We start from the raw sequence: 144,179 nt of genomic DNA, 5'->3' as shown, positions 1-144,179 counted from the left end.
GTTCACGGTGACTCTGGGCTTTGTTCAGTTGTGGCGTGTAGGGAGGGTGCTGTCTGGGACCGCTGGATTGTCGGCGTGTTCGCAGTGACTCAGTTGTTCAGTTGTGTCTAGAAGCGGCACATTGCACTCGCTTTTTTGGTTCGTTCCTCCGTTCTGTTCCTCGTTGGCGTGGAGTGATGAGTGTGTCTGTGGGTGTTTATCACCGCGCGGTCGCTGTCTGCTCCGTGTGTGTTTGCGTGCGCTGGTGGTGCGGCTTTGTAGTTTACTGAAGTCGTGCTGGGGCACCCAAGTGGATTCGTGTATGGGGTGCTCTGGATTGCGCGGCACGCTGTCGTTTTTTGATGGGGTTAGAGGCTTAAGAGCGCGTCTAATAGCCCGGAAAATACGGCTATATGCAATTATATAAAACAAGTTTAGAGCACTTCTTGTATACTGTATTTGTGTTTTTTGTTTGAGAGAAGCACTCAGCCTAAATATGCAGGATTTGTGCGTTAAATATGTATGAATGAAACAAAACACAACTCCAGGTCTGTTTGTGATGAGGAATTATAATAACATAGATAAGAAAATAGCGTAATATTGGCCCTTTAACTCTTCTTCCCCGCGTTCACTGCTGTCATATACAATAGTCTATTTTGGGCCGGTTCAGTTTCGTGGTGGCTGCATTCTTCCAGGGCTTGACCACCGCACTTCCAAACTGTTGACTCTTAAAGATACTGACTGTTCTGTTTTACAAAGGAGCTGCTCGGGCATGAAAGGAGGGCGGAATAATGAAACAAACACCAATGAAACGAATGGAAAAGTGTAGTGAGAAGAGGACACTAAGATCCGTTTAAAGACGTTTGTTCCAGTAGATTTACAGCGTGTGGGAGTTAATATACAGTACATGACCAGACAAACGTTTGGACACACCTTCTTTTTCACTTTAGTTTTTCCTTACAGGGCTTATAGTCTGCTATTTTTTGATCTAGTATGTTATAATGTTGTTTCCTCGTCACAAACAGACCTGGAGTTTTGTTTGGCGTACTATAATATACTAAATAAAAAGTCAAATGTCCCTGTTAACATGAAAACTCCCACTTCATGACATCACAAGACTGAAGACTACAGTGGACTACTTTAGAGAAACAAAACAGATACTTCACAAGAGGATGTATCAACACAGATGAGAGAGCAATAGTGGACCTCAGTCTGCTGTACACCTCACACCTAAAAGCCACAGGTCACTGCTTTGAAGATAGTGAGGTACAGATCTGAGCCAAAGAAAAGAATTGGTTTGAGAGGAGAGGTAAGAGGCTATTTTTGTTAGGAAAGACATTCCATCTTTGAACAGAAATGGAGGACTCAGACATCATCTGTCTCCCATCTACAACTCCATCCCCAAACCTAAAACACAGAGAACTACAGGAGTAGCCAGGTCAGGTGTGAAAGCACCCATTGCAAACCTGAATGATTATGCTAATATGACCCCACTATGACCCCACACTCAGCACAGTTCAGTAGGCCTAGAAATTGTAAACAAGTGTTAGTTTCAGAGTCATTTTACTGTATTTAGCTTGTCCTTTCAGACAGATATAAGGCAGTTTCCACCAGCGTCTGACCAGAACTGAAGAAGCAGCTTGGATGAGCTGTAAAAGGTATTCGACCAAATAAACCTTTGTCCATTGGACAAAGTGAATTTCTTTTTTGTCGTGGATTCTACCTGGACGACTGAAGGAGCATTTTGAGTCTTGGAGACGAAGACTCAGATGTGTGAATGAAACAAAACACAACTCCAGGTACAGTATGTTGGAGCCAATTTTGGGCAATTTAGGTCTTTTAAGTTGATCACTTTTTACTTTTTATAAACATGCAGAAGACATTGAATATATGGTGCTAGATATATGGAATTATATTTATAATTAAGAAAAATGTTAAATGACTCAACTAAATTTTTTATATATTTTTAATTCAACAGCGTTGCAAACCTTTGGCCTTCTCTCAATAAGCTTCTCAAGGAAGTGTCCTGAAATGGTTTTCACTTCTCAGCAGTGTCATATCAGGGTCAAGAAATGCCAAAAGTTAAAATTATTAGTCAAAGAAAAACGCGACTATTTAAAAAAAAAATAAAACAACTTTGGAGTTATTTTGACTTTATTTCTTGTTTACTTCCACACACAGCAAAATCTGGAGGGTTAAAATTTCAGGGAGTTGTTTTAACACAAAAAGTGTTATTTTAACTTAAAACTTAACTTAATTTGAAAGTTAAATGGAGGTTTGAGTTGAGGTTGTTTGCCAGAGTTGATATGGTTAAAGTGAATTCAACTTCCTCTAGTGTTAATTTGGCACCTCCCACCCACCACTTCAGACTCCTGCGAGAAAAGACCAGTTTGGACCAGTTTTGTACATAATTTCATCTTAAATTAACTAAAATAAAGAGTAAAAATTAAACACCTCTGCGTGTTGTTTCCCTAAATCAGGATAACCCTAGAAAGTGTTATCCTGTTACACTCTCAAAATGTTAATATAACTTGATTTTGGCGTTAAACAAGAACTTCAGTCCAGTGTTACTTCATTAACATTTTCAAAATTGTTAAATTAACTCTAGAACAGATTAAACTCATGTAAACCCTGAGAAAATGTGGGTCAAAATGAGTAATTTTTAACTCTCCACTTTTTGCTGTGTAGTTTTCATTCACAGTTTTGGTGCCTTCACTGAGAATCTACACTGTAAATAATCATGGAAATAAAGAAGAAACACAAAAAATGATAGTTGTCCAAACTTTTGACTGTCCGTGTTGGAGGCAGATGGACAGAATCTGCCCTGCGCCGTCCATCTGCGCTCCAAACGAGACATCTTAGAGAAAAATAGCTTAACATGATTATCTGCCCCGTATTGTCTGCCCCGTTAACTCAATTCAAAACTGGAGTGGCTTTATCAGTGTCTTATTTGTGTTCATTAGTGGTGGAGAGTAACTACATTTACTTAGAATTAGTGATTCTTTTGTCAGACAGGAGAGTTTGCTTACCTACTTTATATGTTTCGGCTGCTTCCTGTATCTTCCTCAGAACCGTCACGTGCTGGTGTAGTGATGGTGTTTTGTTGTTTTTGTCAGACATTATGGGGAATCTTACACCCCCTAATGTCTGACGCCTTCTCAAGACTGCATCCCGTGTGTGATAAGGTGTACGCTCCCTCGTCTCGATTCATGCTCCTTAGACCCGGTTTGTGGGTCTCAGTGGTCTCCCTAATCCAGCTCTGACATTGTTTTAGTCCATGATGTGGTTCTGTCTCTTGCTGTGGTTTGATTTTCTTCCTCTGCTCACAAAAACCAAGTAAAGCAGCCTACGAGACACTATCTACTACACCACAGGTGTCAAACATGCGGCCCGGGGGCCAGATCCGGCCCTCCAAGACCTTTAATCTGGCCCTCAACTGATTTTCTACTAAAATATTTAAATTCAATTTTTTATTAAAATACTGTTAATTTTCTGCGGTGTTTATCACAGCAGCATCTCCAGCGTCTCTGTACGTGGCCCCTCCCACCAGAGCAGCACAAATGAAGACTTGTCTCTTTCCAAACGCTCTTAAAGGACGATCGTTTTGACTGTTGACCGTGACACCCTCATCAGAAAAATGTCCAACATGAGAAAAGTGGAGCCAAGTGCAAGATTTACCAAGAAAAATTGACTTATTCGTATTTATACAAGTTCATGTTAAACAAGTTCATGTTAAAACATTGTGTTGAAATTGTATTTTTCTTAAAGTTTCAGGTTGTTCATAATATTATAATATTTTGTAAAAGAAAGAGTTCATCAATTAAAAAAAGATTTATGTAATAGATTTGTGTTTCTCTGCACAAATATTTGAACTTATTGTTATTTTTGGGGTTTATATGACATGAGTTTTCTGATCCGGCCCCTTTGGGATCAAAGTCGGTTGGATACGGCCCCCGGACCAAAATGAGTTCGACACCCCTGTACTACACCATCACATGACGCTTCAGACGAAGGCCACAGGAAACTCCCTCTGTATGACAAAAAGAATCACTACATTGCAAAAAAACAAACTCTAAAACAGGATGGAACCAGGCCTGAACCAGGATTAAAACAGGACTGAACCAGGACTAAAATGGGACTAAACCAGGACTAAACCAGGACTAAACCAGGACTGAACCAGGACTAAAACAGAACTAGAACAGGGCTAAACCGGTCTCAGTCCTGGTCTCAGGCCCTGTCTGGTCCCGGTCTCAATCCTGATCACCCGACAGTCTACGCAGGCGCACTTCTGGGCCTGTCCCGACACTCCTGATTCAATCCGGTTTTAGTCTTGGTTTAGTCCAGGTTCAGTCCGGCATCACAGTTTAAGTCACGGAAAAGGGAAACGTTATCAGTTTTTTCCATTATTCATTCAAACACAAAATCGAAAACTGAAAAAACAAATCGTTATCCCTTTTTTCATTTTGGTTTTGGAGACCACAGTTTTTTTTCATTTTCTTATTTTTGGTTTTATTTTGAAAAACTAATGAAAGAATACATGGATTTATGTGGAGAAAAAGTCTTATAGTAGCTCATTCTGTTGTGCATTTGTCTGAGTCTCAGTTCAAATCCTGCTCTTGACAAAAAACAAAACAAAAACAACAACAAAAAAACATCACGAGATCTGTCAAATCCACTAACCCACATGCTGAAGACGGGATTCCAGCTCCTACAGATGAACGCTGTGAGTGATTCATTGATGTAAAGTGCTTCGAGTGCCTTGAAGTTGGAAATTCTTATCATAATTCTTGTCGGCCCTCGTCAAAGCAGCGGGAGTAACAGAACTGCTTTGACGACTTCACACGAGCGATGACTTTTTGACTTAAAAGTAACAGGTAGATAACAGTAAGAGTCTGCTGCGCGCTCTGGAGCTGCTGACACTGAGATCTGTGTCTGCAGCGAGATTAACATTCGCATTTGCACCGTCACGGGCGAAACAAAACACCACTGTCCCTGTATATTCACTTTTCTTTGTCCAGTAGTGATTTTATTTCCATTTATCAACTGTTAAACTCACACAGTTTCCACACAATTAAAAGAAAAAACACGAAACATTGCAGCAAGACAATGAATTAAAGCTCCTGTAACCAGTGTTGGGGAGTAACAGATTACATGTACCAGAGTTACGTAATCAGAGTACAAATTATGAGTAACTGTATTTAGTTACAGTTACTGTTTCAGTGAGTGGTAATTGGATTATAGTTACTTTGTTGAAATAAATGGATTACATGGTGGTATTTTCCTGTTTTCACATTTTGGGCTATATCCCTTTTTTTTTTTTTGTTTGTTGTTGTTTTTTTTGTTAATTCCACTCATTGGCAGATACAAAACCAGGACTAAATCAGGATTGAACCAGGACTGAACCCAGGTCTAAACCAGGATTAAAACCAGGTCTAAACTAGATCTAAACCAGTGCTAAAACCAGGTCTAAAACAGTACTAAACCAGATCTAAACTGGGGCTCAAACCAGGTCTAAACCAGGTCTAAATCAGGACTAAATCAGGACTAAACCAGGTCTAAATCAGGTCTAAAACCAGGACTAAACCAGGTCTAAACTAGATCTAAACCAGGTCTAAACCAGGGCTAAAACCAGGTCTAAAACCAGGTGGAAACCAGGTCTAAACTAGATCTAAACCAGGTCTAAACCAGGGCTAAAACCAGGTCTAAAACCAGGTGGAAACCAGGTCTAAACTAGATCTAAACCAGGACTAAACCAGGTCTAAACTAGATCTAAACCAGGTCTAAACCAGGTCTAAATCAGGACTAAATCAGGACTAAACCAGGTCTAAATCAGGTCTAAAACCAGGACTAAACCAGGTCTAAACTAGATCTAAACCAGAACTAAACCAGGTTTATACCAGGTCTAAACTAGACCGTGTTTCCTCCTTTTCTATCAATAATATTTTTAAATGGTTCAGGAAAGTCTGGGCTTTTTCTTTTCTTTTAGCAGACAAACCATCTTATGTGAAGTTTTCCGAGTCTTTGCTTCTCTACAGAAAATCAAGTAATCCAAAGTATTCAGATTATGTTACTCACTTTAAGTAATTTAATGGATTACGTTACAAACTACATTTTGGTTTATGTAATCTGTAATCTGTAGGGGAATACATTTTAAAAGAAACCTTCCCAACACTGACTATAATACACAAATTTGATTCTTGTACTGCAAAAAAGCTCAGATATAAATACTTAAATCTCTCAGAAAATGACTTAAAAGTATCATATTTTTCGGACTATAAATCACACTTTTTTCATGGTTTGGGTGTTTCCTGCAATTTATACTCTGGTGCGACTTATTTATTGAAATTTTCACGCTGAAGCTTGTTTGTCAGTATCTGCTGCTCCTGTTACTCCTGTTCCACTGTCACTTTCCTCGAAGTCACTGGATGGATGGACAAAGCCTGGACTTCAGTGACACCGAAACCATCGTGTCGGGATTCAGAAAGGCCGAAATAATTCTAACTGGAACTGGAATTGGAACTGGAAAAGAAACATCAATCGAAATGCTGGACTTTTGTGCTGCATATGGACTAAATCAGGACAAAACACTTGTCCCAAGACTAAACCAGGGCTAAACTGGGCCTGAACTAGGACTGAACTAGGATTAAAACAGGACTAAACCAGGACTGAACCAGGACTGAGTGTCGGGTAGACCGTCAGGTGACCGCGGGTGAAAGGATCAGTGCAGAGCCGCACCGGCGGGACTGAAGCGCAGCCGTCGCCCGATCGTACTTTGTGTACACCCTGCTCTGCGGGCTCAGGTCCAAGATTAGTTCTGGTTTAGAGCTTGTTTAGTCCTGATTTAGTCCTGGTTTAGACCTGGTTTAGTCCTGGTTTAGTCCTGGTTCAGTCCTGGTTTAGTCCTGGTTTAGTCCTGTTTTAATCCTGGTTTAGACCTGGTTTAGTCCTGGTTTAGTCCTGGTTCAGTCCTGGTTTAGTCCTGGTTTAGTCCTGTTTTAATCCTGGTTTAGACCTGGTTTAGTCCTGGTTTAGTCCTGTTTTAATCCTGGTTTAGACCTGGTTAAACCCTGGTTTAGTCCCGGTTCAGACCTGGTTCTGTTCTGGTTCTGTTCTAGTTTAGTCCTGGTTTAGTCCTGCTGGTTTAGTCCTGGTTCAGTCCTGGTTTAGTCCTGGTTTAGTCCTGTTTTAATCCTGGTTTAGACCTGGTTTAGTCCTGTTTTAATCCTGGTTTAGACCTGGTTTAGCCCTGGTTTAGTCCTGGTTCAGATCTGGTTCTGGTTCTGTTCTAGTTTAGTCCTGGTTTAGTCCTGCTGGTGTAGTCCTGGTTCAGTCCTGGTTTAGCCCTGGTTTAAGTCCTGATTCAGTCCTGGAATCAGCCCTGGTTTAGTCCTGTTTCAGTCCTGTTTTAGACGTGGTTTAGTCCTGGATTAAACTTGGTTTAGTCCTGTTTTAATCCTGGTTTAGACCTGGTTTAGTCCCGATTCAGTCCTGATTTAATTCTGTTTTAGTCCTCCTGGTTCAGTCTTGGTTTAGTCCAAATGTGGCGCAAAAGTCCAGCATCTTGATCGATATTTCTTCTGCTCAATAAATAATGCCTGTGTTTTTGATGAGAAAACAACATTCTAACAGCGTAATATGGACCCTTTAAGTTTCTTCTCACTTGAATCAATCAGACTTATATTTGTTTACTTCCTCTTTCTCGGGCTGGTGATTTCACTCTACTTGCAAAACACACAAGGAGTCAATGAACCGCTTTTGAATTCAAGCATTTCAAACACTTAAGCAGCTATAATAACATCCAGCCCTTTCAAACGAGCCAAAGCAAACTCTCTCTGTTCGCTTTATTACTCCCGTCTAATCCGTGTAATGACATTTGTCCGTCTGGCCCTGCCACTTGTGAACCATAACAAACATGCGGGACGTGTCGGACCGGGGGACCAGCGGAGGACAGAGAGTTTGGTTGTGGAACAGGAGACGGAGCAGCTGACGTCCAGGATCAGAGCGTGAAGTCAGGGCAGCAGATGAGGAGCGGGCACAGCGGGCAGAGCGGCTCAAAGAAGCCCATTCTCCTCCACGCACTGCAAAAACTAACGCCGAGTCGAGTTAAAATGACTCAGATTAAGACTTTTTTAATGATGATTTGGATAAATTTCACTTGACAAGCAAAATTATCGACTAATGATGAGATTTTGTAGTAAAAATATGAAAATACGGTTACAAATGAAGACCTCTGATTGAAAAGGATGATTGTCTTTTATATACCGTATTTTTCGGACTATAAATCGCTCCTGAGTATAAGTCGCACCAGCCAAAAAATGCATAATGAAGAAGAAAAAAACATACATAAGTCGCATTTTTGGCGGAAATTTACTTTATAAAATCAGACACGAGGAGACGACATTTTATCTTGAAAGTCAAGTTCTAGTAAAAACAATAGAACAGAGAACAACAGACTGTTAACGTCACATATGAACAGTTCTTCGGATATTTATAGCATAAACTACGAAAGCTGAGAGGGGTCACAACAAACGCAAACGCCGCAACAAATACAAACGCGACAACACAACAAAAAGCCACAACACACCAAAAAAAGCCACAACGGAAATGACCGCGGGACTCTATTTTAATTCAAACGCCACAACACATTAAAATGCCACAACACATTAAAAAGCCACAACACATAAAAAAGCCACAACACATAAAAAAGCCACAACACATAAAAAAGCCACAACACATAAAAAGCCACAACACATTAAAATGCCCCAACACATTAAAAGCCACAACACATAAAAAACAAACACATCAAAAAGCCACAACGAAAATGACCGCGGGACTCTATTTTAATACAAACGCCACAACGCAAATGCAAATGCCGCAACACATTAAAAAGCCACAACACATCAAAAAGCCACAACACATCAAAAAGCCACAACACATAAAAAAGCCACAACACATTAAAAAGCCACAACACATTAAAAAGCTACAACACATCAAAAAGCCACAACGAAAATGACCGCGGGACTCTATTTTAATACAAACGCCACAACGCAAATGCAAATGCCGCAACACATTAAAAAGCCACAACGGAAGTGACGGCGGGACTCTATTTTCCGAAGGACCGATCAAGCGGCAAGTGAAGAAGAAGAACTACAATGTGAAACGAATAATGATAAAACAGTAAATTACTTTTACTTACGTTTCCAACTTCTCCGTTCCTTTACTTTTCACGTTGTAGTTCTTCTTTACAGAACTACAACAGAAGTTTACAGAACAGAACAAGTTTACCAAACTCTCCATCTCACTCCAACTCACTAAATCCATTCAATTCTTCATCCTCGGTGTCACTTCTGAGCAACTCCATGATCTCCGGAGGTAAACAGAGCGCCGCTTCCTCTTTCCTCTTCTGTGTAGATGTCGTCAGACTCAGCATCAGTTCCAGTTAGAATTATTTTGGCCTTTCTGAATCCCGACAGGATGGTTTCGGTGTCACTGAAGTCCAGGCTTTGTTGATCCATCCAGTGACTTCCAGGAAAGTTGCATGGTGCATCCTCCCAGTTGCTTAGAAGCTGTGTTCTTCACTTCACTTTCCGCCAGTCCCTCACAAGTTTCTCGCTCACTCCAAACTTTCTTTCTGCTGCTCGATTACGTTTTCGTTTGCATATTTTGCAGTGGGACAGAGGCTCTTTCTGCAGGAGACATGCGCAGTAGAGTGAAGTGACAGTGGTACAGGAGGAACAGGAGCAGCAGATACTGACACACAAGACTAGAGCCTCCCGCGGCTTCAGTGTAAATATTTTAATATATAAGTCGTACTGGAGTGTAAGTCGCAGAAAACACTTATATTCCGAAAAACACGATATATGGTATTTTTTGTGTGAGTTTTATGGGCAATATTATGAATAATAAATGAGATTTTATGAGAAGATAATGTGTATGACTATATACTGTAACTTTATTTTACTTTTATTGTCTTTTTACGGCTTTTTCATAACAATATGTTAGAAGTTTAAACAAAAGAAAAATAAAACATGAAACTACATCTTGCTGCACTTAAGAAAAGAAAAACAACAACTCTTTTCACTTACGCTGGAAAAAAACAATATCTTGGTAAATTAAAATGGCTTAAATTAAGAACATTTGAGTTTATTTGAGTCGATTCAACTTGACAAGTCAAATTATCTACAAGTGGAGACGTTTTGTAGTTAAAATATGAAAATACGGTTACAAATGAAGACAGACTATTCGTGGACAAATGGCCTTTTTTTTTTTCAAATGAATGACTGTCTTTTATATGGGTATTTTTTGTGTGAGTTTATGAGCAATATTGTGAATAATAAATGAGGAGATTTCATGAGAAGACAATGTGTTTGTCTGTAAACTGTAATTTTATTTGACTTTTTTTGTATTTTTACTGCTGTTTCATAACTACATGTGGCTTGTACCAGAAACTGTTCAATAAAATCAAGTTAAAAAATCAAAAATAAAATGTGAAAATACATCTTGCTACACTTAAGAAAATAAATCAACAACTCTTTTCTCTTACACTGGAAAAAAGATATCTAGGGGTCCGGTCAAGCTGTAACGGAGGGAAACAGGGGCAGATTTTTTACATTCAAATGTCTCTTATTCAGAAACTAGAGGGACTATTGAAATAAGTAAAGTATCAGAATGTAGGAAAGAGTTACACTCCAACAGGGTAAAGTTAAACCTGTGATATTCTTTCAAGTTGTTGACAAAAAATTTTAAAAACTCATGTCGGTAACGGAGGGAATGAAATATGCAGCACTTTTTGGGCAATAAATACAAACAGTGATAACTAGTGGTTCTCACTTACATATCCTTAACAAACTGGTTTGAATATTTGCTTCATATAGTTTTCTACCACATGGTACAAGATTAGGTTGAAAAACCTCTTACTTTTTGAGTAATGAGATTTTTTATTAAGAAAGTTCATGGTAACAGAGGGAAAAGTAACGGAGGGAAAATTGTGCAAACAAGTAGAAGGTGCATGATTTTACATAATTTGTCAGCTTTTTTCTTCCAAATACTTTAATATTACTTCAAAATGAAAGGAAACTATTTCTATAAAATATGTCAGTCCTTACAAGCTAATTTTTATCATTTAAATACTTTTTTTTTTTTTGAAAAATCCTGTACCTTCATCAAGAGTTCAAAGATGGAATAACAGAAGATATGATGAAATACATCTATTTATTTACATGATTTGCAGGTCTTTGAAATTTGGGAAATAATTTTTGTTCCATGTTTCATACATGGTCTGTTTAAAACGTATGTAACTTTAGAACCAAAAATGGTACAGAAAAAAGGTCAACAGTTTCATAAACTAGAGTACATATGTATCTGTTGAATACATTTTTATATCAGATGCATTAACTTGAATTTTTGGCCTTGTTGTTTACTTCTGTTTGACCGGACCCCTAGGTAAGTTAAAATGACGTAAATTACGAATATTTGACTTTATTTGAGTAGCGTGTAAGTGTGTTTTTCTTAATTCAAAAAACATTTGATTTTGTTTCTTATTTTAAGTACAAAAAGTTGTTGTTTTTCTTATGTATTTTTATATTTTAAGTACAAAAAATGAAATTTATTAAAATCAAAAATAAAACTTTCTTAATTCAAGTCATCTTAACTTGACTAGATTTTGTTTTTTGCAGTATAAAATAAGAAACAAAATCTATCGTTTTTTGAATTAAGAAAAACACACTTCCTCCATTGGTAAATTTTTCACTCGTCAAGTTGAATCTGCTAAAAATAAAGTGAAATGTTCTTAATTTAAGTCATTTTAACTTAAACAGATGTTGCTTTTTTGCAGTGCATCAGCATCACATGAGCAGCCTCCCACTCTCCACAACAATATTAGCCTGTGTCTGTTACAGTACAATGCAGAGGGACTCATGGGCGGAGATAAACTACTGTGGGACTGATACCAACAATTACCGAGATCGCTGTCTAGAATCTGCAAGATAATGTCATAACTTTCCCTTTTTGAATCTGGTTAAAGGGCTCGTATGAAGTTATTTATACATATCTGATCTATGTCCTAATGTTGTTTCCTCATCACAAGCAAATCCGTGTATCATTCGTTCATTCGTTTTTCAATATAAAACCAAACATAAGAAAACGAAAAAAAACAACAACTATTTTCTTCATTATTTGTCTCCAAAACCAAAATGAAAAAACAGATAATGATTTGTTTTCCAGTTTTTGATTTTGTGTTTAAATGAATAATGGAAAAATCAGACACAACCGGTTCCTTGTACCATTCGTTCTTTTGAATTTCTATTAAGAACGAAAAACAATAAAATGGGGAAAACTGTTTTTTATTTAATTTTTCCGTTTTAGTGTCAAACAAAAAACCCTGATTGAAACGTTAAATTAAATAATGAAAATAGAGATCGACCTCTATTTACAATACTTAATTTAACGTTTATTTCAAATAACAGCAATCAAAAAACAGTATCTAATACTCCCCACAAATGTACAGCAACTCACCTTTATTTAACAGATAATACTCCCTACAACTGTACAACAGCTCACCCTTATATAATAGATAATACTCCCTACAACTGTACAGTTCACCCTCATGTAACTGATAATACTCCCTACAACTGCACCACAACTCACCCTTACATAACATATAATACTCCCTACAACTTTATAACTCACCTTTAGTAACAGATAATACTCCCTACAACTGTACAGCAACTCACCCTTATGCAAAAGATAATACTCCCTACAACTATACAACTCACCCTTATGCAACAGATAATACTCCCTATAAAAGTAGAACATTTCATCCTTATGTTACAGATAATACTCCCTACAACTGTACAACAACTCACCCATATCTAAGTTTAAGGGAAGGGGTCATGACCTTCAACACCCTCGCTCCTGATTGGCTCTCTGGTTGTTATGTTACTCGTGGTCAGAATACCAAATATGGACTCCAAATTCGCTCCAAATCTCGATGAGCTTCATTTGACTGGAGCTGAACTTTGTGGGTGACGTCACACTCCTTTAGTCCACTTCTTTACGCAGTCTATGTCCCAGATACAATCTATTATAAACAGAAGAATACACCACCTGCTCTATCTCTCTACCTCTTGCACCACATTTGCTTGAGAAAACGAAAAAAAAAAAAAAAAAAAAAAATGACCTAATTACAGTGAAATCCGTCCCCGAGAGCAAAGATCCTAATAGAATCATAGGAGAAGGGAGGGAGGGGCCAGCATTTAGGGAAACTCTGCAGTGACATCACAACTGGCTCCGTTATTGTACAACCGAACAGCCGGCAGCGAAGGGGAGCCGGCGGTGTGTTCAGGTAAACTCTGTAAAACTCACACCTCACCCCTCCAGCGGCACCACATCACTCAATACTGCGGCGAGTCGTGCCTCTGCAGTCTCGCCGGGAGCCAAGAAGTGCAGCCAGCAGCTTCGCGGGACGTTACCCGGGAGGAGGATACGGACACAGCGCAGGGTCGAGTTGCGTTTTTTTGAAAGCCGGCGTGTGTTTGACTGAAGTGGGTGAACGCGACGCGAGCTCCAGTGTAGTGTAAATGTGTTTACTGCTGTCATGGAAATTCCTTTAGCTGCAAATTATGAGCCAACCGCTGGAATGTCTGCTCCTCTGACAGCCGGCTGACGTAGTGGGTAAAGAAAGCATGCAACGGAGACCAAATTCAGTGATGCCAGTTCGAATCACAGAACAAAAACTGTCATTATAGAGGAATGTTTATGGCATTTATAGAGCGAAAGTCATATCATTGTAATCTCCTGATGTGTTAGTACAGATAATGGCCAAACTATACAAACCAAAAAGACAAAATAAGCAAAAAAACAAGCTTACTTTTAAAGGCAGAAGCTCCTCTTGACAATGCGTGCAGTATATCCACTACTACTAGTTGTGTATCTGCAGCGTTGGAGTGTGTCAGTGCGCTACAGCCCACCCAGCCGCTGTAGTTTCTCCCAAGGTCAGCAGACACAGAGAGAGGCAGAGAGCGGACCACTTAACTCCTCCCACCACATATAGGACCAGCTGCTCCAATCCTGCTTTAAAGGGCCTATATTTTGCGCAAAATTGACCCCTGCGAGCTTTTAGTTACGTTATAATGTTACGTCATCAAAACATACCAGGAGTTGTGTTTTGTTTCCTTTATTATTAGTCTGTGTACAAAAATTCTAAATGCTCTGTTGCACCTTGTTATGTCATGAAGCGATAGTTTTCAAGTTACCGTATTTTTCGGACTATAAGGCGCACTTAAAATCCTTTAATTTTCTCCAAAATCAACAGTGCGTCTTACAATCCGGTGCGTCTTATGTATTAATTCTGGTTGTGTTTACTGATCTCGAATCGATTTTATGTGGTACATGGGGCTCAAAAATCTGTCAAAATATTTTAGTAAGACTTTGGTAAACTACGAAGCCACACCGCTTGATGGATTGTCGAAGCATTATAGCTACCATAGTGTAGAGTCTGATAGAAACTGACCGCATCAGCGCACAAGGAGCCAGCTGTTTTTTTCAGCTCTTATAGTTTATGCAAATTAGCCATGTGGTTTTAAGTTTAGTTTCTGTAAAACATAAACAAATGTGTGCAAAGTTGCATTAAACACATTACTACTCAATGTATATTTGAGTCGTCCTCGTAGGAAATAAAAAAAAGCAAACTTAAATGATCCACCCACATTCACATTCATAATACACATTCACCAACACATGGAGGCAATGGCGGGTGAATTACTCCACGATCTGGCAATGGATCATAGACGCCTGGACTAAGGATCAGTCACAAGTGTCGTCTGTTTGTTTCACTCAATGCTTCTTATAATCCGGTGCACCTTATGAATGAAAATAGATGAGAGAATTCAACATTATTAAAATTGCGCCTTAGAGTCCGAAAAATACGGTAAATGGTAAATGGTCACATTCTTATACAACGGTTTTTCCACCTTCAAGGCACTCGAAAACCTTTACATCAATGAACCACACTCCAAATTTCTCAAGATTTTAAAACTTATATCAGGTTATTCATCTTGTTTTCAGATTTCTTTATCAACTTACTAGTTCTGAGATGCTTAAATCTAGTCTAGAGGAAGTTTATTTTAAGATAACTCAAGTAAAATGATCTTGCTGCATGGACAGATAATTTCACTACTTCTGATAGTGTTTTTACCTAAAATTTTGGCCAGGCTTTTTTGCAGTGTACTCACCCATTCACACACCACCGTACGCAGACACTAGGGGCAAGGTGGATGAAGTGTCTTGCCCAAGGACACAACAACAGCATTCATCTATGGAAGTTGGAATCACACTGCCAACCTGTGGCTCAACCAATGATGTTTATGCGAAGAGCGGGATTCGAACCACCAACCGTTGGATCAGTGGACTAATGCTCTTACCAACTGAACCACTGCTGCCCAAAGCTCAATGCCCACTCAGATGGCCCATGACCCAAAAGTCTTTTTTATTTTTGCATAAACATTATTTAAAAAAGCTGGTTCTTGCATTTGCACCTCTTTGCGTTTTCTGTTTCATTTGACCACATTAAAAACAGACCTGGAGTTCAAACACAACAGATTCCAGGCACTCCAAAACAGTAGAAAAAATTAACACATCGCACGAGGAAAAATACAATTAAAAGGCCTTTATTTGAACGGCCAAAGCCAACATGTTTCGACCTTAACTGGTCTTCATCAGGGTTTAATTAAAAACAGAGCATGGGCGTGGCCTTCAAGTAGAACACATCAACCAATAGCAGGCTGGAGTAAATTGGAGGCAAAAAAAAAAACAAAAAAAAAAAACCACAAACACACATCATTACCATTAATGTTTCCATTATTACTGTTACCAATAATGTATTAATATTTATAGTTTGTATCATAATTTTTATATTTTATTATATTTATATTATATTAGTGTTATTTTTATCATTTAATATTTATTTATTTTTTTTATTATTATTGCCATCATTATCAATAATAACCATAATAACGTTCTTGTGCACCTGTTTTGTCTGCCTGCTATTGGTTGATGTGTTCTACTTGAAGGCCACGCCCATGCTCTGTTTTTAACCCTCTCAGGCTCAAATTAATTTTTAGTATCAGGAAAAATCTGATATTTGGGGAAAATTATAATATGGGGTAGTAATATACAATCCTGACTTTTTTATCCTTTGTAAACAAAAAAAGTATTTTGCACTTCTGGCAGGCCGTTTGTGTGTAGCCATTCTTGCACAGTCTGCATCGCCCACGTTTATCAGCATGGATGGGAAAAAAGGCTCCTGAGTAAAAAAAAAGCTCATAAAATATGGATTTAGAGTAAGTAGGTAATTGGAATTTAGCTGTTGCAAATCTGCAACGCCTGCCTGGAGAGGGTTAATTAAGCCCTGATGAAGACCAGTTTAGGTCGAAACATATTGGCTTTGGCCATTCAAATAAAGGCCTTTTAATTATGTTTTTCCTCGTGCGATGTGTTAATTTTTTCTACTGTTTTGGAGTTGCCTGGAATCTGTTGTGTTTGAGTTTTGATCCTTTTTTCCAAGAGCACCCTCTACTTGCTCCACCTGCAGCAAACAGCCACATTTTTGTTCTTTCTGCACAGACCTGGAGTAGTTTTTTCTTTCATTCACACATGTATGAGTAATGTTGCATTATTTGGCTGACAACATCTCTAAAGTTCAAAATCCTCTATGCCACCTTGTGATATCATCAAGTAGTAGTTTTCAAATTCACAGGTACAAGCTATCTTTCACATTTAGTTCAGTAGAGATTGGCAATCCCAGTGCTGAAATTATCCAAATGATTCTAGTGAACATGTGTGGACTCAGTCTAAATATTCAGGGTTTGTGTGTTAAACATGTGCGAATAAAACAAAAACAAAACACAACTCTGGGTCTGTTTGTGATGAGGAAACCAGAAACCAGGAAATCAGAAACTCGCTCTTCCTCACGTCTGGGTTGTCGCAGGTTAGAGGCAGGCGGCCGGGGTAGTAATTCCTGTTGTGATCCAGATTAACTCCTGGGTTTGGTCTTGTTGTGGTCCTCCCATAAGCTACCTGAGACACAGACAGGATTATGGAGGGAAAGAAGAGGGAGAAGGGGAGGTGGGTTCAGACTGTTCAGGAAAGAGCCAGACGGATAAGCTGCTCTACAGATCAGAGGAGTAACATGTCAACTGTGGAATTAATGCATGTTCACACTAGTCCCATGCAGGCGTCTTCTCATCGCTTTTTCCTCTCAGTGTGTTGTTATTATTGATACTTTGCAGCTCAGCGTGTCAACATTCCCTGGAGGTGTGAAACTAACTGAAAACACTACTCCCTTTGAAGCTCTGTTACTCAATTTAGATGTAATCCGAGTTTTGTTTTATCAAAATCTGACCATAAAGAGCTGAGAACTAAAGAGTTGATTTGCGCTGTTCAACAAGTCTCTTTCAAATAACATTTTCAGCTGGTCACTCTCACAGTCAAACACCTAAACCATGGATCTATAATAAAAACGGCTTGAGACCGACTAGTGGCCGCTCCAGGTATTGCAGATCCCGGGAGCTTGGGCCTAGAAAAAAGCGTAATGTAATGTTTTTGTGGAATTCAAACTGCCCGTGTTCGACTGACAGGGGATCCACAACTTTCCCAAAGGTTAGATTTTGTAGGATTATTGTTCTATTTTCACAACAAACTTTTAAAAAATTTGAAATCCTCGAAGTGCCTGAACGTTTGCTTTGTAAGGCTGCGTTCAGACTGCAGCCTGAAGTGACCCAAATCCGATTTTTTTACTTCTATGTGACCTGTATCTGATCTTTTAATGACAGTCTGAACGACACAGATCAGATTTTTTCAAATGCGACCCAGGACACTTGGACATGTGGTCCTGAAACCGATACATATCTGATCTTTTGACATGCAACCTAAGTCTGAACGGCCAAAGCGCATCCATCCACCTACACGTTATCAACAAGCCACAAACGTCACTATTCTGCTCTGAAGTAGACGAAAATTGTCAATGAACTCCGTGTCACTGAAGTGAAGCACATCACCACTCACCACTCTTGGCTACGTCTCCACATCCACACGTTCCTTTCAACGGACGTCGCTGCCGTTGTCCCACAAAACGCCACGGCCAAAAACCTCGTCCTTCTCCTTCTCAATCTCCTTAAAACAAGTAAGTTGTTCATGTTCTGGCTCCAGTATGAGAGGAACGTTAAAATCGCCAGGTGCTCAATGCTCTCGCCTCCATGTTTGGACAACTTCCGTAAACACAGAAGCACGCTCGCTGAGGTTGACGTCGTCGTGTCTCCAGTGCACATGTGGGACACTTTCGGGCCGTTTACTGTTCACACAGGGGATCGAATACAAGTTGCATTTAATTGGAAATGTGAACGACCTTGTAAAAACATCGGATTTCACAAAAAAATCGGAATTGAGCATTAAGCCCTGCAGTCTGAACGTAGCCCTAGACTTATTCTTTCCCCGTTATGAGCATAGACCTATAATAAAATCTGAAGATGAACCCAAGATGGTGTCATATTGTTTTCAGTGGTTTGTGCTCATTACTGCATGGGCCCAAAAATAATTTTCTCTTCTGCATTTACTTCCTCAATCCAGACGAGCTCCTGATGTCTGTAGCGTGCACAGCGTGGAGCATTTGGACCAATCAGAGCGAGAGCTGCTAGACCGGGCTCAGAGCGGGACCAGGCTAAGTCTTACAAAACTGACTTTTAGGCGCTTTGAGGATTTAAAAATGTTAAAAAGTTTATGTTGTGAAAATAGAAAAGAATCCTACAACATCTGACCTTTGTGAAAGCTGGATGTCCTTAATTCCCAAAAAATGCATGGTGCTTCTACGGGAGAGTTCTTTCTGGGCCCAAGTTCCCGGAAGCTGCAGTACCTGGAGCGGCCACTAGTCTGTCTCTAGCCAGGACAGTGGGGGAACGCCTTATCCTGTTTTTATTACAGATCCATGACCTCGCTCTGAGCCCACTTGCTCCGTTCTAGCAGCTCTCACTCTGATTGGTCCAAACCCTCCACGCCGTGCACGTTACAGACGCCACACGGGTGGGAGGAGCTTGACCGGATTGAGGAAAAACATTATTTTTGGGCCCATGCACCAGTGAGCACAGACTATTAAAAACAATACGATACCATCTTGGGTTCACCCTCAGATTGTATTATAGTTCTATGACCTAAACAGACCCATGAACACTCGAAATGATCACAGGCTCCTGAAAATGTGCTGTTTGAAATCCATTTTGTATTTTTTCAGAGTTTTCAGATCATCTTAAAACTTTATTTTCATATATCAAAACTAGGACACACCTGGATCGGGATGGTTGGTATAAAGAAAATGTGAAAAGAGAGAATTATAACATTGTCCGTTCTCGACTTACTTGTGGGTCAGTCGTAATCTGACGGAATTCTGTCAGTGTTTTTTTTTTTTTTTTTTCTTATGATCATTTTCAACCTCTTTTAGTTAAACACATGACAATATATTCCTCCCCTCTTTACTTTTGCTGAGTATCAAAGTGGTCAAATAGGGAGACCTGGGACAACTCTTGTATAAAACTGGGACAAATCAATAAGTGTGTATACATGCACTTGAGTATCCTGGTTATGATCGGGTTTTTTGATTATCCTGGTTTTGTGAGTTTGTGTCCACGTAGATGCAGTATCCTGGATATGCCAGCATCCCACTTATGAGAAACCAGGAGACTCACTGGGTTTTTCTCAGAGCATCCAGGACTCTGTGGCCTGTAGACGCAGTGTCCTGATTTCTCAAAACCTGTTCTGAGCATGTGCAAACTCAAGTAAAAAAAAAACACAGCAGGACCAGTAACTTTCCCAAAATGACTCAATCTACTACCAGGACTTTTTAAGCACTGTTGGGCAAGTTACTTCAAAACTGTAATGCATTATTTATGACTTCTTACTGTCAGTTCAAAGTAATTTGTTACATTACAATATTACTGCATTTAAAATGTAACGTATTACACGACTATTGCAGCACTTTTAAGTTACTCTCACCAAAATAACTGCAGAGATGCCGTATATGGCCTGGACCCGGACTAAACCAGGACTGAACCAGGATCAAAACAGAACTAATCTTGGACTAGGACTTGGAATCTAGGACCGCTCCTAAGAGAACGCCAAGCCTGTGGAGCCGGGTGTCCTCAAAGTGCGATCTGGCGTCAGCTGTAAAATCAGCCCCGTGAGGCATGGAGCTCTGCGTCGGTCCTTTCGCCCGCCGCCACCCGACGATCGCGTTGATTTTAGCAAATTTGTATGAAGAAAAAACAAAAACCCACCAATTCAATCCAGGTTCAAAATGCATTGTAATGAGCGTTTCTGACATTTGTACTGAGTAAAATATGATAATTTTTCCCCTGTAATGCCGTAACATTACTACGTTACAACAAAAAGCAATGCATTACAGTAATTCGTTACTTTTATAACGTGTTACTCCCAACACTGTTTTTAAGTAATAATATTTTATACTTATAAACAAAATAAAGCAGTCTACTGTTTAATAGAGCCACAGTTTAACCCCAGGCTCAGCTCTGTGGTGTTTGTGCTGCTCTTGAACTAAACTGGCGCTGTGAGACTGTTGTGTTTTTCATCTGTTAAAAACAACTTTTGCTGAAGCTGTGACAGAGCTCCACAGTCTCATGTTCTTACTTACTTGAATCTATCTTCTTTTTTGTTGTTAGAAACTCATTAAAAAGCCTTAAGTTGGCAAAGTTTCTGCATGTTTATCTCCAGAAACCAGTGTAAATATCCAGGATATGGGAAAACAGGGACATCTGATCACCCTAAACTTTGTTGATGTGATGAACAATCTGCCAGTAGAGATACATGCGGTACACCCCCAGCATGATGTCACTGTAAAGTATCAGTAATAGACTTTACCGTGTGTAGATGAGCAGCTGTTTCAGGCTTGTTGTGGATCTGCAGTTGGACCCCCATGAAGGGAACAGAGGAGATTTGCTGCTCATTTGGCTTCATCACCCGCTGGCTTTAGATCTGATGACTGGATTAAAGAGGCAGAGGATATAACCCCCTGACTTTTTTTTTCTTTTGAATGATAGTAAAATAAAATGAAATCTATATAATATTGGTTCCTTACTTAACACAAAATGATACTTTGCAAATGGTGTCATAAACATTCCCTTAGAGCACAGGTGTCAAACATAAGGCCCGGGGGCCAGATCCGGCCCTCCGAGACCTTTAATCTGGCCCTCGGCTGATTTTCTACTAAAATATTTTTATTATATTTTCTATTAAAATCTTGTTAATTTTCTGTGATGTTTATCACAGCAGCGTCTCCAGTGTCTCTGTACGTGGCCCCTCCCACCAGAGCAGCACAAATGAAGACTTGTCTCTTTCCAAACGCTCTTAAAGGACGATCGTTTTGACTGTTGACCGTGACACCCTCATCAACAAAATGTCACAAATGAAGAAAAGTGGCAGGATTTTCCAAGAAAAATTGACTTATTTCTATTACATACAAGTTCATGTTAAAACATTGTGTTGAAATTGAATTTTTCTTAAAGTTTCAGGTTGTTCATAATATTATAAACTTATAATAAGAAAGAGTTCATCAATTAAAAAAGATTTCTGTAATAGATTTGTGTTTCTCTGCACAAATATTTGAACTTATTGTTATTTTTGGTGTATATATGACATGAGTTTTCTGATCCGGCCCCTTTGAGATCAAAGTTGGTTGGATACGGCCCCCGGACCAAAATGAGTTCGACACCCCTGGCTTAGAGTGTGATGCCAACTGTGGGCTCTGCTCTGTCTGAGGCTTTGTGACTTTGATCTTTAACTCAATCTGACCAGAAAGAGAGGATTTAGCTGGAACTGCAAGAGGTGAGTTGATTTGTGCTGTTAAACAAGTTCCTCTCAAATAAAATTGCAGTCAGTTTTCCAGTTAGTCACCCCAGCTGCAAAGTATCAATCACCCAAAACCGTAGAAATATAATCAAATCTTATTATTAATATCTTCTTATTATTGTTCTTGTTATAGACCCATAACTAAAACACACAAAGTAAAAAAACCAACCAACCACAAAAAAAGACATTTCCAACCGAACCGGAAGTTCCGCAACCTCTGCAGCGCAGCACTTCTGTTCGTTCTGAAGAAGGTGATAGACCTTCTGAAAAAGGTTTATCTCAGAACTGTAGGGTTGCAGAACTTTCTCGGTTCATGGTTTTCTGTGGCAGAATATCTGTGGAAATGTGACGTATTTTCCAGCCGCTTCATAAATCTGCCCCATCACCAAATCTTCAACCAACAAGGTCGACAAAGGATAAGAATTCATCCACAACTATCAAGGTAAGAAAAACGAAAAGTTAAAGGAGAATAACAAAACTAACATTATGGTCATGAATAACACGTAAGTAACACTCAGTTCACTCAGACTGTGATAACAAGAGCCTTTGTCCCTGTATACTCACTTTTATTTCATTTCTTATCTGTTAATTTATCCAAAATGAACTAAACTACTACTGTAAATACAACTATCCCGGGTTTGTTTTATCTAGTCTTTGTTTAGTTCCTTTAAGTTAATCATAACACACACAAGTTTCCTACTAAATATATTTTATTTGGTTATATCTGTTCAGTTTGGTTATACATTTCAGACACTCACCAGTTCACCTGTTCCTCCACATGGTCTGGAGACAAAAGGGGGTGTGTCCTTGTGCGGCCATATTTAAAGTCTCTGGGATTTTGGGCCAGACCATGTGGAGGGGAGAACTGGTTTCAATTCTTTTTTGTTTTATGGAGTCTGTATATTTGATTTAGATATTTCAGTGTTTATGTTAAGCACATTTATGTATGTAATATGTAAAGAGGACTTAGAACCTTGTAGCAAATTGAATGGTTAACTTTAGAGAAAAGTAAAGTTCCCTGTGTGAGAGTTTGGACTGACCTGGAGGGAGGTCCTTTCTGTGGGGGAACTATAAAATACTTTTTTCTTAGTTTCATTAATTTCTGTTGCTTTTGGCTTGATTTGAGCACATTTATTTTTATAAATCTGTATTATTATTATTATTATTATTATTATTATTATTATTATTATTTATTATTATATTAATTTATTTTTTACCACAGGTGAACTTGAATAAATTCTTTTTGGTGAAATGGACATTTTCTCAGTCTGCCTCCTGATTCCGACCACATTGGGCAGCTTCCCCACAGACTGATTCTAGAACTAAAAGAAAAAAAAAAAAAAAATATATAATATATATATATATATATATATATATATATATATATATATATATATATTTCATGTAGATATCAGCATAGATCAGACTTGTCAGACTCAGGCCCGGGGGTCAAATTTGGCCCATGATATAATTATATTTGGCATGCGAGATCATATCAAATATGTATTAGAGATGGCCTGCTGACTACAGATAGACTATAGAGACATTTTTTATTTTTTTGTTATTATTTTATATTTTGCTTGTTCTGGATTCAGTGTTTAAGCAAAACTATTGTTGAACATTTATTTTAATAAGAAAAGGTTTAACATTACATATCTCGAAAGAAGAAAAAACATGCAGAAGTTGTTGAAATTTGTCAATAAATATTTGGTTTGGCCCACGACTTAGTCCCAGTTTTTAAGTCTGGGCCTTTGTGAATTTAAGTTTGACACCCCAGCCATAGATAAACAGATTTGTGCAGTTCGAATGCTGGACATATATCTGTTAATCCGTGAACATTTCTAACATTCGAACCGCAGCAACAACCATTAACCTGAAGTTCCTCAACCCCACAGCGGCACTTTGTTGTGAAAAAGTTCTATGACGTTATATAATATTACACGTACACGGTAGTAAACAGTGTTACAAATACCGTGTTTATATTACAAGAACTCACGACACCCTGGAGTGAGCGACAGACTAAACGATTAACGCTAATTGAAATTTAATTGCTGAATAATACTTTTGAAATGATTCATAAAGTTATAAAAGGCGATCCAAACGTCTGTGGTCTGAGTGATTCAACTCACCACACCCCATCTCTTCATCACTACTAAACTCTAATACAATAATGATTAAAGAATGATAGGCCTGTGTTTTTAGTGCCTTGTTGATTAATTGCGAGTAATAAATGTGCAACTGAGAAATGTTTACCACAGGAAATGCCACGGTGGAAAATAACAATAGACGTTTGTAAAATGGAAGCGACTGCAACATTTGTAAATCACAAGCAAGGATGTTTGAGGCCTGTTGGGAAAAGTGGGATAAATGTAAAAATCTAAATAGGCTCAGTTTTATTTTTGAGAATGTAAAAAGAAAAGAAAAAGGCTGACAAGGTACAAGTAGAGGTCACTCCCTTTAGTTCAGTTTTTTTGTATTGTTGAATTTTTGTATTAAGAAAAGGAAACACTAACTTATAAATAAAATAAAATAAAAAAATATATATAATAAATAAAAATAAAAATAAATAAATAACATAAATTAAAAAAAAAATATAAAAAAATAAATAAATAAATAAAGGCCTAAAATAAATCATATTCTCAAATTAAATCTCTTTGGCACGTTTGGCCTTAGAAGGTTTGATTATGTGTTTTATGCTGACACCTGGTGGCCGTAAAGCGTCAGTACAACAGTGGTGGACGAAGTACTCAATTTTGTTACTCTAACTTTCCTGGTAGGTCGCCACAACTTGTTTCCATGGAGATATTATTGCTTTGCCTGAAAGATTTCACAGTGTGGCATTAAACTGGCAAGTCGTCATTTGGACTCGAGTCAGATTTGAGTCACTATTTTTAGGACTTTAGACTTGACTTTATAAAATGGACTTGGGACTTGACTTGGACTTGAAGGTTAATGACTTGGGACTTGACTCGGACTTGAGGCCTGTGACTTGAGAAAACTTGAGAAGCACTTTTCAATCTGAATTCTTTCTATTCTGATCGTACTGGTTCACACTAAGATCTTGTCGAGACATTTAAAAAGGAAAAATGAACTAAATTTATTGATAGATTATATAAGAGTTGTAGAAATTCACAAATATAAATATACTACGATTTTTTTTAAAGTACAAATTATCTTAAAAGTCAGATAAGTCAGATAAATTGCAAACATCTTAGCTATATTTGGTACTTTGGTTTAAAGACTTGAAATGACTTGAAGCTCAAAGCATATGACTTGGACTTGACTTGGACTTATGGCCCAGTAACTCAAGACTGGACTTGGACTTGCCTGTATTTGACTCGGACTTGAGGACAAAAGCTTGAGACTTACTTGAGACTTGCAAAATGATGACTTGGTCCCACCTCTGGTTATATGTATTCACAGGCTTTTTACTGCTCAAAATACTATAATAATACTACAAAAAAAAAAAAAAAAAAAAACATGGTGGGCTTGTCTCTGTTGAAATAGAAAAGTTTAATGCTACTATGGGACATTCTAGATCAGGAGTCTTGGGAGCTACCAGTATTTCTCCACCCCCTTCCAAATAGCTCACCAAGGGATTTCTGAATTACATGTATTGTGCTGAATGACTAAAATTTTATGAATTAAATGCCTATTACCATTGTAAATAAATAATTCTGTTGCCTAACTTTGTGCACTAATGATTGGATAATGGTTTATGTTTTATAGGCGTCTAACTGTGCCCCATCTAAGGCTTGTCGAGGCTCTTATATTCACTAAAATGAGAAGCTCTCCAGCATTTTAATTTTGTAAAGTAGCTCACTGGAAGAAAAAGGCTGGAAAGCAATAACACCTCCATGAAGGCAAACAAGTGGCGAACCCTCCACCAGAAAATAGGCACCTTTAAGTAAAAGTACAGAAACAGGGAAAAAAGATTATTGAAGTAAAAGTAAAAGTATTAGATGAAAAAATCAACTTAAGTAAAACTAGTGAGGTACTTATTTAAAAATGTACTTTAAGACTAAAAAGTAAAGGTATTTTGCAGCAATTTTTTGAACAATAAAAGCATCAAATGTAGAGATTTTGAGCTGATTTTAAGTGATTCAACTATTTTTTCTAGCTGTTTTGGGGCTTTTTGTGTATTTGTTTGCTCAAAGTTGGGACTTTAAACTCAAATTAAATGTGCTAAAAATAAGAAAAGTACTTTTTACTTTTCAGTCCAGATCTAAAATGTTGTGGATTAGAAAGTACAGATACACGTTCTCAAATGTAGTGAAGTAAAAGTAAAAAGTATCCACTGTAAAATGTACAGAAACCTAAAAATTGTACTTTACTTTAGTACTTTGTTACCTTCCACCAGTACGACAACAACAACAAAGAGCATGCAGGATCAGACTGTGGTTATGGTCTTTTAAATGTATAATTACAAAAACACAATTAACAAAGTCACTGTTTATTTCTACATGGTAGCAGGATAACAAGGCTACTGAAAACAACATGTAATAATTAAACATGCAGAAAATAAGTTGGACCAGCCAACGTATCACACCACACGGACAAAACCAAACGATCTATAAAGTACAATGGCTTAAAAAAAAATAAAAAAAAATAAAGCACAACATGATGCAGCATTGAACACAACAAAAACACAAGTAGTTGAGATGTAGTTACAGTACATGACCAGTAGATGGAGGCGCACAGTTTGAGATCAGCAACACAATGAACAAAGATGACGTATCCCTGAAACTCCAGACACCTCCCTCTCCCCTCAAACACAACCCAGGGCATGCATCAAACCCCAAACCTTTGTCAGCACTTGCGTTTTACAAAAGGATGGAGTTAAAGGTCCCATGTTACGCAAAATTGACTCTTGTGAGCTTTAAGTCGTGTTAGAATGTTGTTGCCTCATCAAAAACATGACTGGAGTTGTGTTTTGTTTGAGTGAGCTACAAAGGCAGAATGGCATAACGTCATATTTGGTCAAAAATTTATGTAGTTAATGTCATTTTGGGGGTGTTTGAGACCTCCTTTGTCATGTCAATAAATATCGAGAGTCAATTTGATTGTTTTAACCCCTTAGAATTCCAGGCCATTTTTGTGATATCGCTCTTGTTCTGACCTCTCCAAACTAAAATGATTGCCATTAGTGAACCCTCAGTTGCATATACACAAGTTTTTGTTTGTTTGTAAGGTAACACCCAATGGTTTTACCCACAGGTGTCAAAATCACTGTAAGTATATGAGAAAATAAAGGCCTATGACAACCGTAACATCAAAAACCGTAACAAAAAAAACAAACAGAAACTTTGAAGTCATTTTTCTCAGTTTCATACTCTGGTGTGTTCAGTGTTGGGAAGGTGACTTTTAAAATGTATTCCCCTACAGATTACATACACCAAAATGTAGTTTGTAAAGGAATCCATTAAATTACTTAAAGTGAGTAACGTAATCTGAATACTTTGGATTACTTGATTTTCTGTAGAGAAGCAAAGACTCGGAAATCTTCACATAAGATGTTTTGTCTGCTAAAAGACAATAAAAAGCCCAGACTTTACTGAACCGTATTAAAAATATTATTGAGAGAATAGCTTTGTCCTGTTAAATCTGTTTTAGTCCTGGTTTAGACCTGGTTTAGATCTAGTTTAGACCTGGTTTTAGACCTGGTTTAGACCTGGTTTTAATCCTGGTTTAGTCCTGGTTTAGACCTAATGCGCGAGAACGCACAGTGGTGTCCAAATAATTACCGACGCAACTGCAAACAAAGCAGAGAGTGAACATGTCTGTCAACGATCATTTCTCATTTCTTGCGAATTAAAAGGTGCAATAAAAAAATGCGAAGTTTGTATTTGACAAAGGAAGTCCAAAGGAGGATAGCGTATGCTGTCTGCTGTCGCAACTCGGGTTAGTTCAGCTCTTCGCTGATTGGCCGGTGTGTGGTCTACAACTTCTGGGGTTTTTGCAAACCATGTAGTGTATTCTGATTCCTGACCTAGTCGCTGTAGAGAAAAGAAATTCAGTGGAGGTCTGTGTATATCTTGAAAGCTCAAGTTGCTCTGTGATGTTGCGTGGTTCAGTAGAGATTTGCAAATTCCAAGGCTGAAATGATCCAAATGAATCTAGTGAAGGTGTATGGAGTTTAAAAACACAGTGGAGCACTTCTTATATTACCACAAGACAAGTGTTTTCAGTTTGAGAGAAATGTTAAACTTGAGTGCAAAACACAACTCCAGCTCTGTTTGTTAAGAGGTAAGAACATTAAAACAATATTGTAATACAGCCCCTTTAAGACAGAACAATACTACTCCAGTCAGTTATGTCACTTTGTTTTAAGACATAAAGCCTAACACTCTGTTTGTTGTTTTTTTCTATCTTCAAATCCTTTCTACTCATCAAGTCTTATCAGGGAAGGCGGTGTAATGACAGAAAGACAAAAGTTTCAAAAGAAAACATGTAAATATGTAAAAAATATTGTACATTTTTATTTTTTTCCCTCAAAAGGCAAAGCAAATGAAATACTGCATTATGTTAGAGATTTGGTATGAGTCATTAATTTTGGGATCAACGTTAAAACAAAATACTGGTGTCTTTCAGTCTCTCAGCATTTACAAAACGAACATCCTGAGCTGCCCCAAGTAGTCTGCGTTCAGTCAGTGCAACTTTTACAACCATCGCCAAGAACAGATCGGTCAAGTACAAGCTGTAAAACAGGTTTCATTTGCCCCTTCAGTCAGTTTTGAAAAAGCATTTCAAGGCCATTTTCAGTATAATCAGGCAGTCTGCTACTAACACAACAAATAACTATCAAAAAACTGTAGATGTATAAAAGCATTTCACCTCGGGCTAAAGGAGCTGTTAGGTAGTGACACTGTTCTCCAGTTTTGTGTTCTTCTGGCTCCTCACACGCCTCACAGTGTCAGTGGCAAAGCCAGGCTCAATATGGCAGAAATCAAAAGTATGTAGCACCAGAAGGTGATGAAACTCAAGGGTCTGCATCAGAAATGAACAAACACTCAATGGTTTGAAAGAGAATACAAAGAAGTGACTAGGGCAGGTGAAAGTATTACTAGAATGACAACATCATAAGACTTCTTTTTCAGACCTTTTTAAGACAAGTCCAACGGTGGTGTTTATGTCGTAGCATTCATAGTATGACCTGTGTTTTACTTCACCTTATGAACATTCTGCGGCTGGTCACATGACATACTCTGATACTGCTTTGTGTCTGTTCGGCTGTACAGTCTTTGGGGCTTCCATGGGAAGCATTATCTTTGGGCCAGTGTGGGACTGTTCCTAGCTGTGGTAGCTGGGCACAGCTGCCTGTTTCTGGGAGAGGCGTAGGAGCTCTTCTCTGATGGCTTTTATCAGAGAGGCAGAGGAGTGAGCCGGGGGAGGGGGGTCCAGGGGAGGAGGCGCTGACATGTAGCCCACCCCAGAGGAGTCTAAGTGGGGAGGCAGAGCGGAGGCCTCCCTCATACCACTTCTAGCCATCTGCAAGACAGAGTAGTCATGATAGTCCAGGTACTGAGGACAGAGAGGAAGAGAAGGAGAGGGAGGTGTTAGTAAAAGGCCAGAGGAGTTAGCATGAAAACAGAGATACATACTGCCTCTTTCTCCAGCTCAGCTCTGCTGAAGTTGTCATGATACGGATTCCAGCCAATTCCTCCATTAAGGCCCAGAGCAGCTCTGCCTCCTGCAGGGTATCCGTTCATGCGGCTGGGCAGGCCCACCTGTGTCAGATGGTGGACACCTGCACACAGCAAAAACATACTCATTTTTCTATTGGTCTAATACATACTTCTGCTGATATGCAGTAAATCTGTTATTTTCAGTTTATACTTATTATAAGACAAACACAACATCAACAGAATAACCAGGGTCAACAACAGTTTAACTTCTGATTCCTGTTTATCATTCTGCTCTGAAGCAGCAGAAGGTGCATGTTTTACCACAATGTCATGAGCACATTTAGAGCAAACACAGTTGTGAATGCTTCAGAGTTTGAATATCTCCATAAACCTACAATAATAAAAACAGAATGATAATTGAAAATATGTTTTGCCTGTACCTGCAGTGCTCCCCACAGGTCGAGGTCTGGCGGATGGAGGCAGCTCGTCAGCGTAGTGCCCCCTGCTGGAGAACAGGCTGTCTGCTTGGAGCTGCTCACTGAGTCCTGCTGCTTCTCCTGGTGGAAGGAAACTGGAGCCAAGGCCCTGTCTGAAAACCACAACAGCATTTAACTGAACTGAGGTCGAGCATGAGCCTGGTCTGACAGTCTGATTCTGTGCTCCATTAATGCTGCCTGCACTATTCACAAATGTGGGATGTGTTTCATGCTTTTATGAGGCAGACCACTACCAGGATCTGAGCATTAGAGTAATGAAATAAAAATGACTTATCATTGATAATTTATGAAGTCCTGCTTGCAACATGGTGCATGAGGATAATAGCCCTGAAGAGGTTTAACCTGCTCTGTGCTTATCACGAGAAATGTGAAGGGAGAAAAGCAGTATTTATGCTGTTTAACGTACCTTGGCGTCCGGCCTTGGACCGGGGGTGGAGACAGATCACTAAATCTCTGCACAGAAAGAAACAAATCTGTCTTAGTGAATAAACAGTATAAGCTGTTCTTTGTACAGCTCAGTCCTCTTTTTACAGATTGAATCAAGTGAATAAAGTATTTCATGCACAAGGACACAGTTCTCTCTTATCCTCTACTCTCTCTGCATAAAAACATGAGCTGCCCGTTCATTTGTCCAGACCCCGTCCACACTAAGTGGTGCTAATGCAGATCAAGCCTGTGTGGGATGTATTACAGGAGACTTAGTTGTAGAAAGCTGAGCGGAGTGTAAGGTCAGTGGTTCAGTGAGGCGACAGATGGAGATATGCTTAACTGATTAGTTCGTACAGTTTCCCGGCAACTACGAGGAGAAAAGCTAAATTTCTCCACAGCTCTAGAAAATGCACGTTCCCAGAGTCCCTATAAACTACTTTTATAAACAACATGAATCTGATGTGAGGGGAGCTCACGGTAGAGAAAGGACCCGACGGCTGGTATGAAAGCCCCCAGTGTCCGGGGGGGCTGGAGCTCGAGTGGTTTCCGTTGACCCCCGGGAGGGTGATGCCCGCCGTGCTGCCCTGAGAGGTGGGCGAGACCAGGGCAAAGGCGTCGTCCAACAGGGAGTGCATCTGCTGCCGGGCCTCTTCGATGGAGGGCTGAGGGGGCATGTACGGGGGAGGAGGGGGGGCGTGGCCTGGAGGGGAACAGCCTGGGCCCATAAAGACGTCGTCCACGGGTGAGGGGCTGCGGAGAGGAGATCCTGGAGTTTGATCTGGGTCCGACTGAAAAACAACACATGGATTCAAATGTCAGTAATGAGAATGTAGTAATGCTGTTTTATTTTAGGTTGGTCTTAAAGAGTCATTAAACACCCTCCCGAAGCTTTACTCTGGCCCTAAGAAAAATCCTCCAGAGTGGGTGGTGCCTGGCAGGTTGGGGGGAGCGGGTGTGGGGCGGGCTCTGAAGCAGTGATTGACAGCCGACTGACAGCCACAACAATCCAACACGGCGTGGACCGGTGCGCTCCAGACTTTGAAACAGAGCGGACATTTGTGCTCGGCTCATGCCCTTTTCTCCAGACACGGCGGGACATAGCGGTGCCAGGTCGGGGTGGGGCTGAGAGGGGCCACCCACCTCCCGCCAGTAGACGCCAGTGGCTGCGCTCGTCACGTAATAACCCTGAATCTGACTCATTGGCGGCCGTTAGTCCAACCCGAAAATTCAAACATCCTGGCCGTAGTTGATCCTACAGACACAACTTTGAGCCAAAAGTCACATTTTTTACAACTATGCACCAAAATAAGGCTAGGGAAAGGTATACACTTCTATTTTAGACCTATTTACACAGATAATCAGTAGGAAAAAAAAGGGATTTTGGTGTTTAGTGTCTCTTTAAGATAAATGGAAACAAAAGCTTTAACGTAAGACTGATCAATCAAGCATAAATCACAAAACTTCAACCAAAACTATGACATCTTGCATGTGGACATTGATACTGGTTACAATATACAGTCTATACCAAATTAGGGATGCACTGATACCAATACTGGTATCAAAATCAAATAAAAAAAATGTCTGGACAGGGCCATGCTATGGGTTCAGATGATATCCTTGATAGTCCTTTAATTGGATGTAATAAGAATCTCATTTTCTGGCTATGATTTACCTATATACCACATAGTTTCATCAAAATTTGGTAAAGTAGGGTTTAACTCATTGGGTGAACTGAGGTGGACTGACCCTTTTCTAAACAGGCAACAAATAAATTAGTAAAATATACCAAAAAAATCCTCTTCATGATGTATCGATACAGCAGCCCATGATATTGTTACTGTATTATCACATTAAACAATATGATATATCGATATTTTGATATTTTTGCACACCCCTAATCAGCAGATAGTTCAAGTCAAAGTATCGATATCAGTATCAGAGCTGGATCAGTGCATCTCTATACCCAGAGTGTTACTATTTATCTTTACACTGTTCTGTACCGTAAATTCTGGACTATTGAGTGCACCTGAATATAAGCTGCATCAATTCAATTTTAACAACATTTTAAAACTGTACATATGTTGGTCGCATCTGAATATAAACTGCAGGTGTTCACGTCTTCAAGAACGTTTTCAAGTTCGGCGTGTCTGCTTTTATCGCCTCTGAAAACTTTTGTCGTCTTTTTGTGTTAAGTCAGTTCGTCACACTGCCGTCGTCAAAATTTCACCATCGACTCACTGATGCCGAGCTCACGTGCAGTAGCTCTGTTTCACTGTTCAACAGTCACATAGATCGCTGTTAACTTAAAAGCTGCATCATCTGCATTTCTTCATGTTTTTTCCTTGAGGAGGGAGCACAAAATAACTGTTCAAAACACAATCAAACGAGCATCTTCCTTGGCGCATCACCCACATCTCTCCCCGCTCTCTACAGCACATGTCTCCTGCAGAAAGAGCCTCTGTCCTGTCTGTATCATGTCAGTGTCTTGGAGGATTTCAGCAGATTTCAGACTCTCTCGGGGGCGGGGTTAGTTCTGTCAATCAGGTATGAGTTGATGTTCGGCTACTGAAGTTTGAGATGTTTCTTCTCGTCATTTACGCACATGGGTAAGATGTATCCCCATCACTAATGTTCATTTAGCGTCATCATCAACTTATTTCACCACACGGTGATAAACTATTTGAGTGCACTGACAATATTGCAAGCTCATGTAGCAACTTCATGTGAACCCTAGAATGAACAATGTGCCAAACAAATACCGTATTTTCCGGGCTATTCGTCATTAAATGGTCTATTTTCAAACTTTTTTCACAAATAAACCACACCGGTCTTTAAACGAAACACAACAGTTGGATGGGTCAGTGGGACTTTGTTTGTTTGTGGCGTTCACGGTGACTCTGGGCTTTGTTCAGTTGTGGCGTGTAGGGAGGGTGCTGTCTGGGGTCGCTGGATTGTCGGCGTGTTCACAGTGACTCAGTTGTTCAGTTGTGTGTAGAAGCGCCACGTTGCGCTCGCTTTTTCGGTTCGTTCCTCCATTCCGTTCCTCGTCGGCGTGGAGTGATGAGTGTGTCTGTGGTGGTGTTTTTCGCTGCACGGTCTCTGTCTGCTCTGTGTGTGTTTGCGTGCTCTGTGGGTGGTGCGGCTTTGTAGTTTACTGAAGTCGTGCTGGGACACCCGAGAGGATTCGTGTATAGGGCGCTCTGGATTGTGGGTCGCACAGTCATTTTTGATGGGGTTGGAGGCTTAAGAGCGCGTCTAATAGCCCGGAAAATATGGTATTTCAATCAATTTGATACACTTTAATAAAAGTAAACGCAAAATCATGGCTGTGATACTAAAAGTCTTTGTTAAACCACGTCTTGTGCAAAGTGAATATGAAACGCAAACATTTTAATCCTCAAAACAGTGAAAATGTCAAATGTGTTGCACAAATGAATTTCTTTTCTGGGTCATTACACCTCAATTCACCCCGAAAAATTGCAATTGGAATGCTCACATTGTCCAGATGCAAAGAAAAATGGTGTATGGGAAAGTTATAGCCAAGACAGCCAAAATCTCACATTTTAGTATGATCGGAATAATGGTTCCTGAGACATTGCAACGTCTTTTTTCACTTTTTTGCATGCTCGCCAAATTTTGCATTGCATTTACTCAGCAACTACTGGTCCAATGTCAAAAACCAAGGGATCTTTGGAAAAGGGCGCGCAGTCGTTTTTTGATAAGGTACGGTAATCCGTCCGTATATTCGTCGCATCGTTTTATTCGCCGCAGGGTTCAAAGTGTGCCAAAAAAGTAGCGGCTTATAGTCCGGAATTTACGGTATTCACATGTGTATTTATAAGGTTTCTACCACTGCTTCGTGAGGATTAGTGTAACAAAACTGTGTGCACGAACCACATAGGCCACATTGTTGACTCCGGGATACTTTCTGTACACAGCGTCGCAGTCCTCACTGATGAGATGATCTTTGTCTGCCTCCATCAGACCTCCATTCAGCGGGTCCTTAATCCTCTGTTTGGGAGAGCGCCTGCCTCTGCCACTGCAAATACACACACAAAAACACACACAAACACACACACACTTTACAGTCAACACAACGCGACAGCACAAGAGCAAAGCAGCGCATTCATCACACAGACCTCTTTTTGGGCTCTATAAAAATGGGGTGCGTCTGCGTATCTGGGTCCAGGATTTTATCTATTTGTAACTGTGCCTTCTGATAGATGTGCTCCTGCTCCTTGTTTTCGCTCGGTCCATTCGTCACGTCGTCCATGGCGGGGAAGTCGTAGTGGCCCTTCCTCTTGGCGCGCAGGCGGATTTTGTTACGATGGTGCTCAATCTCCGACTTCTGCCTCAGAGCGACCTGGATCTGGGAGAAAGTTTGTAATTAGTTTTCCAGAATATTTACAGACTCTTTCTTAGGCCCGTCACGATAAATACGACATCGTCTTATGGTTCAATATATGAGAGATGGAACGATAACTTTTGGGGTTCAACATTTATTATAAAGACTTTTTCTTTGTGCTAGTGGACAATTTTTGGTTCTTTTTCTGTACTATGATATGTATGGACTTCTATGACTCATTATAGACACAAACTTACTACTTAAAGGTGGTTGGGGGTCAGTCCGTGTATCATTCGTTCATTTGTTTTTCAATATAAAACCAAAAATAAGAAAAAAACAAAAAAACAACAAGTTTCTTCATTATTTGTCTCCAAAACGAAAATGAAAAAAGGAAAAAACAGAAACAGCCATGTCCCATTTATATGACTTAAACTGTGATGCCAGACAAACCAGGACTAAACCAGGAGTAAACCAGGACTAAAACAGGTCTGGGACCAGATCAGGACTGAGCCCGGGACTTAGACCGGGAGATCAGACCTGAGTCCGGAACCAGATCAGGGCCAGGACCAGGACTGAGGCTGGGGCCAGACCAGGACCAGACCGTCATTGAGACTGGAAATACTTCATATAAATATCATTTTTTAATTCAGAAAATCAACTAAATACAAGATGCAGGCATGTTATTATTTGCCAAAAAGTAATAAAAAAAATAGGCCATGACAACTTTTGAGGATTGCCTCATAGGTCCAGTTCATGTGGGGGGGGGCCGATCAAAGGGAAGTGGAGGACCGGAGTCGGACCGCGGGCCTTAGTTTGATGACCCCTGCTTTAAAGTAACTATCCGTGTTAAAGTACTGTCTTCTTTCTGCTGCTTTTCATTCATTTCTTGTATGTTTAATGTTATGACACTGTTTATGTTTTATAAAATGAAACAGTTTGGAGTCGTCACTTCACCGGCTTTATTTACTGAGCAGAAGAAACATCGATCGAGATGGACTGAACTGGACTGAAAGAGGACTAAACCAGGACTGAACTATGACTAAAACAGAACCAAAACAGGACTAAAACAGGACTGAACTAGGACTAAAACAGAACTAAAACAGAACTAAACCAGGACTGAACTATGACTAAAACAGGACTAAAACAGGACTGAATTAGGACTAGAACTAGGACTAAAACAGGACTAAAACAGGACTGAACTAGGACTAGAACTAGGACTAAAACAAGACTAAAGCAGGACTAAAACAGGACTGAATCAGGAGGACTAAACCAGGACTATGTGTCGGTACGGGAATTTGCAATCGTACCGAAGAAAGCGTAACTGTAAATTTTCATTTCGTGATTGTCATTCTTGATGTCGTAACTTTTCAGTTCATATTCTGATGGATAAAACACACACAACGCATTTTATGTACGACTGGACTCATTCAAGAATTTACAAATATTTATTTTATGCTCAACTACAGCCATGACAGGCCATGATAACTTTTGAGGATTGCTTCATAGGGCCAGTTCATGTGGTGGGGGGGCCGGTCAAACGGGCGTGGAGGGCCGGAGTTGGACCGCGGGCCTTAATTTGATGACTCCTGCTTTAAAGTAACTATCAGTGTTAAAGTACTGTCTTCTTTCTGCTCATTTTCATTCATTTCTTGTATGTTTAAAGTTATGACATTGTTTATGTTTTCTAAATGAAATAAAAAAAATATATAAAAAAATGCACTGTTATGATTTGGAGTAGTCATAACTCACCTCGTGGTTTATCTGCTCAGGGTCAGACACTTTCCCGTTGGCGGTGGGGCTGTGCAGGGGCGGCACAGACATGGGCTGCATGGCGATAAGCTGGACTTTGTTTGGTCTCCTTCCTGCGTCTGCGGCACGGGACATTCTGTCAACGTGCTCGAAGATGGACGCCGACGACAGCTGCTCACCGGGGCCGTTCGAAGGAGGAGGACCTGGACACGCAAACAGATTATGTGTCAAAATAAAATAAATACGACTTAAAAAGGTGCATGGTGTAACTTTTCCGGTGGAGCGTCCGTCAAATGCTCTTATAGTTTTTGTCTGGAGTGTTTCACAGTATGACTTTAAACTTTTCTATCTTCATGGAGACCAAACCAGACCAAGTTACAGGTCAGATCTGTGGAGAGGCGACCCCGCTCACAGTCAGAATGCTTGTTTTTCTAAGTATTTTTGCGCTATAAAACCACTTGTAATTGAATAAATGTAAAGTAGAGCTGTTTAATGTCATACTGTGGAACATTCCAGGAAGAGCGATGACGTCTCCATAGAAACAAGAAGGTGACGGACCCCCAACCAAAAAGTTACACAGTGTAGCTTTAAGTTTTTAACAGATCTTTGCTTCTTAGATGGGATGGTGTACAAAGATGTGGTAACACTTTATAATAACTTTTATAATACCTTAATTAGCCTTAATAAAGACTTAATTCATAATGAACTAATAGTTTATTAAAGGTTTTATATTAGCAACTCAAAAACAGACCTGGAGTTGTGTTTTGTCTCATTCACATGTTTTTAGTTACTTTATTAGTATTAGTCTTTCTACATTTTCAAAGCTCAAAATGCTCTGTTCCAACTTGTGATGTCATGAAGTGGTAGTTTTCAAGTTAACAGCTCCTTTAAGGTTTTGTTTAGTGAAGATCGGGAATCCCAGGGCTTAAATTGATCCAAATGATTCTAGTGAAGGAACAAAACACAACTCCAGGTCTGTTTGTGATCAGGAAACAACATTATAACACAAATCAGAAAATAGCGTAATATGGGTCCTTTAAAGGGACAGTTTGGAATTTTGGACATAGGACCTCATTTCCTAGTGATCCAGAGTGTTGGAGACGTGTGGAAACACTTTGTTAAATATTCCATCCAGTCCTTGTATTTGCAGAGGTCGCTGGTGCTAGGCTAGTGCATGTCAATGGCCATAGTTATCCTGCCGCTTAAAACAGTCTTACCCACTCCACAAAACACCCGAAACAAATCTATTATTACACCAGACTGTCGATGTAAACGTCTGTGTTGATAGAATAATGTTTGAAATAAAACTAACCTTGCATCGTCTGAATCATCGCATGTTGAGGGACTATTTTCTCATATATCAGTCCGCCGCTGCCAAGTTTTCTATCAGGAAGTACAACTCACTGCTGCTGCTCAGACATAAATCCTTCAAATGCAAGTATCATGTCTGTTGTAGTTTCTATTTTTGGATTTTTGGATTTGGTTTCTTCTGTTTTTTTTGGATTTGTTACATTAAACAGCTGAAGCAGTCCTACATTTTGGGTCCTCCCTCTGTTTTTACTTTACAGTGTTATTATTTGCCAAAATTAATAAAAAAAAAAAAATAGTCCATGACAACTTTTTAGGACACACAGGGCCAGTTCAAGAAGGTCGGGGGCCGGTCAAAGGGGCGTGGAAGACAGGAGTCGGACCGCGGGATTTAGTTTGATGACCCCTGCTATCAGTAACTATCAGTGTTAAAGTACTGTCTTCTTTCTGTTCATTTTCAGGTTGGTTTTACAGACATTTACATCGACAGTCTGGTGTAAAAATAGATTTGTTTCAGGTGTTTTGTGGAGTGGGTAAGACTGTTTTTAGCGGCAGGATAACTATGGCCATTGACATGCACTAGCCTAGCACCAGCGACCTCTGCAAATACAAGGACTGGATGGAATATTTTAAAAAGTGTCTCCACACGTCTCCAACACTCTGGCTCACTGGGAAATGAGGTCCTATGTCTAAAATTCCAAACTGTCCCTTTAAGAATGATTCAGACTTAGTAATTACTTCTTTAAAACTCAAAACTTAACTCTTAACTCCTTTATTAAATAATTACAAGGCTTGAATCATTCTTAATAAACTATTTGTTCATCTTTATTCACACTTTATTAAGGCTGTAAACAGTGTTATTATAAAGTGTTTCCAAAGTGACTACTCGGGGTATACAGTTAATATGTAAAGGTGCACTACGCAACTTTTCTAGTAGAGGGTCCGCTACCTGCTTGTCTCCATGGAGATGTTACTGCTTTGCCTGGAATGTTCCATAGTATGTCATTAAATGCTCAAAAATGCAATAATTCCTTCTATGAATAGGGGAGATATGGAGTATGAAAGCTTTCAGAAATATTCATGTGCATAGGATAGAAATCTGTGCGTATTTGGCTGTAGTTGAGCATAAAATAAATATTCTTAAACTCTCGAATGAGTCCAGTCGTACATAAAATGTGTTGTGTGTATTTTATCCATCAGAATACAAATTGAAAAGTTATAACATCAAGAATTATAATCACGGAATTTAAATTTACGATTACGCTTTCTTCAGTACGAATACGAATTCACAGGCAGAAGAAACATCGATCGAGATGGACTGAATCAGACTGAACCAGGACTAAACCAGGACTGAACTAGGACTAAAACAGAAATAAAACAGGACTAAAACAGGACTAAACCAGGACTGAACTAGGACTAAAACAGGATTAAAACAGGACTGAACTAGGACTAAAACAGGATTAAAACAGGATTAAAACAGGATTAAAACAGGACTAAAACAGGACTAAAACAAGACTAAAACAGGACTGAACTAGGACTAAACTAGGACTAAAACAGAACTAAAACAGGACTAAAACAGGACTAAAAACAAGACTAAAACAGGACTAAAACAGGACTGAACTAGGACTAAAACAGGACTGAACTAAGACTAAACTAGGACTAAAACAGGACTAAAACAGGACTAAAACACGACTGAACTAGGACTAAAACAGGATTAAAACAGGACTAAACCAGGACTAAAACAGGATTAAAACAGGACTAAAACAGGACTAAACAAGACTAAAACAGGACTGAACTAGGACTAAACAGGACTGAACTAGGACTAAACTAGGACTAAACTAGGACTGAACTAGGACTAAAACAGAAATAAAACAGGACTAAAACAGGACTAAAACAGGACTGAACCAGGACTAAAACAGGACTGAACTAGGACTAAAACAGAAATAAAACAGGACTAAAACAGGACTAAACCAGGACTGAACTAGGACTAAAACAGGATTAAAACAGGACTGAACTAGGACTAAAACAGGATTAAAACAGGACTGAACTAGGACTAAAACAGGATTAAAACAGGATTAAAACAGGACTAAAACAGGACTAAAACAGGACTAAAACAGGACTAAAACAGGACTAAAACAAGACTAAAACAGGACTGAACTAGGACTAAACAGGACTGAACTAGGACTAAACTAGGACTAAAACAGGACTAAAACAGAACTAAAACAGGACTAAAACAGGACTAAAACAAGACTAAAACAGACTAAAACAGGACTGAACTAGGACTAAAACAGGACTGAACTAGGACTAAACTAGGACTAAAACAGGACTAAAACAGAACTAAACAGGACTAAAACAGGACTAAAACAGGACTGAACTAGGACTAAAACAGGATTAAAACAGGACTAAACCAGGACAGATCCCAGGACTGAACCATAAAGACTAATCTAGGACTGAACTAGGACTAAAACAGGACTAAAATGGAACTAAAACAGGACTAAAACAGGACTGAATCAAGACTAAACCAGGACTGTGTGTCGGGACGGGAATTCGTATTCATACTGAAGAAAGCGTAATTGTAAATTTTCATTTCGTGATTGTCCTTCTTGATGTCGTTATGCCAAACTACAGCCAAATATGCACAGATTTCGCAAATATGCACATGAATATTTCCGAAAGCTTTCTTACTCTATGGGGCGACTCTCCACAGATCTGAACTGTAAGGTTTAATCTCAAAACAAAGCAATAATATTTCCATGGAGACAAGACGGCGGCGGACCCTCCACTGGAAATGCTCCTCTTTAACGGGATTCTAAGAGCAGAACCCAGTTTCCAAACAATGGCGTCGGCGTTGGCTTTGTTCGGCGGGTTGATTGTGTGTGTGGTTTGATTGACAGCCGAGCGGACAGTGATCGATGGTGAGAATGAGCACGACACAAAGCTAAAGGCAGAGGCAAAGAGACGGCACAGACACAGCTGCTAAAGGTTAACACGGAGGTCCAATGAAACACAGCGACAGAGGACAGACTCTTACCGATTCTATTCTTGCCTGAAAACCACAAGAGAAAGGAAAGAAAGAGCTTTATTGAGACGAACAGCACATAAACAGGTAAAAGCAGCTGAGTTTAAGCGATAAAGCTACAAAGACACTGAAAAAGATAAAGTTGAGGATAGAGAAACGATGCAGAACCGTCCAGCTGCTGCTTCTGCTGTCTTGTGAAGTTTGTTTAAAGGTTCTAAATGACACAAAATTGACTCTTTTGAGCTTTAAGCCGTGTTATAATGGACAGGATTCCCACGCTTTTTCACTGACAAAATTTTCAAAACTTTTCCATGACTTTTTCATGACCCAAAGTGAATTTTCCATGACTTTACGGCACTTACATGTGTAGAATGAATCAGACTTTTAGAGCTAAATGTGAAATGTTAACCCTTTCCACTCACCTTAAGGTTTGGGATTATAGTTTTTTAACATTCAAAATACTGTCAGTGCATTTATCGTTGTTTCTTTTTAAACAAATGTAGTTAATATGATTGTCAGAATAATTTTATTATCCCATATTTGCTAAATACTTGTGTGATATTCTATGCCTATGAGTTAACCATTTATGTACTACAATTCTTTGATTAATAATGTACCAATCACTTGTCACTTGTTGAATAACCTCTGTGTGTTTGACAACTGTGTGCAGTGTCCTATCGCTCTAGTGAACCTCCAGATGATTCCTCACATGAAACCAACTTCCACTGTCACACATGCAAGAGTTATGATGGTGTCTGACCAAACCTAAGGCACCTCCTGATTGTTAATCATGTTTTATGTGTTTGGACTATGCATAGCTGCATCAGTTTCTTATTATGTCTTGGCTGTTTCCCCTTCCCCTTGAGAATTATCATTCTGTAACTAGGGCCTCCTAATGAAATAAAAAGAGGAGAGCGGCCTTGAGGCATCAGAACGTGTGGAGACTGTTGGTTTTGATGCCCACTCTCTGCCCGTTCTCCTCGCGAGTAAAACTGAATTAATCTCTTGTCTTTCTTCTTGTTTACAATGTTTAGATAAACCTAACAATGATTAACTGAGATTCAGGAGCAGGACCGCGCCTCAGCCGCCCTCTCCTCTCACCAGTGAACCACAACTCACCTCGACCGCGCCTCTAATTTCCCAGAAGCCGATATGTAGCAGCCTTTCCCATCATCCCTGTTTGTCTCGGCGAACTCGACCCCACCCTCCCATCCCCTATTTTGTCTTTCAGTCATAAGACGCCTACAAGGGGGGTCCCGTTCCAGCCGGGCCAATTGCAGATTGAGATGGAGCCCCCCACCCAGAGTCTCAACCCAGCCACCTCTGCCCCGCTTCGTACATTATCAATAAACTTCTTCGCACGATGTAGTTGTTGGTGTGGTCCTACCTCGTGAAAAAGCGCAGACGTTTGGAAATAATCATAATAATCTAATGAGAACTTAACAGAACGCTGTATTTGCGTGAAAGAGATAATAAAATTCCATGACTTTTCCAAAACTAATTGAATTTACAAAATTCCTTGTAAATGACTTTATCAGGTCTGGAAAATGACATTTTCAATTTCCATGACTTTTCCAGGATTTCCATCACCCTGTTATAATGTTGTTTCCTCCTCAAAAACAAATCTAGAGTTGTGTTTTGTTTCTTTCACACGTTCATATCATAGATCATATCAAATGTGTATTAGAGCTGCTTACCGGTTACAGATAGACTATAGAGACATTATTTATTTACATTTTTTAAATTATTTTATGTTATGCTTGTTCTAGATTCAATGTTTAAGCAAAACTATTATTAAATATTTATTTTGATAAGCAAAAGTTTAACATTCTATATCTCAAAAGAAGAGAAAACCCGCAGATGTTGTTGAAATTTTTCAATAAATATTTAGTTTGGCCCAAGACTTAGACCCAGTTTTTAATTTTGGCCTCTGTGAATTTGAGTTTGGCACCCGCGGTCTACATCTTCAACTCAAAATGCTGTGTTCCACCTTGTGATGTCATGTAGTGGTAGTTTTCAAGTTAACAGCTCCTTTCAGTAGTAATTCAGTAGAAATCGGCAATTCCAGGGGTAAAACTATCCAAATGATTCTAGTGAAGATTTGGTTTAAAAACTCAGTGGAGCACTTCCTTCACACATGACATCACAAGGTGGAACGGAGTGTTTTCAGTTCGAGAGAAGAAGTCAGCCTAAATATGGAGGCTTTGTGTTAAACATTTGTGAATGAAATTAAACAAAACACAACTCCAGGTCTATTTTTGATAAGGAAACAGATTGAACAACGTAATACAGACCCTTTAAAAATGCTGATTCGCAATGTACAAAAAAAATCATGAAAACACCTTGCATAACCATGAAAATTTCAAAAAATACTCTTCCCTTCCAGTTGTTAGACAGTGATAGAGAGACAGACATTTATCAGTAACAAAACACAGCCTGTTCCTCTGGGGGAGTGTCTGCCCGACTCCGCACACACACACTTTTCTCTGAGTGGCAAAGCAGGTCTGAACCTTTCAACAGACTCTCAGAGAAAAACAGTGATTTCCTTTCCCCAAACTCCCACTTCAAGTTTTGTTCTTATTTTGAACCACAAATCTACAAGTGTTTCTTTGATAAAAACTGCTCTTCCAATTCTCTAAAACCATGTATTGCCCTGATACTTTTCCATTTGCTGTTTGAATTGAATTTTAATTGAGAATCAGTCATTTTTAATCTTTTAAAGGTTCTATATTACGCAAAATTGACTCTTGTGAGCTTTAAGACGTGTTATAATGTTGTTTTATCATCACAAACAGACCTGGAGTTGTGTTTTGTTTCTTTCACACATGTTTAACACACATTTAATTCTTTATATTTAGGCTGAGTTCTTCTCTCAAACGGAAAAACACTCTGTTCCACCTTGTGATGTCATGTGGTGATTTAAGAAGAGCTCCACTGTGTTTTTAAGATCAACACACCTTCCCTAGAATCATTTGGATAATTTCAGCTCTTGAATTGCAAATCTCTACTGAACAAAAGCTAAAAAGGAGCTGTTAACTTGAAAACTACCACTTTATGACATCACAAGGTGGACCACAGCATTTTGAGTAGCTCTCCACCCCCTTCCAAGTCGCTCACTAAGGGGTTTCGGAATTATGCCATTGTGCTGAATAACAAAACATTGGTTAAAACTACTGTAAATGTATAATTTTGAAGCCCAACTTTGTACACTAATAAATGGACAATAGTTTGTTTAGTAGGAATCCAACTGTACCCAAAGTCTTGTTGTCTTTCTTATAATCGTCTCAATTTCTTGCGGCCCCTATAAGTAGTAGCTCTCTGGCATTTTTGTTTAGTCAATTTTTTGCAAAAAAAAGGTGAGTACTGTGTTTTTTGGAATATAAGTCGCACTTTTTTCATGGTTTGGGTGTTTCCTGCGACTTATACTCCGGTGCGACTTATATATTAAAATGTTCACACTGACAGCCACAAGAGGCTCCAGGCTTGTGCGTCAGTTTTCTGTGCACGTCTCCCGTAGAAAAAGCCTCTGTTCTGCTGCAAGTGGTGAAATATGCAGCAGAAAACGATAATTGAGCAGCAGCAACAAAGCCTGGACTTTAGTGACAATCGAAGTTGCGCGGAGTTGCTCAGAAGTGAAGAAGAAGAATTCAATGGATTCAATGGATTCAATGGATTTAGTCATTTGGAGTGAGATCGAGAGTTTGGTAAACTTACGTGATGTTGTTTGTGCTATAGTTATCTGAAGAACTGTTAATATGTTACAGTAACATATTGACGCCTATTCAGTCTGTTGTTCTTTATTCTATTATTATTATTAGAACTTGCCTTTTAAGATGAACTGTCGGTTCCTGATCTCTGATTTTATAAAATAAATTTCCCCCAAAAAGTGCGACTTATAGTCCGGTGTGACTTATAGTCCGAAAAAAAAAAAAATGATAATCCTTTATTATTAATGTGTCTACATCTGCAAAGGTCAAAATGCTCTGTTCCACCTTGTGATGTCATGAAGCGGCAGTAGACAGCTACTATTTACATTTAGTTCAGAAGAGTTGAAATTATCCAAATGATTCTAGTGTATGGGGTGTATGGAGTTTAAAAACACAGAGGAGCCACATGACGTCACAAGGTGGAACAAAGTGTTTTCTATTTGAGAGAAGAACTCAGCCTAAATATGCAGGATTTATGTATTAATGAATGTGTGAATGAAACAAAACGCAACTCCAGGTCTGTTTTTGATGAGGAAACAACATTAGAACATACAGCAGATCAGAAAATAATGTAGTTTGAGCCCTTTAAATTGAAATTAGTGCACGTCTATATTGTCGATGCTTTGAAAAATAATACTGAAACCCACTTTTATTTGCTTTTAAGACAGAAAGAAAACTAAGATAGCTCAAAACAAGAAAGATATATATTATTTCTAGGGGTGTAACGATATCCAAGACTCACAATACCATGTAGTCACGGTATGAACCTCACAATACGATATTTATTGCGATATCGTGGGAAAGTTCACGATATGGTGGGGAGGCTCACGATTAGGGATGTAACAATATCCAAATCTCTCGGTACGATATTTTCACGATATACATCTCAGGGTACGATATTTATTGTGATATTTTGTGGAGTCAAAAAAAACTGTTAATGTGAGACTTTTTTCTCTTAAAATGCCTTGACAAGACTTAATCCAAAGACTTAAAAGTGCTTACAACTGTTATTTCTTCTTGTAGTCTGCACTGAAATGAAGCAAAGGATCATGGTCTATGTAGTTCTCTCTGTCTTTTTTTTTTATCATTGTTGCACCATAACTCTTAATTTAAGCAAAGAGACTTGTAATTCGATATATTGTGATGGTCCCACGATATTATTGTGAGAACTTTGACGAAAGAATCACGATATTTTGGTTATTGTTACATCCCTAATTATTTCTTCTGCTTTAATGACTCTGTTTAAACTCACGCTCAAAACAGTTCTGTTTAGCTGCATCATTAAGAAGTTGACGATACGATACATAGGCCACGATACGATACACATCTCGATACAGTGAGCTTTGGGGTCGATACGATATATTTCAAATCGATTCTATACAGTTCAATAAAAAATAAAGGCTAAATTGTGGCTGTGATATTAAAAGTCTTTGTTAAACCACTTCTTGTGCAAAATTAATATGAAACACAAACATTTTAATCACAAAAACAGTGAAAATGTCAAATGTGTCGCATAAATTAATTTCCTTCCCCTAAAAAAGCAAAAAAACTGTAGCGATGTAATCAAATAATTGAGTAAAATATACCGAAAAATACTCTTGGTGATATATCGATACAGCAACCCACGATATCGATACTGTATCACCACATTAAACGATACGATATATCAATATTTTGATATTTTTGCACACCCCTAACTGAAAGGTTTTCATTTGACGCTCTTTTCTTTTAATTACTGTCTCTGTCTCTTTGAATTTGTATTGTGATTTTAATGTATTTCTTATTCTGTAAAGCACTTTGAATTACTTTGTGTACGATACCCTCGATACAGTGCACTTTTGATTCAATGCTATATATTTAAAATCAATTCGATACAGTTCAGTTAAAAAATAAAGGCTAAATCGTGGCTGTGATACTAAAAATCTTTGTTAAACCACTTCTGGTGCAAAGTTCATATGAAACACAAACATTTTAATCATCAAAACAGTGAAAATGTCAAATGTGTCGCATAAATGAGTTTCCTTCCCCTAAAAAAGCAAAAAACTGTAGCGCTGTAACTAAATAATTGAGTAAAACACACCAAAAAATACTCTTGGCGATATATCGATACAGCAACCCACGATATCGATACTGTATCACCACATTAAATGATACGATATATTGATATTTCGATATTTTTGCACACCCCTGGCTGAAAGGTTTTCATCTGACGCTCTTCTCTGTCTATCTCTATTTTTAATTTTATGTTGATTATTTATGTTTTGATTTGTTTGTGTTGTGATTTTAATGTATTTCTTATTCTGTAAAGCACTTTGAATTACTTTGTGTATGAATTATGCTCTACAGTACAAATAAACTTGCCTTGCTTCGCTTTCTTTGTTCCATTTCTCGGTCGTGAGCTGTTTTCTGTGTCAAACATTTTGAGTCTCACCCTGTGACCTCCCCTCCCCCATCCATTTACCCCCGTGTCCGTGCGTGGCGCCACTTGCCGTTTAAAACATTGATGTGGTGCTTACGCGTGTGCTTGGCGTCGCTGGGCGTGGCGTGCCCTCTCAGGTTGTCCTCGGCAGATTCGCGCTCGCTGGAGTGGTCCGTGATCACCGAGTCGCCGTCCGAGGGAGAGATCCTGCCCAGAAACACAACAGCCTCAATAATGGAAAAGCAGGACGAGCCAAACAGGCCAAAACCACATGCATTATCAAAACAGGCACACGCAGAGAGGATCTGGTTCTATTGTTGCAAAATCTGACCTCATCTTCAGTTTTCACGTTTGTATTTATTTTACGCAGTTAAAGAGAGATGTTACTGCTTTACCTGGAATGTTCCGTGGCATTTATTCATTACAGGTGTTTCTATTGCTCAAAAACACAATACACGGTTCTCACACTTTTTCAGTGACAAAATTTCAAAACTTTTCCATGACCTTTTCATGACCTGAAGTGAATTTTCCAAGACTTTACGGCACCTACATGTGTAGAGTTGATCAGACTTTTAGGGCTAAATATGAAATGTGAACTCTTTCCACTCACCTTATGGTTTGGTTTTATAGTTTTTTAACATTCAAAATCCTGTCGGTGCATTTGTTGTCGTCTCTTTTAAACAAAAGGTGCAGACGTTTGGAAATAATCATAATGAATTTACAAAATTCCATGACTTTTCCAGGCATGGAAAATTACATTTTCAATTTCCATGACTTTTCCAGGATTTCTATGATCGTGGGAACCCTGACAACAATTCCTTGTGCTAATAGGTGCGACTCTTCACAGATCTGACTTGTAATGTAGCGTAGGCTGTGTAACCTGCTCGTCTCCCTCATTATAGATATGTTTAATTTATACTGACATGTCAAACTCAGGCCCGGGGGCCAAATTTGGCCCGTGACATAATTATATTTGACCTGCGAGATCATATTAAATATGTATTTATGTAAAATGTTGTTATTATTTTATATTCAGCTTGTTGTGGATTCAATCTTTAAGCTAAACATTTTATTAAACATTTATTTTAATAAAAAAAGGTTTAACTTTACATATCTCGAAAGCAGAGAAAACATGTAGATGTTGAAAATTTTCAGTAAATATTTAGACCGGCCCACGACTTAGTCCCAGTTTTTAATTTTGTCCCTCTGTGAATTTGAGTTTGACACCGCTGTTCTAGACAAAGCAATACTGTTTCCATGGAGACAAGCAGGTGGTGGACAGTCCATTAGAAATGTTACGCAGTGAACCTTTAAATATTTTAACTGGGCAATTAAAGGTGCAACTTTTTGAAGGGGGAGGGGTCAGTTACCAAAGAGATAAAGCTTTGTCTGTCACGTCCCAAATGGAATTCAGCTTTTATTGAATTTTGAAGTTTTAATTGGTCAAAAATATCAAAAATGTCTTAAATTCATTCTAACTCTGGACCTCTTCACCGACCTGACCTGTAAGAGACCAGAGGAAGCAATAACATCTCCATGGACACAAGCTCCACCCTCTACCAGGAAAGCTACAGTTAAGTAAATTTCGACAAATATACAGCTTCCAGATATAACTGAGTAAAAATGGATTCAAGTGGTAAGTAATATAGACAAACTGTGGCAGAAAACATCAGCAGAAACACTGTCTCTCTCAGGTTCATCAATAATTGATCTAAGAATCTGTCAGGAGCTTTATGTCTGCGTGAGTGCCCGCTCCAGCTCTGCTCCAAATAAAAATGGAAGAACGGCCCGAGGATTAAAAACATTAAATTGTCAACTGAGACTCAGTGTGCTGCATCTATGGGTTTAAACGAGAAATGATGGCCCTACACAATGTATACAGTTACCCGAAGGCAGGCACTTAGTGAAACACAACACTGAAATGGGCTCATAATGCTAAATCAACAGCCTTTAAATACATTTCTTAATTGACGATTGCTGACGTTCTGAGTGTGTACACATATATTTCATCACAATGGGTTTGGCATGTACAAATACTTTGCAAAGATCGTCATGCTGGGGGAGCTTCATGTATGTGTATGGCGCAATGTTCAGCAGTTATCAAACCACAAAAAAGAATATCTATCTAAGTTAAAATGACTTAAATTAAGACTTGATTTGAGTAGATTCATCTCAACAAGTGAAAAGATCTACCAATATGAGAAAACGTTGCTGATGATTTTGTTTATATCCGGCTTTTCCACACATGCGAAGTGGCTGGTAGGCAAAAAGTCAGTGAAACCGCTCGTTTGCGTTGTGTATGTCTGTCATGAGATAACGCGTCTTATTATGAAGTAGGTTTCGAATTTAATTACTCTAAGGCCCCGTCCACACTAGTAAGTATTCGAGTCGTTTTCGTTGTAGATGCAGTGTTCGTTCACACTAATCTGATGGAAAACGGCTCCAGAGACGGAACGATCTGGTACCTCCAGCTCCCACGAATTCATCTGAGTGCAGATCTGATCCGGCACCGTGTGGACGCCTGAAAACATTGATACACTGATGTAGGTCTATGCGCCGCGAAGTAATTCACCGCCAAAATGCTAAGAGGATAAAATATATGTCCATTCATATATACGGTCTGTGTGTACGACCTGCAGACGTATAATCTCTGAAAAGTTTAACATGAACCATCTCCAACGCAACAGAAACACAGAACAGACTCACCATCAGCAGAACACCCCTCTGTCACAGAAAGAACACTCATATTCCACTGAGTTCGTGTCCTTTAGTCCGACAGAAGCTGAACCGCATCAGCGCACAATAGTGAGCTGTTTTTTGAGCGCTCAGTTTATTCAAATTAGCCATGTGGTTTTAAGTTCTGTTTCTGTAAAATGTAAACAAATATGCTCAAAGCTGTGTGGACTTGCGGACACAGAAATGACGTGTCTGGATGCAGATCATTTCCGATTCAGTGATTCGTTTCAGTGTAAACGTAGCCTAAGTCACTGAATGTTGAGGATCAAAACTGTCACTTTGAAAAGTTAAAACTCACCAATAACTGTTGACAATACTGATGTTGACTTGATGTTTTTTTCCTACCAAAAGTGATATTATTGTGTTTTTCTTAATTCAAGCAACATTCGAATTTGTTTCTTAAATTTGGTGAAGATGTATTTTCATATTTTAACTTCAAAAAGTCTTGTTGCATTGGTAGATCATTTTACTTGTCAAGTGAAATTTGATCACATTTTATCTCAAATCAAGATAAAATGTTCTTAATTCAAGTAATTTTACTTAGATATTCCTTTTTGATGCCTTTAGATAGATATTCCTTTTTCCTGAGTTTTTGCAGTGCATGGCGACACAATACTTTGACAAACACAGCACAAAGGAGTCTTTTGTCCCAGGCCCCAGGGTTTTAGGGGCCCAGAATTGGACCCTCTTCCTATTAATTTATATTAGAGGGGGGCCCGTGTGAGTCTTCTTGCTCCGGGCCCCTATATTTCTGTCAATGGGCCTGTAGAAAAGTATCAACAGTTTATCCTCCCCCTCCTTACCACACTGTTTGACTTTTTGTCCATGTTGATGTGTATTTTTGCATTTTATTTATTCATTTTTCCTCCCTAAATGAGCATGTTTATTATTATGATGTCCACTATCTTCCTTTTTGTCTGTTTAAGACACACAAAAAAATCAGTTTATCCTCACGCTTACCTCTCCCTCCTCCGGCTGGCGTGAGAGGCTTTGGTGGAGGAGCCTTTGGAGACGGGAGTGGGTATTTCCCCGTTCTCTGATGGAGTCAAACCCTCTTTAACGGGCGCGGGGAGGGGTGGAGCGCCAGACTGCTCCTGTATCACCATGACATCATCCTTGCTCTGCTGGCCAAGATGCAGTTTGGCGAAGTCGAAGCCTTTTACACTGGGAGTCTGCAGCTGAAAACACGGACAAACGAGGAGTAAAGTTACTACGGTGTAATTTTTGAGAGACGTAGAGTGTTGGGAAGAATACTGAATACTTGAATTAAAGGTGTATTGTGTAACTTTTCTGGTGGAGGGTCTGTCGAATGCTTTTCTCCATAGAAATATTATTGCTTTGTCTGGAATTCTGTCTGGAATTTCACCGTATGGCATTAAACCTTTCTATCTTCATGCCAAACCAGACCAAGTTACAGGTCAGATCTGTGGAGAGGCGACGCCGCTCACAGTCAGAATGAATGTTTTCTAGGTATTTTTGAGCTGTAATACCACTTGTAATTGAATTAATGTAAGGTAGAGCTGTTTAATGTCATATTGTGGAACATTCTATCCATTGAAACAAGCAGGTGACAGACCCCACCCAAACCAAAAAGTTACATAGTGCAAATTTTAAAATGTATTTTGTAACATAATCTGATACACAGGCCAATCAGAGTACTTTATTTCAAATATTTAGAATACTTTTACATTGAGGTGCATTATATTTTAGTCCAAAATCCTGCACAGTTCCCGTCGAACTTGCAAAATGAGAGATTTATTAGGACAAACAGTGCAACGTTTGTGCAACAGAATGAGAGCTCAGGTGGCCATTTTAAACAGGGTGTGGCAAGCACCCAAGGGTGACAGGTTCTTTGTTCTTGGGCTCAGTGGCGGAGTTAGCAATTTGGGGGCCCTAGGTGAACTTGAGTTTTGGTGCCTCACTATAATTAACCGTTTTTCTGTTTTGTTTTTTAAATATATGAATTGTCTGTTTTTGCATCGTTCTTGACACATGCACATCTCTATTTTTTGAATTATGGAGGATTGGAAACTTGTCTTATTAGTTCGGTTCGCCGACAAGAAAACCAGAACTGAAAGTAGTTTTATTTTTTTACTGGTACAATTACATTTTTGTTTACATCCATTACATATGATTATGATTATTTTTCTTATGATTATGGTTTAAAATTAAATTACTCTCATTTAATGTTATATTGAGAGAAAATCTAATTGCTCTGAGGCCTCGGTCATTAGTGGCACTGAGGGCAATTGGTTGGGGGACCCTCCAGCTGTGGGGGCCCTAGGAAGCCGTCTACTTTTGCCTAATAGCAGCACCGCCTCTGCTTGGGCTGCTCCCTCTCCTCCAACACACCTGTCTCAAGTAACTGATATGCAAATTTCTCATTCTTTTGCATAATATTTTAGTAAAAAAAAATTTAATAAAAAATGTAAAAACTACATACTGACTGCATTAATTCTGTTGCTTTGTTTGTCACGCATTAAAGGTGCACTGCGCAACGTTTCTGGTGGAGGGTCCAACACTTGCTTATCTCCATGGAAATGTTATTGCTTTGTCTAGAATGTTCCACAGTTCAGATTAAACCTATCAATCACAAGGGAGACAAGCAAGTTACAGTTCAGATCTGTGGAGAGTCGACCCTATTCACAGAAGGAATTAATGTATTTTTGAGCCATAGAAACGCCTGTAATGAATAAACGCTCGATGGAAATGTTGAAAGTCATACCAGGGAACATTCTAGGCAAAGCAACAACATCTCCATGGACACAAGAAAATAACAGACCTCCTACCAGAAAAGTTACGCAGTGCACGTTTAAGTTGTGCCTAATTGGAAAAGGAAAACATGCACGCACCGTCGCACGCTCTTTGCAAGATTTTTTCTCTTATAATTTGCAGTACAAACCCCAAAATTAAATAATAAAGCACCGCCATGTATTCCTTTAAACTTACTGAAAAGATAAATACATAAATAAAATCAAATAAAATAAAGAAAAAGTAAGTATACCAGATTACAGTTACTCAAAACTAGAATTCTCAGTGTGTATTTTCGGTATTCAGTTACTTCCCAACACTGCACAAACATGTTCTGAGAGTAAACTGTAATTAGGCCAGAAAAGCGAGTGAGACATTAATGAATAAAGAGGGTGAATAGGCAGAGGAAGACGGAGAGGGGAAGCCGGGGAGACGATTGCGTTTTCCTTTGAGTCGGAGGGGGATGGAAGCGCTTTGAATGTGAAGACCTTTGGGACGTTCAAACAGCCCCAGAGTAAACACAAGACCTCACTACATGTGCCAGCAGTGTGCCTTACCCACGACTTTTGGCTTTTGAAACTTGACTAAAACTAAAATAATTACATCTGTTTTTTACACTACACCTCCTGCATTTTCACAAGGTCAATCTTAAAAAAAATTCCAGACAAAAATATAGACTTTTATGCTCTGTGTTTTGTGATAACCTCTTGAAAGGTCCTACAGTACACAAAATTGACTCTTGTGAGCTTTAAGTCGTGTTATAATGTTGTTACCTCTTCAAAAACAGACCTGGAGTTGTGTTTTGTTTCTTTCACATGTTTAAGTAAGTCTTTATTATAAGTCTGTCTCCGTCTTTTAAAGGACAGTCCAGAATTTTGGACATAGGACCTCATTTCCTAGTGAGCCAGAGTGTTGGAGACGTGTGGAGACACTTTTTAAAATATTCCATCCAGTCCTTGTATTTGCAGAGGTCGCTGGTGCTAGGCTAGTGCATGTCAATGGCCATAGTTATCCTGCCACTAAAAACAGTCTTACCCACTCCACAAAACACCCCAAAAAAAAATCTATTATTACACCAGACTGTTGATGTAAATGTCTGTGTCGACAGAAAGTTCTGCAGCGGCGGACTGATATATGATAAAATAGTCCCTCAACATGCAACGATTCATGTGATGCAAGGTTAATTTTATTTCAAAACATTATTCTATCAACACAGACATTCACATGGACAGTCTGGTGTAATAATAGATTTTCTTTGGGTGTTTTGTGGAGTGGGTAAGACTGTTTTTAGTGGCAGGATAACTATGGCCATTGACATGCACTAGCCTAGCACCAGCGACCTCTGCAAATACAAGGACTGGATGGAATATTTAAAAAAGTGTCTCCACACGTCTCCAACACTCTGGGTCAGTAGGACCCCGTTTACACTGAAACGAATCCGCGTATCACTGTATCGGAAACACACACATCATTTCTGTGTCCACAATCCTTCCTTATCCACACAGCGTTGAGCATATTTGTTTACGTTTTACAGAAATTAAACTTAAAACCACATGGCTAATTTGCATAAATTGAGCGCTCAAAAAAACTGCTCGCTATTGTGCGCTGATGCAGTTCAGCTTCTGTCGGACTAAAGGACACGACTCAGTGGAATATGAGTGTTCTTTCTGTGACAGAGGGGTGTTCTGCTGATGGTGAGTCTGTTCTGTGCTTCTATCACGTTGGAGATGGTTCATGTTAAACTTTTCAAAGATTATACGTCTGCAGGTCATACACAAAGACCATATATATGAATGGACATATATTCTTAGCTTTTTGGCGGTGAATTAGACCTACATCAGTGTATCAGTGTTTTCAGGCGTCCACACAGTGCCGGATCAGATCCGTACTCAGATGAATTCGTGGGAGTTGGTGGCACCAGATTGTTCCGTCTCTGGAGCCATTTTCAATCAGATTAGTGAGGACAAACACTGCATCCACAACGAAAATGACTCGAATATGTACCAGTGTGGACGGGGCCTCAGAAATGAAGCCCTATGTCCAAAATTCCTAACTGTCCCTTTAAGTAGTTACTAGGCTTGAATTATTCTTAATAAACTATTTGTTCATCTTTATTCATGCTGTTTCCAAAGTGACCACTAGGGGTATACAGCTCATACTGGTGGAGATGTTAATGCTTTGCCTGGAATGTGTTTCTATTGCTCCAAAAACTCAATAATTCCTTGTGTGAATAGGGGCGACTCTCCACGGATCTAAACTGTAATGTTGCGTAGCAGCGTAAATCTGCAGAGTTTGTGTGTTAAACATGTGTGAATGAAACAAAACACCACTCCAGGTCTGTTTTTGAGGAGGTAACAACATTATAACACGACTAAAAGCTCACAAGAGTCAGTTTTGCGTGATGTAAGAACTTTAACTACTAACACAAGTCGGCAAATAACATCATATATACAACGGGTCGCACGAGAACCACAAATTTACATTTCACTATCACTACGTCAGACAAAAATACACAGACTCTACCTCATCTACTGTGCAAATCCTGTTTCTGGGCACCAGGATTACGCACACGCACACTACCACAAACACAGACTGGTTTCTATGACGACAGCTCAATATACCTCCTTCTGAGCGCCTCTTTCTTTAGACCGAACTTTAGTCGTCTCCCCCGTGTTTGACCGAACTGTTTTCTTTCCTTGTTTGTTTATTTCCGGCTTCTCGTCCTCTGTTTTACTCTTTCTCTCAGTGTCTCCAGCTGTGCCATCATCATCATCATCCTCTTCGTCTTCGTCTTCTTCATATCCTTCCTCCTCTTCATAATCCTCCTCCTCCTCCTCCTCCTCCTCTTCCTCCCCACTGAATGTCTGCCGTTTGCTCTTAAGGGGAGTTACAGGCTTCTAAGTAAAAGCAATGTCGCACAGAATTAGCACAAACGTATGTTAAAACTAAAGCTGTTGATGTGGATTCCGGACTCATTTTGTTTTTCTTCTAAATGCATTACTTCATTTAAAACAGTCAGGTTATTTTTACAGCAGTGGAAGCCTTTAGTTCACACGACATATACTACATTAAAACAGGGAAGGAACTAGGACTATACCAGGACTAGAAAAGGGGCAAACTACAAAAAAAAAAAGAAGTCTACATCAGGACTGTACTGGGCTCAAACCAGGACCAAAACCAGGACAAATGTGAACAAAGCCAATAGTGTGACTAGGGGTGTGTAAAAATATCAAAATATCACTATATATCGTGTGGTGAGACACAGAAGTGCGGCCAAGTCGTTGTTTTGCAAGTCTCAAGTAAGTATAAAGTCTTTGACCTCAAGTCTGAGTCAAGTCCCAAGTCAAATACAGGCAAGTCCAAGTCGAGTCTCGAGTCACTGGCCCATAAGTCCAAGTCAAGTCCAAGTCGTCTGCTTTGAACTTCAAGTTTTTTCAAGTCTTTAAACCAAAATAGCAACTATAGCTATGATGTTTGCAATTTATATGAATTTTAAATCTCAACTGTACTTAAAAAAATCTAAGTATATTTATAGTCATAGAAATGTTATTTTTTCCTTTTAAAATGCTTTGTCAAGATCAGGTCAGGACAAGGTCAGAATAGAAAGAATTCAGATTTAAGTGTTGTCAAATCTTCTCAAGTCACTGACCTTTAAGTCCAAGTCAAGTCCCAAGTCACTGACCTTTAAGTCCAAGTCGAGTCTTAGTCCCTTTTATTAAGTCAAATCTCAAGTCCTAAAAACAGTGGCTCAAGTCTGACTCAAGTCCAAGTCTGTATCAATATATCCCCAAGAGTATTTTTTTGTTGTTGTATATTTTACTCAAGTTTTTGTTACAGTTCTTCAGTTTTTTTGTTTGTTTAGAGGAAAGAAACTCTTTTACTTCATTTTCCACAAGAAGTGGTTTAACAAAGACTTTTAGTGTCACAGTCGTCATTTAGCCATAATTTTTTATTGAACTATATCGAAATGATTTGAAATATATCGTATAAAATCTAAAGTGCACTGTATTGAGGTATGTATTGTATCTGCAACTTCTTAATGATACCCAGCCAGTAGTGAGACCATTTGCTTTTATTTCCTTAAAACACAGTTAACTTTTAACAACTGTGATCCAGCTCTGTTACAAGTCTGTTCTAGGCTGTTCTACTCAGTTTCTAAATAGTCTTATTAGATCAAATTAAAGGCTCAACCAGACTATCGGATTAACGGATGTCATGGAACTGAAACACCAGCCTGGTCATTTTTTTTCAGTACTGGTGTGATATTCAATACCAGTATTGGTGAATCCCTAATTCAGATTACTCCTGGGTTAATACATTTCTATTTAAATTTCTGCTGTCAAAAATGCCCCAAAAGAGCATTGTGCAATGCAGTGTCTTCACTTTGTAAAATGCACATTTAAGTCCTTGTACTGACCTACATAGATGACAATAAGAACGGCGAGGTTATAACTTGTCAAAAAGACACAACAAGTGATTATGTAAGGATTTTGAAACACTCCTCAGAGTTGTTTAGTCTGCTTATACCATGGTCCCACCAGCTGAAAACACTTTTAATTCTATCTGACAAACTTTTAGCTGTTTGTGGATGTTCAGACATTAGTTTTTTCTGTTTTAGTTGAAGTTAGTCCCTCCTGAAAGTAGTTCATTTGTTTACCCGTTGCTATGGTGATGTAACTCTGCACAACAAGATGGATTCTCGTGATATTTGTGAGCCCACAAACTCACGAGAATCCATCTTGGAGCTGTACGGTTAATCACCTGGGTGAACCAAACACGTCGCATAGGGATGGGACGAGACAAGATTTGAGTTTGGGTCCAAGAGCATGAGCCAAAATGAGATTTTAACATAATTATTAATATATAGGCGAATTTCATTGTTGACAAAAGCGCGCGTTGCATGCTGGGAATTATTTTGGTCGGTGGCAATAAACACTCATTCAACATGACGGACGGAGCGAGAAAGCACGTAAAGGGTATTGATCCCGGTTATTTATCCACTCTAACGGCAGAGGACCCAAGACCATTTGACCAGAAATTGGTCATAAGCATCGATGGACCAAATCACCCTTTTCAACCCCTACAAAAGGTGGATCAAACCAAATTTCTGGTCAGAATCGCCAACTACCTGGACAAACATTCACTTCGATGATATCCACAATGACTTGGTGGAAACTCCTGGGCCATTCACAGCAGAAAAGATGAAAGCCTCCAAGAGTCTCGATGTGTTGTTGAACTTGTTGGAGTCCACGGTTTGTTAGGATCTTCTACGTTTGCTCTGTGAATGTTTGAAAGCCGTTTAATTCGCCGTTAGCGGTTCTTTTCACTCAGAATACGAAAAAGACATTTTCCTTCTTCCGTGCTTCTATTTGTGCAGCCGATAATGCAGCAGGAATTTACCATTATCGGGGATAAATACGCGAGGTTACGCACTGTGTTTGACGCTATCGTGTTTCTTGCCTCCGACCAAAATATTTCCCAGCATGCAACGCGGGCTTTTAATAACAATGACGTCAGCTGAAATCTCGCCTATAAATTTCACGATTCACTTTCTAGTTTTGGCCTCACAATTTAAAATTTCTTTGATTTCATATTTTTATAGAATCGTTTCCATTCTAGGACTTGTTTTGGAAATGTAAAAGACGTAACTCACCAATACTTAACCCAGTTTTGTCCAATCAAAATGTAAAAAATAAATAAATAAATAAAGATCTCATGAGATAATTTTCCTTTCTTGTGGCATGCATGAGATCTTGTCCCATTCCTAATGTCGCAGCAGATGTTTTAGCACCAATACAGACTTAGTTTACTTTACTATTTGCTTTAGTTTAACTTAAATAGTCGTCATGACATTCTACGCTTCAGATTGATAATGTGTAAACCTCAATGTAGAAAAGTCAGTGTTAGGATTCTCACTGACCGTGGTATAAACAAGGACATTTGGTATTAATAGCAACTTGAAAAAACCTGAAAACAATACTGTAAAATTGATCTATAAAATCTATTTCTAAATCTAGCACTAGGGGATACTCAAGGCTACTCAAAACTACTTCCTATACCTTCCCCTCTTTAGCTCCCTCCTCCTCCTCCTCTTCTTCTTCATACTCTTCCTCCTCAGAGTCCCACTCGTCTTCCTCACTAATCTCTCCTTCCTCTGTGTCCGAGGTCTGTGTGTTGTGGAGCAGAGAGGTCCTTGATTCACTGATCGACTGAGGGGAAGAACAGCGGTGTTACATGACCGATGATTGTGTTAAGGGAAGGGCCGGTGATCTGATACACCGCATTACAGACGAGCTATAGCGAGGAAACTGATGTATGGGCAAAGAAGAAGAAGAGAACTTTACAGAAAACAAGTTGGATAATAAAGGGTTCGAGAACAAGATCCAGATTTTCAGCTGATGTCGTTATGGGGCTAAATGAAAGCACTGCTCTGTTAGTAGTTCTGTATTTTTCAGACTATAAGGCGCACCGGATTATAAGGCGCAATATCAGTAATGTTGAATTCTCTCGTCTATTTTCATGCATAAGTCGCACCGGATTATAAGGCGCATTAACTAAAACAAATGGACGACACTTTAGACTGATCCGTTAGTCCAGGCGTCCACGATCCATCGGCAGATCGTGACGTAATTCGCCCGGCGTTGCCTCCCTGTCTTGGTGAATGTGTTTTATGAATGTGAATGTGGGTGGATCATTTAAGTTTTTTATTTCCTACGAGGACGACTCAAATATACGTTGAGTAATAATGTGTTTAATGCAGCTTTGCGCACATTTGTTTACGTTTTACAGAAATGAAACTTAAAACCACATGACTCATTTGCATAAACTATAAGCGCTGAAAAAACAAAACAAAACAGCTCACTCCTGGTGCGCTGATGTGGTCAGTTTCAGTCAGACTAAAGGACACGACTCAGTGGAAATAGGTGTTCTTTCTGTGACGAACCCAAACCCACGGTGCCCAAAAGTGATTATTTGAGTTATGTTTACTTCTGAATTTGCTGAACACTTTTGTTTGTTACTTTTCTTTGACACAAAACACAACTCCAGGTCTGTTTTTGAGGGGCTAACAACATTATAACATGACTTTAAGGTGCACTATATAACTTTTTGGCTTTTGTCAGTCACCTGCTTGTTTCTATGGATGTGTCATTGCCTGGAATGTCCCACAGTACGACTTTAAACAGTTCTACTTTACATTTATTAAACTACAAATGGATTTGTCGCTCAAAAATACCTATAAAAACAGGCATTCTGACTGTGAGCGGGGTCGCCTCTCCACATATCTGACCTGTAACTTGGTCTGGTTTGGTCTTCATGAAGATACAAAGGTTTAAGGCCATACTGTGGAACATTCTAGACAAAGCAATATCTAATCAAGGCGGAGAAAAGCATTTGATGGACTCTCCACCAGAAAAGTTACACAATGCACCTTTAAAGGGACAGTTTTACTTCAGGTGTTTTGTGGAGTGGGTAAGACTGTTTTTAGTGGCAGGATAACTATGGCCATTGACATGCACTAGCCTAGCACCAGCGACCTCTGCAAATACAAGGACTGGATGGAATATTTTAAAAAGTGTCTCCACACGTCTCCAACACTCTGGATCACTAGGAAATGAGGCCCTATGTCCAAAATTCCAAAAAACTGTCCCTTTAAAGCTCACAAGAGTCAATTTTGACCGATACTGACACTAGAGAAACCTTCAATCACAGATACAGATATTATCACCACTATATGAACCATCCCTCATTTTTACCCACTTCATCTGTTTTACTGTGATATAAAGACCTATTATTTCCATCTAGAGACAGAACTAATGATGTGATCTAACTTTGGAGCATCTCTGGCAGTGATGTATGCACGGTAATTAGTGATTCATTTGAACTGGAGAGGTTTTCAAGCTCTGCGGCTCTATAGTTTCAAAGGCGCGCTGTGGAACTTTCCCGGTGGAGAGCCCGACCGTTGCTTTCTCCACGAAGATGCCAAAATGTTCTACGGTGTGGCTTTAAACCTATTCATCTTGCATTCAGTGAATTTGATTAAAAGGTCATATATTACGCAACACTGACTCTTGTGTGCTGTTCAGAAGATTTTGATTTGGATGAGAGAGAGACGGAGGGGGCTTGAACAATTTTCCAAAGGCCATATGACCACAGAATTTTTATTTTGCGTTTTAATAACTGTTGTTTTAATTCCACTTTCTGTGTATTTAATAAAGGAAGGTGACAAAATGGTGAGAATGACTGTTGGCAAATGTTTAAAAGCACAAATCAGCTCACATGTTCTATAGTTCCAGCTAAAGCTACGTTCAGACTGCAGCTTGAAGTGACCCAATTACGATTTTTTTGCCCCTATGCTCCTGTATCTGATCTTTTAATGACAGTCTGAACGACACAGATCCGATTTTTTCAAATGCGACCCAGGACACTTGGATATGTGGTCCTAAAACCGATACATATCCGATCTTTTGACATGTAACTTCAGTCTGAATGGACAGGTCACATTCATCCCACCTACACGTCACAAATGTACACAAACCTTCTTCTCGTCAGACAAAAATTTTATATGAACTCCATGTAAGTGAAGCAGTGAAGCACAGCTCTTGGTTGCAAGATATGCTGATGCCACTTAGTGTCTCCGCTCAATTTCCTTTCTCTCCAGCGGCTAGGTCAGGAATCAGAATACAATAGATGGTTCGCAAAAACCCCAGAAGTGCGAGTTCGGGCACCAGCCAATCAGCGAAGAGCCATACATATATTCTGTGTTGGGAACGATTCCGATTGGTGAATTTTATCAAGGGGAAAGGCGTTGTTGTCCTTTTTCCTACGGGATTTGGGAAAAGCTTGATATACCAGTTAGCTCCATTAGTGGCGCATTACATACATCACGACCAAATAGCAGTGATTGGTTAAATGAAAAAAGTACCCGCCTACCGTCGAGCGAACGAATTCTAATGCCAGGTCAGACGGTTTCGACGAGGTAAAACCGGCTGATGAATCAGGGTACTTGGCTGCGACTCTGCACCACACTTTCCTTTCTACGGACGTTGACAGGAAAAACGCCATGTCCAAAAACCTCGTCCTTCTCCCTCTCAATCTCCTCCTCGAAACAAATAAGCTGTACATGTTCTAGCTCCGGTATGACAGCAACTTTAAAATCACCGGGTGCTCAATGCAGTGTCCATGTTTAGGCGACTTCCGTAAACATTGAGCACGCTCGCTCCTCCAATGCACACGCGGGACACTTTTGGAGCGTTTAAATTTCACACTGGAGATCACGTACGAGTCGCATTTAACTGGAAATGTGAACGACCTCGCGAAAAAATCTTATTTCACAAAAAAATCCGAATTGAGCATTAAGCCCTGCAGTCTGAACGTACGTCTGAACTTTTGTCACCTCTTTCTGGACAGATTGTGTTAAAATAAACCACAGATTAAAATCTAATAAAGCCTCAGACAGAGCAGAGCCTACAGTTAGCATCACACCCCTTGGGAATGTTGATGACATCAGCTGCAAAGTATTAATAAATACCTTTTGTGTTATTTTTATCATGTATTATTCATTTCCAAAGAAAAACTGGATACAAAATGAGTCCATAAAGTTCATTAAAAAGGATTGGAGGATTGGTCAAAGTCTTTAGGATGGATATATTCTGGGTATATTTTACCGAAACTCCAGACTGAAATATTCTCCCAGATCCATTCTATAAACGTTTGTCTCACCTTCTGCCTCTGCTGCATGGAGCTCATGGCGTCCGGCTGAAACTCCAGCTTGTCTGTGCGGCACAGTTTCCAGTAAAGGATGGAGATGATAATGATGACGACGAGCAGCGGTATCACCACTCCGATAATGATCCATAAGTTTGTGTTCACGTTTTCAGCCGGAGACGAAGCCACTTTCTCCACCGCTGCAATAAGAGCACACAGATCTATATGAGAACTACAGGAAACTTTTAAAGGGCCTATATATTACGCAAATATTGATTCTTGTGAGCTTTAAGTCACGTTATAATGTTGTTACCTTCTTCAAAACAGACCTGGACTTGTGTTTTGTTTCATTCACACATGAAGCTCTTTATTATTAGTTTACAAAGATTAAAATGCTCTGTTCCAGCTTGTGATGTCATGAAGCGGTAGTTTTCAAGTTAAGCCTTTAATAATATCTTTAGTTCAGAAGAGATTGGCAATTCCAGGGCTGAAATTATTCAAATGATTCTAGCTGGAGTCTCCAACCTGTAGCTCAGGAACTACCAGGGGCTCTCAAAGGGGTTCCTGAATTATATATTTTGTTCTGAAATCAACTACAATTACTACATGCAAGAGTAATTGACAAAAACTGAATTGTGATTTTTCTGGCAGATATTGCGATTTCGATTTCATCCATAATTTTTTTTTTTAAGAGGTAAGCTTTGATTTGTTTTGTTTTTTTCGATTTTTGGTTGTACAGACTCATAATAAACCGTAGCGAGAATGAAAACATGTAAGGATATTTTTGTTTTCATTTATGGTCGTACAAACAAATAATAATTTTAACTCTTACACAAAAGTTTATCGTTTCTGATCACAGAAAATAAGCCATGATTGAACCAGGATTGGTCTTCTCTACCACCACTCTACATACATTTCCTGTACGCTGGTTTCCTTTCTTTCAACATACAATGAGTAATAATGTGTTTAATGCAGCTTTGCCATGTTTGTTTACGTTTTACAGAAACAAAACTTAAAACCACATGGCTCATTTGAATAAGCTCTGAAAAAAACAGCTGGTTCCTTGTGCCCTGATGTGGTTCAGCTTCTGTCAGACTAAAGGACACGACTCAGTGAAATATGAGTGTTTTTTCTGTGACTCAGAGGATGTACTGATGATGGTGAGTCTGTTCTGTGCTTCTATCACATTGGAGATGGTTCATGTTAAACTTTACATGAACACCAAATTTAAAGGTTGTATAGAGGATTTTCCAAGGAACGAGAAATCCAGCGACTGTTTGTCCTTTTTCAAATGTTGCGCATGCGTGAAACCACCCCCCCTCCCCTACAGCTCCCTACGTAGAAACGCCTCCTTCCGCCTCCTCTTTACGCCAGAAAGAAACCGGTGCGCTGCACATGACTTGTAAACAACTAACTACAGTGTTGGTTAGGCAAGACGGAGAAGTGAGGAGCGGGGGGAGGGGGTGTGCGGACATTTCGTTCGCGGACGAGAAGTGAGGAGCAGGGAGAAGAGCGGAACAGGGAGCAGGGAGAGGAGAGGGGAGAGAGGAGAGAGGAGAGAGGAGAGGAGAGGGGAGAGGGGAGCGGAGATTCCGTGCCCGGAGAAGTGAGGAGCAGGGGGAAGAGCGGAACGGGCAGCGGGGACAGGAGCAGGAAAGGGGTGCAGAGAAGGTTGCGCGGAGATTCCGTGCGAATGAACTAGCTACAACACGCAGCAGCAAGCGGACTCTTTCTTTGCCTTGAAAATTACATTTTCAGACATAGGATATCGCTTTCGTGTCCTGAAAAACATTTGTCTCGCTCTTGGAAATAAAGTACGTTTTCATAATAAGCAGAAGTTTCCTGTCCAGGAGTAATTTGGCGACCAATGCGTCAGTCTTTAGACCCTGCGTCTGCTTCAGTTCGCGCCATCGCTGGAATGAATCTTCAAGAATCACCTTAGTTTGGCTTCGCTGCTTTTCCCCTTGTCTTCTTCTTTCAGCGACCTCAAAAACGGACTTTCTTTTGCGGCGAACTGCTCCTGGATTCTTGTCTGCCATTGCAACAAACTTTGTGCGAACTGCGAGGAAGATATAGGTAAAAAAAGCCGCTAAGAACTGTTGCGTTGGTGGAGTAAACAGCGTCTGTGCGTCTTGCGTCTGTGGACTGCGTGACAGTCGTACGTAAACCACGTAACGGCGGCGCAGGCAAGTCAGTTACACTAGAAACGTAGGGAGATTGATTGACAGCCTGTCAGCTAACAGATAACGAGGCAGTGTCGTTATCTATTGGTAAATGTTTAGCCCCACCACCTCCAGAGTTGATGAATTTTTATTCTCTTTTTTTTTGTCATCATAATTACAAGGCTACTGCACCTCTATAATGCTATCATTGACAACTTGAAACAAACAAAAAAAATAAAAAATCCTCCATACAACCTTTAAATCCTGGCCTCCAAACATTGTTGTGGTGAATTACTTCGTGGCGCACAGACCTCAATGCAGATCCATAAATTAAAAACGATGGCGACATGGTGATGACGGCAGTGTGTGTTGAGTCAACGCACAACTAAACTTCGACCTTAAATTGGGCTTTAAGAGCACTGCAAAAGAACGCAGTTTTGACTCTCCCAAAAGCGTGTTTGAGATTGTGATTTTCGGTCCAAAACAATTGTTTGATTTGTTTCATAGGCATCTCACGTTTCTGCTTTAAGGCCGTGGCTCTTATACTAAATTTTTCATCAGCTCTAAAATTTGTAGCTTGAAAGTGGCAGGTTAGTTTTGTAAAGATGGCTCACTGGAGGAAAAAGGTTGGAGACCCGTGGTGTAAACAGTTTAAAAACACAGTGGAGCTCTTCCTGTATTACCACATGCCAAAGAACAGAATAGTGTTTTCAGTTTGAGACAATAACTGAGTTTAAATATGCAGGGTTTGAGTGTTAAACATGTGTGAATGAAACACAACTGCGGGGATGTTTTTGATCAGGAAACATCACAGTAAAGATGAGAAAACAGCGTAACACAGGCCCTTTCAGGACAAACTTCAAAAGAACTAAAAGAGGAAACTTGAGAGCAGACTTTCATTAGATTCAATTATCTCTCCTTCTGTCCCTGGGGAGGTCAGTGCAGGAGCGCAGAGCAGAGACAGAGCCCCCTAGAGCCAGGCTCATTAGTCTTACACTTTTTGTTTAGATTGTTAATGAGGAAGATGCTTTTAATAACGTCTGGAAGTCAAATAACGAGCGGCTTTAAACATACAACGTATAGAAAGGCACAGAGAAGTCAAATCATAGTTTAATACAGTTACTCTCAGATGTATGTTTGGCTTATTAAAGGTCCACTATGTATGTTTGTGAGTCTGCCACATAGACTGAACAATGGACACCAGCCGCTGCGATCCAAATAGGAAGTGAGCATGGGCGCGCTTCTGGCTCCAGTTCACTTTCTATTGAAAAACCGTGCCCCCTCTCTCTTTGTAGACTCCTTTGTCAGGCAGTGATGACTTACTTTTTTATAACTGCATGGTATTTTTTGTATATATTTTTGTATATAATAAGTTTTTATATACCCTATGACGTCCCACATTTTTAACACTGACATCTTGTGGTGTTATTAGGTGCATCTCCACTCCTCCTCTTCCAGGTGGAGCAGCCCTATTGGTGTTTTTTTTTGCATTTAATTCACATGGTTTGCTCTCAATTCTGTTTGTCGCCTGAGGAAAACCATAGGCTGAAATGCGTCGGGACATTGTAAGCTGTCCATTAAGACATGCCGTAAATTAATAAAGGCATTTTATTTTAACCAGTGAGTGCCTTGGGTTTTTTGCATCTTTTTACTGACTTCCCTTCCCAAAGAGCACCACTGAGTTGGATCTAGTGTGTATTATCCTCTGGAGGTCCAGGAAGCGCTTCTTCTGAAACCTTTTTTAGTGTCCGACTAAACTGTCTGTTTTTAAGTCCCTCCTAAAAACTCACTTTTTTCCCCTCGGCTTTTAAGACAGTTTGAGGGTTGACTTTTTACCTGTACAGTATTTGTAATGTATTATATTACTTGTACCTGTCACTGTATTTGTCACTGTTTGATATCTGTTTGTTTGCAGCACTTTGACTGACTGTGTTGTTTTTAAAGGGCTCTAGAAATAAAGCTGAGTTGAGTTGAGTAACTGTTGCTGTTAGGTTAATCATTTTGGCAGTGGCGGCTGGTGATGCAAACACGAGGGGGGCTGTTCTTTTTTTAAACATATAAATAAATATACAATACCAATAATAATAAAATATACAACAAACGCTCACTGACGCAAGACTGAAAGGAATCTTACAGTGTCTGCAATAGGCTTTATTCACGCTTACGTCACAAACACAGACCGTATATATGAGTGCACATAGTTTACACTCTGTAGCCGCCGTGTGCCAAATAGGAAGTTCGCCAGGAGGCTCTTCTGGCTCCTTCTGGCTCCAGTTGACTTGCTTTAGGATCTTGTCGCTCCTCTCTCTCTAACTGCTGCAGTGAGCTTCGTCATTTTGGTCTTAAAATGTTCGTATTAACCCGCGACACGTGAAGCTGAATTAGTTTTTCGCTATTTTGTCGGTCAAAAAAATTCCTACGAGTCTGGCTCCAGAGTCGCTCCTGTAACCGTGAGCATCGTGAGCCTCATTTGAGCGGCGCCGAACGCTGTGGGTGACGTCACTCTTGCTTAATCGACGTCTTTTATACAGTCTATGGTCTAAAGCAGGAAAACGTTTGGAAACATGCAATAACGACTTCCGGCGGGCTCTGTTCGTGGTAGTAAATCTGACAAAATCTGAGAAAATGTCCCAGTTTTCTTCATCTCCATGTCACTGTAGCGTTCGGTGATGTTCAGCTCATCAACAGTTCCAACCAGACCTCAGTTTTCATCATTTCCCCAGTGCGATTAGGAGAGACGAGGCTCCAAATTCAAGACGATTCCAAACAGCACATACGTCTGCAGTCGTCATTTTACCTCTGTTTTGTTTTATCACAGTCGGTCGGCGAGCCCAGTGTCGGGAACTACACCGGAAGTTGTCATCGCATCTTTCCAAACGTCTTCTTGGTTTGTGACGTAAACCTGAATAACAGTCTATAGCCGATATGGTGACTAGGTTTATTTACAGAAGAGAGAACAAGTTATTAACCTTTTTGGGAAATTTTAGTGTTAAGATGAATCCACTCTATGTGATCCTGGTGTTTTATTTGATTCATTTGTCCATAAATCAAATAAAAGACAAACCAGGTTCCTTCTTGGCCTGAGATCGTTCCTGCGGCCTCGATGAGCTTTATTTGACTGGACTGAACACTACTGGGTGACGTAGAACTCCCTTAGTCTACCCCAGTAAGTATTTTTGACCAATAAAAACACCTGTAAATAAAATTATAAGTTGAATTTCATATTGTCAAATATTCCACACCTGCCTGGAAACTTGGTAGCAGACCTTCACCCGCAAAAGTTACACAGCGCACCTTTAAATACTAAATTATGGCTCTAAAATCAGATTGTTAGGATGCAGAGGAGAGGACTCACGTTGTGCCAAAATGCCCTGAACACGGTATCCTAGGACAATAGCGGCTCTCTGTACGTCCAGGCTGTTAAGTAGGCCAGCTGTTTCCACTGCAGGTATCCTCTCTCCGTCGGGACCCTCCACAAAATACACAATCTCCAACGGCTGATCCTCGCCCGCCAGACGACTCGTACTGACAACCTGGAACAAAGAAAAGAGTTAACAGCTTCAATCGAGCTTAAGGTTTAAAAATGAACTCCTGTGAGCTTTAAGAATCTGTGCACCATTCGTTCATTTGTTTTTCAATATAAAACCAAAAATAAGAAAACAAAAAGACAACTATTTTCTTCATTATTTGTCTTCAAAACCAAAATGAAAGAACAGATAACGATTTGGTTTTTCAGTTTTTGATTTTGTGTTTAAATGAATAATGGAAAAAACGGATAACGGCCGCTTTGGACTGAACCAGGACTGAACCAGGACTGAACCAGGACTGAACCAGGAGTAACCCAGGTCCGGGACCAGACAAGAACCAGACCCAGACTGAGACCAGAACTTAGACTGGGACCAGACCAGGACTGAGACCAGGACTGAGACTGGGACCAGAATAGGACTGAAAACGGTTTAGTCCTGGTTCAGTCTTGTTTTAGTTGTAATTCAGTCCTGGTTTAGTCCGGGATCGCAGTTTAAGTCATGTAAACGGGAAACGGTCGTTGTCCGTTTTTTTTCCATTATTAATTTAAACACAAAATCAAAAACTGAAAAAACAAATTTGGAGACAAATAATGAAGAAAATTGTTGTTTTTTCATTTTCTTATTTTTGGTTTTATTTTGAAAAATAAATGAACCAATGATACACACATTTTTAAGCCATGTTATAATGTTGTTACTGCATCAAAAACAGACCTGGAGTTGTGTTTTGTTTCATTCACACACATTTGAAAAACCCTGTATTATTAGTCTCTCTACATCTCCAAAGATCAAAATGCTCTGATCCACTTTGTGATGTCATGAAGCAATAGTTTTCAAATTAACAGCTACTTTTTATCTTTTGTTCAGTAGAGACGGGCAAATCCAGAACTGAAATCATCCAGATGATTCCAGTGAAAGTGCGTGGAGTTTAAAAACATGAATGATTGAATGAATGAACGGTATATTCTCATCTCTGTTATAACGTTGTTTCTTCATTAAAAACATACAGAGTTGTGTTTTGTTTCATTCACACATGTTTAACACTCAAATCCAGCCGCACACTGCGCTCCAACAGATACGTGACCCTCGTCGTTCCTAAAGCCCGCGCAGCTCCTCATTTCAACACAGTCCAACAAGGTTCATTTGGTCTTCCGATAATTTATGTTATTAGGCTCTTTTTTCAGACCAAGAGGACCAAGGGGAAGTGAGCAGTCGAAACTGTCAGGTATGAAAACAAATCCTTGGTCTGAAAAAAGAACCTAAAAACATAACATCAACTTCAACACACTTAAAAACTTAGTTTGTTTTTACCTCAGTCGACTTTTCAAAACTCCATCCAGAGTATTTCACAGGATGATTGCACATGCTTTTAACACTTTTATATGTTTAATAGTAAGTAAGTAAGTCTTTATTTATATAGCGCGTTTCACAGACATTTTGGTCACAAAGTCACTTCACAGAGCATTATTCAGCATTATTCATTCACTCTATACCTGGTGATGATAAGTTACTATTGTAGCCACAGCTGCCATGGGGCAGACTGACAGAAGCGCGGCTGCCATGCCAATCAGCGCCATCGGTCCCACCACCATCACTCACGCACACACCACTTTCATACTAGGCAATGTGGGTGAAGTGTCTTGCCTAAGGACACAACAACGGTTATTCCACTGGCGCCCCCCTGTGGCACCTGATTTTCCCAGTGTTTCCCATCCAAGTACTAACCAGGCCCGACCTTGAGGAGCTTCTGAGATCTGACGGGATCAGGCTGTTACAAGCTGGTGTGGCCACAATCCACAAATCTACAAATGTTTCACTGTCTCATATCACTATTCACTGTTTCATGATATAGTTGATGTGTGAGTGTTTTCTGTTTGTGTTGTTTTATTCTGACTCTTGGCCAGGTCCTCATTGAAAACGAGAAGGTGTTCTCAGTTGACTTAAATATTGAATAAATAAATAAATAAAATTATTAGGTTGAGTTCTTCTTTTTCTGTTCCACCTTGTAATGCCATGTGGTAATACAAAACGTGCTTCACTGTGTTTTAAAACACAAATTTCAGCCCTGGAATTACCAATGTCTACTGAACTAAAGATAAAACGTATCTAAAAACTACCACTTCATGACACCACAAGGAGGAACAGAGCATTTTGAGCTTTGGGGATGTAGCCAGACTAATAATAAAGTGTTACTCAAACATGTGTGAATGAAACAAAACACAACTCCAGGTCTGTTTTTGATTCTACCATTCGAACATTCTCACATTGCTACAAAAACTCACAATAGACAATTTGATGTAATATCGGACCTTTAAATATTGATGAACTGTTTGATTTAATTTTTTTGATAACCCTATAACCTTATTGATAACTCTTCTTGTACATTATTTGCCCCCCCTCTGCCTGCACAGTCCCTGCCTCTCTGATGCTTTTGTACAGTGCGTTGTCTGCGTGTTTGCCCGGAGGCGAGCTCTGGTCTGCTGTCTGCGTTGCTGGAGAGTGTAGATCAGGCTGACACAGAAAAATGGCTGGACAGACTCACTGATCCAGGCCTAATCCAGCCCATGCTCAGTTTATTAGAGTGGAAACAAGGCAGTGCCAATGTCTGTTACTGGATGACCTCAATTCAACCCCTTTTATCTCTGGGCAGGCTCCTAGGTGACAATGGCGTATTATTTTATCAGATATATGGATTGTGTGTGTGTGTGTGTGTGTGTGTGCAAACAGAACAAAAGGGTTTAAAGGGTGTGTATTACGCTGTTTTCTGATCTGTTATAATGTTGTTTTCTCATCACAAACAGACCTGGAGTTGTGTTTGTTTCATTCACAAATGTTTAACACACAAACCCTGCACGTTTAGGTTGAATTCTTCTCTGTGTGTGCACTTTTACAAGAATCATTTGGATCATTTCAGGCCTTGAGTTGCCAAAGTATTCTGAACAAAAGCTAAAAAGGTAGCTGTCAACTTGAAAACGACCACTTCATGCACGGTGGAACACAGTGTTGCCAGCTTTAGAGATGTGGATACATATGGTCACATATGTAGTTATAAGCCACATTAACCTGTGATTGTTGCTGTACTTTTCTTTGTCCTGTAGATGATTTTACATCTACCTGCCGAAGGACTGAAGATGGAAATTAGCCACGTTGGCTGTAATCTTTACATATTAAAATTTTTAATGTTCATTAATATGTGCTGTCCCTTTACAAATAAATAAAATACGGAAAAATAAAAAAAAGAAAAGAAATAAGAGCATGTGGTCACACAAACTCCTGAAAATTAAATTATAGCCAGTTAGGCTTTAAAATAATTCATTTTGATTTGTGGAATAATTCATTTTATTTTATTTTTTATGAACATTCTTTTAAAATGTGTGGAATTAGAAAGTTTACAGTTCAACATTAAAATCAGCAATGTGATTAATTATGATTAATCATATTTGAAAAGTGTGACTAATTGACTAATTGACAGCACTTCCTTCTCCAAACACTAGTCAGGCTGGCGCCACCTAATGTCTCTGCTCAATTTCATTTCTCTCCAGTGACTAAGTCAGGAATCAAAATACACTAGACATACATTTTGTTTTGGCAGCGATTCCTGAGATCGAGGATTTAAAGCCCGAACAATGAAAATGTTTGGTGAATTTTATCAAGGGCAAAGATGTTATTGCCCTTCTTCCTTCAGGATTTGGGGAAAGCTTAATATACCAGTTAGTCCTGTTAGCGGCGCTTTACATACGTCACGACCAAATAGCAGCGATTGGTTAAATGAAAAAAAGTACCCGCCTACTGTCGAGCGAACAAATCCTAAAGCGGCGAGGTCAGACTGATGAGTCAGCTTATCTAAACACAACTTCAAGAGAGTAAATGAGCAGGAAACAACTATAACATGGTTAAAATGGAAAAGTCGATTTTGCATAATAGAGCTGGCTAAAGAAACTATTATTTTGTATTGGAAATTACACAATAACATCGTCTAAAAAGCGGCGTTCTTATTATAGAATCAAAATTTGTATTGAGTACCAAGAATTTTCCTTCACATTGAAATCGAGTTTTGTATCGTGGCAAGGTTACTAAAGGTGTACGGAGTGAGTCATGCCTCATTAGACATACGACGAACCCTCAAAGACAAGTGCTTTTGAAATGTAAAAAAACAATTCTGCCATTAAGGTTTAAAAGGACAAGTGTCTTTATAAGTGTCAACATACAAAACGTTATTATTTTAGTGATTGTGGAGAAACCCTTTGAGTGGCAGCAAAGACGTCAGCGGCTAAAACAAGACACCTGACGAATACAAATGAAGCCGAGGGCAAAAAGGTTAAACAGAGAAAGAGGCTGTGATGTTTATCTTCTACTTTAAAGGTCCTAAATTACACAAAATTGACTCTTTGAGCTTTGAGTCTTGTTATAATGTTGTTGCGTTCTTAAAAATTGACCTAGAGTCGTGTTTTGTGAGTAGTTTTTCAGGTTTACTGTGAAATTTTACCTTTCGTTTAGTAGAAATTGTAAATTCAGGGCTGAAATTATCCAAATGTTTCTTGTGACTAAATCAGGACTAAACCAGGACTGAACCAGGACTGAACCAGGACTGAACCAGGACTAAATTAGGTCTAAACCAGGACTACATTAGGACTAAAACCAGGACTAAACCAGGACTGAACCAGGACTAAACCAGGACTGAACCAGGACTAAACCAGGACTAATCTAGGACGAAACTAGGACTAAACCAGGACTAAACTAGGACTAAAGGACTCCAGGACTAAACTAGGACTAAACCAGGACTAGGACTAAACCAGGACTAAATTAGGACTAAACCAGGAGGACTAAACCAGGACTAAACCAGGGAACCAGGACTAAACTAGGACTAAACGAGGAGGACTAAACCAGGACTAAATCAGGACTGAACTAGGACTAAACCAGGACTGAACCAGGACTGAATCCAGATTAAACCAGGACTAAACAAGGACTAAACAAGGACTGAACCAGGATTGAACCAGGACTAAACCAGGACTGAACCAGGACTGAACCAGGACTGAACCAGGACTGAACCAGGACTCAGTGTCTGGATGGGCCTGGATCCAAGATTAGTTTTAGTCTGGTTTAGTCCTGGTTTAGAACCGTTTAGTCTGTTTCAGTCTTAGTTAATCTGGTTTAGTCTTGGTTTAGTCTTGGTTCAGTCTGGTTTAGTCCTGGTTCAGACCTGGTTTAGTTTTGATTTGGTCCTGGTTCAGTTCTGGTTTCGGGACCTATTTTTTATGAGGAAACATTATAACATAGATCAGAAAATAGAATAAAATGAGCCTTTTAAAATATAACCATATACTACTACTAGTACTACTACTACTACTACTACTACTACTACTACTACTACTACTACTACTACTTTTCAAAACGCACTATACTCGTGCTCGATCCTAATTACTCGAGCTGAAGGAGACACGCAGCACAAAACTGAATAATTGATTCCTTTGCCAGTGTGTGTCACAAAGAAGTCATCAAGTAACAGCGCGTATACGGCGCAGAGGGGGAAGAAAAGCTCCTGATGAGGCTGTGGTTTTGGAGTGGCTCGCCCCTGGGTGAAACGGATGCGGTTGCCATGGAGACGGGCCCCTGTCCTGTCCCCTCGGAGACGAGCGGAGCAGGTGCCGAGTCCGCACAAAAGCTACAGGCTGATTAGTAAAAGAGGGGAGGGCTGTCAGCGGCGGTAAACACGCCACAGATCAGGATGGTGGATTAGTAGCGTGCAAAAAGGAACTACTACTACTACTACTACTACGACTACTACTGCTACTACTACAGCTACTACAATTACTACTGTTATTACTGATTATTAAAGGAAGGGGGGGGTTCAGCGACTGTACACACTGCAGTTTTCATAATGGTCTCTCGGTAGTGTGCATCACAGAACTACTACTACTACTACCACTACTGCTTCTACTGCTTCTACTACTACTACTACTACTGCTACAATTACTACTGTTATTACTACTACAGGCTGATTAGTAAAGAGGGGAGGGCTGTCAGCAGAGGTAAACACGCCACAGATCAGAATAGTGGCTCAGTGGTTTGCAACAAGGAACTACTACTACTACTACTACTACTACTACTACTAAGGAATACTGCTACTACTACTACTGTTATTAGTACTACAAGCTGATTAGTAAAGAAGGAGGGCTTTCAGTGGCAGTAAACATGCCAGAGATCAGAATGGTGGTTCAGTAGTGTGCATCAAGGAACTACTACTACTACTACTACAAATACTACTATAAATACTACTACTGCTACTGCTACGATTACTACAACAACTACTGTTATTAGTGCTGTTATTAGAAGGGGGGCTGTCAGCGGTGATAAACACGCCACAGATCAGAATGGTGTTTCAGCAGTGTGCATCAAGGAACTACTACTACTACGAATACTACTACGAATACTACTACGAATACTACTACGAATACTACAACTACATTACTACTGTTATTACAACTACAGACTGATTAGTAAAGAAGGGGGGCTGTCAGTATGCTGTCAGCGTACTACTACGATTACTATGACCACTATTACTACTACTACGATTACTATACTACTATTACTACTACTACGATTACTACTACTACAATTACTACTGTTATGTTATTAGTACTACAGGCTGATTAGTAAAGAAGAGGGGCTTTCAGAGGTGGTACACACTGCAGTTCTCATAATGGTCTCTCAGTAGTGAAACAGAAGAGTGTGTATCAAGGAACTACTACTACTGCTGCTACTACTACTACTACTACTGCTACTATTACTGCTACTACTATGACTACTACAGCTACTACAGTTACTACTGTTATTACTATTACTACGACTACTATGACTGATTAGAAAAGAGGGGGGGGGGGTTTCAGCGGAGGTGGTGGCTCAGCAGTGTGCATCAAAGAACTACTACTATGACTACTGCTACTACTACTGCTCCTACCAATACTACTACTACTATGACTAGTGATTAGATGATAGTGATACGATTATTGCTACTTCTATGACTACTATAATTTCTACTGTTATTACTACTACAGACTGATTAGTAAAGAAGGGAGGGCATTGTGCATCAATGAACTACTACTACGACTACTATGACTACTACTGTTATGAGTACTACAGGCTGATTAGTAAAGAAGAGGGACTTTCAGAGGCAGTTCTCATAATGGTCTCTCAGTAGTGAAACAGAAGAGTGTATATCAAGGAACTACTACTACTACTACTACTACTACTACTGCTAAACTGGTACTAAGTCGTGGGCCAAACTAAATATTTATTGAAAAATTTCAACAACATCTGCATGCTTTTTCTTCTATCGAGATATTTAAATGATGTTAAACCTTTTCTCATTAAAATAAATGTTTAATAATAGTTTTGCTTAAACATTGAATCCAGGACAAGCATAATATAAAATAACTAGAAAAGCACTCAGAGAACTACCCCCATTTTTTATATAAATTGCGATAAAATCAGTCTTCTGGATCAGATCCGGATCAGCCTTTGGAATATGAAAGAGGATCCCATTGTCCATCCCTGAGTCAAATTTCATGGGGTTTGGTCAATAATTAACCGAGATATTGAGAAACAAAATTTTTGGCCCCATTTTACCACAATGTTAACTAAAATTTCAAAGTGATCCAGAATCCAGGATTTCTTCCGGATCACCCCCAAAATGAAATCAGTTCTTCCGTTTCACATTTCCAACAAATCCTGAAAATTTCATCAAAATCGGTCCATAACTTTTTGAGTTATGTTGCTAACAGACAAACAAACAAACAAACAGACAAACGCCGGCAAAAACATAACCTCCTTGGTGGAGGTAATAACATTTTAAATAAATAATGTTTCTATAGTCTATCTGTAGCCAGCGGGGAGCTTTAATATATATTTGATATGATCTCGTGGACCAAATATATTTATATCGTGGGCTAAATTTGGTGGAGTTTGACATGTCTGCTGTAGACATTCAGTCATTTAGTCAATTAATAGATCAATGGTGTCTTAGTCAACCAAAAATGACATCTTAGTTAATTCATTATTGGAAATTAAAGGAATTTATGAGTGAAGTTTTTTTTATAATGACTGCAAAAGGAGAAGGAACAGCATGGGTTAGTCAGAGTCTTGATCGTAAATTTTCACATTAACTCTTCGTCTTACTATCTGGTGAGTCATATTTTGGTCCGATAAGTGTTCAGATCATAGAGATAGTTTTGTGAGATTTCCCCGCTTCATAGCACTCCCTCTAAGAGCTGACTAATGGATGCACGGCCCTCTCGCGTCTCTTCTTCTTCACTGATTCTTCTAAGCCCGCTCCCTTCGGCTGTGGTTTCTCGGGGGGCATATAAGGACAGCGGGAAATTCGTTCATCCATTCATGCGCGTCACTAATTAGATGACGAGGCATTTGGCCGCCTTAAAGAAGACCTATTGTGCTTGTGTTTGCTCTATAGCTATAATCTATGACACCCGTGGATCATTATGTTAGAATTTGCACCTTTTAAATCATAATATCAATCTAAAACGACTTAATAAGAGAACCAAGACTGCTGACTTCCGTGTTAAAAAACAGCAGATTGGAGCTGACGCCGCTGTAAACGCGTATCACCAATTAAGAAAACAAAATTGGAGAGCAAAGTAAGTAGAGAGCAGTGGGCGTGTGCTGGTGGCAATATGGCGTCTTGAAAATATCGTATTTTTCGAAGTATAAGGCTACGTTCAGACTGCAGGACTTAACACTCAATTCCGATTTTGTTGTGAAATCCGATGTTTATGCGAGGTCGTTCACATTTCCAATTAAATGTGACTTGTATGTGACTCCAGTGTGAACATTAAACAGCCCAAAAGTGTCCCACATGTGCACTGGAGGACACGATGATGTCAACCGCAGCGAGCGTCTCTGTGTTTACGGAAGTTGTCCAAACATGGACGCGAGCATTGAGCACCTGGAGATTTTAAAGTTCCTCTCGTACCGGAGCCAGAACATGAACAACTTACTTGTTTTAAGGAGGAGATTGAGAAGGAGAAGGACGAGGTTTTTGGCCGTGGTGTTTTGTGGGACAGCGGCAGCAAGGTCTGTTGAAAGGAACGTGTGGATGTGGAGACGTAGCCAAGAGTGGTGAGTGGTGATGCGCTTCGCTTCAGTGACACGGAGTTCATTAACAATTTTCGCCGACTTCAGTGCAGAATAGTGACTTTTGTAGCTTGTTGATAACGTGTAGGTCGGATGAATGCGCTTTGGCTGTTCGGACTGAAGTCGTATGTCAAAAGATCAGATATGTATCGGTTTTAGGAGCACATATCGACGTGTCCTGGGTCGCATTTGAAAAAATCGGATCGGTGTTGTTCAGACTGTCATTAAAAGATCAGATACAGGTCACATAGGGGCCAAAAAATCGTATTTGTTTCACTTCAGGCTGCAGTCTGAACGCAGCCTAAGTCACACTTTTTTCATGGTTTGGGTGGTTCCTGCGACTTATACTTTGGTGCAACTTAAATATTAAAATTTTCACACTGACAGTCATTAGAGGCTCTAGTCTTGTGTGTCAGTATCTGCTCCTCCTCCTACTCCTGCACCACTCTCACGTCTCTCTACTGCGCATGTCTCCTGCAGAAAAAGCCTCTGTCCTGTCTGTATCATGTCAGTCGACCGCAACATTACTTCTGTACCAATTTAAACAAACTTATAAAGCCTTTAAACAGAAAGTTACCCCCAATGGAAAATGTAAAACTCCAACGCGCTTTGACCAGCAAGATGGTCTTCGACAGGGCAAAGTGGTGACATTTTCCAGTAAGGGTAACTTTCTGTTTAAAGATTACTGTTTTAACCCTCATAGAGCACCTGTACTGCTGTTTTTTACTCTTTTAAGACCCAGTGAAACGCTCTACCTCTTTTTCTTCCTCAAATTTATAAAGCCACCTGAGAAGACTGAACACAAATGCCCCCAAAAAGAAAATCATATTTTACAGTTTACAAGCTGCAAGTCGTGAAATCTGCAGCTGAAAAATGTAATCGAGCAGCAGAAAGAAAGTGTGGAGTGAGTGAGAAACTTGTGACACCGGGAGGAAGTCATTGGATGAATCGACAAAACCTGGACTTCAGTGACACCGAAACCATCCTGTCACGATTCAGAAAGGCCGGAATAATTCTAACTGGAACTGATGCTGAGTCTGACGACAGCGACATGGAAGAGGAAACAACGCTCTGTTTACCTCTGGAGGTCACAGAGTTGCTCAGAAGTGACACCGAGGACGAAGAATTGAATGGATTTAGTGATTTGGAGTGAGATGGAGAGTTTGGTAAACTTGTTCTGTTCTGTTGTTTATGTTATAGTTTATCTGAAGAACTGTTCATATGTGACGTTAACAGTCTGTTGTTCTCTGTTCTATTGTTATTACTAGAACTTGACTTTCAAGATGAAATGTCGGTTCCTGGTTTCTGATTTTATAAAATTAATTTCCCCCAAGAAAGTGCAACTTATATATGTTTTTTTCTTCTTCATTAAGCATTTTTTGGCTGGTGCAACTTATACTCCAAAACAAACAACAAGTCCGAAAAATACGGTACACGACTAAAGATTGCTGAAACATGCACAAATCACTCCAAATGCAACTTCGAGAGTGTGAATAAGAAGCGAAAACAACTATAAAATGGTTAAAAGCTCTGAAAAGACTAGGTCTGCTTTAAGAAACCCAGAGTTACTCCACCCGTTTAGCCACACTTCATTGAATTTCTTCACTTCGACATCCAGAGCACTGTGCAGAAATCACATTACGCCTTTAGCTGACCTAGATTTTTTTTTTTTTAAACAACTACCAGTGCAAAATAAAATGGAGTCCCTGATTTTAACCTTTGAATTTCATGTTGATTTCATACCTGCACACTGCTGTTGCCTACAGTAGTGGCTCTCTTGACACGACGCGTCAGCCCCATCGCTTCTCCCAGTAACGTAGCAACGCGTCTCTCCATGTTGGCTTGGAAGGTCTTTTCATTAACCTTTTCGTCCATTACACCTAAAAGGACTACACAGAAAAATATCCGAAATCATTTCTACTGAAAGATTTGAAAAATGTGTGCCAAAAATATTAAAGGGCCTGTGTTAGGTGATTTTTTAATATGTTATAATGTTGTTTCCTCATCAAAAACAGACCTGGAGTTGGAGTTTTGTTTCATTCACACATGTTTAACACACAATTCCTGTATATTTAAGTGTTCTTCTCTTAAACAGAAAACACTGTTCCAGCTTGTGATGTCATGTGGTAATACAGGAAGCGCTCCACTTTGTTTTTAAACTCCATACACCTTTATTAGAATCATTTGGAACAGTGCCAATCTCTACTGAACTAAAGGTAAAAGGAGCTGTTAACTTGAAAACTACCACTTCATGACATCACAAGGTTAAACAGAGCTTTTGACCTTTGCAGTGGTGCAAACAAACACAAAGGCGCCAGTAAGAATTAGTAATATTTTATGTTTTTTACTCAAAATGATGCAGATGTTATTCACATTAACGCCGTTCAGAACCACCTACAGAACACAGGCTACAACACATGAACCAGGACTGAACCAGGACTAAACCAGGACTGAACCAGGACTAAATCAGGACAAAATCAGGACTAAACCAGGACTGAACCAGGACTGAACCAGGACTGAACCAGGACTAAACCAGGACTAAACCAGGACTAAGGACTGAACCAGGACTGAACCAGGACTGAACCAGGACTAAACCAGGACTAAACCAGGACTGAAGGACTAAATCAGGACTAAACCAGGACTAAACCAGGACTGAACCAGGACTGAACCAGGACTGAAACCAGGACTAAACCAGGACTAAAACCAGGACTAAATCAGGACTAAACCAGGACTGAACCAGGACTGAACCAGGACTAAACCAGGACTGAACCAGGACTGAACCAGGACTGAACCAGGACTGAACCAGGACTAAACCAGGACTAAACCAGGACTAAACCAGGACTGAACCAGGACTAAACCAGGACTAAACCAGGACTGAACCAGGACTGAACCAGGACTGAACCAGGACTAAACCAGGACTAAACCAGGACTGAACCAGGACTGAACCAGGACTGAACCAGGTCTAAACCAGGACTGAACCAGGACTGAACCAGGAGGACTAAACCAGGACTAAACCAGGACTGAACCAGGACTGACCCAGGACTGAACCAGGTCTAAACCAGGAATGAACCAGGACTGACCCAGGACTAAACCAGGACTAAACCAGGACTGAACCAGGACTGAACCAGGACTGAACCAGGTCTAAACCAGGACTGAACCAGGACTGACCCAGGACTAAATCAGGACTAAACCAGGACTGAACCAGGACTGAACCAGGACTGAACCAGGACTGAACCAGGTCTAAACCAGGACTGACCCAGGACTAAATCAGGACTAAACCAGGACTGAACCAGGACTGAACCAGGACTGAACCAGGACTAAACCAGGACTGAACCAGGTCTAAACCAGGACTAAACCAGGACTAAACTCGGACTGAATCAGGTCTAAACCAGGAGGACTAAACCAGGACTGAACCAGGTCTAAACCAGGTCTACACCAGGACTGAACCAGGACTAAACCAGGACAAAACTAGGACTGAACCAGGACTGAACCAGGACTAAACCAGGTTTAAACCAGGACTAAACCAGGACTGAACCAGGACTGAAACAGGTCTAAACCAGGACTGGACCAGGACTGAACCAGGACTAAACAAGGACTAAACTAGGACTAAACCAGGAGTAAACCAGGACAATCAGGAGGACTAAACCAGGACTAAACCAGGACTGAAACCGGTCTAAACCAGGACTAAACTAGGACTGAACCAGGACTAAACTAGGACTGAACCAGGACTAAACCAGGACTGAATCAGGAGGACTAAACCAGGAATAAATCCGAGCTCGTGGAACAGGGTGTCCGCAAAGCGCGATCAGGTGACGGCTGCGCTTAGCCCTGCGGGGCGTGGAGCTCTGCACCAGTCACCCAACGGTCTTCACAGGCACACCTCCAGTCCCGTCCCAACTCTCAGTCCTGGTTCAGTCCTGGTTTAGTCCTGGTTCAGTCCTGGTCCCTCATGTGGCAGGCCTCTCTATAGGACAGTCCTGCAGATATCATGAGCCTATGCAGATTGTTTTCATCTTTGCCAATAGCTCCAGTTTGACATTTAAAGGTTGTATGGAGGATTTTTTTTGTTTTTTTTTTGTTTCAAGTTGTCAATGATAGCATTATAGAGGTGCAGTCGCCTTGTAATTATGATGACCAAAAAAAAGAGAATAAAAATTCATCAACTCTGGACGTGGTGGGGCTAAACATTTGCCAATAGATAACGACACTGCCTCGTTATCTGTGAGCTGACAGGCTGTCAATCAAACTCCCTACGTTTCTAGTGTAACTGACTTGCCTGCGCGCCGCCGGTACGTGGTTTACGTACGCCTGTCACACAGTCCACAGACGCACAGACGCTGTTTACTCCACCAATGCAACAGTTCTTAGCGGCTTTTTGACCTATATCTTCCTCGCAGTTCGCACAAAGTTTGTTGCAATGGCGACAAGAATCCAGGAGCAGTTCGCCGCAAAAGAAAGTCCGTTTTTGAGGTCGCTGAAAGAAGAAGACAAGGGGGAAAAGCAGCGAAACCAAACTAAGGTGATTCTTGAAGATTCATTCCAGCAATGGCGCAACTGAAGCAGACGCAGGGTCTAAAGACTGACGCACTGGTCCACAAATTACTCCTGGACAGGAAACTTCTGCTTATTATGAAAACGTACTTTATTTCCAAGAGTTAGACAAACGTTTTTCAGGAAACGAAAGCGATATCCTATGTCTGAAAACGTAATTTTCAAGGCAAAGAAAGAGTCCGCTTGCTGCTGCGTGTTGTAGTAGTAGCTAGTTCATTCGCACGGAATCTCCGCGCCCCCCTCTGCCCGTTCTGCTCTTCTCCCTGCTCCTCACGGAATCTCTGCGCACCGCTCCCCTCTCCTCTCCTCTCCTCACTCCCTGCTCCACTCTTCTCCCTGCTCCTCACTTCTCGTCCGCGCACGAAATGTCCGCACACCCCCTCCCCCCGCTCCTCACTTCTCCGCCTTGCCTAACCAACACTGTAGTTAGTTGTTTACAAGTCATGTGCAGCGCACAGGTTTCTGGTGTAAGGAGGAGGCGGGAGGAGGCGTTTCTACGTAGGAGCTGTAGGGGAGGGGGGGTGGTTTCACGCATGCGCAACATTTGAAAAAGGACAAACAGTCGCTGGATTTCTCGTTCCTTGGAAAATCCTCTATACAACCTTTAAGTTGTAGCTGTTTTATATTTGTTATTTTTTTTATATCTCACGTCGGGAGAAGTGGGTGGATCACGCCCACTACACCCCTGGAGCTTTGAAGATATAGACAGACTAACAATAAAGTGTTACTCAGACGTGTGAATGAAACAAAACACAACTTTGGGTCTATTTTTGAAGCGGTAAAAACATTATAACATGACTTAAAGCTCACAAGAGTCAATTTTGCGTAATCTAGGACCACGCTAAAACATCTACCTGTTTTAACCCAGGAGGAGCGGAGCAGCTGGCTGGTGTTCAGTTCTGGATAATGAAAAGCTGTCGACACAGAGAAAACATATTTAAACATGTCTCTGAACGAAACAAAAGCTAAAAGAAAGTCCTTTTTTTGTGTTATAACTCACGTTCGGCGATCTGCAGCACAGGAAAGCCCATGTAGTAGCTGAACTCCACCATCGTGAGCTTCAGGAGAGCGTTGCTGACCTCAGAGCCCATCACGTGACCCCTCGTACCGCGCACTGTAAAAATAATGTCCACCGGCTGCCTCATGACCTGGCCCTGAGTTTTTGGAGTGGAGTTTGTGATGTTTACAATCTGAAACCAAAAAGAATTAACGGAGATTAGTACAAATGGATTATGTTGTAAATAGTCCCATAACATTGTTTTTCACTCTAATCTTTACTCTAATCCTATACAGGTTTTGCAATAACATCATTTTATTAGAAAATTGCTCAATATTCCAACAGAGTAGCACTGAGGCTGAACTATGGGCAGTTCAACAGACAAAAGGTGTTTCTTGGTTCTTTATTGCCTAATTTTAGTCCTGTGGAGTTGTTGTTTTTGCCTCAGAATAATTATTTTCTCAACACACAGACTGATGAATGATTCGTTTTTTTCAGTTTTGGATTTTGTGTTTAAATGAATAATGGAAAAAACAGAGAACTTCTGTTTCCCGTTTACGTGACTTAAACTGTGATGCCGGACTGAACCAGGACTGAACCAGGACTGAACCAGGACTGAACCAGGACTGAACCAGGACTGAACCAGGACTAAAACAAAACTAGAACAGGACTAAAACAGGACTGAGTGTCGGAACAGGCCCACAGGTGCGCCCGCGTCGACTGTCAGGTGATCAGGACTGAGACCAGGACTAAGGCCGAGAATGAGACCAGGACTGAGACCGGGACCAGACCGGGACCTAACCAGGACTGAATCAGGACCGAACTAGGACTGATCCAAGGACTAAACCAGGTCTAAACTTAACTGAACCAGGACTAAAGAAGGACTGAACCAGGACTAAACCAGGACTGAACCAGGAGGACTAAACCAGGACTAAACCAGGACTGAAACAGGTCTAAACCAGGACTGAACCAGGACTGAACCTGGACTAAACCAGGACTAAACCAGGATTGAACCAGGACTGAACCAGGACTGAACTAGGACTGAACCAGGATTAAACCAGGGCTGAATCAGGACTAAACCAGGAATAAACTAGGACTGAACCAGGACTAAACCAGGACTGAACCAGGACTGAACCAGGACTGAACCAGGACTGAACCAGGACTAAACTGGACTTGAGAGTGGGAGAGAGAACTCCGAGCTCGTGGAACAGGGTGTCCACAAAGTGCGATCGGGTGACGGCTGCGCTTAGCCCTGTGGGGCGTGGAGCTCTGCACCAGTCACCCAACGGTCTTCACAGGCACACCTCCAGTCCCGTCCCAACTCTCAGTCCTGGTTCAGTCCTGGTTTACTTCTGGTTTAGACCTGGTTCAGTCCTGGTTCAGTCCTGGTCCCTCATGTGGCAGGTCACTAAAGGACAGTCCTGCAGATATCATGAGTCTATGCAGGTTGTTGGACTAAACCAGGACTAAACCAGGACTAAACCAAAACTAAACCAGGACTAAACTGGTAAGGCTACTGGTCTCAGGTCCTGGTCTGATCTCTGTCTGGGCCCGGTCTGGTCCCAGTCTGGTCCTGGTCTCAGTCCTGATCACATGACAGTCTACGCGGGCACACCTCTGGACCCGTCACAGCACTCAGTCCTGTTTTAATCCTGTTTTAGTCCTGGTTTAGACCGTTTGTGGTGCAAAAGTCCGGCATCGCAGTTTAAGTCACGTAATTGGGAAACAGTCGTTACCCATTTTTTCCATTATTCATTTAAACACAAAATTGAAAACTAAAACCAATCGTTATCTGTTTTTTTCATTTTGGTTTTGGAGACAAATAATGAAGAAAATAGTTGCTTTTTTCGTTAAAATTAATGAACGAATGACACACGGATTGCCTCCAGTTGGCATCACACCCCTTGGGAATATTTATAACAGTAGCTTCACAGTATCAACACCTCCACAGACTTTAGTTTCACTCACATGCACAGTAAAGTTGGTCGACATCTTTGACCTCCGTCGGATCTCCCCAAAGGCCCTGGTCAGACCTCGCTCGATGTTCTCCGTGAAGTTACAGAACCTTATGTCGATGTGACTGGGAACGAACTGCAGCACTGCACGAGTCGGAGGCAAGATTAGGTTCGGATGACAAGTTTCAAACGCTGAAAGACAGTTTTAATAAAAGTGTCCTTCATGTACCTGTGTGGACTTGATATTTATAGTCGGGTAAGGCCCAGCTGGGGGTTACTGACAGAAAGGGCCGTCCAGACCTCAGCAGAGCGTTGATGACAGAGATGGCGGTGTACACAACCGGACCAGACACGACGCGGAACACAAACTTTGGAGGCACGGAGACAACCTTGAGAAATGAAAGATGTGTTTTAAGACAAGACGATCAATAGCGTTAAAGTTGGACTATGTAACTTTTCTAGTGCAGTCGGTAACTTGATCATCTCTGTAAAGATGTTATTGCTTTGCCAGGGAAGTTTCACGGTCTGGCGTTAAACTTTTCCAACCTGAATTTCTTTAATTTCAGTGTAAATAATAATACATGCTTTGAAGGGAAAAAAAAAATTACAGTGTGTTTTTGTCTTTTTTTTTTTTACTTGGGCTCATTTCCCCACTAACTAGGCCGATGCCACGTACAGTTGTGCCTCTGCTCAATTTCATTTCTCTCCAGCGACTAGGTCAGGAATGGGAATACACTAGACCACGGATGTCAAACTCATTTTGGTCCGGGGGCCGTATCCAGCCTATTTTGATCCCAAAGGGGCCGGATCAGAAAACCTATGACATATATACCCCAAAAATAACAATAAGTTCAAATATTTGTGCAGAGAAATGTAAATCTATTACATAAATCTTTTTTAATTGATGAACTCTTTGTGTTACAAAATATTATAATATTATGAACAACCTGAAACTTTAAGAAAAATGCAATTTCAACACAGTATTTTAACATTAACTTGTATGCAAATAGGAATAAGTTCATTTTTCTTGTAAAATCCTGCACTCGGCTCCACTTTTCTCATTTTTGACATTTTGCTGATGTCAACAGTCAAAACGATCGTCCTTTAAGAACGTTTGGAAAGAGACAAGTCTTCATTTGTGCTGCTCTGGAGGGAGGGGCCACGTACAGAGACGCTGGAGACGCTGCTATGCTCAGCACCGCAGAAAATTACCAAGATTTTAATAGAAAATATAATTAAAATATTTTAGTAGAAACTCAGCCGAGGGCCAGATTAAAGGTCTTGGAGGGCCGGATCCCCAGAGTTGGAGACGGCGCACCGGCCAATCACTGAAGAGCTGTGAAGCCATGACGCCAAACTCAAGCACCTGTCTGGGTCCCTTTTGTGGAACAGCACAACAGTAAACAAAGCGTCGCGATGGATGTAGACGAAGACAGACATTCTGTATTGGTAACGATTCCCGAGATCGAGGATTTAAAGTCGGAACAAAGAGAAAGTTTGGTGAATTTTATCAAGGGGAAAGACGTTATTGCCCTTCTTCCTACAGGATTTGGAGCATTACATACATCATGACCAAATAGCAGCGATTGGTTAAATAAAAAAAAGTACCCCCCTACTGTAGAGCGAACGAATCCTAATGCTGCGAGGTCAGACGGTTTCCACAAAGTGAAACCCTCTGATGAATCAGGCTATCTCCCCACAGCTCTAACCCGTCTAACTTCACCAATCAAATGTTAGGACAAACCGGACATACTTTTTCATGAATGTTTTTTCTTTATTTATACAATTATTTACACTGTAGATTCACAGTAAAGGGATCAAAACTATGAATGACACATCTCAAAATAACTCAAAAACTCTTTTAGATTTTAGACTTTTTTTTAAATAGCCACCCTTTTTGCTTTGACCATTGCTTTGCACTTTTGGCACTGCTTGACCCTGACAAGGTGAAGACTTCATCAAGAAGCTCATTAAGAGAAGGTCAAGGGTTTGCGTCACTGTTAACAAAGCAAGTGATCTGAATATAAGATATAAAAACAATATTAGTTCAGGTATTTACATTTTTTTTCTCTTTGCTGCATAATTCCATATATCTTGCATTAAATATTTTGTGTCTTCTGTGTCTTGTGTTTATAAATGTACAAAGTACTAAACATAAAGTAAAAATACACAGAAAATGATGTGTCCAAACTTTTGACTGGCAGTATATTTTATAGTCTTCATGTGACCGGTCGTGTAGCTCGTTGTTGACAGAAGCATAAGATACGAAATCAGAGGGAGTGACTTTAACATCAGGGTTCATCTGACTTTGAAGTATACAGACACAAGTACATCACAGACTGTTTATGCAATTAGAAAGATAAAAGTCGGGCCAGGCAGATAGTGGGAGTAGCCTTATCTTTCTTGGTGAGAATCTTGAGGCAGTGAACACGAAAGAAAGCAAAAAAAATCTGTCTGAATAACCAAAACTATTGTGTGACTTAAAAAAACGTTCCATGGTACGACATTAAACGAATCCATCTAGCATTTATTCATTACGCATGTTTATATTGCTCAAAAACACAGTAATTCCTCGTGGGAATGAGGCGACTCTCCACAGATCTGAACTGTAATGTAGCGTAGTGCTGTAATCTGCTTGTCTCCCTTGTAATAGATGATTTTAATCTTTCTAAACATTTCCATGGAGGCGAAGAGGTGGCGGATGCTCCACTCGAAATTTTACTCAGTGCACCTTCAATGTAACGCAGCCACTTTAAAATGTCTTTTTACAAAACTGGGTCAATGGTGAATGCAAGATTAACTCTACAAAGAGTTCAGGATTGGGTATTGTGTATTACTCAAACAGTTTCAATGGGTAAGTACTTTGTTATTAGGTTCCCTAAAATTCCAACAATTTAGACATTGTTGGTTAGCCTGATTCATCAGCCAGTTTCACTTTGTGGAAATGGTCTGACCTCGCAGCATTAGGATTCATTCGTTTAACGGTAGGAGAGTACTTTTTAAAATTTAACCAATCGCTGCTATTTGGTCGTGAAGTACGTAATGCGCCAAATCCCGGAAGGAAGAAGGGCAATAATGTGATAAAATTCACCAAACAAAAAAAAAAATCTAAAATCTAAAAGAGGATTTGAGTTATTTTGAGATGTGTCATTCATAGTTTTGATCCCTTCACTGTGAATCTATAGTGTAAATAATCGTATAAATAAAGAAGAAACATTCATGAAAACTGTGTCTAGTTTGTCCAAACCTTTGACTGGTGAAGTTAGACGGGTTAGGGCTGTGGGGAGATAGCCTGATTCATAAGCTGGTGTCACTTTGTGGAAACCGTCTGACCTCGCAGCATTAGGATTCGTTCGCAAGACAGTAGGCGGGTACTTTTTTATTTAACCAATCGCTGCTATTTGGTCATGACGTATGTAATGCTCCAAATGACGTAGGAAGAAGGGCAATAACGTCTTTCCCCTTGATAAAATTCACCAAACATTCTCTTTGTTCCAGCTTTAAATCCTCGATCTCGGGAATCGTTGCCAACACAGAATGTCTGTCTTCGTCTACATCCATCTCGACGCTTTGTTTACTGTTGTGCTGTTCCACAAAAGGGACCCAGACAGGTGCTTGAGTTTGGCGTCATGGCTTCACAGCTCTTCAGTGATTGGCCGGTGCGCCGTCTACAACTTCCGGGGTTTTTGTAAACCGTCTAATGTATTCCGATTCCTGAACTAATCACTGGAGAGAAATTAAATTGAGTGCCTGGCTAAAGCTGGGTAGTATTATGTGTTCAATAACAGTTAGTACTATTGACAGAAATTTAAGGTTATAGTTATATATCTATAATTTAATGATGTTTTTTATTATAGTCTTACTTGCATTTGACAAGTACACTGTCCAGCCCACCCCTCATAACTTACCTGTATATCTTTTTCCCCTAATTTAAGCGACACCAAGTGAACCAATACATATTAACATTGGAAATCATGCACTTCAGATACTTCATGTTGTAGTGAAGGAAAAGAAAAGCAATCAGTGGCCGATGTGTTTGTGTTTACGTCTGTATGGATGTGTGTGTTAGCTGCCAAGGCGTTCAATAAGAGGAAGAAAGAGAAAACACTTGCCTGTATTTCGACTGATTTGTTAAACTCAGCTTTCAGAATGTCTCGGACTTGAGACTTGGCATATCCAATAGTTGCTCCAAAAGGAAAACCTAAAATACAAATTTTGATTTAATTAAAGCTCCTATATTACACATGATGGTTTCTTGTGAGCTGTAAGTCATGTTATAATGTTGTTACCTCCTCAAAAACAGACCAGGAGATGTGTTTTGTTTCATTCACATGTTTGAGTATTCCTTTATTATTAGTCTGTCTACATCTCCAAAGGTCAAAATGCTCTGTTCCACCTTTATCTTTTGTTTAGTAGAGATTGGAAATTCAAGATTCAAGGGCTGAAATTATCCAAATCTTTCTATGAATAACAGTAAGTGTACAGAGTTGAAAACCACAGTGGAACACAACATGTATTACCACATGACATCACACTATATGCAGGATTTGTGAGTTAAACGTGTGAATAAAATGAAACAAAACACAACTCCAGGTCTGTTTGTGATGAGGAAACAACATTATAATAATCAGGGTTCCCACTTTTTTTCACTGACAAAATTTCAAAACTTTTCCATGACTTTTTCATGACCTAAATTGAATTTTCGACTTCACAGCACCTGCATGTGTAGAACTGATCAGACTTTTAGGGCTAAATATGAAATGTTAACCCTTTCCACTCACTTTATGGTTTGGTATTATAGTTTTTTAAAGTTCGAGAAAAATCCTGCACACCGTCTTACTTGCAAAATGTGAGATTTATTAGGACAAACTGTGTAACGTTTCAGCACTGGGGCTTTATCATTCTGTTACCGAAACTTTGCACGGTTTATCCTAATAAATCTCACATTTTGTAAGACAGTATGTGGGATTTTTCGCTATGTTTTTAAGCTCCCTCTCTTCCAACGCACCCCTTTCAAGTAACTGAAGTGCGAAATTCTCATTCTTTTATAGCGTTTTTTAACATTCAATATACTGTCACTGCATTTATTGTCGTCTCTTTTAAACAGAAGGCGCATACGTTTAGAAATAATCGTAATAGTCTCACGATAACTTAACAGAACGCTGGAGTAGATATACTAAAATTCCATGACTTTTACAGAATTTTCATGACCGTGGGGACCCTGAATACAGATCAGAAAATGGTGTAATATAAGCCCTTTTTCACTTACTTATTTTGACTAAATACTCTGGTTTGTCGATGTCACAGAGATACTGTTTGGCTGGCTCAGTTGTGGGCAGAGGTTGAACAGGGGGAGTTACAGAGACATCGTTGGACATTTGAGTCGCTGTGGTAATTTTCGGGGGGTCTTGACGTGGAGTAGTGTTGACAGCTGCTGGTTCAGTAGTCGTAGACCTTGTATCTGCCTCGGTGCTTTCGGGTAAGAAGGTAATCGTAGCCGGGATGTCTCTTCCATCTTCGGTCGTCCCTTCATCCTTCACTGGCGTTTCTGTGGTGGCCGTTTCTACAGTCGCAAATGAAACCGGAATAGTGGAATTTTCTATGGTCGTGGTGTCAGAAATTTCCGTCGGAAGAGTGGAGGACGCTACGGTTGGGGTCAAAACTGGAGTTGAGTGCACGGGCGTTTCCGGATAGGGCTCTGTCACAAACCAGTGCACATCTGTGAAAGAAGAGTACGCTATGACTTCATCGGTGACTGACGAGGTTGCATTAGCCAACAAGCTGCTTTCCATTTGTTGATTTGTCGGCGTTAAGATTTCACTAGCCCACGTTGAGGAAAAATTAACCGTTTTCGAAGGTTCAAGAGTATTTTCGGAAACATTTACAGGTGGAATTGTAGTCTCAAAATAAGGCTCTGCTCCTGACGAATCGCTCGACGCTTCCTCTTTCGTCAGATTATCAAAGCTCATCGTTGGCGTAATTTCCGAGACGGCTACTACGGTTACATTCCCTCGTTGCTCTGCTCCGCTGTTGGAATTCTCTTGCTGAGTTGAGTAATATTCCAAGCTGTTCATATCAGGGAGGAGGACATCCGTCGGGTCAATTGTAAAATGATCTGACCAGTCCAAGCTCGCGGACTCTGCTATGTCTGCGTGTGGGGTTATGGATGGCGTAGGTTTGATTGTAAACTGAGACGAGACGAAATGCGCTGTCGCAAGGGTTGGCGAAGTCAAAAAATGCTGCAGCGATGTTAAAGAAACCCCCACTCTTGTCGGAAAAGAAGTGTCGTAGATTTCCGTATCCTCGTCCATATCGAACATTTCCGTTGGCACCTTCGTAACCAAAGAGTAGTCCTCTCCGTCAGCTCCCAAATACGATATCGTCTCAAGGTAATCTCCAGATCCCCAGTCTATGTCCATTGTATCCGTGGGGAAAATATCATCCGGTGGAGTTTCGGTTGCTTCATACAGAGGTGAAGTGAGGTGAGGGCTAAGACTTGGAGCTAAAAAATGCGGTGTATAGGAAGGTGCAATGCTTGGTCTTAAGTGGGAATTACTGGAACCTCCAACGTTAGGGTAAGGTAAGGCCTGGTCCGCCTGGTAGTCGCTAAGACCCACTTTAGAGGGCTCCAGGGAGTTATCAGGAAATGAGCTCACGGTTGCTACATTCTGCTTGGATGGCTCACGTTGTGGAGTGGAGTTTGAAGACTGAGATGTTAAAGGATGGTATATTGGTCGATGAGTCATTTCCAGTTGCGGATTAGACGTTATCTTAAGTTTTGTGGGGGTTGGATCTGGAGTAAGGGGTGTGGTTCCTTCTGTATGTGCCATTTCTTTAGTCCTCGGGTTATGGGTTGGAAGTGGACTTGAAGACGTCCTTTGTGTGCCCCCAGATGTGCTGAAATGTGAAGATGGTGACGCAGACAGCAATGGCCCTGTTGTTTCATTTTTTATGAAGCTTGCTGTAGGATCCAAGGGAGGCGCATCTGAAAAAACAGAAGAAACTGTGTTAGTAGTTGGCACTTAAATAGAATTCATTGTGTGTTGATGGTTAGAGCATGATACTGGCTGAGAATTCCCTTAATTACAAAAAATGTCTGTGTGTTTTTCATTGTATTAATCTATTTTGCTATTCAGCCATCATCAATAATAAAAATAAAAATAAAAATGGAAATGTTGCCTGGGATATATGGCATTAAACTGCTAAAATACCTTGAAAACATTCTTTCCGTGAGTGGGATTGCCTCTCCACAGATTTGACAATCGTACGAAGTTCTGCTTTTCTCCATGGAAACAAGTCTCGGCCTGTCACGGTAATTACTATTTCCAATTAAACTGCTTATTAATTCATGTATTATAATTTGTCTAACTTAAAAAAAAAGAAAGAAAGATGTCAGTGTAGTGTTTCGTTATGTTCGGCAGATCAAGTCCCCGTCCACACTAGTTCGTATTTGAATCGTTTTTGTTGTGGATGCAGTGTTCGTCCACACTATTTCGATGAAAAACGGCACCAGAGATGGAATAATCTGGTGCTGCCTGCTCCCACGAATTCATCTGAGTATGGATCTAATTCAGCACTATGTGGACGCCTGAAAACGCTGATATGCTGACGTAGGAGCTCTAGTTGCGTCCTTATTGGACCACGTCACTGTGATTTGCACCTTCCTGATTCCCTGGGTTCGTGACATCGGTCATGTGACGCTATTGTGGAAAATAGTTTAAACAAACCACAGACAAATGGGAAACAGCGGAGCTAGAACTACTTGCACGGAACAGACTCACTATTAGCAGAACGCCCCTCTGTCACAGAAAGAACACTCATATTCCACTGAGATGTGTCCATTTTAAGTCCGACAGAAGCTGAACCGCATCAGGGCACAAGGAGCGAGCTGTTTTTTTTGAGTGCTTAGTTTATGCAAATGAGCCATGTGGTTTTAAGTTTCATTGTTATAAAAAGTAAACAAATATGCTCAAAGCTGTGTGGATAGGGAAAGCTTGCGGACACAGAAACGACGTATCTGGACACAAATCGTTTCTGATACGGTGATTCGTTTCAGTGTAAACGTGACTCAAAAGTTACAACCAGCTGCCTGTAAGTGACATCAATTAGAGTCCCGTCCCCCATGGAAAGCTTAGGCAGGTTGTATCTAGGGCTGGGTATCATTAAGAAGTTGCCGATACGATACATATCTCGATACATAGGCAATACATACAATACGCAGGCCGCAATACGATACATATCTCGATACAGTGAGCTTTTGATTCGATACGATATATTTCAAATCCAATCAATATGGTTTAATAAAAAATAAAGGCTAAATCATGGCTGTGACACTAAAAGTCTTTGTTAAACCACTTCTTGTGCAAAGTTCATCTGAAACAAATATTTTAAATCATCAAAACAGTGAAAATGTCAAATGTGCCGCACATACGAGTTTCCTTTCTCTAAACAAGCAACAAAACTGTGGCACTGTAACAAAATTATTTAGTTAAATATAGAAAAAAAAAAATACTCTTTGCTATATATCGATACAGCAGCCCACAATATCAATACTGTATCATCATATTAAACGATACGATATGTCGATATTTCAATATTTTTGCACACCCCTAGTTGCGTCCCATGCCCAGTGTCGGGAACTACACCGTAAGTCATCATGGAGACAAGAAGGCAGCAGTCAATCCACCAAAAATGTTACATGGTGCATCTTTAACAGTGGATGGCTATTGGATTTTTTCTTTCTAATGCCGTTTTTTTATGTTGAAAAAAAAAAACACGCTGTCCCAAATTAGTATTGATCCATGAAGAAATAAACACTAAACATATTGACAAAGTCCAAAGACATTAGCAGGATATAAGATTACCACGGAAACTCTGACTGTTAAACCGGACAGGAATAGTGCAGTGCTTATAGTATTAAATATAGACCTGACAACACACAGACAATCAATGTTGGAAGAGAGACTATTGATGTGAATGAGTCCATAGTGCTTGTACAGAGGCATGTGTTCTTACGTTGTCGGTGACCCCTCAGAAAAATCATTACATCAATCCTCTACTCCAGCGTCTCATTTACTAAAGTGGCCATAGGAATGAATATTGATCATAAGCAAACGCCAATAAAAGGAAGAGGCAAAGACAGGACGCACTAAATGAAGATTAAAAAAAAAAAAAAATTGTTTAGCTCAAATCTCAGTGATTTGATCAGCTGTTTCAATGTCACTCTCTGCTATGTCATGCCTTACATTCAATTACAGGTGGTTTTACAGCTCAAAAATACCTAGAAAAGCTGGCATTCTGACTGTGAGCGGGATCGCCTTTCCACAGATTCTTTCAGAAATATTCATGGGCATAGGATAGAAATCTGTGCATATTTGTCTGTAGTTGAGCATAAAATAAATATTCGTAAACTCTCGAATGAGTCCAGTCGTACATAAAATGTGTTGTGTGTATTTTATCCCGGGCCCGGAGTTTAAGAATATTTACAAATCTTTATTTTATGAAAAGGGCACAAAACAGAACTAAACTAAACTACACACACGAAACCAAAATGTTAGAATGGCCTCCAAGGCCAGCAGCCCCGAACAGGTGCTGGTAATCTCCTTAAATAGGGGGAGGTGGCTGCAGGTGAGGTGGGCGCTGACATCCTCCACCAATCACAAACCAGGGCTCCTGCAGCAGGAATCAAGGTGTGTCAGCAGAATAATTTATAACACACAAAACAAATTACAATCTAAGGCCTGGGGCCTTAACACTCAGCTAAAGCCAAGTATGCACAGATTTCTATCCTACGTACACAAATATTTCTGAAAGCTTTCTTACTCCATACCTGTGACTTGGTCTGGTTTGGTCTCCATGAAGATAGAAAAGTTTAATATCGCACAGAGCAATGACATCTCCATGAAGAAAATAATTTGACAGACCCTCAAACCAGAAAAGTTACACAATGCACCTTTAAAGTCTAACACAGCCTCAGACAGAGCAGAGCCTACAGTTAGCGTCACACCCCCAGGTAACGTTGACGACATCAGCTGCAAAGTATCAGTTGGTTTTGTAGTAGTAAGAAGTTTGTCTCATTGTTATGGCGGTAACAGATACGGTGATTTTCAGCTCATCTTGAAAAGCTTTCAGATCCTCAGGGTGGACATTAGAACAGACAAACACAAAAATGTCTGCTGCTTCTTATGTAATACAGCTATGACCTAAAGCTAAAACGCATTTCTCAGTATTTGTATTACAGTGTGGTGTAACTTGGCCTATTCATTTGAAACTAAGCTCTAGGACACACAAAGTAGGACTGCAATATTTGATGACTAAGACAAACTCTAAGACTGGGCTGGGAATCACATGGTCCCTCACGATTTGATACGATGCTTGATACACGGTTCACGATACAATATTATTATCATGATATATCAAAAAATGTGATAATCAATATTTTACACATGATAATGTCATTGTTAGGGCTGGGTATCATTAAGAAGTTGCCGAAACGATACATACACAGGCCACGATATGATACATGTCTCAATACAGTGCACTTTCAATTCGATATGACATATTTCAAATTGATTTGACATGGTTCAATAAAAATGTAAGGCTAAATCATGGCTGTGATACTAAAAGTCTTTGTTAAACCACTTTTTGCACAAAGTTAATATGAAATACAAACATTTTAATCATAAAAACTGTGAAAATGTCAAATGTCTCGCAAAAACGAGCAACAAAACTGTATCTCTGTAACAAAATAATTTAGTAAAATATACCAAAAAATACTCTTGGCGATATATCAATACAGCAGCCCATGATATCGATAATGTATCATCACATTAAGCGATACGATATATCAATATTTTGATATTTTTGCACACCCCTAGTCACTGTCATGTCATTTTAACAATAATGTTTCTTTGTGAAATCACTATTTTTCTAATTTTAAATAATCAAGACAGTGTACTGCATAAACAAGTTTCCTTCCACTAAATAATAAAACAAAAATAAGCAACAACAACAAAAAAGGTAAAACAACCAAAAAATACTGTTGGCGATATGCTATAACGATACTGTATCACCACATTTAGTATCATAACATCACAATATTTTAATACTTTTGCCCAACCCCTATAAGACACACTGTGGATATTGCCAAAATACTCTTCATATGTTATATAATATTCTGGTTAAGGCTGAGCGATTTGGAAATAATATTAAATAGTGATTTTTCTGAGAAGTGCTGTGATTGAGATTGGATCTGAGATTTATGTTTTAATAATAGGATTCTGTTCAAAGTTCACATTTTAAACGCTTCCAGACGAACTGACAAAAAGACTGAAATATGAACTGACAAACTAGTACGAGAATCACATCACAAAGGATTTAAGCAGAATAAGACCGGAGATTTTGTTGTCTGTGGAAGAAAATATGGTACTTCAAAAAATCGCAGCCTTTTGTGATTTGTTAATTACGTTCAAATTTCAAATTAATTGCAATTCATCTTGTCAAACTACCTATTAATCAAGACTAAAGCAACACAGAAAGCACAAAACAAGACAAAACAAGATAAAAATGCAGATTAAAAAAGTCAGTAATTAAAGTCAAAACACATATGCCTTTTAAAATGCTTTTGCTATTTGTTAATATTGCAATAATGATAATTTTGGAGTGTATTATGCAGTGACAGTGGCATAAATGCAATCTTTTATTTGTATTTTTAACCTATTTTTTTATTTTCAATCAACAAACAATAAAACTCTGAATACAGATATGGAAGTCAAGTCTAATACTGCAAACAATAACACAATAAAACACAGGACATGGATATTTAAGTCAAATAAGTCTGTGCAATTGATCAAATTTTTATCACAATTTCAATTTTGTGTGTGAAACGATCTCCAAACTCATATAATTGAGTTGAAAGATTAACAAAGATTATTTTGGGATATTTTTTTATATAAATAAGTATATTTATTTAATTTTTTAGATATAGAGGTTGAAGAACAGCTGGATATATAGTTTATATTGGATGCGTTTGTGTTTCTATGGGAACCAGCTGGAAAGTTCCCCTGAATTGTACCCTTTATGAAACTAAGTTAGTTAATCTATATACATAAAAAAAAAAAAAAAAAAAATCGTCTGAGTCACGATGCAGAGAGTCTGCATCACCGTGAACCACCTCTGCAGAGTGTCTGCCTTGCCCATCTTGTTACCTCCGAAATGTTCTAACGACACGTCAAAACTACGCAGACAACAAGGGGAAGCGACAAAGACAATAAGGACTGTGATTGGTCCTCTCTACATCCGGTACTCTGCTTTCCTGCTACATTTTGGAAATAAAAAAAACCTGTTTTAAATCCTCGCCTCCTAGCGTTGTGTGGGTGAATTACTTCCTGCCGCATAGACCTCGACGCAAATCGATAAGTCAAAAACGACAAGGCAAAACAAGGCAGTGTGCGTTGAGTGGACACAGAACTGTAATTTGGGCTGACAAGCGTTGCCATAGCGATTACACAGATTTATATATACAAAGCAAATATAAACATTCTATTTACAAAGACTTTTAGAATCATCGTTGCCATGGAGTCCTGTTCTAAAAGCACCCAGCCTATATAAAGGTGGATTCAACCCAGACACAACCAGTGTAAGCACAAACTCAGCAGAGCTCGCGGATCGCAACACGTATTCAGCAATGAATTTCACCGATTTCCCGCAAACCAACCCCAAAACCAAGTACAAGGTTTTGGGAGTCATCGGAGAGGGCGTTTACGGTACCGTTACCAGGTGCCGTGATCGAGTGACAGGGGAACTTGTTGCTTTAAAACGCCTCAAATATAAGAAAACCTCCTCCCAAAATTTCCACAGGGAGTTGGAGATGTTGACTTACATCAAGGAGGAGCTACACCCAGACAGCTTCAACCTGGTCAAACTGGTTGACTGTTTTCCCCATGATGGCTGTGGGTCTCTTGCATTTGAGATGCTAGATCGAAGTGTCTACAGTCTCTGGAAAAAGAAGAGGAGTTTCACGCTGAGCCAAATACGACCAATGGCGAAGCAGCTCTTGACAGCTCTTCACGGTTTACGTTGTGTCGGTGTCATGCACACCGACATTAAACCAGACAACATTATGCTGGTCAACCAGAAGGAGAGGCCATTCAAAATCAAGTTAATAGATTTTGGAATGGCAAGGCACTCTGTAAAAGTACCAATTGGACTGGTGATGCAGGCAATTTCATACCGTGCCCCAGAAGTAACTCTGGGTCTTCCACTTTGGGAGGCTGTTGACATGTGGGGTGTGGCTTGCTGTCTCCTTCACTGGTTTGTCCGTAGCACAGACTTCATTGGCTTTTCTGAGTTCGACTTTCTGAACAAGATCGTGCATTTCTTTGGAGTTCCATCAGAGAAGCTGCTGGACGCGGCGTTGTACACGTCAAACTACTTTGTTCAGGAAAATGCCAAGTGGAGGCTGAAAACTCTGCAGGAGTTTAAGGAGACCACTGTGATGTATCGTAAGTTGACATTTCACAAGCCTTCAACGACCACCCTGGAGCAACTTATCAAACGCTCTAGATGGTTTGTCTCCTGTCAGGAGGAGAGAGACATGAAGCAGTTTCACGACCTGCTCAGTAAAATGTTTAAATTGGACGCGGAGGAGAGGATCACACCATCGGAAGCCCTCGATCACCCGTTCATTACCATGGAGCACTTACCTGATGGTGATAGCTACACGAGGAAGGCTCATGAGTCAATGCGTGTCACTGAGGCTGAGTCTGTTCTTTCTCAGTCTCAGAAGTCCCCTAAAGATCTCCACGCCAATGGAGATGCAGGGAGTGCTTGCAGCCTATGGGAGTCTCCAGAATCTCCAGGAGAAATAGAAGTTAGATCGCATTGGATATCCTCTGACTTCCCACGAGAAGGCAAGGCTTTCAATGAGGACTCTACTCAGAATGCTGAAAGAAGGAGCCAGTCAGAACAAGATGACTGCAGTACATCCAAAAGTCTAAAAAACATGGATACCAAAAACAGTAAGACAGTCTCTTTGGAAAGTCTGAAAAAGGAGCTCCCTCAATGCGTCGAGATACTGGACGACATTGAGAAGCTGTTCCAGGATGGAGAAGCCACAGAAGCTCAGATTAGCCAGCTCACCCAGAAAGCCTCCAGGTCCTTCTTTGGGAGGCTGATTCCGCATCGTCTCCGGGTGCTGTTTTCGAGACTATTTAAGATTCGGAAAACAAGCACAAGCAGGCCAGTCTTCAAAAAAACAAAATGGCTCCAACGTATTACAGTGTTTACAAGAAGGTCCAACACATCCGGGCCTTCAAAACACTAAACCGACTAACATCTGTGGAGAAGAGAAGGACTCTTGCACAGTCGCTCTCTCCTGCGGCTGTGACTCTTTTTTTGACTCTGTTTTAAAACCTGTTACCATCCACCTAATTTTGGCGTGTGCACAATATTACTACATACCCAAATGCCATAGCTTATTAAAAGAAAACCTTAGAACCCACATGCTTGTGTGAGGCACCATTTTAAAGCTTAGGCCTTCTAGTTTCTGTAGATATGTACATGAAGACTGGCCTTAGCTTGGGCATACTTCATGCTAGGCATTTGTGACTCACTACACTCATTGTTCAAGTTGTTGGCAACAACTGTGTAGAATTTCAGATCTCTAGGACAAAGGGTTTTGATGCTGTGAGCCTTTGTGTATACAAAGTGACAATTCGGCACAAGATTGCCAAATTTGTGCCAAAAATAATAATAATAATATAATAATAATTATTATTATAATACTAATTCTTCTGAGCTTTAGGCATGTTTTCTCAAGAAAAAAAACTAAAAAATTGTCTTCCAAGTGTCAGATCTGCCCACTATGGCCCCTCCCTCACTGCTTGTCTGTGTCGGCCTTATTACGCTTATAAACACAGCGTCGGTTTCAAAGAGTATCTGTATGGTCTGTTTATCTGTTTATCTGTCTGTTTATAGCGTTTTGGGCTCGTTGTACGGCATAAAATGAATGATATGGTTGTTTTATTGATAAATTAAGCTTTCAAACGATGTATGGCATGCCAAAACGCTATGTAGTATGTAGGGTATGTAGTGCTATTGTGCACACGCCAAAATTAGGTGGATGGTAACAGGTTAAATAAAATAAAATAAAACTGCAAAGTCTAGTGTATTGTTTTTTTTTTCTTGTATCTCTTAAAGATCATATATTATGCAAAGTTCCATGAAGACAGACAAATTTAATATCCTATTGAAACATGCTCGAAAAACATGTTCAGAAAATTATAATAATGTAATTTTAGCCACAAATCACACACATAATCTCCGTATTAAGTCATTGGGAGCCAGTTGGAAAGTTCCCCTGAATTGTACCCTTTATGAAACTAAGTCAGTTAATCTATATACATAAAAAACAAACAAACAAACAAAAAACACAACTTTTTTTTTTCATTTTATACATATATCCATGCATCCTGAATTTCAAACTTTCAGTCATCCTGCAGTGCATACTGGGAAGGATCCTCCGAAAAAGTTAGCATCCAAAGATTACCTTTTTAGTCCTTCCTGTGTATCAATCCTGCCCATCACCTTCGCCTTTCACTATTTTTCAGTTCCGTTGGGAAGCGAAACCGTTTGAACGGAGGTTTGCAGTCACACACATCTGATTCCCTCTTGCATTTAAGGAGTTTGCAAACTTCTGAAGCTCATTTCTCAAGCCGTTTTCCCCTGTTAGGACATCCAGCAGCCACACAATTACGATATCCGAATCCCATAACTAAAATATGACAATATCAGAACCAGAAACAAAGGCGATATGGTTCAAAAGACTTGAAAATATCGACTTTGACAATCGACGCATCCCACTGGGAAATCAAACATGGCGGTTTCATGCTCACTTTTTCGGAGGACTCTTCCCAGTATGCATTTCTCGATGACCGGAAGTCTGAAATTCGGGATGCATGTATTGTACACATGCAAGTTACAGTTTATCTCAACACATTTGTTCATACATAAAAAAAAATCAAATCAAATTAAAAAAAACATTCAAAATGATGTGGTCTCAAACACACACAAACGGAGAAATGCAACTATTTCAGGATTTTATCTTAACTATGTGTTTCATTGAAATATGTAAGACCTTCCTAAAAGTGATTCCGAATGATTTTTGAACAAATTCTGTAGCTTTCTAAGTTTCTTGTGTTGTGCTGCTTACAAATTATGTTCATGGCAGCAGGTAAAGAAATAATTAATAATTCTTCCAAAATCAACAGTTACAGATGCTATAGGACACGAGGAACAAGAAAAAAATTATTTAAAATACATTTCATAGTAAACATCTGCGAGTAAATGAGGATAATATTGCTATTGCATACTGAAAAAATGTGTGCCGCTTTGGGAAAATTGGTAAAATGACATAAACAAGACCTGACGTTTGGGGCCCGTCCACACTAGTCCGTATTCGAGTCGTTTTCGTTGTGGATGCAGTGTTCGTCCACACTAATCCGACTGAAAACGGCTCCAGAGACGGAATGATCTGGTGCCGCCAACTCCCACGAATTCTTCTGAGTATACAAGATCTGATCTGGCACTGTGTGGACGCCTGAAAACGGTGAAACGCTGATGTAGGTTTATGCACCGCGATGCAATTCACCACCAAAACGCTAAGAGGCTAGAATATATGTCCATTCATATATACGGTCTGTGTGTACGACCTGCAGATGTATAATCGCTGAAAAGTTTAACATGAACCATCTCCAACACGACAGAAAAGCACAGAACAGACTCACCATCAGCAGAACACCCCTCTGTCACAGAAAGAACACTCATATTCCACTGAGTCACGTCCTTTAGTCCGACAGAATTTGAACCACATCAGCGCACAATAACGAGCTGTTTTTTGAGCTCTTAGTTTATGCAAATGAGCCATGTGGTTTTAAGTTTTAGTTCTGTAAAACGTAAACAAATATGCTCAAAGCTGTGTGGATAGGGAAGGCTTGAGGACACAGAAACGACCTGTCTGGATGTAGATCGTTTCCAATATGGTGATACAGTGATACGCAGATTCGTTTCAGTGTAAACGTAGTCTTGGTCTCGCTACATTCACATTTCATTTTATTATGATATAGTATGCTGATTTTCTAACTCAATACATCACAGTTTGTGACTGGTACAATCGAGTCGGTTTTCTTTTCTATGCCTTATTTCATGTTCAAAGTATATTTTATTTCATTTTATTTTTTTATACGTCGCAAAAGTGCTCTAAGGTACATATTTGTAGCCTTTATTTATTTTCAATTTGAAAGTTTTGTGTAAATAATCAATAACAAAGTGTTTTTTTGAGAGAGAGAAATGCTGAATAAATGCATCATGTAACAAAAAATAATCGTTTGAATAATCGTAATTTCAATATTGACCAAAATAATTGTGATTTTATTCCATAATCTAACAGCCTTAAAGTCAAGTATTTTTTCTTCTCAAAAATGTAAATAACTTTTTAATGTCCGGGTCAGCAGTCTCCGAGTGCCCTCTACACTCTCCCTTCTCCACTGTGAGTCAGCATCTGCACAAAGTTCTGTTTTTCTTCCTTTAATGTGCAGAGGCTTTGTCTGATGATCACACATACAATATAAATAACCCCAGAATCAGCTGACAAGGAGGAGGAGGCCTATTTTTAACACTGGGCGCATTTCAAAAAGATCGCAAGAGAAAACACCAGCTTTTTACGGTGTCGTCTTCAATTTGGTGCCTGGTTTCCAAACGAGCCAAAGCGCCCCTGGCTCGGCTCATGAGAAACCTGCAGACTTAATTACAAGCTCCTCTGGTACCTTCATTGAGTCAACATGTGATTATAACAGACGCTGGAAGGAACTGGGGAAAAGGAGCCAGAATTTTCCAAACGTCTAGTCAGCTGCACGCTCTCGGGCTTAAGAACAGTGTTTGAAGTTTTTAGAGTCACACAGATGTCGGCAGAAAGTAGGTCTGTAGGAAATAAGTGAAACAGTGAGGTAATATTGTATCTGATTGTCTATGGAAAAATGTCCACCATTTACTAGGGAAGTAAGAAAAAGTTTATTCAGTGATATATTGCGATACTTCATGTCGTGATTCTCATATCGATTCAAAATGCGTCTGAATCGATTTTTTAAAGTCATGTTTTAAAATAAATCAGTTGCATTTTATCAAATTTTGTTCTTGTGACGTTGTACTCGACCATAATATTATATAGTCAGGCTAGTGCCACCTAGTGCCTCCGTTCAATTTCATTTCTCTCCAGCGACTAGGTCAGGAATCAGAATACACTAGACGGTTCGCAAAAAAACCCAGAAGTGCGGTTCGGGCATCAGCCAATCAGCAAAGAGCCAGATATTCTGTGTTGTCAACGATTCCCGAGATCGAGGATTTAAAGCTGGAACAAATAGAATGTTTGGTGAATTTCATCAAGGGGAAAGACGTTATTGTCCTTCTTCCTACGGGATTTGGGAAAAGCTTAATTTACCAGTTAGCGGCGCATTACATACATCACGACCAAATAGCAGCGATTGGTTAAATTAAAAAAAAAAGTATTTGCCTACCGTCAAGCGAACGAATCCTAATGCTGTGAGGTCAGACAGTTTCCACACGTGAAACCAGCTGATGAATCAGGCCAATATCGAAATAGGTCATTGCCTGATTCTTGTATCAATTAAAAATGCATTCAAATCGATTTTTTTAAATTTGCTTTTAAAATTAAATTAATTGCATTTTATCCAATTTTGTTCTTGTGAAGCTGCAATCAACCATAATATTATAAACAATTATTGATAAATCACGATATATTGTCTTAGTATCGGGATATATCGGGATATATTGAATCATGACAGGCATCGTGATATGTATCATATCGCCAGATTCATGGAAATGCACACTGCTACCATTTACCGCAGTGACACAATACACACATGAGCAAACACAGCCATACAGGCTTTTAGATTGCCTGAAAACTCAAGAAAAAAATACAAAATGGATTTAAACATCCCATTTTCAGCAGCATGTGATGCTCTTGTTGTGTTTAGGAGTTTGATTTTCAAGAAAAAGATGAGAATGAGAAAAAACGTTATTTAAGAGGGACTGTTTAACTGTAAAAATCAGCTCACCTGTTGTGATACATAAAAAAAAAAAAAAACACAAATACACATAAATACAGACAAAAAGACACAGTATGGTAAGGAGGAGTATGACTGGTTGATTAAAGCAATCAATAGATTTTACAGCTCCTTTCAAATACAAGGCAAGAAAACTACTGCAGCAACAGCGTTTTGTTATTAGCAGTCAGACTGAAATCTAATGTCACATGAACACAATTTACAGTTCCACTTCAAGTCTCTTCAAGAGTCTCTTCAAGAGTCCATGCAATCACTGACGCAGTCACTGGAGGAATTATACAGTACATTTTCATTTTTTTCCCCACCCAACCTCCAGAATCACATCTTTAATCCATGTTATAGCGGTTCCCCCTCACAATCTGCCCTCTCGAAGTTGCATTTGGAGTGACTCGTGCGTGTTTGAGCTGTAATCTGTACCTAGTTATTTTAAAGACGCCGCATTTCACATCAGTCTTTTCATCACCACCGCTCCACGCCCACTGCTCTCTACTTACCTCACTCTCCAATTTAATTTTCTTAATCGGTGATACGCGCAGGATTCAGCAGCGCGTGTAAGCAGACTCGTTTCCGCAATTAAGTCGTTTTGGATGAATATTGCGACTTAAAACATGCAAATTCTAACATAGTGATTCACTGGTGTCAGATTACAACTATAGAGCAGACACAAGCACAGTAGGTCTTCTTTAAAACATGATCTAATTCCAAAATATAGTAAAAATTCTCTTCAGTCTTGAGTCTTTTGCCGTCTATTAATCTAACCCAGATTTTGACTCTTCTGCCGTTGTTCATTGCAAATATTTACAGTAGATCTTTACTCGGGGTCACCAGACAACACTGTAAATGCTGTAGGCCACATTTGACAAAACTGACCCCAAAATGTCACGTATTGTTGATCGACACATTTAGGACAATTACAGACTCAAGTGGGGCGATGGTGGCTCTGTCTGGGGTTTGCCTTCTGCAGAGGGGGGCCCAGGTCAGTCTTTGCTTGAGGCGTTTACTGTTGTTGAGCCCCTGGGCAAGACACACTTCACCCCCACTGCCCAGACACAATAACAGACTGGGGAGCAATCATTTCTGTATTTATTTTTATCGGAATTCCCCTTGAGATGTGCCGTCTAGTTTTCGAGGGGGTCCAAAAACCACAAAACATGAACAATACACAATACAATACAATACAATAGACAGAAAGCTTATAGGTTTACAATACAAAACATACACACATGCCCTCCCAACTCCTGCAATATATTATATAAATGAGTGTACATTATAGAACAATGATATAAACAAATGGAAAAATAATAATAGAACAAACTGAAAATATAAAAAAGGAGTTTTGGGATATGAAAACAAAGATGATTTAAATGAATTGAAAGATGTTAAAGTTCTTAAACTATTCCAATCTGAAGGGGCCTTATAATGAAATGATCTGCGTCCGATTTTTTTGTAGATTCGAACAGAAAAAGTAAAACAGTGGGTGCTTCTGTGTAGTCTGATTCATCATCCGGTTTCACTTTGTGGAAACTGTCTGACCTCGCAGCATTAGGATTCGTTCGCTTGACGGTACGCAGGTACTTTTTAAAATTTAACCACTCGCTGTTATTTGGTCGTGACATATGTAATGCGCCGCTAACGAGGCGAACTGGTATATTAAGCTTTTCCCAAATCCCGTAGGAAGAAGGGCAATAACGTCTTTCCCTTTGAAAAAATTCACCAAACATTCTCTTTGTTTTGGCTTTAAATCCTCGATCTCGGGAATCGTCACCAACACAGAATGTCTGTCTTCGTCTACATCCATCTCGACCGTTTTGTTTACTGTTGTGTTGAACCACGAAGGGGACCCAGACAGACGCTTGAGTTTGACGTCATGGCTTCACAGCTTTTTGCCGATTAGCCTGCACGTGGTCTACAACTTCCGGGATTTTTGCAAACCGTCTAGTGTATTCCACTTCCTGACCTCGTTGCTGGAGAGAAATGAAACTGAGTGGAGGCACTAGGTGACACCAGCCTGACTAGCTTCTAAGTGAATATGACAGGGAATGGGCATCAGGCAAAAAATCTGCCCATCTGGATCACAGCAGCTATGCCCGTCAAAAATGGGAGGCAGAATTATAAAATTATTATTATCATTCTTTGTTTTAGCCTGGGATAGGGCTGAGTATCATTAAGAAGTTACAACTTATGATGCATACCTTGATACATACAGTCCCTGACAAAAGTCTTGTCGCTTATCCATTTTGTAGAAACAAAAGCTTATAACCTGACTTTAAATTAATCGATTGGTTTTAGAAATGTCTCATATGAAAGCTAAAACCCTCCCAAATTATGCTCAATATACTAAAATAAATTTGTGTGTTTATTAAATGATCAATCTTTCTTCAGTGAAGCAAATTTATTTTAGTATATTGAGCATAATTTGGGAGGGTTTTAGCTTCATATGAGACATTTCTAAAACCAATCGATTAATTTAAAGTCAGGTTGTTTCTACAAAATGGATAAGCGACAAGACTTTTGTCAGGGACTGTAGGCCATGACACGATACATATCTCGATACAGTGCACTTTCGATTCCATATGATATATTTCAAATCGATTCGATACAGTCCAATAAAAAATAAAGGCTAAAACAAGTCTAAAAAAAAAAGTCTTTGTTAAACCACTTCTTGTGCAAAGTTCATATGAAACACAAATATTTGAATCACCAAATGTTGCAAATTTGCGACAATTAGAAACGAGTGCTTGCCAAAGGTTCCTAGAAAGGTCTTGCATATGCACTAACCAGCACTGGGGGGATGCAGCTACTATCTCGAGTTATATCTTGATCCAAACGGTTTGTTGCACATTTGTGACAGTCAGCGTTAAAGGGTTAGAGATACATGTACAACACCCCCATGTCACTGCAAAGTATTGATAATAAATCGTAATAGCTGAACTAAACATCAGACAGATATTTTGATATGATTAAAATGTACCTTAGGCCTAATTAGAAGTGCAGTTACAGAATGTACTTTGTCTATAGTTATTTGGGACCTAATAGCTGCATACAGGTGACAGACAGCAGGCACACACACACACACACACACACACAGGTGAGTTTTTATTACAGCAGGTCACCGCAGACGGAGATGGTCTCGGCTCTGCACCTGTTCCTGGAAACACGAGTGTGACACAGACCACTGAGCGCTCACTGTCTGTCTGCTCCATGAAACTCAGCCCTGGAGACTCTGCACGTATCAGGTCACACAACAGAACGTCCAGGGCCCAGCCATGACCCGAGTAACCCACTACCCTATTTATGTGTTTTTTTCTTAATCTCCAGTGTAAAAATAGTTGAAAATGTTTGAAATGTATTATTATTTTTGTTGAACCATAACACAGGGTTGACAAATTTCTAAAGATAGATATCTGGGGAATATTTTCACTTTTTAGCGTAATGACTATCGGCCTTAAATCTCCAGCCGAGGCCGATAACCAGCTGCCTAAATGCATGAAAAATATATGAATAAAGTTTATTTGAACACTTAAGACAGGGCTGTCCAACTCAAATTCACCAAAATTAAAAACTGGGACTAAGTCGTGGGCCAAACTAAATATTTATTGAAAAATTTCAACAACATCTGCATGTTTTCTCTTCTCTCTAATGTTAAAGCTTTTCTTATTAAAATAAATGTTTAATAATAGTTTTGCTTAAACATTGAAGCCAGAACAAACCGTTCATTTATTTGCCGCAGGGTTCAAAGTGTGAGGAAAAAGTAGTGGCTTATAGTCGGGAATTTACGGTGACTAGCTCTTAATATGTGGTCCCTAATCTAAAGTGTTACCCAAAATTTTAAATAAGTAATGTCTCTGTAGTCTGTCTGTAGTCAGCGGGTCAGCTCTAATACATATTTGATATAATCTCGTGGGCCAAATATAATTATATCGCAGGCCAAATTTGGCCCCTGGGCCTGAGTTTGACATGTCTGACTAAAAACAATGCTGCAAAAAATGTGACTACACTGCTCTATACACAGTTTGTAAAATACAGGTTGGGACTGTGGTTGTGGTTGAGTTTGTACTGAATTGTAATTAGATCATTTGGGGAGAATTACCAAAATCAGGCATACATATCAGCCCAAAAATAATCGGCAAAGCTGATTGGCCATCGGTTTCTCTGGATAATAAACAATCGATATATAAAAATACATATATCGTTGATCTCTAATCATTTCTTTTGTTACTCAAGAGGCACTAAAATAAAGCAATTAATAACATTTCCATTGTTGGCTGAGATTAGAGACACACCATTCAATATCAAATTAAGACAAGAAAATTCTTAAAAAAGACAAATCCAGTCACTGTCAGCATTAGAATAATACTTTTTTAAACATATACTTCCGGTCAAAAGTTTTAGAACACCACACTTTTTCCAGTTTATTGTTGACCAAAATGTTGTAAATTTTTGATTCATGAAAGATGCTTTTTTATATATTTTAATTGTTTTGTTTTTCTCTTCTTTCTGCTCCTTTTCATTGATTTCTTGTATGTTTAGTTTTATTTTTATATTTTATGAACTCAATAAAATAAAATACAACTAAAAAAATTTTATTAGTATGAAAAGATTCGGTACCAGGCAGACAGACAGAACCATTTGAGGTCAGTAAGAGCACAATCGACAGTGTGGGGATTACAGATTAATACACCAAAATGTAGTTTGTAACATAATCCATTAAATTACTTAAAGTGAGTAATGTAATCTGAATACTTTGGATTACTTGATTTTCTGTAGAGAAGCAAAAACTCGGATATCTTCACATAAGATGTTTTGTCTGCTAAAAGAAAATAAAAAGCCCAGACTTTACTGAACCGTATTAAAAATATTATTGAGAGAATAGTTTCGTCCTGTTAAATCTGTTTTAGTCCTGGTTTAGATCTAGTTTAGACCTGGTTTAGACCTGGTTTAGTCCTGGTTTAGACATGGTTTTAATCCTGGTTTAGTCCTGGTTTAGTCCTGGTTTAGACATGGTTTTAATCCTGGTTTAGTCCTGGTTTAGTCCTGGTTTAGTCCTGGTTTAGACCTGGTTTAGACCTGGTTTAGACCTGGTTTAGATCTAGGTTAGACCTGGTTTTAGTCCTGGTTTTAGACCTGGTTTTAGACCTGGTTTTAGACCTGGTTTTAAACCTGGTTTAGATCTAGGTTAGACCTGGTTTTAGTCCTGGTTTAGACCTGGTTTAGACCTGGTTTAGTCCTGGTTTAGACTTAGTTTTAGTCCTGGTTTAGTGTCCAGCAATGAGTGGAATTACTAAAAGAAAAGAAAAAAAAGGGATATAGTCCAAAATGTGAAAACAGAAAAATACCGCCATGTAATCCATTTATTTCAACAAAGTAACTGTAATCCAATTACCACTCACTGAAACAGTAACTGTAACTGAATACAGTTACTCGTAATTTGTACTCTGATTACGTAACTGAATGAATCCTTATGGTGGGTTGGTTACAACTGGTAGAATGGCTCAGTGGACACAGTAGCCTATATACAGTATATACATATATATATATATATATATATACACTCTTGAATGATAAGACTCCCTCATTGTCTTTAGAAAGGGTCAATACCGCGGCCGTCTGACCTCCCCAAGTGTCTGACATTATTATAAAACCTGGGTTCATTTCACAGAGAACAGAGAAAGTGAATACGAGATTGTAATTTATTCATTACATCAAACCCCATGTGCTAATGTAATTCTATTTCTATTCACCGGGAGCGGAGGAGTCTTCAGCCCGGGTTAAATCTACTGAATGGAGCCGTGTGTGTGTGTGTGTATGTGTGTGTGTGTGTGTGTATGTGTGTGTGTATGTGTGTGTGTGTGTGTGTGTGTGTGTGTGTGTGTGTGTGTGTGTGTGTGTGTGTGTGTGTGTGTGTGTGTGTGTGTGTATGTGTGTATGTGCTGTGTGTGTGCATGTGTGTATGTGTGCGTGTGTGTGTGTGTGTGTGTGTGTATGTGTGTGTGTGTGTATGTGTGTGTGTGTGTGTGTGTGTGTGTGTGTGTGTGTGTGTGTGTGTGTGTGTATGTGTGTGTGTGTGTGTGTGTGTGTGTGTGTGTGTGTGTGTATGTGTGTGTGTGCTGCATTACATTTGCATTCAGTCAGATTGACAAGACAGTAAATCCAGGTCATTAGGTCAGTCCAGTGTGGAGACTATAAACTATGCTTACTCCAGTGCGGCGTTTGGACTGTTCTTTACACAAAAATCCTGCATATGTGTTCTTCTCACAACCAAAAAACACTCTGTACCACCTTGTGATGTCATGTGGTAATACAAGAAGTGCACCACTGTGTTTTTAAACTCCATACACCTTCACTAGAATCGTCTGGATGATTTCAGACCTGGAATTGCCAATCTGTACTGACCACAGAGGGTGCACTACCATTAGGCAAAAATGGGTGGCTGCCTAGGGCCCCCAGACCTAGAAGGGCCCCCAACCAATTGCCCTCAGTGCCACTAATTGCAGAGGCCTCAGAGCAATTAGATTTTCTCTCAATATGACATTAAATGAGAGCAATAATCACTAAATTACTTTCAGTTCTGGTTATCTAGTAGGCGACCTAACTACTGTATTTTCCGGGCTATTAGACGCGCTCTTAAGCCTCCAACCCCATCAAAAAACAACAGCGTGTCCCGCAATCCACAGCGCCCCATACACGAATCCACTCGGGTGTCCCAGCACGACTTCAGTAAACTACAAAGTAGGGCTGGGTATCATTAAGAAGTTGCCGATACGATACATACCTCGATACATGGGCCACGATAAAATACATATCTCGATACAGTGAGCTTTCGATTCAGTACAATTCGATATGATATATTTCAAAATCGATTCGATATGATTCAATAAAAAATAATGGCTAAATCGTGGCTATGATACTAAACGTCTTATTAAACCATTTCTTGTGCAAAGTGAATATGAAACACAAACATTTTAAAAAATAAAAACTGTGAAAATGTCAGATGTGTTGCATAAATGAGTTTCCTTCCACTAAACAAACAACAAAGCTGTAGCTCTGTAACAAAATAATTTAGTAAACAATACCAAAAATGTACTCTTGGTGATATATCGATACAGCAGCCCACGATATTGATACTGTATCATCACATTAAACGATACGATATATCGATATTTTGATATTTTTGCACACCCCTACTACAAAGCCGCACCACCTGCAGCGCACGCAAACACACACGGAGCAGACAGGGACCGCGCAACGAAAAACACCCGCAGACACACTCATCACTCCACGCCGACGAGGAACGGAACGGAGGAACGAACTGAAAAAGCGAGTGCAATGTGCCACTTCTAGAAACAACTGAACAACTGAGTCACCGCGAACACGCCGACAATCCAGCGGTCCCAGACAGCACCCTCCCTACACGCCACAACTGAACAAAGCCCAGAGTCACTGTGAACGCCACAAACAAAGTCCCACTGACCCATCCAACTGTTGTGTTTTGTTTAAAGTCCGGTGCGGTTTATTTGTGAAAAAAGTTTGAAAATAGACCATTTAAAGGTTGTATAGAGGATTTTCCAAGGAACGAGAAATCCAGCGACTGTTTGTCCTTTTTCAAATGTTGCGCATGCGTGAAACCACCCCCCCCTCCCCTACAGCTCCCTACGTAGAAACGCCTTCTCCCTCCTCCTCTTTACGCCAGAAACAGGTTTGTTTACAGCCGGTGCTGCACATGACTTGTAAACAACTAACTACAGTGTTGGTTAGGCAAGACGGAGAAGTGAGGAGCGGGGGGAGCGGGTGTGCGGACATTTCGTTCGCGGACGAGAAGTGAGGAGCAGGGAGAAGAGCGGAGCAGGGAGAGAGGAGAGGGGAGAGAGGAGAGGGGAGAGGGGAGCGGTGCGCGGAGATTCCGTGCCCGGAGAAGTGAGGAGCAGGGGGAAGAGCGGAACGGGCAGCGGGGAGAGGAGCAGGAAAGGGGTGCAGAGAAGAGTGCGCGGAGATTCCATGCGAATGAACTAGCTACAACACGCAGCAGCAAGCGGACTCTTTCTTTGCCTTGAAAATTACGTTTTCAGACATAGGATATCGCTTTCGTGTCCTGAAAAACGTTTGACTAGCTCTTGGAAATAAAGTACGTTTTCATAATAAGCAGAAGTTTCCTGTCCAGGAGTAATTTGGCGACCAATGCGTCAGTCTTTAGACCCTGCGTCTGCTTCAGTTGCGCCATCGCTGGAATGAATCTACAAGAATCACCTTAGTTTGGCTTCGCTGCTTTTCCCCTTGTCTTCTTCTTTCAGCGACCTCAAAAACGGACTTTCTTTTGCGGCTAACTGCTCCTGGATTCTTGTCGCCATTGCAACAAACTTTGTGCGAACTGCGAGGAAGATATAGGTCAAAAAAAGCCGCTAAGAACTGTTGCGTTGGTGGAGTAAACAGCGTCTGTGCGTCTTGCGTCTGTGGACTGCGTGACAGTCGTACGTAAACCACGTACCGGCGGCGCAGGCAAGTCAGTTACGCTAGAAACGTAGGGAGTTTGATTGACAGCCTGTCAGCTCACAGATAACGAGGCAATGTCGTTATCTATTGGCAAATGTTTAGCCCCACCACGTCCAGAGTTGATGAATTTTTATTCTCTTTTTTTTTGGTCATCATAATTACAAGGCTACTGCACCTCTATAATGCTATCATTGACAACTTGAAACAAAAAAAAAAAAAAAAAAATCCTCCATACAACCTTTAATGACAGTGCGCCTTATAATCCAGAGCGCCTAATAACCGGGAAAATACGGCAATAAGACAAGTTTCCAATCCACCATAATTCAAATAAGTCAAGATGTGCATGTCTCAAGAACAATGGAGAAAAACAGACAATAAATATATTTAAAAAAACAAAGCAAAGCACAAAAACGGTGCATTATAGTGAGGGCCGCAAACTCAAGTTGATACAGTATCGATATCATGGTCTGCTGTATCGATATATATCCAAGAGTATTTTTAGGTACATTTTACAAAATTATTTTGTGTACAAACTACGATTGTGTTGACATTTTCACTGTTCTGAGTAAAATGGGCACAAACTTAGCAGACTTTTCTCTGAACCATATCAAATCGATGTGAAATAGATCGTATCGAATCATATTGAATTGTAAGTGCACTGTATCGAAAACCATATCGTATCATGGTCTATGTATCGTATCGTATCGTCAACTTCTTAATGATACCTGGCTAACTCGGCCCCTGACTGAGCAAAAAGGTAAAACTTGAAAACTACCACTTCCAGACGACACAACATTTTGAGCTTTTGAAACATATTTTTTTATTTATTTATTTAGATTTTTACTGCTTTTATTGTTTTAGGACTGGGATGATCACATTTTTCGCAATTTACCTTTTTGTCATCTTCATTTTAGAGCTGCTCGATTATGGAAAAAATCATTATCACAATTATTTTGGTCAATATTGAAATTACGATTATTCAAATGATTATTTTTTGTTACACGATGCATTTATGCAGCATTTCTCGCTGAAAAAAAAACACACTTTGTTATTGATAATTTACACAAAATGTTCAAATTGAAAATAAATATAGACTACAAATATGAACCTTAGAGCAGTTTTGCGATGTATAAAACAAAATGAATAAAATATACTTTGAACATGAAATAAGGCAAAGACAAACATAAATGTATCCAAAATAAACTCTATATCCAGCTGTTCTACAATCTCTATATTTAAAACATAATATAAATATACTTATTTATGAGTCTGGAGATCGTTTGACACACAATGACAAACAAAACCGCGATCAGAATTCGATTAATTGCACAGCCTTACTTCATTTTATGATCGCTTTTGTAGCACTTTGGAAACTGTTTTGTTTGTAAAATGTGCTATATAAATAAAGTGGATTTGACTTCTAATAAAATTTTACTCAAACATGTGTGAACTGAGGAGGTAACAACATTATAACATGACTAAAAGCTCACAAGAGTCAATTTTGCGTAATATAGAACCTTAAACTTAAATTTTGTTGTAGTATCGCATTCTGTCGCACTGACAAAACAGTAAATCCTGGTCATTAGGTCGGTCCACTGTGGAGACTATTGTATAAACTATTGTTATTCCAGCGCGGTGTTTAGACTGCGCCAGGGTCAGGGCAGAACGCATTCAAAAAGTCCCCAAAGTCTCATTTTGGAGATGCTATCTATAACATTGTAATCAGTGGATCATATATTAGAGTGACTGGAGAGAGATAATTTCGGTTCTTTATGTGGTTTGCCTGATTTGTGCGGCTCCCCCTCTCCCTCCGAGCCTGGACGTCTGCCAATAATCATAGAAAAAGGATGTACCCAAGACACGAGATTATTATTGCAGCAGACTGCTCTAACGCCTCTTTATAAACGCCCAACAATGGAAGACAAATAAATGGAGCGGGGCTGGATTTGAGAACATCTGAAACAGCACTAACCTATTTACTGCAGACGCACGCTGGAGCTCGCATTATATGGACTATCAGTGTAGAAATGTAAGAGATATAAGTTGGCTCTATGTTATACTCAGTGTTGGGGAGTAACGGGTTACATGTACCGGGATTATGTCATCAGAGTACAAATTATGAGTAACTGTATTTAGTTGTTGCAGAGAGTAGTAATTGGATTACAGTTACTTTGTGGAAATAAATGGATGACAGGGCGGTATTTTCCTGTTTTCACATTTTGGGCTAAACCAGGACTAAAACCAGAACTAAACCAGGACTAAACCAGGACTAAAACAAGGACTAAAACCAGGAATAAACCAGGACTAAACCAGGACTAAAAGCAGGACTAAACCAGGTTTAAAACCAGGACTAAACCAGGACGAAACCAGGTCTAAAAGCAGGACTAAACTAAGACTAAACTTGGACTAAAACTAGGACTAAAACCAGGTCTAAAACCAGGACTAAAACCAGGACTAAAACCAGGACTAAACCAGGTCTAAAAGCAGGACTAAACCAGGATTAAGCAGGGCTAAACCAGGACTAAACCAGGTCTAAACCAGGACTAAAACCAGGTCTAAAACCAGGACTAAAACCAGACTAAACCAGGACTAAAACCAGGTAAACCAGACTAAACCAGGACTAACCAGGACTAAAAAACTAAACAGGACTAAACCAGGTCTAAAAGCAGGACTAAATCAGGACTAAACCAGGACTAAACCAGGTCTAAAACCAGGACTAAACCAGGACTAAACCAGGTCTAAAACCAGGACTAAACCAGAACTAAAACAGGTCTAAATCAGGACTACACCAGGTCTAAACCAGGTCTAAAAGCAGGACTAAACCAGGTCTGAAAGCAGGACTAAACCAGGTCTGAAAGCAGGACTAAACCAGGACTAAACCAGGACTAAACCAGGACTAAACCAGGACTAAACAATATGACACTAACAGTAGGTGGACATAATTTAAAGCAGCAGTGATCTCATATAAAAATCATTTCTCCATCAATAATATAGTAGTAAGTAAAGACTGGGCTTTTTATTTTCTTTTAGCAGACAAAACAAAACAAAACATCTTATGTTAAGATTTCATGGTCTTTGCTTCTCTACAGCAAAACAGTTTCTTATTGATGGAGACTTGGGCTCAACAGACAATTTGAAGAAAACAAACAAAAATTTTCAGGATGTGGTTGTTACATTCATGTAGTTTTAAAAAGCACGACACGATCAAGTAATCCAAAGTATTCAGATTACGTTACTCACCTTAAGTAACTTAATAGATTCCTTTACAAACTACATTCTGGGGTATGTAATCTGTAATCTGTAGGGGAATACATTTTAAAAGTAAACTTCCCAACACTGGTTATACTGTATGTAGCAAACTAGATCCAGCCTAATTAGTAACTGCACCACAAACAAGTTCTGATTTATTCTGTACGCTTGTTATGCATTATGTAGTTTCATTATCTAAAGATTCTGTCAACAAAGCATTTTAGAATTCATGAATACGCTTCTTCTTCAGTTCTCACAGTGTGCTGCTAAGAGACTGCCTTATACATCTCTCTGAAGGGAGAAGCCAACTAACCCTGCACCGGAAGATGGATTTCCACGATATCTGTGAGTTCACAAACTCAGAGAATCCATCTTGGCCCCGCTGGAGCGACAGGGCCCGACAGGTGGAGGGCGACCAATCACGTCGCAGCATTGAGGTTTGTGCAGAAGGTAAAGGTGAAGCGTCCAAATGAACCAAAACAGACATGGCAGCAAAGACAGACATACTTTTAGCGTCAATACAGATTATTTATCATATTTTCTGGGTTATTAGGTGCGCTGGATTATAAGACGCTCTGTCATTAAATGGTCTATTTTCTAACTTTTTTCGCAAATAAACCACACTGGACTTTAAACTAAACACAACAGTTGGATGGGTCAGTGGGACTTTGTTTGTGGCGTTCACGGTGACTCTGGGCTTTGTTCAGTTGTGGCGTGTAGGGAGGGTGCTGTCTGGGACCGACGGATTGTCGGCGTGTTCGCAGTGACTCAGTTGTTCAGTTGTGTGTAGAAGTGACACATTGCACTCGCTTTTTCGGTCCATTCCTCCGTTCCATTCCTCGTCGGTCTGCTCCGTGTGTGTTTGCGTGCGCTGCGGGTGGTGTGGCTTTGTAGTTTACTGAAGTCGTGCTGGGACACCCGAGTGGATTCGTGTATAGGGCGCTCTGGATTGCGTTTTTTGATGGGGCTGGAGGCTTAAGAGCGCATCTAATAGCCCGGAAAATACGGTAGTTTAGTTTATTTGTTTATTTATCAGGGACAATGCACATAAAAACATTGAACTAGACAGAGAGGTCATATGTTTGTGCGAGGTTATAGCAAAATTGCAAATTTCCACTTTCAGTCCCTGGACAGGTTGAGTCATAAATGGTGTACATGCCATTAAAATCAATAAAATACAATGTATACTAATGCAATCATTCATCCAGTCAGTCAATAAGTAAAACTATAGTCCCATTCAGTCTCAGTCACCACATCCAAACACTTCACATATTTATAGTTCATATTGTTGCATTGATACAGGGCAGATTCATGTGTACAGGTTTGTTTGGTTAAAAGCCGTTGTTTGGCCAGTCGAGCAAACGTTTTAGAATTTGTACATGACATAATTTCATGTGGGAGGGTGTGTGACAAATGTGCAGAAGGTAAGTGATTTGTGGATTTCTGGACAGGGGAGATCTCTGTTTTTCTCTCAACTGGATTTAATAAAAGATGTGATGCTTTTGATCAATCAGATTCAAACAGTAGCTTTAACTTTCTGCTTTTCTAATCACTTTCAGCGAGAGACATCCCAGATTGATAATGTGTAAACTATAGTACTAATAATAGTAATGTGCAAGAAAGAAAGATAATGTGTCCTCTATTCCGAGTGACGCAGATCAATCTGGCATATACCAGGTTAGAAGCTCACTACACAGAAATTTAAAGGCCTATATTTTGCTATTTTCTGATTCTGATGTTATAATGTATATCTGATGTTATTTCCTCATGAAAAACACACCTGGATTTGGGTTTTGTTTCATTCATGTTTAACACACAAATCCATTTTGCACAAACATCTCAAGATGAAGACCAGTTCAACCAGAATAGCAACAATTTGCAATTTGAAACCAGTGTTTTCCAAACTTTTTTTCTGGGGATCCATATTTTAAAAGTCACAAACCTTTGCGACTCAAGTTAATAGACATTATTTGTAAATCACAAAATAAAGATGGATTTGACCATTATTGAACATTGATGAGGATATTTTATTGTTGACTGAGTGATCGTGTCTCTTAACAATTATTATTACTCAAGTTTTAAACAATGAAAAACAGTAATTGAAGCAGCAATAAAAGGATCCATAAGTCGTCTGTTTGGACATTAAATGTAGCCCATTTCTTTTTCTTTTCAACATTCAACTGAACCAGCACTATTGGAACAAAATAGTCAGTAAAATAATTACAAAAAGATTAGAAATTATACAAAACATTTCTTAACATTTCAACATTTCTAATGAGATAGGTGGACTTGTCTGCATATTTGTAGTGCGTTCCAGTCCGGCCAGTATAGGAAGAACTGTATATTTCAGACCTAAATGGAAATCGTGATAATGTGACCCAAAAAAATCTTTTTCCCACCTGAGGGACACGACCGAGTCTTTGGGAAACAATGATGTAGACTAATGCTAATAACACACTCAGTAACGTCACTTAAACTTATTTGGGCAGAGCAAGAACAGAACCAGAAACACACTTAAACCTCTGCTTCACTGCGCCTCAACACACAAAGAGTTAAAAACACATCTACACAAATGTAATCCGAGCGTGTTTGTGACTTCTAAACTTGAGATAACTCGATAAACACGATCGACAAACTGCGCTTTGCCGCTCAGTGACGTTTGAAACCGAATTATAAAAACCTTCCTGCTCCCATTTAGTCAAACCATGACCTCACCGCCAAAACAGAAGAAGAAACCGCGGTACAACTCAATGTGATCAACACGGTCGTATATTACTGCGCTGGAGGCTCCGGCCGCCAGAACAATTGGATTGGCTTGGCAGCAGTTTGTTATTATAAAGCAGAGTCTGTTATTGTCTGTGCCAATAGCGAAATTGAAAGCGATCGTTCGGGGAGTAATTCATTTCAACAGAGATGAAGATTTGGTGCTAGAATCTGCTTTCGTTTTGAGCTATTCTGGGTGGTACGTTACAGTCGGGGTAAGGTTACTACAAGTCAAACAGTGTGTGCCAATCATTTGCAAACAACACACACACACAATCCTACGCAAAAAAGTAAAGAAACCTGAATACCAATTACCCACCCCTTTAATGACATAATTTCCTACGCTTCCCAGTCTTGAAAAGTTATTTAATAGTCTTATAATTTGCAGAAAAAAAAAAACTTGGATGAGAAGAAAGGCTCTTTTTGGTATTAAAGCGAGCTAACTCCGAACCCACACATGGTTCTGTTTTGAGCGGAGCCCCTTTGCGTGACTGGCTCTTTTGAGTTGGCAGGGTCCGGAGACTCTGAGTGCAGTCCAACAATCAGGACTCAGCCATGTTGACGTTGGGTTTATCGGACGGGCTTTTAAGATGGGGAAGATTCCATTGTTGTTATCAGTGCGTTTCAATTAGTTCAGGTTTTCAGACGAAGTTTCAGACAGCTCCCACAAAGAGTTGTATTATTGTGACCTCAGGCGTCGGGGTGAGTGGAAAGTGAGGAGTAGTGGTCCGTATTACACTGTTTTCTGTGTTATAACATTGGTTCCTCATCGCAAACAAACCTGGAGTTGTGTTTTGTTTCATTCACATATTTTTATCACACAAATTCAAGCATATTTAGGCTGAGTTTTTCTCTAAAACTTAAAATACTCTGTTCCAATTTGTGATGTCTTGTGGTAATAACGGAAGTGTTCCACTGTGTTTTTATACTTTACACCTTTACTTGAATCACTTGGACAATTTCAGCTCAAATCTCTACTGAACTAAAGGTAATGACATCACAAGTTGGATCAGAGCATTTTGAGCTTTGGAGATGTAGACAGACCAATAAAAAAAGGTTACTCAGACATGTGTGAATGAAACAAAACACAACTCCAGGTGTGTTTTTGTGGAGGTAAGAACATTTTAACATGGCCTTTAAAAAAAAACTGCATTTTTTGAACTATAAGTCACACTTCAAGTTTCATGGTTTGGGTGGTTCTGTGACTTATACTCCGGTGCAGCTTATATATTAAAATTTTCACATTGACAGCTGTGAGAGGCTCTAGTCTTGAGTGTAAGTATTTGCTGCTCCTGTTCCTCCTGTACCACTGTCACTTCACTCTATTGCGCATGTCTCCTGCAGAAAGAGCCTCTTCCTGTCTGTGTCATGTCAGACGATCGCAACATTACTTCTGTACCACTGAAAATTAAAAATTTAAACAAACTTTAAAGACGACTGAGAAGACTGAACACAAATACTCCCAAAAGGAAAATCATATTTTGCAGATTACAAGCTGCAAATAGTGAAATCTGCAGCCGAAAACTGTAATCGAGCAGAAGAAAGAAAGTTTGGAGTGAGCGAGAAAGTTGTGACACCGGGAGGATGCACCATGCAACTTTCCTGGAAGTCACTGGATGGATCGACAAAGCCTGGACTTCAGTGACACAGAAACCATCCTGTCGGGATTCAGAAAGGCCGGAATAATTCTAATTGGAACTGATGCTGAGTCTGACGACAGCTACACAGAAGAGGAAGCGGCGCTCTGTTTACCTCCTTAGGTCACGGAGTTGCTCAGAAGTGACACTGAGGATGAAGAATTGAATGGATTTTGTGATTTGGAGTGAGATGGAGAGTTTGGTAAACTTGTTCTGTTCTGTTGTTTATGCTATAGTTTATCTGAAGAACTGTTCATATGTCATGTTAACAGTCTGTTGTTCTCTATTCTATTATTATTACTAGAACTTGACTTTCAAGATGAAATGTCGGTTCCTGGTCTCCGATTTTATAAAATAAATTTCCCCCAAAAAGTGCGTCCAGTGTGACTTATAGTTCGAAAAGTACGGTAATTACTTATACATTGGTTTTTGACATAAAGAAAGTAATCATTTGTATCACCGTTTTGGTTCAGATTCTTTTTAGACTATGGCGGCAAAAATTTGACTATAGGGGCCCACCATAGTCTCTTTTATTAATGGGAAACACTGATACAAATACACTGCCCAAAAGGTCGGGCTGTAGTTTTGTTGGAAATGCCAGTGGGAAGACGAATGGATTTAGTCATAACAGCTGGACTAAGAAGTTGAGTAAAAAGTTCAGACCTGGCTCATTGGACTTCATCAAATATTCATGGGGCCCTTGCCTTGTTTTCCTGCTGGAATATGTTAAGCGATAAGAGAAAACAGGAGGAGGAAGCAGTCATGTTCCAAGAGGGTTAGAAGAGAAATTACTTGGAAAAGGTTAGAACGACAATTGGCCATAAACTTGTATCTATTATAAGAAAAAAACATCATTAAATTGTACTGCGCTGCCTGGAACTCGTAATGTAACGGACTGTTTAACCTTTAACAGTACGTACTTAAACTTAAACTGGGGGTGATATATGTGTGCCTCTATGTTTGGATGTTCAGCAGTTACCATGGTGACACAATGCACACATAAGCAATCACTGTCAAAAAAAAGTTTTAAGATCATCTGAAAACACAAAATGGATTTAAACAAGTAATTTTCAGGAGTCTGTGATCAATTCGAGTATTAATATTCATGGAAGTGCTCCACTGTGTTTTTAAACTCCATACACCTTCATTAGAATCATTTGGATGATTTCAGCCCTGGAATTCCAATCTCTACAAACAAAATGTAAAAGGCTGCTTTTAACTTGAAAATTACCACTCCAAAACATCACATTTTGGGCTTTGGGGTGGAGGAGGAGACAGACTAATAATAAAGGGTTACTCAAACATGTGTGAACGAAACAAAACACAACTCCAGGTCTGTTTCTGATGAAGAAAAATGTATTGTCAGTTTTCATATGAAACATATGAAGAATTGAAATGTCCCTCACTCCCAATCTTCTAAATAAGTAATAATAATAATAAATGGAAAAGTCCAAGTGTTCTTCTTTGGGGAGACACAGATTTCTAAATTCCTGGCAGCCTTGTGGTTAGAGAGGGGAGAGAGTTCAGCATCCTAACAGCCTGGTGGATGAAGCTGTTAGTGAGTCTGGTGGTGCGGGAACAAATAACATTAAAGTACCCTATTTTTCGGACTGTAAGGCGCACCGGATTATAAGGCACAATATCAATAATGTTGAATTCTCTCGTCTATTTTCATACATAAGGTGCACTGGATTGTAAGGCGCATTAAGCGAAACAAACGGACGACACTTGAGACTGATCCTTAGCCCAAGCGTCCAAGGTCCATTGGCAGATCGTGGCGTAACTTGCGCGTTGTTGCCTCCCTGTCTTGGTGAATGTGTATTATGAATGTGACTATGGGTAGATTATTTAAGTTTATGGGGAGGACTCAAATGTACACTGTAATAATGTGTTTAATGCAACTTTGCACGCAGTTGTTTGCGCTTTACAGAAAAGAAAATTAAAACCACATGGCTAATTTGCATAAACTAAAAGGGCTGAAAATACAGATTGCTCCTTGTGCACTGATGTGGTCAGCTTCTGTTGGACTTACTCTCCTCCTGGCTATAGTAGCCGTAATGCTCCGACAATCCATCAAGCGGTGCGGCTTCATAGTTAACAAATTCGTACTAAAACATTTTGACAGATGTTTGAGCGCTGTGTACCACATAAAATCGGTTTGAGGTCAGTAAGCACAACCAGAATTTATACATAAGGCGCGCCGGATTATAAGGTGCACTGTCGATTTTTGAGAAAATTAAAGGTGTGCGTGGAGTTTTAAGTGCACCTTTAGTTAAAAAAAATACATTAATAGCATTCTAACATGGCTTAAAGCTCACAAGAGTCAGTATTGTGTAATGTAGGACCTTTAACAGATACATAAAGCAAAAAAAACATGTCCCTATTTCGTCAACAGTAGCCTGACAGAATCCATTTTGCATCTCACTCAGGTTGAAAAGACTGCTGCACTTCCTTGTACTGTCTGACTGTACGTGTAGTTGTGATTGCTGCAAAGACAGGAAGGCAGAGGTCGGTAAGAGGAGAGGCCCAGAGGACACACTCTCTCGGCTCCTCCACCACAGCAGCTCTGCCCACTGACCGAGAGGAGGGAGGCTTCTGCACAACTCTCCGCACACTCACTGCTTTTGGGGACACAGAAAAGTCCAAACAAAATAAATGAGAGTGGAGCTGCAGTAGAGAGGCCAAGGCCAGCGGCACCATCTGCTCCTCTGATAAAGAATCAGCTGCACTTTCTCAGAGCACACAGACTCACTTTAGTACGGCCGTTTGTTTACTGTCACTAAGGTCTAGTTAACGCTGGCAATGACAACACTGACCAGCTCTCAGCAACTGATAGTTTGCAGTGACTTCACGCTGGGGGTGTTCTGAACAGTCCAACATACACATTCATACAGCAGTTACCATGGTGACACAATGCACACATTAGGAAACACTTGGGACATAACAATAATCAAAGTATCGTGATATCGTATCGTCAGAAGTCTCACAATAATCTCGAGAGCTGTTACAATATATCGAATCATAAGTTCCTTTGCTTAAATGCATTGTTCTTTAGTAGGAACATCTAATAAACATCGGGAACTACGTGTCCCATGATGCATCTCAGCGCAGACAACGTGAAGAAATATGTTTTTTACTTGAATTCTTGAGATTCTGACAGTAATAATTCACACCAAAATCTTGTCGAGGTATTTTAAAAGCAAAAAAGTGTCCTATCTAGAATTGTATTTGCTACTCCAAAATATCACAATAAATATCATACCGTGAGATACATATCGTGATAATATCGTACCGAGATATTTGGATATTGTTACATCAATAGGAAACACTGCCAAAAAAGTTTTAAGATTGTCTGAAACTCAAGAAAAAAATACAACATGGATTTACACGATACATTTTCAGGAGCCTGTGATCAATATGAGTGTTCATGGTTCTGTTTGATTTTCAACAAAAAGCTGAGAGTGACTAATGCTGCATTCTATTATTCTTGGGACTCAGGGAAAACCGAACTCCACCTCAAGAAAGTGTAATGTAAAAGCCAATCAAATCTAGGTTCTGAAACATGAACTTGGGTGAATTTGGTGCAGACCAAGTCGGCTGGATTTGCATTGCATCTATCTTTTCGTCATTTTGATGTGTTAAGTTGTGTTTTGGTAAAGAAAGTGTCTTCTAAAAACTTTGTAGTGACATTCTAGACTTTCTTTCACATCATATGACAGCAGACATAAGTTTTTTTTATGAGCATGTAACAGTGAAACTGCCATAATTGAGTCGGCGACAGCTAATGTTAGCTACTATTTTTTAGCAGGAGCTAGCAATGTTAAATTAAACTTTCTCGGGCATCCAGATGTTCCCTAGACTGATTCATCTCACAGCAGCATTAGGATTTGTTCGCTCGATGGTAGGGGGGTATTTTTTTTATTTAACCAGTCGCTGCTATTTGGTAGTGACGTATGTAATGCGTCAAATCCCATAGGAAGAAGGGCAATAACGTCTTTCCCCTTGATCTAATTCACCAAACATTCTCTTTGTTCCAGCTTTAAATCCTCACAGACACACAGAATGTCTGTCTTCGTCTACATCCATCTCGACTGCTCTGTTTACTGTTGTGCTGTATCACAAAAGGGACCCAGACAGAAGCTTGAGTTTGACGTCATGGCTTCACAGCTCTTCACTGATTGGCCGGTGCGCGGTCTACAACTTCCAGGGTTCTTGCAAACCATCTAGTGTATTCCAATTCCTGATCTAGTCGCTGGAGAGAAATGAACTTGAGCGGAGACATTAGGCGGCGCCAGCCTGGCTAGATTTTCCCCAACTGTAGCAACAGAACGCATTTAGAGCAGATGTCGGGAGAAATGACTCAGATTTATTGACTACCAACATTCAATAGAATATAGCAGAGTAAAAAACAGCAACTGCTGGCAAGCTTGTGACTGTAAAACTATTTGAGACCCGCATTAATCAAATGAATCAGACTAATTGATATATTCAATGTTTAAAAAGGTACGGGAAAAGTCTAGCCATATTTCTAGTCACTGTCCTCCTGTATCTGACCCACAGACTGTATAAAGAAGTGGACTAAGTGAGTGTGACGTCGCCCATGGTGTTTGGCTCCAGTCAAACGAAGCTCATCAAGGCTGGAAGTTATAGAAGCAAAGCTGATTTTCCAACCGAGAGTATCACAGCAAACAAGCAAAATAGCTACACTGTCAATCAAACCTGTTGTTAAAGCTATTGGGAGTGACCTCAGGGAAAGAAGGAATCTGATTTGTCTGTTATTAATGTTCATATCTTAATTTATGGACAAAATAGTGAAATAAAAACACTAGGATCATGTAGAGCACGTTATTGCAAAGGAATTTAACACCAAAATGACGAGTTTGACAAAGAGAGGGGGCGAATTTTTCAATACAAAGTTATTATATTGAATGATAACGATGTCGATATATATCGTGACAGGCCTATTATTACTAAAAGCAAACTGTTTCCACACACTAACTAAATATTATCAGCAATATTTAGACTGGTATACCCAAACTGCAGGGCAAATTGCCTCAGTAAAAGCAAAGATCTGGTACACAAATGACTAACAGATGTAAGGCTGCAGACCCCCACTATGGAGCTTTCACTTGACCAGCCCACCACCAGCCAAATGTACCAACTGGAAAACATTAGGGTCAATGAGACAGGAATTACCCACAATGTCAATGTGAATGTAACATGAGAATAATATCTACAGCATTAGCAGTGAACTAAAATGACTTGAAGCTATTTCTGAAAAGACTGTGTAATAGTATTGTGTCTGTTAGTGTCTATCTGTTTTTTTAGCTCAGGTTTTAACGTCATATCATGGGATTTGTACCAACTATATTTTTTTTGTGAAATCCAATTTTTTTTGCGAGGTTGTTCACATTTCCACTTAAATGCGACTTGTATGTGATCTCCAGTGTGAACTTTAAATGCCGCAAAAGTGTCCCGCGTGCGCATTGGAGGACTCAGTGTGCTCAGTGTTTATGGAAAATGGACAGGTTACACGTCCATGGGAGCTTTGGTTGTTTGAGTTTTTAGCCTCCTAGTTTTAGCTTCGCAGGCTCTTTATTTTTCGTTGACATTGGAGTCAGGACCGTCTGTATCCGCGCTCGGACATTTCGCTGGCAGTCATTTCAAAAACCGCCCGGTTCTGATAAGACTCCTCCAATTTGGCCTGAATACAGCGATCCACTAGCCTGATTCATCAGCCAGTTTTACTTCATTTCACTTTGTACAAACCATCTGACCTCACAACCTTAAATTTCGTTCGGTCAACAGTAGGCGGGTACTTTTTATCATTTAACCAATCGCTGCTCTTTGGTGCCATATGTAATGCGCTGCTAACAGGGCTAATTGGTATATTAAGATTTTCCCAAATCCCATAGGAAGAAGGGCAATAATGTCTTTCCCCGTTAATGAAATTCACCAAACATTCTCTTTGTTCTGGCTTTAAATCCTCGACCTCAGAAGTCGTTGACAACACAGAATGTATGGCTCTTCCCTGATTGGCTGGTGCCCGAACTCGCACTTCCGGAGTTTTTGTGAACTGTCTAGTGTATTCTGATTCCTGACCTAGTTGTTAGAGAGAAATAAAACTGAGCAGAGGCACTAGGTGGCGCCAGCCTGGCTAGTGATCCCACCCAAATATGAATAAACTCACTAACCTCGCTTTCCCTCCATTGACGAGACTCCGAGCCTGACGTGTAGGTGGGATGAATGTGACCTGGCCGTTCAGACTGAAGTCGCACGTCAAAAGATCGTATATGTATCGGTTTTAGAAGCACATATCCAAGTAGCCTGGGACACATTTGAAAAAATCAGATCTGTGTCATTCAGACTGTCATTAAAAGATCAAATACAAGTCGCATGGGGGTGAAAAAAAATCTGATTTGGGTCACTTCAGGCTGCAGTCTGAACGTCGCCTAAAAAGTGCAGCATTTGCAGTTCAAAGGACACAAGTAAGAGACTTGGATTTTGTGAAATGAGCTGTTTGTTTTCCACATATCCACGGAGACTGCAAGACTGTAATTAAAGACGCTACGAGCTTTTTACACAATTTTTGGCAGCAAATGTGGCAGGAGACCTTTCAGAGGAAATACTCCAAGACCTTCTGGAGGAAACTAACCATTTCATCACCGACTGAAACAAAAGAGCGGCGTAAGAGCAAGACCTTTCCTGTTGTGTTCACCTGGCGCCCCCTGGAGGCTGCAGGACACACATGAGGGACACTTTTGGCTCTTACTCTCCTCAAACTCCCCGGTCCTCCTGTAAAACTGCACTGAAACCTTTGACTGAGACTCTAAGGCGACTGAGAAGCGCAGTGGAAATGTTGCTACAGCAAAACTTGAATTTCCCTCGGGATCAATAACGTATCTCCCTCTCTCTGTCTCTCTCTCTGTTACAGCTCTACCAAGGGCAAAAATACAAGAAAAAAAACAAACCCTCTACCTTCTGGCTTTTGATATGTTCCGCTCATTGATCTGCAAATGACTAATGAAAAATGAATGGCCATATTGTCATCCTGATCAAATTTCACATGGCAACGGACTGCGCAGCTAATTAACACGGACGTCTGCTGCTTTCCAGGCCGGAGCTGCCAGAATCTGTAGGACATAAAGACACAAGGGCTTTTGAGGTAAAGTTTATGGTATCACATATAAAAACTCTTCAGTTACAGCCAATAAAGTTGAAAGTGAGATTTTGGAACGGTGCTTCGGCAGAGGGACAGACGAGGACATTATGAGGGGGACTCGGAATATTTAAAATGGAACGGGAAAAAGATTTACTGCTCATATTTCCAGTCGCTGTCGTCTCGTATCTGACCCACAGACTGTAGAAAGAAGTGGACTTAATGAATGTGACGTCCCCATGGCTCCAGTCAAACGAAGCTCATCGAGGGTGACAATTATAGGGGCGAATTTGGAGCACAATTTCTGATTTGGAATTCAGACTGTGAGAATAATAGCAACCAAAGAGCCAATCCGGAGCGAGGCTATTGAAGGTAACGCGCCTTAGTAATCGAGAAGTTGACGATACGATACATACCTCGATGCGTAGGTCACGATACGATACATATCTCGATACAGTGAGCTTTCGATTCAGTATGATATATTTCAAATTGATTCGATACGGATCAATAAAAAATAAAGGCTAAATCATGACTGTGATACTAAAAGTCTTTTTGTGCAAAGTGAATATGAAACACAAACATTTTAATCGTCAAAACAGTGAAAATGTCAAATATGTTGCATAAACAATTTCCTTCCACTAAATACGCAACAAAACTGTAGTGCTGTAACAAAATAATTTAGTAAAATATACCAAAAAATACTGGTGGTGATATATCGATACAGCAACCCATGATATCTATACTGTATCGTCACATTAAATGATACTATATATCGATATTTCAATATTTTTGCACCCCGCTAACGTTCATCTCTTAATTTATGGACAAAAGAGCGAAATTATAACACCAGGATCATGTAGAGTAGCCTGATTCATCAGCCTGTTTCACTTCGTAGAAACCGTCTGACATTGCAGCATTAGGATTCGTTCATTCAACGGTAGACGGGTACTTTTTTATTTAACCAATCGCTGCTATTTGGTCCTGCGCCGCTAACGGGGCTAAATGGTATATTAAACGTCTTTCCCCTTGATAAAATTCACCAAACATTCTCTTTGTTCCGGCTTTAAATCCTTGATCTCAGGAATCACTGCCAACACAGAATGTATGGCTCTTCACCAATTGGCTGGTGCGCGGTCTACAATTTCTGGGGTTCTTACAAACCGTCTAGGCTTTCCGATTCTTGATCTAGTCGCTGGAGAGAAATGAAATTGAGCGGAGGCACTAGGTGGCACCAGCCTGACTACATGTAGAGCAGGTTAATGCGAAAATTTTAAGACCAAAGTGACGAATTTGACAGCAGCAGTCACCAAGAGGGGCCACGTTTATTCAATAGAAAGTGAACTGGAGCCAGAGTCCATGGGGCCGGAACCACCCCCATGCTCACTTCCTATTTGGAAAGCTGTAACAAGCACCTTAGCAATGTACATTTATACAATGTATGATCTGACCTATATTATAAAGCAATCATTTTTCAAGTGGTAGAGAAAGTTATATCAGCTAATTCTAAAGGTTAATGGCGACAAAAATGTTACAGCAGCAGCGATGAATAATAATAATCTGCAATTTACAGCCCTTAAACATCAGGGAATATCCAAGAGATTATTACAAAGTGCTCATTTTTAGATAGACAAGCTCATGAATCTGTGTATCATACTTTTTCCAAAATAAAACCAAAAGTAATAAAATGAAAAAACAACAACAACAACTATTTTCTTCATTATTTGTCTTCAAAACCAAAATGAAAAAAACAAACAAACAAACAAAACAAAACAAAAAAACAGATAACAATTTGTTTTATTCAGTTTTTGATTTTGTGTTGACCAGGACCAGACTGGGACTGAGATCAGGACTTGGTTTAGTCCCAGTTCAGTTCTGGTTTAGTCCTGGTGTAGTCCTGGTGTAGTCCTGGTTCAGTCCTGGTTTGGTCCCAGTTGAATTGGCCTGGTCCCAGTCTGTCCCCATCTCAGTCCCTGTCTCAGTCCCGGTCTGGTCCCGGTCTGGTCCTGGTCTCAGTCCCGGTCTGGTCCTGATCTCAGTCCTGATCTCAGTCCCAGTCTCAGTCCCAGTCTCAGTCCCGGTCTGGTCTGGTCCTGGTCTGGTCCTGGTCTGGTCCTGGTCTGGTCCTGGTCTGGTCCTGGTCTGGTCCTGGTCTCAGTCTCAGTCTTGTTCCAGTCTCAGTCCCAGTCTCAGTCCTGGTCCTGGTCTGGTCCTGGTCTGGTCCTGGTCTCAGTCTCAGTCTTGTTCCAATCTCAGTTCCAGTCTCAGTCCTGATCCTAGTCCCAGTCTGGTCCTGGTCTCAGTCCTGATCACCTGACAGTCTCCAGGCCCGTCCCAACACTCGGTCCTGTCTTAGTCCTGGTTCAGTCATGGTTCAGTCGTGGTTCAGACCTGGTTCAATCCTGGTTCAGTCCGGCATCGCAGTTTAAGTCACGTAAACGGGAAACGGCTGTTATCTGTTTTTTCCATTACTCATTTAAACACAAAATCGAAAACTTAACAAATGAATCATTATCTCTTTTTTTTTTTCATTTTGGTTTTGGAGACAAATAATAAAGAAAATCGCTGTTTTTTTCCCTTTTCGTTTTCATTTATTTTTGGTTTTATTTTGAAAAACGATTGAACGAATGCTACACAGATTGCTGAAACATCTTACTTCTCAATTCACCTACAGAACGAGCAAAATGAACAAACTAACAGAAAGTTAAAGGTTACGCAAAACTGATTCTTCTGCACTGACCTACATTTTTCAGTGTTTGTGCGTTAAACTTGCGAATGAAAAAAACTCCACGCATGTTTTTGATGAATAAACAACATTATAACAAATCAGAAAGTAGCATAAGTGGGCTCTTTAATCATATTTTTTATAAGAAAAGTGATGTTATTATAATAGTTTTCACTGTTGTTCTCGTAACTTAAATAACACTGAATATTTTATGACCAAAGTAACTTGTCTTTTCTAAAACATGGACAGAAAATCTAATAAATCTGGTAAATCTAAACCGTGAAATGTAACAGATTTGATGTAAACGGAGCAGAGTCCTCAGAAAACCTCCGACTCCACAAGGTCACTCAGCTGCTGCGTTAAGTCAAGGTAACGCCTCAGACAGAAACAAGCCTCAAATAAAGATCAACTTAACCCTGAGCAGAGCAAACTTTAAACACTGGAGCTATTGTGCAAATACAGAGACTTATAGTTTGTGTTTGAACTCTTTTTGGGCAGAAATACAAAAATATTACGCACGGCTTTACTGTGAGTCACACATTAACAGGAAAAAAGAAATTCTGTGAGCAAAATTCTGTTTAAAATAACTTTGAGGGGCGGACAGTGAACAACAGACGTGGGACCAAGTCGATGTTTAAAGTCTGCAAGTCTCAAGTCTTTGACCTCAAGTCCGAGTCAAGTCCCAAGTCAAATACAGGCAAGTCCAAGTCGAGTCTCAAGTCACTGGCCCATAAGTCGAAGTCAAGTCCAAGTCGTCTGCTTTGAGCTTCAAGTCATTTCAAGTCTTTAAACCAAAAAAGTACCAAATATAGCTTAGATTTTTGCAATTTTTATGACTTTTGAGATAAATTGTTCTTAAAAAAATCATAGTATATTTATATATGAGTATTTATAGAGCATGTAAGAGTTGGAGAAATTAATTTAGTTCTTTTTTCTTTTTTTCTCTTAGGCATTTTTCCTTTTTAAATGACTTGACAAGATCTTAGAGTGAATCATTATGGTCAGAATAGAAAGAATTCAGATTTAAAAGCGCTTCTCAAGTCTGAGTCAAGTCCCAAGTCAAATACAGGCAAGTCCAAGTCGAGTCTTGAGTCAGTGGTCCATAAGTCCAAGTCAAGTCCAAGTCGTCTGCTTTGAGCTTCAAGTCATTTCAAGTCTTTAAACCAAATTAACATACATTTTTGCAGTTTATATGACTTTTAAGATAAACTACTTAAAAAAAAAAAATCTAAGTATATTTATAAATGAGCATTTATAGAGTCTATAAGAGTTGTAGAAATGTAAATTTTTACTTTTTAAACGTCTTGACAAGATCTTAGTGTGAATCATTACGGTCAGAATAAAAAAAAATTCACATTTAAAAGTGCTTCTCAAGTCTGAGTCAAGTCACAAGGCCTCAAGCCCGAGTCAAGTCCCAAGTCAAAGTCAGGCAAGTCCAAGTCGAGTCTCGAGTCACTGGCCCATAAGTCCAAGTCAAGTCCAAGTCATCTTCTTTGAGCTTCAAGTCATTTCATGTCTTTAAACCAAAGTAACTTAATTTTTTGCAGTTTATGACTTTTAAGATAAATTTTACTTTGAGTTTGAGTCTTGACAAGATCTTAGTGTGAATCATTACGGTCAGAAGAGAAAGAATTCAGATTTAAAAGTGCTTCTCAGGTCTTTTCAAATCACAGGCCTCAAGTCCGAGTCAAGTCCAAAGTCATTGACCTTCAAGTCCAAGTCGAGTCCCAGGTCTTAGTCCATTTTATCAAGTTAAGTCTCAGGTCCTAAAAACAGTGACAGGACAAAACGAAAAATGAACTGTAAGATTTTAAATTGTGTTTGTTATAATATCAAACATGATGACGGACTGTCCTGCATATGACCTGTGTCTATTATTGATTAAATATAAATGAAATAATAACTAATAACATAATAACTCTAAATGGTATACTATTTTTAATCTCACAACTTTTTGCACAGGAACAGCACCCGTGAAGTTCAGAACTCAGGTGTGAAATATTCACTTCTACAACGTCACTTTTCCAGAACGAGCTGTGAGAAAACTAAAGCAGAGCAAAAATGGAAATAATAAACCAGGCGATACTAAACTGTAGCTTGATTCTGTATTTTGAATTCTCGGTAAAAACATTTACTACATTAGACATGAAATTGTGGTGAGAGATTGGCTTTCACCAACAGCACATGAAGTGCGGCTCAACATTTGTGCGTTTGGCTCTTTGACTCTAAACAGGATTGTGAAGTGGACCGTGGCGTGGATGTGAATGATCAAAGCAGGAAATTTCACAACTCTGCCAAACTACAGGGACCCCACAAAACTATAAACAGGCCTGAAAAACTACATTATTGTTGCACACGACTGTATTCACTGAAAACCTCCATCCTGAACAGTGTTGGGAAGGTTACTTTTAAAATGTATTCTCCTACAGATTACTGATTATCCATCCATTTTCTTCTGCTTATCTGGGGTCGGGTCGCAGGGGCAGCAGTCTAAGCAGGATCTCCCAGACTTCCTTCACCCCAGACACGTCCTCCAGCTCCTCCGGGGGAGCCCCGAGGCGTTCCCAGGCCAGCCCAGAGACCTAGTCCCTCCAGTGTGTCCTAGGTCTTCCCCGGGGCCTCCTCCCGGTGGGACATGCCCGGAACACCTCTGGAGGGAGGCACCCAGCAGGCATCTGGGACAGATGCCAGACTCAACTGTTCCTCAACTGTTCCTCTTGACGTGGAGGAGCTCCTCACCCTGTCTCTAAGGGAGCGCCCAGCCACTCTGTGAAGGAAACTCATTTCGAGCGCTTGTATCCGCGATCTCGTCCTTTTCGGTCATTACCCAGAGCTCATGACGACAGGTGAGAGTAGGAACGAAGACTGACCGGTAAATCGAAAGCTTTGTCTTTCAGCTCAGCTCCTCTTCACCACAACGGTCCGATGCAGCGACCGCATCACTGCCGACGCTGCACCGATCCACCTGTCAATCTCACGCTCCATCCTCCCCTCACTCGTGAACAAGACCCCGAGATGCTTGAACTACTTCACTTGAGGCAGGGACTTAAAATATGAAAATACATCTTGCTATATTTGAAATTAGAAAAACAACAACTTTTTGCACTTAAAATAAGAAACAAAAACAAATGTTGCTTGAATTAAGAAAAACACACTTATTCCATTGGTAGATCATTTGACTTTTCAAGTTGAATCGACTCAAATAAAGTCAAATATTCTTAATTTAAGTCATTTTAACATAACTTTTTGCAGTGTTAAAAAGTACAAATTAGCATTTCTACAGCTCTTATCTACTCTATAAATACTCATATATAAATATAGCGTGACTTTGTAAGTACAATTTATCTAAAAAATCATACAAATTGCTAAAATCTATAAGCTATATTTGGTATTTTAGTTTAAAGACTTGAAATGACTTGAAGCTCAAAACAGACGACTTGGACTTGACTTGGACTTGAGGCCTGTGACTTGAAAAGACTTGAGGAGCAATTTTAAATCTGAATTCTTTCTATTCTGACTGTAATGATTAACACTAAGATCCTGTCAAGACATTTAAAAAGGAAAAAAAAAACTAAATTACTTTCTACAACTCTTATCTACTCTATAAATACTCATATATAAATATACTTTTTAAGTACAAATTACTTCAAAATTCATATAAATTGCAAAAATCGAAGCTATATTTGGTACTTTGGCCTAAAGACTTGAAATGACTTGAAGCTCAAAGCAGACGACTTGGACTTGACTTGGACTTATGGGCCAGTGACTCAAGACTCGACCTGGACTTGCCTGTATTTGACTTGGGACTTGACTCGGACTTGAAAAAGAAAAATCTAAAAAGACTTGAGACTTAATTAAAACTTGTAAAACAACGACTTGGTCCCACGTCTGGTAAAACTATGGATCAGGTGTGTGCGTGTCAGTAAATGTGTTGTCTTACCTGAAACGCGTGACTCAGCTCTGATCACTGATATCAACACCACAATCCACAGAAACACTAGTCGCTGCCCCTGGGAGGGCATCAGGGCCAAACCCACACGAGACGGTGTGGATGCCATCGTCCAGGTCCAGTCACGGTAAAACATCCACTTTGAGTTTGAACATAACTGTGTTTTCTGCTCCACAGATGCTTCGAGTCGTGCTCAGATTAAAACTTTTTGCTCATGTTGAATGTTGAAGATCTGTGGGAGGGAAAAAAACTCAATGTAAGATTAAAAGACTCCAAATCCAGACCTATAAAACCACTGGACTTGGGACTATGAACCATTTTGCCCCCAGTTAACTCCCCTGATCTGCCTGTGCTTCACTTCTAGGGGTGTAACGATATCCAAGTCTCACGATATGATATTATCACGGTATGAACCTCACTGTACGATATTTACTGCGATATCGTGGGATGTAACTAGGGCTGGGTATCACTTAGAAGTTGCCGATACGATACATATCTCGATACACAGCACTTTCGATTTGATACGATATATTTCAAATCGATTCGATAGGGTTCAATAAATAATAAAAGCTAAATCGTGGCTGTGATACTAAAAGTCTTCTTGTGCAAAGTTCATATGAAACACAAACATTTTAATCCTCAAAACAGTGAAAATGTGAAATGTGTCTCATTAACGAGTTTTCTTTCTCTAAACAAGCAACAAAACTGTAACACAATTATTTAGTAAAATATAGAATAGAATAGAAAGCTTTTATTGTCATTATACAATATTATAATGAAATTCAAAGCTGCTCCGTCAAAGTGCAAGAATTAATAATAAATCAAAACAAATTAACAGTTCTCATTAAGTATATACCAAAAAATACTACTACTACTACTACTAGGTGATATATTCATACAGCAGCCCAAGATATCGATACTGAATCATCACATTAAACGATACGATATATCAATATTTCGATATTTTTGCACACCCCTAGATGAAACAATATCCAAATCTCTCGGTACGATATTTCCACGATATACATCTCACGGTACGTGTGAAGAATGCCTCAGTCGTCCAGGTAGAATCCATGTCGAGGAGAAAATTCAGTTTGTCGACTGGACAAAAGTTAGTTTGGTTGAAGACGTTTCGCAGCTCATCCAAGCTGCTTCTTCAGTTCAGAACTGGACCAACCTAAATTTTAAACCCCGTGATGACAGATAAGACCTCCAGCCAATCAGAGCGGCGACAAACTAATGAACTGAAGAAGCAGCTTGGATGAGCTGCGAAACGTCTTCAACCAAACTAACTTTTGTCCAGTACAAACTGAATTTTCTCCTCACCATCTCACGTTACGATATTTATTGAGATATTTTGTGGAGGCGAAACAGCTAAAACTATTAACATGCTGCTTTTTCTTCTTAAAATGCCTTGCCAAGACTTAACCCAAAGAACTAAGACTTAAAAATGCTTAGAACTGTTATTTCTTCTTGGAAATGGAGCAAAGAATCATGGTCTATGTCAGGGGTGGGCAAACTACGGCCCGGGGACCGTATGCGGCCCTTTAAACCTTTTAATCCGGCCCGCCGAACTTGAATAAATTATAATAATAAACCTTGTTGATGTTTTATTTTTCCTGCATTTCCGGCGTTTCCCAGTAGATGGCGCACTCTATATAAATTGAGGTACGGCGTATTATGGACGCAATGCTTTATGGGAAAGTATTCTTATAGGAGTCATTTTTGGGCAGCGTATTTGGACCATGAGTGAGGTAAAAGTGTTCGAGATATAAGGCTGCAGTGTTTTTAATTTGATCGAGTTAAAAGCAAAGCCTAAAGACTTGTAAAATCTGAGTTCAAAAGTCTTAACGCATGGAATGTCTAACGGGTCTGGTTCTACTGCACGCGTAGGTGTTTACGCGCGTAACCTTCTGGTGTGGGTTCTGGTTCTCCATAAGCTCTAAGCGCTCAGGGGTCACACTCGCCTGCGATGTGCAGTGGAGCAAACTACATCATCTTTCATGTATTCTGAAACTTATGCATGAAAGTTGTAGTCGTCCTACATGAGTCTAAATACAAGTGCAATGGAGCCGGGCTCTTAACACGTCATGTCCCGTCTCCTGTCCGGTCCTTCAGTCAAACTTTAGGACTCTAAGGCTGCGTTCAGACTGCAGCCTGAAGTGACCCAAATCCGATTTTTTGGCTTCTATGTGACCTGTATCCGATCTTTTAATGACAGTCTGAACGACACAGATCCGATTTTTTCAAATGCGACCCAGGCCACTTGGATTTGTGGTCCTGAAACCGATACATATCCGATCCTTTTGACATGCCACTTCAGTGTGAACGGCCAAAGCGCATTCATTCGACCTACACGTTATCAACAAGCCACAAACGTCACTATTCTCTGCTGAAGTAGGCGAAAATTGTTAATGAACTCCGTGTCACTGAAGTGAAGCACATCACCACTCACCACTCTTGATTACGTCTCCACATCCACACGTTCCTTTCAAAAAACCTTGCTGCCGCTGTCCCACAAAACACCACGGCCAAAAACCTCGTCCTTCTCCTTCTCAGTCTCCTCCTTAAAACAAGTAAGTTGCTAATTTAACTGGCTCCGGATCGAGAGGAACTTTAAAATCTCCAGGTGCTCAATGCTCGCGTCCACGTTTGGACAACTTCTGTAAACACAGAGCACGCTCGCTGCGGTTGACGTCGTCGTGTCTCCAGTGTCACATGCCGGACACTTTCGGACCGTTTACTGTTCACACAGGGGATCACACACAAGTCGCATTTAATTGGAAATGTGAACAACCTCACAGAAACATTGGATTTCACAAAAAAATCGAAATTGAGCGTTAAGCCCTGCAGTCTGAACGTAGCCTATGTGGCCCGCGAGCCAAAAAGTTTGCCCACCCCTGGTCTATGTAGTTCCCTCTGTGTTTTATAGCTACTGCTGCACCATAACTTTTAATTTAAGCAAATACAGTTGTAATTTGATATATTGTGACAGTCCACGATATTATTGTGAGACTTTTGACGATACGATATCACGATATTTCGGTTATTGTTACATCCCTAATAACTTCCATATTAAAACAAGACTCAACATAAAAGAATGTCTTAAGCATTTTCCAAAAAAGGGCCCCATGAAGCCAGGAATATTTTGAGTATTTTGGCTCGTCTGGATAAAATAAAGTAACTGCACACTCATTTATGTTTAAAGGTAAATAAAATCGCAGGCTAACTTCAAACTTAGTCATCAGATCCAGGGCCCCAGATGTACCCAAGTGAACATGAAAGCAGGCTTTTTTTTTTTTTTTTTTAATCGAAGGGCCTAAACATGAGACACTGCACTGAGACCAGGATGATGCTCTGGACCTCCGTGTCACAGTCTTGTTGTAAATCCTGACTGAGCAGAGCTGTAGCTTTAGCCTGCAGCCTCATCATCTCCATGTCCCACATCCGTCCCGTTCGTTACCCGCAGGCTTTAACCTCGTGCGCCTTTACTACGGCAAGACAAACCCGTAACTACCCTTTAACGAACGCGCATGCCTGTGAAAAAAATGCGCAACGTCTTCCAGCAGCTAACACAACATCACCTATTTTTTCACCCTATTTTTCTTTGCAGCCTCTCATTCAGACAAAATAGCTACGCATGCAGACTTACCCAAAACGGGACTCAACTCAATCCCTTTGTGCGTAAAACGGCGTCATTTCCAACACGCGAGGAACCGAAACGTCGCCACGGAGCTCCATGCAACCACCTGCGACCGTTTCAAGTTTTTCCTCAGTGCAAATGACTAAAGCATGACCTGATACTGGCGTCCATCTGACACTCTTTTGGTTACAGTTCCCTTCTCCCCGTCCAGAGGATTGGGGAAAGGACCGCCCCCTCACAGAGCTGATTAGTTTGTCGCCTGCCAAACGCCTCTCTGATTGGCTGGAGGTCTTATCTGTCATCACGGGGTTTAAAATTTAGGTTGGTCCAGTTCAGCGACAGCGTCTGCCGCTTCCAAGGCAACGTTGCATCGGACTTTTTGCGCATATGTAGCGAAAAGGAGCGATATAGAAAGATGACATCGCTCGAGTCACGTTGTAATGCCTTAAACACAGATCATTTTTTAGTAAACAGAGTGCACAGTCTGCTCTAAATGATCTTTAACTAAAAAATAATTAAAATGACGTCAGATCTTGGCATATATATTTATTTTTATTATGCGCGCCGTGCGTAAAAGCTTCCAAACACTATTCCATTGTCGATATTTTGATTATTTTACATTTCAAGGATCAGCTGTGGTTCTAAACTTTGTTATCGACCCCACAGGAGCTCAGGAGAAGTCTGTATGAAACACAACAGCGGCAGATTATTATAACGTAATCACGTGGACAGCTGTGTTGGTGCGCACTGCCATCTAGTGGCGCTAAGTGGAATGTGTCGTGTTACGGTTTTCAGTAGGTTAAGGTGAAGGAACAGTTTCATTGTCCCCATAGAGAAATTTGTCCTCTGCATTTGACTTATCTTTCCCTGCCGCTGGGAAAACCTCGTTCGTGAAGGAGTCGATTCTTTTGAACGATTTCTTAAAGTGAACAGAACCAGATCCAATTTTTATGAAAGCACAGACACTTATTTTTTGAAATTTGCAACATAAGAATCAGCACAGACGCAGAGTAGGCAACACAACTGAGAGCTTAGTGCAAAAACATATTCATATTCATCAAACTAAAATGTATCTATTAAATAAATGTTATTGTAATGCAACGTTTTTTTTAGACTGTGCATAATTTCAAAAGTTAAACACACTCCCACGCTCAGATGTAAACATTTTACACAAATCTGAGCCTTCATAATTTTTTCTCTGTGATTAGTTTGTAGATAAAGTCTCTCCTTGGCCTCTGTGTTAAATGAATACAAAAAGAGCTAGTCTTCTGTACAGCTTTTTGAACAGAACAAATCCAAGAGATTCAGATCCCATAAAAGAGCTGAAAGTTTCATCACTAGACCCATCTCCAGATTTTATGCTTCTGTGTCTTTGTCAGGATTACCAGAGCTTGACATTTATTTATTTATTTTTATCTATGGTGCATGTACAGAAAGCTCAGAACAGGCTGGGAGTCAAACATGAAACCTTCTTGCTGTGAGGCTTAATTGCCACTATATCATGTCACCAAGCCACAGTGCAGCATATGCAAAGGTACGAAGGCCTTTTAAATTCACAAACAATGTCTGTTTTAATATGATATGATGCTTAAAGGTCCTATCCATCCATCCAACAATCTAAGCAGGGACTCCTAGACTTCCTTCACCCCGGACACGTCCTCCAGCTCCTCCAAGGGGACCCCGAGGTGTTCCCAGACCAGCAGAGAGACACAGTTCCTCCAGCGAGTGCCCAGAAACTCATTTCAGACGCTTGTATCCACGATCTTGTCCGTTCTTGTCCGTTCGGTCACAGCTTTTGATCATAGGTGAGGTGAGGAACGTAGATTGACCGAGCCGCCGGTCAATCTCGCGCGCACAAAATTGACTCTTGTGAGGTTTTCGTCATGTTAGAACATTATTACCTCTTCAAAAACAGACCTGGAATTGTGTTTTGTTTCATTTACACATTTGAGTAACACTGCATTATTAATCTGTCTACATCTCAAAGTTCAGAATGCTTGTGATATCATGAAGTGATAGTTTTGGAGTTAACAGCTCCTTTTACCTTTAATTCAGTGGAGCAGGGGTGTCAAACTCATTTTGGTCCGGGGGCCGTATCCAACCTACTTTGATCCCAAAGCGGCCAGAAAAAAAAAAAAAAAAAAAGGCATATATACCCCAATAATAGAAACAAGTTCAAATATTTTTAAATATTATGAACAAGCTGAAACGTTAAGAAAAATTCAATTTCAACACAATATTTTAACATTAACTTGTATGCAAACAGGAATAAGTATATTTTTTCTTGGAAAATCCAGCACTTTTCTCATTTTTGACATTTTTCTGATGAGGGTGTCACGGTCAACAGTCAAAACGATCGTCCTTTAAGAGCGTTTGGAAAGAGACAAGTCTTCATTTGTGCTGCTCTGGTGGGAGGGGCCACGTACAGAGACGCTGGAGACGCTGCTCTGCTCAGCACCACAGAAAATTACCAATATTTTAATAGAAAATATCATTAAAATATTTTAGTAGAAAGTCAGCTTAAAGGTCTTGGAGGGCTGGATCTGGACCCTGGGCCGTATGTTGGTAGAGATTGGCAATTCCAGGGCTAAAATGATCAAAATAATTCTTGTGAAGATGCACGGAGTTTAAAAACACACTGGAGCTCGTATTACCACATGACATCACAAGGTGGAACAGAGCCGTGGACCATTTTCTCCATCACAATAATAAGAAAACAGGAGCCTTGTGCCGTGACTTAACAGTTTAATGTAAATTCAAGACAAAGTGTGATTACATTTCTACACATATACAATATGCATATGTGAGCATACAGATCTCATTAATAACTCGATTCACCTCGGAGACCCAAAAAATGATCAAAAGTAACAGTGAATAACAAGCTATAACATATTTCACCACAACGCGAGCCCCTTCTCAGCCTAGAGTTAGTAAAGAGGACGATTCAAAATAACTATACTCTTCTATTGACGAAGCAGTTTGCCTGTTAAAACCATCTGGTAACTTTACAATGCTATTATTATTAGTTTTGTCAAGAGTCTAATATAAAATTCACTCCATTTTTCTACAACGAAAATGATTAAGAGAAGCACACGACATCATAATGGAAACACAAGCGCGTAGAAGCCAATACTTAATGTTTTTAGGATCCTTCTCGATCAATATTACTCAAACATTCTCTAATAAAGCCGGTAAAAGAGCCGTTCTTGTATCACACTTTCGAAGATCAGGCTAAGGAAAAGTGAGTATAGTTAACGCTACATTAACAAAGTGAAATCAAGAGACGTCACACCCCGAAGAATAAAAAAAAAGTAGAGACACTAAACAAAGACTATAGGAAATACTGCAGCACATTTGAGCTTAATTAAAAGGAGATTTTACAACGTTGAGAAATTATACAGCAAAAACAGCGAAGGTGGTCAGGGTTTAACGCACTTTTTAACACAAGAATTTAAGGATTTGAAGTTTAGGAATACGCACAAATCAAATTTCTTACGTATTTCATCACCCAAGACGATGTTTTTAGCTCACAAATAGTACAAATATATATATACTTTTTCGATCACGTACAATTACAATAACAAAGGGCAAGTCTGATTTCATATTTACTGTTTGATTTTCTCTCAGATTGGTTTATATTTTTGTTAGTTTGCAAGTCTTGGATCGCGATATTTTGAGATTTTGTTGAAGTTTCTCTTTTGTTTTTCGTAATTGTGCTTCCAAACATTGACCACCTCAATCTGAATCCCACAAGGAGCAAGTAAAAGATCATAATTTTCCATAACAGATTCAAAACAAAACCAAAAATACAAAGACTTTCCTCAAGGGCTTCTACTGTAGAACGCTTGCTTCTTATAACGACACTTCTATTCTTGAATTTCTCTGCGCTTAATAGACTCTTTAAAAACGCGTTAACAGAAATATTCCAAAAAAATTGCAAAATGGAGCTGACTGGAGGCAAAAGCGAAGTGGAACATGATGTGATTTCAATGGGAAAACTGGGTTTAGCCTCAAAATATCAAGAAATATTAAAACGAAGTGAAGTTTCGCAAATGAAAACCACTCAGACATACGTGAGTGAACATTTACAATTGTCGTTTGCATTATTTGTTCATTTAAAAAGAGATTATGACACAAACTAAGTATTTTGACAAAGGAAAACTCCAGATTTTTTAGGTTTACTGGACAAATCCTAACAGAAAAGAAATAGTTTTTCACTTTATCTACAGATACATGACACGTTTAATCTTTAATTTGACTTCTTATGAAGCTCAAATACAATTTTGAGGTTAGAAATTTGTATTTATTAGTATTTTTACATCCTTAACTACAATTTGAATGGATTGAAATGACTTAAATTAAGAACATTTTACTTTAATTTGAGTCGATTCAACTTGACAAGTAAAATGATCTTCCAATGGAATAAGTGTGTTCAGTTTTGTTTCTTATTTTAAGTCCAAAAAAGTTGTTGTTTTTCTTTTGAGTGTAGCAAGATGTATTTTCATCTTTTAACTACAAAAAGTCTTGTTCCACTGGTAGATCATTTTATTTGTCAAGTGAAATTAACTCAAATCATGATAAAACTTTCTTAATTCAAGTCATCTTAATTCAATTTGACATTTTGTGCTCAAGCCCAAATACAATTTTGAAGTTATAAATTTGTATTTATTTGTTTTTTTTTCCATCCTTAACTACAATTTGCACTGGAAAAAAACAATATCTACAATAATATCTAAATATTTGACTTTATTTGAGTCGATTCAACTTGAAAAGTTAAATTATTTGCCAATGGAGTAAGTGTTTTTTTCTTAATTCAAGCAACATTCAGTTTTGTTTCTTATTTTAAGTACAAAAAGTTGTTGTTTTTCTTACTTTTTAAGTGTAGCAAGATGTATTTTCAAGTACGCAAAGTCAGATCATTTAAAACTAGACCAAATTCATGCCAAACTAGGCCAAATTTGTGCCAAACCTTGTTAAATTTTTGCTAAACTAATCCAAACTCATGCCAAACCAGGCTAAATTTGTACTAAACTAGGCCAAATTTGTGCCAAACCAGACTAAATTGGTGCTAAACTAGGCCAAATTGGTGTGAATTTTAATTGTCAAGTGAAATTTACTCAAATCATGATCAAACTTTCTTAATTCAAATCATCTTAACTTGGCTAGATTTTGTTTTTTTGCAACGTGCACCTTGGAAATTCAAATTGGTTGTTTATTTTTTGTTACAATGTCATAAAATTAAACAATGAAAACAAAGTTACTCATTGAAAACACACAGTATTACTTTCGCTTAATTTTATCTCCAGTTGTCTCCATTCTAAACATTTTTGGAAAACTCTGATAACTTCGGATTTTAAAGCGTCTATAACGCAGCTTCTCTTTCCCAAAAACCTTCCCAATGAACTCAAAATCTCCAAAATCTAGTTCGTAAATTTGTAAATTCCAGACGCCACCTCGGCCTTTTCTGTTTTGTTCCTTTCAAACATCACCATAAAGCTTTGGAGGTATACGGTCTGGTTATTTGGAAGGCAGTACTTTTACCTCTACCCGGGAAAGCGAACACAAAACATTTCAACACACTATTGAAGCACATTTTGGTAATTATAAGGTCACTCGAACTACCTTTAATGCTAACAGTTTCCCCTTTTTATCAAATAATACACAAAACATTGGTTATGGGTTCCATTGTACACGTTAAGTTATATTCCACAATGTTGAGCATAAAGAGCTTTTGCAAATTTGGGTGTTTTCAAAAAAGTTAAAGGTCCCACATTATTACGCCAAATCGACTCTTGTGAGGTTTAAGTCGTGTTATAATGTTGTTGTGTCGCCAAAAACAGACTTCGAGTTGTGTTTTGAGCAACTTTTTATGATTAATCCGTCATCGCCGAAGCTGAAAACGTTCTGTTCCAACTTGTGATGTCATGTAGCTTTAAGTTTTTTAACGTTTGTTCAGTACGAGTGAAGGATTTGGTCCAGATGTTTGAATAAAGACGTCCTTCACTGACCTTTATCACCCACAGACCTATAATGGGCGAATGCAGCTTATTGTAGACCTGGTTTAGACCTGGTTTAGACCTGGTTTAGACCTGGTTTAGTCCTGGGTCACAGTTGAATTAGTCTCAGTTTAGTCTTAAGTTTAGAATTCCACACAGGGCTATACACAGACAGATGTTTTTTGTTTTTTTTGTATGTTTGCCCTACAGAATGTGTTCCTTGCAAAACCAGGCTAAATTCATGCCAAACTAGGCCAAATTTGTGCCAAACCAGGGTAAATTTGTGCAAAACTAGGTCAAATTGGTGCCAAACCAGGCTAAATTTGTCCCTAAACTAGACAAAATTTGTGCCAAACAAGGCCAAATTCATGCCAAACTAGGCCAAATTTGTGCCAAACCAAGGTAAATTTGTGCCAATCTAGGCCAAATGTGTGCCATACAAGGCCAAATTCATGCCAAACTAGGCTAAATTTGTGCTAAACAAAGCCAAATTGGTGCCAAACCAGGCCAAATTCATGCTAAACTAGACCAGATTTGTGCTAAACAAGGCCAAATTGGTGCCAAACCAGGCCAAATTCATGCCAAATTGGTGCCAAACTAGGCAAAAGTACGGTAAATTAGGCCAAATTATTTCTAAACTAGACCAAATTTATGTCAAACCAGACCAAAGGATGCCAAATTTGTGCCAAATCCAGGCCAAGCAAGACCAAATTCATGTCAAACTAGTCCAAACCAGGTCTAAATCATGCTAAACCAGCCCAAATTCGTGCCAAATCCATGCCACTCCAGGCCAAAGCAGTGTAGGTCAAATGTAACAACAACATTATAACACGACAACAGATCAGAAAATACCGTAATATGGGCCCTTTAACATTTCAAAACCTCATCGTCATGACAACAATGCTATTTTTTATATATATTCGT

General features: G+C 39.7%; 1 protein-coding gene across 1 annotated transcript; it reads right to left on the bottom strand.

Moving 5' to 3' along the window:
- Nucleotides 1–28,730: 28,730 nt before the first annotated feature.
- Nucleotides 28,731–133,662, bottom strand: si:ch211-1e14.1 (UPF0606 protein KIAA1549). The gene is made up of 21 exons (XM_020941175.2): nucleotides 133,608–133,662; nucleotides 89,781–91,496; nucleotides 88,624–88,712; nucleotides 84,741–84,900; nucleotides 84,525–84,655; nucleotides 82,560–82,749; nucleotides 82,414–82,473; nucleotides 78,752–78,897; nucleotides 67,693–67,870; nucleotides 62,191–62,375; nucleotides 50,680–50,897; nucleotides 47,054–47,190; nucleotides 40,870–40,884; nucleotides 36,531–36,733; nucleotides 34,576–34,805; nucleotides 34,331–34,475; nucleotides 30,913–31,224; nucleotides 30,414–30,460; nucleotides 29,951–30,099; nucleotides 29,487–29,632; nucleotides 28,731–29,373 (listed from the first exon to the last, which is right to left on the bottom strand). Exons 2-21 carry the CDS (start codon nucleotides 91,339–91,341, stop codon nucleotides 29,176–29,178), a joined length of 4,500 nt encoding a protein of 1,499 aa, XP_020796834.2. The 5' UTR covers nucleotides 91,342–91,496; nucleotides 133,608–133,662; the 3' UTR covers nucleotides 28,731–29,175.
- Nucleotides 133,663–144,179: the final 10,517 nt, after the last annotated feature.

This window comes from Boleophthalmus pectinirostris, unplaced genomic scaffold (assembly GCF_026225935.1).
Source record: "Boleophthalmus pectinirostris isolate CB_2022bp ecotype Guang Dong unplaced genomic scaffold, ASM2622593v1 HiC_scaffold_2, whole genome shotgun sequence".
In the NCBI taxonomy this organism is placed as follows: domain Eukaryota; kingdom Metazoa; phylum Chordata; class Actinopteri; order Gobiiformes; family Gobiidae; genus Boleophthalmus; species Boleophthalmus pectinirostris.
This window is presented reverse-complemented; position numbering and strand designations above follow the sequence as displayed.

What these genes read in the sequence shown, in the direction of transcription:
- si:ch211-1e14.1 (XM_020941175.2), bottom strand. Translation starts at nt 91,341, where the DNA reads ATGGCACATACAGAAGGAACCACACCCCTTACTCCAGATCCAACCCCC. An exon ending in CGACCAACTTTACTGTGCAT is followed by an intron (nt 82,750 to 84,524) that starts GTGAGTGAAACT and finishes TTTTGGTTTCAG; the next exon opens with ATTGTAAACATCACAAACTC. An exon ending in CTGAGCAGATAAACCACGAG is followed by an intron (nt 34,806 to 36,530) that starts GTGAGTTATGAC and finishes ACTTTCTCCCAG; the next exon opens with ATCCAGGTCGCTCTGAGGCA.